The sequence below is a fragment of the Bos mutus genome, chromosome 25, assembly GCF_027580195.1.
Source record: "Bos mutus isolate GX-2022 chromosome 25, NWIPB_WYAK_1.1, whole genome shotgun sequence".
NCBI classification, from domain to species: Eukaryota; Metazoa; Chordata; class Mammalia; order Artiodactyla; family Bovidae; genus Bos; species Bos mutus.
The window spans coordinates 24,487,871-24,632,049 of NC_091641.1; the positions used below are offsets into that span (position 1 = coordinate 24,487,871).

The 144,179-nt window shown below is 43.7% G+C and overlaps 1 protein-coding gene and 1 non-coding gene across 3 annotated transcripts; one reads left to right on the forward strand and one right to left on the reverse strand.

Annotated features, from left to right (window-relative positions):
• The first annotated feature begins 29,302 nt into the window (after positions 1-29,302).
• Positions 29,303-52,447, forward strand: GPRC5B (G protein-coupled receptor class C group 5 member B). Of its 2 annotated transcripts, none has more exons than XM_070363063.1 (4): positions 29,303-29,458; positions 39,082-40,095; positions 47,813-47,925; positions 49,238-52,447. In XM_070363063.1, the coding sequence occupies exons 2-4, from the start codon at positions 39,090-39,092 to the stop codon at positions 49,280-49,282; spliced, it is 1,164 nt and encodes a 387-aa protein (XP_070219164.1). In that variant the 5' UTR covers positions 29,303-29,458; positions 39,082-39,089; the 3' UTR covers positions 49,283-52,447. The 2 variants fall into 2 exon arrangements, with proteins under 2 accessions (XP_070219164.1, XP_070219163.1); XM_070363062.1 differs by lacking the exon at positions 29,303-29,458 and adding an exon at positions 38,549-38,659.
• Positions 52,448-53,206: 759 nt separating this feature from the next.
• LOC102268008 (uncharacterized) lies at positions 53,207-111,804 on the reverse strand. The gene is made up of 3 exons (XR_011462685.1): positions 111,700-111,804; positions 88,428-88,539; positions 53,207-53,224 (listed from the first exon to the last, which is right to left on the reverse strand). It is a non-coding gene; the product is annotated as an uncharacterized protein (transcript).
• Between the last annotated feature and the right edge of the window lie 32,375 nt (positions 111,805-144,179).

Consider the following 144,179-nt stretch of genomic DNA (forward strand, 5'->3'; position numbering starts at 1 on the left):
GGCAGCCACAGGAAACTAGCCAGCTTCCTATTTAACACACTGGAAGGCTCGAAGCAGATGCTTGTGGTTGAATTACAAGCATACTCTGTTCCCCACAGTCGAGCCAGCATGGTTTCTTTATATGTATTTTTCTCTGAAATGCTTTCTTTTAAAAATAAATCCCTTTGCATTAGTTATTTATCCACGCCGAATACAAATGTGCACATAGCCAGTGAGCTTGGGCATCAGGCGGGGCTCCATACTCTTAGCCAAGGTGCTTGAGCAGCTCTCGCTGCAAGTGGTCTCCAAAGAGGAGGCTCCAGGGGCGCTCCTGAGGTGCAGATTCCCCGTTGGTTATGGCTCACTCTGCACCCACCTCTCCTTCTCCTGCTTCTGTTGGGTTTGGTGGATGATTCTGACCTGTCGTGGAGCATCAGGGGTACACTGGTGAGAAAGCCAGGCCTAATAGGGAGGTAACATTTTCTACCAGCTCCAGGGTTCTCCAAGGAAATGGGTGTGTCAGTTTCCTACTGCTGCTATGACAAGTTGGAAATTTATGACTTGAAACCACACTTAGGCCTCCCTGGAGGCTCAGTGGTAAAGAGTCCGCCTGCCAGTGCAGGAGATACAGGTTTGATTCTTGGTCTGGGAAGATTCTTTATGTCACAAAGCAGCTAAAGCCCGTGCGCTGCACAGAGCAACTAAAGCCTGTGCTCTGAAGCCCAGGAGCCACAGACTCACAACTACTGAGCCCACGTGTGGCAACTACTGAAGCCCACATGCCCTAGAGCCTGTGCGCCACAATAAGAGAAGCCACTGCAATGAGAAGCCTGCACACCGCAACTAGAGAGGAGCCCCCACTTGCCACAACCAGAGTAAAGCTCGTGCAGCAACAAAGATCCAGCATAGCCAAAAATAATGAGCATGAAATGAATAAATAAGTAAACAAAATTATTAAAAAATAGTCGGAAGAAAATGAGTAAAACCACACTTATTTATCATTTCACAGTTCTGGAGATCAGGAGTCTTAAACAGGTTAAAAGTCAACATGTTGGTAGAGCTGGTTCTTTGTGGAGCTTCTAGGGGACAATATGTTGCCTTGACTTTTCCAGCTTCTAGAGGCTGCCCACATTCCTTGGCTTGTGGCCCCATCCAGGGAGCAGCCCGCACACTCCAACCTCTGCTCCCATTGTTACATCTCCTTCTCTGACTCTGGCCCTCCTGTCTCCCTCTTTCCCTTATAAGGACCCTTGTGAGTCCATGGTGTCCACCTGGATAATGCAGGATCATCTCCCATATCAAGATCCTCAACTTAATTATGTCTGCAGAGTCCCTTTGCCATGTAAGGTAACATTCTAGAGATTAGTGCATTGGCATCCTTGGAGAAGGGGGACATCATTTTGCTGACCTCAGTAGTGCAAGGACAAAGAGGGTCAAGACCAGCACACAGTCTGGGTCAGACAGAAGCCCTCTGACATTCCCCACGGCCCCTCAGAGCATTCTCTCTGGCCCAGCAGCCAGAAGGAGTGCCTCAGTTCACAGAACAGATTATGCCTCTGCCTCGTTGGCAACCTCCCACATCTTCTCACCACTCAGAATAAAATCCAAACTTCTGACGACAAGGTCCTATAGATCTTACGTTGGCCACTTCACTTGACATCGTGGCCCCAACACTCTCCAGCATGCTACCTGTGCTCCAACCATTCTTTCCTTCTTTCTGTTCCTCAAACACAGAAGGTCATTCCCACCTCAGGCCCTTTGCACCTGCTGTTTCCACTGTATGAACTGCTCTTCCCTCTCACCTTCGCCCCATGGCTCCTTCTTGTGTGGCAGGTCTCCACTCACAGAGGCACTCTCTGACCACTGTTTCCAAAGGAGCCCCCATCATGCCCATTGTTTTCCATCACATGATTTTATTGTTTTTTCTTCACAGCACTGATCACTATCTGGAGTCATCTCAACTATTTTATTTACTTGTTTACCTTCTATCTGTATGAAAGGTAAGCTCCGGGAGATTGGGAGCCTCCCCTGCCTTCTTTGCTGCAGCAGCCCCAATGCTGACCACTCTGTTTGGCAAGTAAGAGGTGCTTGTTAATCGCCTGTTGTATCAACAAGCCTCAAAGGTAATAATACTTACAAGTATTATTACTACTCATATCTTACTGAGGAGAAAACTGTGGTACATAGAAGTTCTATAAGTTGTCCAATGTTGCAGAGCTATCCGGAACAAAGTACCATATCCTGGGTTTAAATTCTGGAAGTGCTGGAAGCTACGAGTCCAAGATCACAGTGTCAGCAGGCGTGGCTCCTCCTGCGAGCTGTGAGAAAGCAGGCGTCCCGGACCTCTCTCCTCAGCTGTGGATGCTGCATCTCCCTCTGTCTTCACTTCTTCCCTCTTGTGTGTCCATGTCCAAATTTCCCCCTTTTATTGGGACACCTGTCAGATTGGATTAGGGCCCCTGATGACCTCACTTCAACCTGATTACCTCTGTAAAGACCCTGTCTTCGAATGGGCCACATTCTGCAGTCTTGGGTGTTAGGACTTCAGCATATGAAATAGGAGTGTGGGAGGATGTCAACCCAGACAATCTAGCATGTAGCAAAGGCGGGATTCAAACCCAGGGCTGTGGGACACGCAGCACTGCAAGAAAGATGAAAGTGATGTAGCCTTGGCGGCCCCCACTGCTATGCCCTTGTGCAGTTCCTTCCACACTCACTGGCCGTGGTCATGGACTCGCTTCAGCCAATAGGATGTCGGCAAGCTTGATGCTTGCTTTGTGGGACCTTTGGATTGGTTCCTTTGGGAACCCAGCCTCATGGTAAGAAATAGGGCAACTGCTCTACTGCAGAGAAAACCCATGTGAACAGAGCCTCGGAGCTCCAGAGGCCACCTCGGACACTCCAGCCCAGAGCACAGACAAGCCCTGACCTGTGACACAGCTGTGAGCAAACCAATGGCTTTGTAGTAGTTTATTTTGCAATAAATTTGTAGTAGTTTATTATGCAATTCTGACAGCTCAGACCCCAAGCAAATTCAGCTGCAAGCAGGCTGACTCTTGTGTTTATGATGCTGTTTACAAAGCTGCTGGATAAATAATAGATTTACCTTGGTTCTTGAAAGAATAGGACCAAGAATGAATGAATAATTGAATGAATTAACAAACAAATACATATGCACACACGTTGTAAATAACATCATTAATCCTCAAAGTTCTCACACACCTTTAAAAATGTGTCCCATGTGGTGTGTCAGATTCCAGGGGTCCAAGGGCCACAGGGGCCCCTGGGAGGTGCGGGGCTGTCAGTTCGGAAAGCTGTCAGGGTACTCGGATTTTATAACAAATCCCAAAGCATGGGGCCCGCCAGAGACGCTGTCAGAATCAAAACATGTCTGGCCAGAAACAAATGTAACAGAATGAAGAGACGTCGCCCCCTAGTGGGAGTCTCAGGAAATGCCGTCTGGAGGAAGGAGAAAGGGAGTCTTGTGCAAATTGTTCCGAGTGAGAACTTGCAAGTGAAGCCGGAAAACAGTCATGATCAAGTTGCAAACTCAAGTGCCCCCGGGGCAGGTGAGGGGGTGGATCCTGGGAGCCGGCTGGGTGAAACCTGGGGGGCAGGGCAGCTCTCCCACTCAGCTCCAGCTCTGGGCTCTGCAGGATGGCAGGGCCTTGATCTCAGAGGGGACATCTCCACTAGGGGACAGCAAAGGTCCCATTAAATTTCAAACTACAGCTGCCATCTGGTCCCTTTGAGCTCCTAGTGGTGAGAGACGAGCAGGCAAAGAAAGGAGCCCATCTGGACAGGAGGAACCACCTCGGATTAGTGGGAGAGGCAGCGTGCCTTCCCGCCAAGGGGTCAGGGGCGAGTATGCTTAGCGTCCCCATGACAACAGCTGGGCACCTCGTGCCAGCCTCTGATAGCGTCTTAGTTAGTTCAGCTGTGGTAACAAAGTACTACAGACTGGCTTTTCACCAACAGAAATTTTTTTTCTCACAGTTTTGGAGCCTGGAAATGCCAAGATCAGGTTGAGAGCAGAGTTGTAGTCTAGTAAGGGCCTCTCTGGATTGCAGATGTCAACTCTTCATTGTATCCCTACATGGCAGAAAGAGGGGGGTCTCTGGGGATGTTTTATAAGGGCACTAATCCCATCCCTGAGGACTCCATCCTCATGACTTAATCACCTCCTAATATCATCACACTGGGAGTTAGGATGTCAGCATATGAATCTGCTGCTGCTGCTGCTAAGTCGCATATGAATCTAGAGGGACACAAATAACTCAGTCCATGGCACGTGGGAAATAGTACAGTAGTCACAGCCTAGGTAGGGAGTGGAAACCTCGAAAATGAAGGTCTTGGCCAGCCCCCAAGTAAAGCCTTGAGACCGGCAAGGGACACCGCCCAGACAAGGAGATGGAGAGTGGATAAGAGAGAACAGAGACACTGAATGCCTGCTGGAAGCTGAGTCTCCCCCCCAGCCTCTTCCCTTCAGGAAGCAGGTAGGCAGATGCACCCAGAGTCTGCAGTCAGCCAGCTGACATGGGGTGCAGAGGCCCAGTCCTGGCCCCAGCATGGGACAGCTCTGCTCCTGTGAGGTGGGCTGGGGCCCCTGGTAAAGCACAGAGGGCCCCGTTCTCCCTCTGCCTGTTGCTCCCTCCTTGTTCCCTGAGCGGTGCCCCCAAGAACACCCCCCTCTGACTTCCTAGGTGCTAGTTGCCACCTGTGGGTATTTGCCTGAATGCACTCACCTCTGCCCCTCAAGTCCAGGTAGAGCTGCCTGGCTTTCTCAACCTAACTCTCCCCAGTGTACAGCCCTCTCCTCTTGCCCAGCCAGGGTCCTCTGCATACGGACTGTGGTCCTTCTGTCATGGATTAAATGTTTATGTCCTTCCCCCAGATTCATACATTTAAGTCCTAACCTCCCGTGTGATGGTGTTTGGAGGTGGAGCCCAGGGAGGTAATGAGGTCATGGGGGTGGGGCCCCCTCATGGGAGCTGAAGAGACCATAGCCCTCCTTTTCTCTCCATCTGCAGGTGGCTATCTGCAAGCCAGGAAGAGATCTCTTCAGGAACCCAATCTGCTGACATCCTAATCTCAAACTTCCCAGCCTCCAGAACTGTGAAAAATAAATGTCTGTTGTTTAAGACACCCAGGCTGTGGTATTTTAGCAACCCAAGCTTAGACACCTTTCATACAATTTAACTGCTTCTCAATGGGCTCTGAAGCCTAGAAGTCTGTTCAGACACCATTGCCTTCACTCCTGGGCTTCATACAACACCTCCCAAGAGATACAGTGGAGGACAAAGTGCCCTCCCAGGGGACACAGGCCGCTGTCAGGTAGGCCTTCCCCTCACACAGCTCTTCCCTCTACCAAAGGAAATGTTAATATCCCCTCCTTTAGCCTGCAACCAAGGGAAGTGGGATTGATTAAGCAAGGACAGAGTTTATGGGCGATGGAAGGGGTGGAAGGAATTTTGCTTCTGTTTTGTTTTCTGAGTCAAGAGAGAAAACTCATCAAGAACTCTTGCCCCCACCCTCCACCACCACACATGAGGGGTGACCCTTCCTCACCCCATTCCTTTCACCCATGCCCCTACCTGATCAGCCACTGCTCCCCCAGGTACTGCACCAGCCAGGGGAGCTGAGTCCAGAGGGGCTCCCAGCTCCAGCCGCTCACTGGGTCAGAAGATTCCACCACCACCTCAAAATCCCAGCCCTAACATGGAACCCAGTACACAACTCAGACTCCAGTTTCATGGAAGACCATTCCAGTACATGGGAGAAGTTTTCTTGCAATCGTGCAGAAAGGATATATTAGGTGAAAAGTGTGACTCTGTTCATATTTGCCTGTAGTGATTCTGCACCAATTACAATGTTTTTTTCCTCACACCACCAAGCAATTCTTTGATACCACCTGCATGTCGTACAATTCAACTCAATTCTGTTGCAACCCACCTGGAGATAGCACCAGGTCCCACAAGTTGTGGGCTCAGTCCTACAAGACCCCCTCACCCCTACGCCCTTTGCCAAGATACCAATAGTATATCCAGGTTGTCTCCTTGCTTCTTTCTGAGTGCTCTACTAGAAATTGGAGCTTCCTCGTGTTTGATTTATTTGCTAGAGTAGCTCACAGAACTCAGAGAAACATTTTGGGCTTATTACTAAAGCATACAACTCAGGAATAGCCAGGTGGAAGATACATAGGGTATGGAGGAAGGGGTGTGGAGCTTCCGTGCCATCTCCGAGGACACCTCTCTCTCCAATCTTCTTACGTTCACCATCCCAGAAGCTCTCTGAAACCCATCCTTTTGGGGTTTCTATGAAGACTTTTTTATAGAAGCATGGTTGATTAAATCACTAGACACTGGTGATTGATTCAGTCCAGCCCCTCTCCCTTCAGAAAAGTGCGACTGAAAGTTTCTATCCTCTAACATGTGGTTGCTTCCCCTGACCACCAGCCCCGCCCCTAGGTGCCTAGCATAACAAAAGACTTCTTTCTCCTCTCATCACAGGAAAAGCCATGGTTTTTTAGGAGATCTGTGCCAGGAGCAGAGATGAGTACCAAATATATATTTCGTATTACCAATCACAGCATCACACCTTGGACTTGAATTTTTAAAAATGAAAACTTCAGGAAGCCTGCAGAAGATATGAAGAGCAGTGGTTACCCATGTGGGAGATGACCTGGGTGCATGGCTGTAGGAAGAAGGATAGGCTGAGGGGAGACAGGGGCTGAGATGGAGGCTGGAGGGCATCCACCACACCAGAGTCACTGACCCAAGAGGAAGAAATGCCACTTTCCTCTCACTGAGCCCCTGGCTGCACCCACCAGAGGTGACACCTGTCCTCGTCCATGGAAAGCTCCCTGCAGGCCCCTGCAGATGGGGTTTTACACTGGGTATCATTTTGTGGAACCAGAAAGAGTCAATTTTGACCCCATGCTGAATCTACTTCTGTGACTTGAACTCTTATTTTGCCGCTTTTGTTATTATAGGCATACATAGCACCTGCCTCAGAGAGCCCTAGCCCTCCTCCACCTGATCCTTAAACTAAAGTGCTTCGTGTTTACCTCTCAGGGAGATCATCTGGCCCTGCCCACCTAGGAGGGACTGTGACATTCTTGAGTTCTTTGTGTGGGAAAGGGTGCCCCCTTGTTTGCTGTTTACCAACATGGCTCAGAAATTCACACCTGGGGGACCATAATTGCAGGTAGCTGTGGCATCCTTGTTTATTAATATGGCAGGAGATATTCCATTTCACACCACCCATGAAATGACTGTAAGGAAGAGAAACTAACACATCCCCCTGCCTGAGACTTGCCATTCTAGGAGATATTTGCAAGAATTAAATGGTCTTTTTCCTTTGTTTCTTCACCTCCCTCCATCTCTGATCCATAAAAGAACCTGGCATCTGGGCTTCAACAAGGTGGTTATTTTGAGATGTTAGTCTGCCATCTTCTCGTCAGCCAGCTTTCTGAATAAAGTTGTATTCCTTGCCTTAACACCTCGTCTTCTCCTGGATTTATTGGCCTGTCGTGTGGCAAACAGAGCAAGCTTGGACTCAGTAACATTTGCATTGCTGTTTGTTAACCACTTGAACATATTATCCAACAAGAAATAAATTTTAAAAACAACCTCATTTTAGCGTGTACGTATACTATTACAAACTTTCTGAATCTTACAAATCTTCATGCATGCATGCCAAGTTGCTTCAGTCACACTTGACTCTTTGTGACCAAAGAGACTATAGCCTACCAGGCTCCTCTGTCCACAGGATTCTCCAGGCAAGAACACTGGAGTGGGTTGCCAACAAGTCTTCATACGTCTCAATATTAAAAATCTGCTTTTAAAAATCAAGCTTAGAGACTTCCCTGGCCATCCAATGGTTAAGACTCCATGCTTCCACTGCAAGGGGTGCAGGTTTGATCCCTGGTCAGGAAACCATATGCTGTGAGGTGTGGCCAACGAAAATCAAGCTTAAGGAAATAAGTTTTTGAAAAATGCAAATAAGTACATTTCCTGTAGGACTGTTGATGAGCAGTGGGAATCTAGAAATAATCTGATTGCACAATGATAAGAAATATCTACAAGCTTCTAGTTCCAGATGGCAAAGTAGAAGGACCTGTGCTCATCTCCTCCTTTGAGAGGACCAAAATTGCAACCATCTCTTGAACAACAATTGACAGGAGGAGGCTGAAACCCAAAATAGATACCCAACATCCAAAGAGAAGAAGCCACAGTGAGATGGTAGGAGGGATGTAATCACAATCAAATCAGATCCCACACCTGCCAGGTGGGTGACCCACAAACTGGAGAACAATAATACCAAAGAAGTTCTCCCTCTGTTGTGAAGGTTCTGAACCTTCCCAGCCTGAGGATCTGACAAAGGGACTGGGAGTCCCCAGGGAATCTGGCCTTGAAGGCCAGTGGGATTTGATTATAGGACTTCTACAAACTAGGGGAAACAGAGACTCCAGTCTCGGAGGGTAAAAACAAAATCTTGCATGCAATGGCCAAGAGGAAATGAGATGTGACCCCAAAGGGGACTGAATAAAGCCTACCTGCTAGTGTTGAAGGGCCTCCCATGGAAGCATGGGTCAGCAGGGGCTCACCACAGGGACGGGGGCACTGACAGTAGCAGTCTGGGAAGGTCCCCCTTGATGTGAGCCCTCTTAAAGAAAAAAAAGCCACATTACAAAAGTTAATCAGGTTGAAAAAGCAGAAAGTTACGTCACAGATAAAGGGACAAGATAAAACCCAAGAAAAACAACTAAATGAACTGGAGATAAGCAGCTTCCAGAAAAAGGATTCAGAATAATGAATAGTTGAAGAAGACCCAGGATCTCAGGAAAACAATGGAGAAGACGCAAGAAATGTTGACTAAAAACTGAAGAACAAATGAACAGCGATGGATAATATACTAGAAGGAATCAATAGCAGAATGACTATTCCGGGGAAGATGAAGGGATACGTAACCTGGAGGACAGAATGGTGGAAATTACTGCCACAGAACAGAATATAGAACAAGGAATCAAAGGAAATGAAGACCACCTAAGAGACCTCTGGGACAACATTCACATTATAGGGATCCCAAAAGGAGAAGAGAGAGAGAAAGGCCCTGAGAAAATATCTGAAGAGATAATAGCTGAAAACATCCCTAACATAGGAAAAAAATAGTCAACGAAGTTCAGGAAGCACAGAGAGTCCCAGGAAGGATAAACCAAAGGAGGAACATACTTAGACATATAGTAATCAAATGACAAAAATTAAAGACAAAGAAAAAATATTAAAATCAACAGAGGAAAAACCACAAATAACACACAAGGGAATTCCTCTCAGGTTATCAGCTGATTTCTTAACAGAAATTCTACAAGCCAGCAGGGAATGGCACAATATATTTAAAGTAATGAAAGGGAAAAACCTACAACCAAGAATACTTTACCCAGCAAGACTCTCATTCAGATTTGATGGAGAAGTTAAAAGCAAAGTTAAGAGAATTCAGCACCACCAGACCAGCTTTACAACAAATACTAAAGGAACTTCTCTAGGCAGGAAACACAAGAGAAGGAAAAGACCTACAGAAAATAAACCCAAAACAATTAAGAAAATGGTAATAGGATCATACATATTGATAATTACCTTGAATGTAAATGGTTTAAATGCACCAACCAAAAGACATAGGCTGGCTGGGTGGATGAAAACATGTATGCCTGTTATAAACATGTAAACATGTATGCACTTCCACTTACCACATCATTCTGCTTGACCCCCCAAAATTGAATGCAATTATTTTATATTGTTAGGTTAATCATGTTCCCATTATGGCTTACAATTGCATTATGGTTTTTTTTTTTTTTGCCTGGCTATTGATTGTGAAAAGTTATAAACATCTTTTACCATTGTGATTATGTAACTATTATTCACTTAATACCATTGTATAATGATTAGTCAACAGAAAAATAATAGACTGGAAGAAACACAAGCTGGAATCAAGATTGCCGGGAGAAATATCAATAACCTCAGATACACAGATGACACCACCCTTATGGCAGAAAGTGAAGAGGAACTAAAAAGCCTCTTGATGAAAGTGGAAGTAGAGAGTGAAAAAGTTGGCTTAAAGCTCAACATTCAGAAAACGAAGATCATGGCAACTGGTCCCATCACTTCATGGCAAATAGATGGGAAAACAGTGGAAACAGTGTCAGACTTTATTTTTCTGGGCTCCAAAATCACTGCAGATGGTGACTGCAGCCATGAAATTAAAAGACACTTACTCCTTGGAAGGAAAGTTATGACCAACATAGACAGCATATTCAAAAGCAGAGACATTACTTTGCCAACAAAGGTTCATCTAGTCAAGGCTATGGTTTTTCCTGTGGTCATGTATGGATGTGAGAGTTGGACTGTGAAGAAGGCTGAGCGCTGAAGAATTGATGCTTTTGAACTGTGGTGTTGAAGACTCTTGAGAGTCCCTTGGACTGCAAGGAGATCCAACCAGTCCATTCTGAAGGAGATCAGGCCTGGGATTTCTTTGGAAGGAATGATGCTAAAGCTGAAACTCCAGTACTTTGGCCACCTCATGCAAAGAGTTGTCTCATTGGAAAAGACTCTGATGCTGGGAGGGATTGGGGGCAGGAGGAGAAGGGGACGACAGAGGATGAGATGGCTGGATGGCATCACTGACTCGATGGACATGAGTCTGAGTGAACTCCGGGAGTTGGTGATGGACAGGGAGGCCTGGCATGCTGCGATTCATGGGGTCGCAAAGAGTCGGACATGACTCAGCGACTGATCTGATCTGATCTGATATCACCAAAACTACCATTTGATAGAAAAACCTGTAATTACGTTTTAAAATCCAGAGGAATATCAGAATTATTTTGGAATTTTTTGAAAAGTACTAATGTTCGGCTCTTGCTTTTTTTTACCAAAAAGCTCCAGATATGCTTCCAATGAGCAGCCTTATTTAAAAACAACTGTATTATATGATGTTGTTTTACTTTTATCTAGTTTGTTTCCAGTTCAATCCAGTTCAGTCACTCAGTCATGTCCAACTCTTTGCGACCCCATGGACTGCAGCCATGAAATTAAAAGATACTTGCTCTTTGGAATAAAAGCTATGACAAACCCGGACAGCATATTGAAAAGCAGAGGCATTACTTTGCCAACAAAGGTCCGCATAGTCAAAGTTATGGTTTTTCCAGTAGTCACATACTGATGTGAGAGTTGGACCATAAAGACTGAGCACCAAAGAACTGATGCTTTTGAACTGTGGTGCTGGAGAGGATTCTTGAGAGTCGCTTGGGTTGCAAGGAGATGAAACCAGTCAATTCTAAAGGAAATCAATCCTGAGTATTTATTGGAAGCACTGATGCTGAAGCTGAAGCTCCAATACTTCAGTCGCCTGATGTGAAGAGCTGACTCATTGGAAAAGACCCTGATTCTGGGGAAGATCGAGGACAAAGAGAAGAACAGGATGAGAGAGGATGAGAAGGTTGGATGGCATCACTGACTCAATGGACATGAGTTTGTACAAACGCCGGAAGATAGTGAAGGACAGGGAAGCCTAGTGTGCTGCAGTCCATGGGGTCACAAAAAGTCGGACATGACTGAGCAACTGAAAAACCACAACAAATGAGTCAGTCCCAACAGAAGAGATGATACTCTCAAAACAGGACAATGTATTAACAGAAAATATTGTTTGGATTAATACTGCAAAGTAGCAAAGGACCCCAAAATGTAGTGACTTAACAATAAAGTTTTAGTATCTCTTTTGACTCTAGGGATTGACTGGGCTCAGCTGGCAATTCTTCTGCTATACATGTTGTCACCTGGAGCTGCAATCATCTGAGTGCTCAGGCTGGATGTCCAGGTGGCTCGCTCACATGGCGGGTGGCTTCAAGTTCAACCGGTGCTGCCGATCAGAGTACTGCAGCTCTCCAAACTGTGGCCTCTCCATGCAACTTGGTTTCTCACGGCCTGGCAGCTAGGTTCTAAGAAAAAAAAGTTCCCAAGCATGTAGAAGCAGAAGTTACAGATCTCTACTGATCCCGCCTTGAACAATACACAGCATCACTACTACCACATTCCACTGGGCAGAGATTCATGAGGCCAGCCCTGATTCAAGGAGAAAGGAAACAGACTCCACCTCCTGACAGAAGGAATAGCTGGAATTTACAGCTTACCTATTTTTTTATTGAAATACATTTGATATTGACTTCCCTGGTGGTATAGTAGTTAAGAATCCACCTGCCAATACAGGGGACATGAGTTTAATCCCTGGTCTGGGAAGATTCCACTTTCTATAGAGCAACTGCACCCCTGTGCCACAATTACTGAAGCCCACTCACCCTAGAGCCAGTGCTCCAAAATGAAGAGTAGCCCCCACTCACTGTAGCTAGAGAAAGCCCAGACGAAGCAATAAAGACCCAGTGCAATAAAAAAATTAGTAAATAATTTTTAAAAAGAAATGCATGTGACATATAACATTGTGTATATTTAAGGTGTACAAGGTATTAGTTTGATACATTTATATTTAGCAACATGATTGCCATTGTAGAGATAATTGGTACCTCTATCACATCACATAATTATCATTCCCTTTTAGTGATTGGAATAATTAAATTCTAGTCTCTCATCAAGTTTAATGATGATAACACAATTTAGTCATCTATGGAGTCACATGGGCTTCCCAGGTGATGCTAGTGGTAAAGAACCCACCTGCCATTGCAGGAGATGTAAGAGACACAGGTTTGATCCCTGGGTAGGGAAGATCCCCTGGAGGAGGGCATGGCAACCCCCTCCAACATTCTTGCTGGAGAATGCCAGAGACAGAGGAGCCTGGTGGGCTACAGTCCATGGGGTCCCAAAGAGTTGGACACAACTGAAGCATCTTAGCATGCACACACACACAGAGTCACAGTCCTGTGCATTAGATCCATAGGACTTAATTACTACTCACTGCACGTTTGTGCCCTTAAACATCATCTTTTCTATCCCTCCAGCCGCCAGCCCCTGGTAACTACCAATTGACTCTGCTCTCACGAATTTGGCTTTTTTCAATTCCACACATAAGTGACTTCATGCAGTATTTGTCTTTCTCCATCTGATTTACCTCCCTGCCTGAATATAATGCCCTCAAGGTTGCTAATCCACTACAAATGTTTGTTCACAGAGGGACTGTTACGTAAGTGTAGGTGCAGGGGCGTCCTATGGGGCAGTGTGTCACCCAGGGTTAGTGGTCATGGGGAAAGAGTGGTTACCAGAATCCAAAGGAGAGAGATTTGCATGGAAATGGTTGCCTCACAAAGAAGAGTGCCTTTCAGTTGAGGGCCATCACCGGCCCAAAGCACTGGGATAAATACCCTGGCCTTTGTTGCCAATCTCTGTCCAATGTCCTGCCGGGGCTCCCACTTGAACAAACCCAATCAGAAGCCAGACGGCAGGGAGCCCATTGAGGAATCTACACAGTTCAGCTTCCTGGAACAAAAAGGGGGTGGGGAGTGGATCTGGGGGGACAGAGAGATGCAGCATATGTGTCCACCTTGCCTCCAGACTGTAAACTCCTGGAAGACAGCACATTTAATCAGTCAAGTGAGGCCAGGCTGTTTGCAGAAACACACAATGTTTGACATTCAGTTGCATGAAAAAATGAAGTTTATTTCTTGTTCATGCATATGTACCTCATGGATGTCTGCTCACCATGGTCACCCAGGCACCCAGAGACCCCAGAGGTCCCAAGGCTGGCAGGGAAGCCACAGTTTTGTAGTGTTAATCTAAGAAAGCCCGGGAGGGCCTCGTGACAACCATGCAATCTTTCTCCTGGAAGTGACACCAGCCATTCCCACTATAAACTCACTGGCCAGGAATGATCAGGACTCCCACACCCACCCACAAAGAGACTGATGTGCAAATTCCACCATGCATGCAGAATGCAGCAAGCTGGAAATATTGGGTCAACAGTTCTAGCATCCTATTCTCTGCCTCCTTGGCTCCCAGCACAGTACCTGGGTAACGTTTGTCCACAGATGAAATGCCTGTCAGAGTGAGACTGTGGTCCTGTTGGTGGCAGAGAAGAGATAGGTGAGAATAACCCACTGGGCTACTTGCCCACCAAAGTGACCTTCAGGTTGAAAAAATATGACAGTAAAACTATTACAAGAGAATGTATTAAGTAGCCATTGTTCACTTATTCACTTAACATGCATATTGAATAACTACCATGTGCCTAGAAGTTTCTAGACCCCCTTGGATTCTGGTATTTGGGGAGGAAAGGGCTCTGTGTTGCTCAAGCAACAGAACCTGGCTCTGGTTAATTAAGCCATAAAGGTGTTTGGTCAAAAGTTATTGGAGGGGGCACTGGTGCACTGGGACGACCCAGAGGCATGGTACGGGGAGGGAAGAGGGTGGAGGGTTCAGGATGTGGAACACGTGTATACCTGTGGCGGATTCATGTTGATATATGGCAAAACCAATACAATATTGTAAAGTTAAAAATAAAAAAAAAAATTATTCGAGGGGTTTTGGAATCATCTGGCCCCCAATGGGGCCCAGACAAGAGAAGTTGGGGTCTCCCCAGGCAGAGGAACTGGGGAAGGGACAGGCCAGAGGAAGGTCCACCCTGGGCTGTTTCTGGTGTCCCCCTTGCAAGGCAGCTGCCCAGCCAGTGATGGACATGTTTCCTCTGCTCTGTCCTCTTTCTTCTCCCTCTGCTCCTGGCGTCTTCCTCTGCCCTAACTCACTTTCGTCCCTGCCTGCCTCCCCCTTATGTAACTGTCCCCTGTCCCAGGAGTGCTTATGTAACCAAGTCACCTCGGGCTCCCATCCCCACCTCACAGCTCCCACCTCGGCCTCGCCTGTCAGGTACAATCCTTCACAGTTGGCTGGGCCAAGCCCTCAAGAGGAATGTGGAGAGAGGGAGCCCGTGAGAGGGAGGGAGAGGCCACTCCTCTCCCCAGCAGGGGCTGGACGAGGCTCCCTGGCAGGCAGGAGCTCTGGAGGGGCTGGTTCTGCAGGGGAAGCCCTGGCCCATGGCCTGTTGTCAGGAGACTCAAGCTGGCTTTCTGTGCCTCAACTCCCACCTCTGCAAAGTGAGGCTAGAGATGTGGTTAATGATGCTGAATTGTATACTTGAAATTTACTAAGAGAATAGATCTCAAGTGGTCTCAGACACCCTCAAGAAGAAATGATAACTGAAAGGTGATATGTAAGGTGATAGAGTATTAATTTGCTTCATTATGGTAATCTTTTCACAATGTATACATATATCAAATCATCATGTTGTATGCCTCAAGTGCAATTTTCTTTGCCAACTGTACCTCAAAAAAGCTGGGGAAAATTTTTGATAAAGTTAAATGTGGACATAGTTTGCTTCATAAGATGTCCACAGGATCAGAAAACTGTATGTGTATATGTATGCATCTATTTCAGTTCAGTTCAGTCACTCAGTTGTGCCTGACTCTTTGCAATCCCATGGGCTGCAGCACGCCAGGCTTCCCTGTCCATCATCAACTCCCAGAGATGCTCAAACTCATGTCCATCAAGTCGGTGATGCCATCCAACCACCTCATCTTCCATCGTCCCATTCTCCTCATGCCTTCAGTTTTTCCCAGCCTGGGGGTCTTTTCCAATGAGTAAATTCTTTGCATCAGGTGGCCAAAGTATTGAAGCTTCAGCTTCAGCATCAGTCCTTCCAGTGAATATTCAGGACTGATTTCCTTTAGGATTGAGTGGTTTGACCTGAGAAAACCACATATATATGTGTGTGTGTGTGTGTGTGTGTGTGTGTGTGTGTGATTTGTGCCCTCCAAGAGTCTGACTACAGAACTTACACAGGACTGGGGAAACAAACTCTTGGAGGGCAGAAACAAAACCTTGTGCCCACTAGAACCCAGGAGAAAGGACCAGTGACCCCACAAGAGACTGACCCAGACATGCCTGTGACCCAGACAGTCCAGGAGTCTACAGCGGAGGCATTGAAAGTGGCCTGCTGCAGCATCAGAGGCACTAAATACGTCAAGTCCTTTTGAAGGAGGTCACCATTATCTTCATTATCCCTACCATAGTTTGGTCTCAGGTCAAACAAGAGGGAAGGGACACAACCCGGCCCATCAACAGAAAATTGGATAAAGTATTTACTGAGATACCCCTCCTCCAAGGTAAGGAGCAGCAGCTGTGCTTTGCTGGAGCAGCTGTGAAGAGATACCCCACGTCCAAGGCAAGACAAACCCAAGTAAGATGGTAGGTGTTGCGAGAGGACATCAGAGGGCAGACACACTGAAACCGTAATCACAGAAAACTAGTCAATCTGATCACATGGACTACAGCTTTTTCTAACTCAAGGAAACTAAGCCATCCCATGTGGGGGCACCCAAGATGGGAGGGTCATGGTGGAGAGGTCTGACAGAATGTGGTCCACTGGAGAAGGGAATGGCAAACCACTTCAGTATTCTTGCCTTGAGAACCCCATGAACAGTATGAAAAGGCAAAATAATAGGATACTGAAAGAGGAACTCCCCAGGTCAATAAGTGCCCAATATGCTACTAGAGATCAGTGGAGAAACAACTCCAGAAAGAATGAAGGGATGGAGCCAAAGCAAAAACAATACACACTTGTGGATGTGACTGGTGATAGAGATAAGGTCTGATGCTGTAAAGAGCAAGATTGCGTAGGAACCTGGAATGTTTGGTCCATTAATCAAGGCAAATTGGAAGTGGTCAAACAGGAAACGGCAAGAGTGAACGTCAGCATTCTAGGAATCAATGAACTAAAATGGACTGGAATGGGTGAATTTAACTCAGATGACCATTATAACTAAAATGGACTGGAATGGGTGAATTTAACTCAGATGACCATTATATCTACTACTGTGGCAGGAATCCCTTAGAAGAAATGGAGTAGCCATCATGGTCAACAAAAGAGTCTGAAATGCAGTACTTGGATGCAATCTCAAAAATGACATAATGATCTCTGTTTGTTTCCAAGACAAACCATTCAATATCACGGTAATCCAAGCCTATGCCCCAACCAGTAACGCTGAAGAAGCTGAAGTTGAACAGTTCTATGAAGACCTACAAGACCTTTTAGAACTAACACCCAAAAAAGATGTCCTTTTCATTATAGGGGACTGGAATGCAAAAGTAGGAAGTCAAGAAACACCTGGAGTAACAGGCAAATTTGGCCTTGGAATACGGAATGAAGCAGGGCAAAGGCCAAGAGAGTTTTGCCAAGAGAACACACTGGTCATAGCAAACACCTTCTTCCAACAACACAAGAGAAGACTCTACACATGGACATCACCAGATGGCCAACACCAAAATCAGATTGATTATATTCTTTGCAGCCAAAGATGGAGAAGCTCTATACAGTCAGCAAAAACAAGACTGGGAGCTGACTGTGGCTCAGATCATGAACTCCTTATTGCCAAATTCAGAATGAAATTGAAGAAAGTAGGGAAAACCACTAGACCATTCAGGTATGACCTAAATCAAATCCCTTATGATTATACAGTGGAAGTGAGAAATAGATTTAAGGGACTAGATCTGATAGACAGAGTGCCTGATGAACTTTGGACAGAGATTCGTGACATTGCACAGGAGACAGGGATCAAGACCATCCCCATGGGAAAGAAATGCAAAAGAGCAAAATGGCTGTCTGAGGAGGCCTTACAATAGCTGTGAAAAGAAGAGAAGTGAAAAGCAAAGGTGAAAAGAGAAGATATAAGCATCTGAATGCAGAGCTTCAAAGAATAGCAAGGAGAGATAAGAAAGCCTTCCTCAGCGATCAATGCAAAGAAATAGAGGAAAACAACAGAATGGGAAAGACTAGAGATCTCTTCAAGAAAATTAGAGATACCAAGGGAAATTTTCATGCAAAGATGGGCTCAATAAAGGACAGAAATGATGTGGACCTAACAGAAGCAGAAGATATTAAGAAGAGGTGGCAAGAATACACAGAAGAACTGTACAAAAAAGATCTTCACGACCCAGATAATCACGATGGTGTGATCACTGACCTAGAGCCAGACATCCTGGAGTGTGAAGTCAAGTGGGCCTTAGAAAGCATCACTATGAACAAAGCTAGTGGAGGTGATGGAATTCCAGTTGAGCTATTCCAAATCCTGAAAGACAATGCTGTGGAAGTGCTGTACTCAATATGCCAGCAAATTTGGAAAACTCAGCAGTGGCCACAGGACTGGAAAAAGTCAGTTTTCATTCCAATCCCAAAGAAAGGCAATGCCAAAGAATGCTCAAACTACCGCACAATTGCACTCATCTCACACGTTAGTAAAGTAATACTCAAAATTCTCCAAGCCAGGCTTCAGCAATTTGTGAACCATGAACTTCCAGATGTTCAAACTGGTTTTAGAAAAGGCAGAGGAACCAGAGATCAAATTGCCAACATCTGCTGGATCATCAAAAAAGCAAGAGAGTTCCAAAAAAAAAAAAAAACATCTATTTCTGCTTTATTGACTATGCCAAAGCCTTTGACTGTGTGGATCACAATAAACTGTGGGAAATTCTGAAAGAGATGGGAATACCAGACCACCTGACCTGCCTCTTGAGAAATCTATATGCAGGTCAGGAAACAACAGTTAGAACTGGACGTGGAACAAGAGACTGGTTCCAAATAGGAAAAGGAGTATGTCAAGGCTGTATATTGTCACCTGTTTATTTAACTTCTATGCAGAGTACATCATGAGAAATGTTGGGCTGGAAGAAGCACAAGCTGGAATCAAGATTGCCAGGAGAAATCTCAATAACCTCAGATATGCAGATGACACCACCCTTATGGCAGAAAGTGAAGAGGAACTCAAAATCCTCTTGATGAAAGTGAAAGAGGAGAGTGAAAAAGTTGGCTTAAAGCTCAACATTCAGAAAACGAAGATCATGGCATCTGGTCCCATCACTTCATGGCAAATAGATGGGGAAACAATGGAAACAGTGTCAGACTTTATTTTGGGGGGCTCCAAAATCACTGCAGATGGTGACTGCAGCCATGAAATTAAAAGACGCTTGCTCCTTGGAAGAAAAGTTATGACCAACCTAGATAGCATATTCAAAAGCAGAGACATTACTTTGCCAACAAAGATCTGTCTAGTCAAGGCTATGGTTTTTGCAGTGGTCATGTATGGATGTGAGAGTTGGATTGTGAAGAAAGCTGAGTGCTAAAGAATTGATGCTTTTGAACTGTAGTGTTGGAGCAGACTCTTGTAAGTCCCTTGGACTGCAAGGAGATTCAACCAGTCCATTCTAAAGGAGATCAGTCCTGGGTGTTCATTGGAAGGACGGATGCTAAATTGAAACCCCAATACTTTGGCCATCTCATGCGAAGAGTTGACGCATTGGAAAAAACCCTGATGCTTGGGGGATTGGGGCAGGAGGAGAAGGGGACAACAGAGGATGAAAGGGCTGGATGGTGTCACCGACTTGATGGACATGAGTAAACTCTGGGAGTTGGTGATGAACAGGGAGGCCTGGGGTGCTGCGATTCATGGGGTTGCAAAGAATCGGACACGACTGAGCGACTGAACTGACTGAACTGAACTGAGTATGGCCCAGCCCATCAGAACAAGACCCAGTTTCCCCCACAGTCATTTCTCCCATCAGGAAGCTTCCATAAGCCTCTTAATCTTATCTGTCAGAGGGCAGACAGAATAAAAACCACAAACACAGAAAACTAATCAAACTGATCACATGGACCACAGCCTTGTCTAACTCAATGAAACTATGAGCCATGCCATGTAGGGCCACCCAAGACAGACGGGTCATAGAAGAGAGTTCTGACAAAACATGGTCCACTGGTGAAGGGAACAACAAACAGTTCAGTATTCTTGCCTTGAGAACCCCATGAACAGTACAAGGCAAAAATATAGGACACTGAAATATGAACTCCCCAGGTCAGTAGGTGCCCAATATGCTACTGGAGAAACGTGGAGAAATAACTCCAGAAAGAATGAAGAGACGGAGCCAAAGAGAAAACAACACCCAGTTGTGGATGTAACTGGTGATGGAAGTAAAGTCCGATGCTGTAAAGAAGAATATTGCATAGGAACCTGGAATGGTAGGTCCATGAATCAAGGTAAATTGGAAGTGGTCAAACAGGAGATGGCAGGAGTGAACGTCGATATTTTAGGAATCAGTGAACTGAAATGGACTGGAATGGGTGAATTTAATTCAGATGACCATTATATCTACTACTGTGAGCAAGAATCCCTTAGAAGAAATGGAGTAGCACTCACAGTCAACAAAAGAGTCCAAAATGCAGTACTTGGGAGCAATCTCAAAAATGACCAAATGATGTCTGTTCATTTCCAAGACAAAATCATTCAATATCACATTAATCCAAGTCTATGCCCCAACTACTAATGCCGAAAAAGCTGAAGTTGAATGGTTCTATGAAGACCTACAAGACCTTCTAGAACTAACACCAAAAAAATGTTCTCTTCATCATAGGGGATTGGATGCAAAAGTAGGAACTCAAGAGATACCCAGAGTACCAGGCAAGTTTGGCCTTGGAGTACAAAATGAAGTAGGGCAAGACTAACAGAGTTTTGCCAAGAGGACTCACCGGTCATAGCAAACACCCTCTTCCAACAACACAAAGAGACAACTCTACACATGGACATCACCAGATGCTCAATACTAGAATCAGATCGATTATATGCTTTGCACCCAAAGATGGAGAAGCTCTATACAGTCAGCAAAAACAATACTGGGAGCTGACTGTGGCTCAGATCATGAAATCCTTATTCCAAAATTCAGACTTAAATTGAAGAAAGTAGGGAAAACCACTAGACCATTCAGGTATAACCTAAATCAAATCCCTTATGATTATACAGTGCAAGTGACAAATAAATTCAAGGGATTAGATCTGATAGACAGAGTGCCTAAAGAACTATGGATGTAGGTTTGTGACATCGTATAGGAGGCAGTGGTCAAGACCCTCCCAAGAAAAAGAAATGCAAAATGGCAAAATGGTTGTCTGAGGAGGCCTTACAAATAGCTAAGAAAAGAAATGAAAAGAAAGGAGAAAAGGAAAGATATACCTCTTTGAATGCAGAGTTCCAAAGAATAGCAAGGGGAGATAAGAAAGCCGTCCTCAGTGATCAATGCGAAGAAATAAAGGAAAACAATAGAATGGGAAGCACTAGAGATCTCTTCAAGAAAATTAGAGATACCAAGGGAACATTTCATGCAAAGATGGGCACAATAAAGGATGGAAATGGTGTGGACCTTACAGAAGCAGAAGATATTAAGAAGAGGTGGCAAGAATACACAGAAGAACTGTACAAAAAAGATCTTCATGACCCAGATAATCATGATGATGTAATCACTCAGCTAGAGCCAGATATCCTGAAATATAAAGTCAAGTGGGCTTTAGGAGGCATCACTATGAACAAAGCTAGTGGAAGTGATGGAATTCCAGTTGAGCTATTTCAAATCCTGAAAGATGATGCTGTGAAAGTGCTGCACTCAATATGACAGCAAATTTGGAAAACTCAGCAGTGGCCACAGGACTGGAAAAAGTCAGTTTTCATTCCAATCCCAAAGAAAGGCAATGCCAAAGAATGCTCAAACTACCACACAATTGCACTCATCTCACATGCTAGTAAAGTAATGCTCAAAATTCTCCAAGTGAGCCTTCAACAGTACAAGAACCAAGAAATTCCAGATGTTCAAGCTGGATTTAGAAAAGGCAGAGGAACCAGAGATCAAATTGCCAACATCCGCTGGATCATCAAAAAAGCAAGAGAGTTCCAGAAAAACATCTACTTCTGCTTTATTGACTACTCCAAAGCCTTTGACTGTGTGGATCACAATAAACTGTGGAAAATTCTGAAAGAAATGGAAATACCAGACCACCTGACCTGCCTCCTGAGAAATTTATATGCAGGTCATGAAGCAACAGTTTGAACTGGACATGGAACAACAGATTGGTTCCAAATTGGGAAAGGAGTACATCAAGGCTGTATATTGTCACCCTGCTTATTTAACTTACATGCAGAGTACATTATGTGAAATGCTGGGCTGGATGTAGCACAAATTGGAATCAAGATTGCTGGGAGAAATATCAATAACCTCAGATATCCAGATGACACCACCCTTATGGCAGAAAGTGAAGAACTGAAAAGCCTCTTGATGATAGTGAAAGAGGACAGTGAAAAACTCAACATTCAAAAAACTATGATCCTGGCATCTGGTCCCATCACTTCAAAGTAAACAGAAAGGGAAAGAATGGACACAGTGACAGACTTTATTTTCTTGGGCTTCAAAAATCATGGCAGATGGTGACTGCAGCCATGAAGTCAAAAGACACTTGCTTCTTGGAAGAAAAGTTATAACCAACCTAGACAGCATATTAAAAAGCAGAGACATTACTTTACCAACAAAGCTCCATCTAGTCAAAGCTATGGTTTTCCAGTAGTCATTTACAGATGTAAGAGTTGGACTATAAGGAAAGTTGAGCGCTGAAGAATTGATGTTTTTGAACTGTGGTGTTGGAGAAGACTCTTGAGAGTCCCTTGGACTGCTAGGAGATCCAACCAGTCCATTCTAAAGGAAAGCAGCCCTGGATATTCATTGGAAGGACTGATGCTGAAGCTGAAACTCCAATGCTTTGGCCAACTGATGGGAAGAACTGAGTCACTGGAAAAGACCATGATGCTGGGAAAGATTGCAGGCAGGAGGAGAACAAGATGACAGATGGGATGAAATGGTTGGATGGCATCACCGATTTGATGGACATGAGTTTGTGCAAGCTCCAGGAATTGGTGATGGACAGGGAACCCTGGCATGCTGCAGTCCATGGGGTTGCAAAGAGTTGGACATGACTGAATGACTGAACTGAACTGATATATATAATTAATTTAGAACATTGCCTGACACTCAATTAAATACTAAAGAACTATTTGCTTTTGGGAAGAAGGGAGAAATGGATTCTAAATAATTGTGTCTTGATCAGTGGTTCTCAAACTTTATTTCTCAGAACTCCTTTACACTCTTAAAATTGATAGAAGACTTCAAAAAGTTTTTGTCTAGATGTGTTCTTGCCTGGAGAATCCCAGGAACAGGGGAGCCTGGTGGGCTGCCGTCTATGGGGTCTCACAGAGTTGGACACAACTGAAACGACTTAGCAGCAGCAGCAGATGGGTTTTACCTATCAGTATTTATCATATTTTAAATTAAAGCCAAACAGTTTTTTTAAATATTTACTCATTCATCTAAAAATAACAATAATAAATTCATTACATGTTAACACAAAATCTTACAAAAAAAAAAAAAACTCCTATATTTCCCAAAACAAAAAGCACTAGTGAAAAGCGTAGTGATATTATGTTTTTTAAAATCTGTTAGATCTGACTTAATAGAATGCAGCTGAATGCCACATCTGCCACTGCATTCAGCCTATTGCAATATCACATGTCTTGAAGATGCTAGGAAATTCCGCTATATACTTGTGAGAGAGTGACAATGAAAAGGACAAATAAGATCTTAGCACTATTATCAAGCTCTGGGAGTTGGTGATGGACAGGGAAGCCTGGCATGCTGCAGTCCATGGGGTCACAAAGCGTCAGACATGACTGAGCAACTGAACTGACTATTATGAATACAGTTTTGATCTGGCAGACCCCGTGAAAGGTTCCCTGGAATTCATTTTGGGAACCACCTGGTATATTGAGGAGAGGAAGAAAGCAGAGAAAACAGGTATATTTTCATGTCTTCTCCCAATCTGTGAAGGTTCACTGGGCACCAGCTCTGACAAGGCAATGATACAAAGCCCTTGACAGGCATCAGCTCAGTTACTGCTCATTCAGCTTCAATCAGTGGGACCTGTTATCATCAGAAACCAACCTAGACACAGAGACACTAGGTGACTTTTCCAAGGACGCACAGTGATCTGGCTATTCAGTACCCAGTGTTTCTGATTTAGGAGCTCCTGCTCTGAAACATGGAGTTCTAATGTCTCCTCCCACCTAGCTTAGGCCATTTCTGGCCAATGAAATATAAGGGCCAGTTTATAGTTGAAAGGCGAAGGGGAGAGGGGCAGTTCTAGGAATGATTTCTTTCCTGGTTAACATGAGGCTCATAAGGAGAGCTCTCTCATGACTCCCTCTTTCCTACATTTGGAGACTATCAAGTGAAGACTTGAGGGGCTTTGGCAACCATCTTGTGACCATGAGGTGCCAACCTGAGTATGGCAGAACAGAAGACTGAGAAGAGTCTGGGCCACTGTTGACATTGTTGAGCTGTGAACCAACTGAGAGATCACTCATCCTAATTTACTGTTGTGTGATAACAAGAATCTCTATTGTTCAGGCCATTTTTTATTCTGTATTAATACTTGAATACTGCCTAACTGACAGCTTTAGGGGCATTTGGAGAATGTCCCCATGTTGACCTCACAGGGAACCAGAGGGGCCATTATGAGACTATTCCAAGTAATTTATGGACCACAGACAAGGACCTGTGGAAGCCAATGCAGGAAAGAAAGAGCAGGTGGTTGCCATACGGTGATGGCAGCTGATATCCTGGTTTGTGGACACCTGTGAGGCACCCTGATAGGGACTCCAGAAATAACGGAGGAGCACTTTGCAAGAGTGACCGAATCTTCTAACACATAATGAGCAGTATAAGTTACACTGAGAGAAGAAAGAGTGTGATGATCAATTAGTGATGTCTGTCACAGGCACAAACCCACAGAATGATGCATCCCACACTCGCTTACTCCTGAATGCTCACTCCAAAAAACACATCCAGACATGATAATGGCCTCAAAGTCCCTCATTTCCACTCTGGAGGGAAAGTCAAGTTCTGAAGTCTCTGGGGAAGCTGAGCCCCCAAACAAGGGCTCCCAGGACTCCATTAATTTGAGGTACTCCCACATGCTTTGGACTAACCACCTCTCTCTCACACTCTAGTGAGACAGCCTGCCTCCTCTGCTCACTGGAGCTCCCTGAGGTAGGATCCACCTCGTGTCCATCTGTGAATCACAATAAGATCAGGTACAAAGCCCGGCACTTAGTTAACAGACACCCAAGGAAAGTGTTAGTGATCCATCAAGGTCTGATATTCAGGCGGTCACCTGGTGTCTGCATCCACACCATTCAAATTCACTTCTCCATGGAGTTTCCTGATGTTTCCAGAATTCTCACCTGTGAGGCAGTGCAGTGGATGGGAAGAGCACGTGTAGCTAAGTTCACATCCTGCCTCTGCTCACGTACCAGCCATAAGACCTCAGAGAAGTCATTCAGCCTTTCCAAGACTCAATGCTGTCACAGCAAGACACCAATATCTACCTCAGAAAGTTCCTTGGTTAGAGCTGGTTGATCCACAGAAGTGGACGCGGTGACTCCAGAATCCTGAGTGGCACCTTCCTTTGGAAAATGATCTATTTAGCGGAGAAAAGAGGTTATTTACAGGTTTGGATGAAGAATAGACATACCTCCAAGGGGAAAGCAAGGCTGGAATTTATTCATTTAGCCAACAAATATCTAGTGAACGATGCCCTGTACTGGGCACGGGATACGGGGATGACAATGGACATCGTTCCTGTTTTCTTTGTGCTTAGAGCCTCTGGTTACTGAAATTTAAATTAATTAGGAACATGTAAAACTGAAAGTTGAGTTTTACAGTCATATCAGTCACATATAAAGTGCTCAATGGCCACATGTGGCTGGTGGCTACCATATCAGACAGCACAGGTAGAGAACACTCCCATCATTGTAGAAAGTTCTTATTGGAAAGCACTGAGATACAGCCTAGTAGGCAGACAGACACTAAAAAAAGAGCCACACAAACACCTAATTACGCACCAGGACATTTGTCAGTAGAAAAGTCACAGGCAGTGCTCTTGCCATTTTTCAGAGAAACAGAGCCTGGCAAGCAATTAGCTCAAAGTGGACTGAGCATCTGAGAGCCTGATGTAGCTCTCAGCACCTCCTAGAGCTGTTCTCTCGAGCTGGAGCCCAGGGAAGCCCTCCACGGACATAAGGCTTGTCTAGGACGATAGCTGACTTTGCAGCAAATGACACAAGTTTAGCCACTGGTTGAGAAGAAGGGTGTAGGTGGAATCCTAGCTCTGCCAACTATATAACTGTGGGAGGTAATTAACACCTTGGGCCTCAGTGCCTCCATTTATAAAACGGGTAAATAACAGTATCTGGCATAGAGAGTTGCTGGGAGGATTAAGTACTCTAAAGAATATAAAGCACTTAGAAGAGTTCTGGCTCACAGTGATGATGGGTCATTGGGGCCTTTGAACCTTTTTGGGGGGATGCACCTGCGTCTCAACAACCACCTTCATTTTCACCCTTTACTTCTCAAAGTATCATCACTCAAAGCTAAATTGATCGCCACGGTCAGATCCCTCTGTAAAATGAGCCAGGAAGGGGAATATAACCGTAATTGTAATATTAACCAACTTACACTAACAGCTTTCCAGGCCGGGCTCAGTGTGAAGCCCTTTTTTCTTATGTGAGGTATTGTTTTTTTCTTGGCCATTGGGCAAGTCTTGTGGGATTTTAGTTCCCTGACCAATGATGGAAGCTGGGCCGTTGACAGTGATCGTGCCAAGTCCTAAACACTGGGCCACCAAGGGATTCCCTGTAATATGTGTTTAATCTTCACAACAACACCAATAAGCATGCATTGCTAAAATTATCCTCCATTTTGCATATGAGGAAATTGAAACTTACAAAGCTGAATTTCCCCACCTTTACAGAGGGAAAGAGGGGCTTCCCAGGTGGTCCTAGTGGTAAAGAATCCACCTGCCAATGCAGGAGACGTCAGAGATGCAGGTTCGATCGCTAGGTCGGGAAGATTCCCTAGAGGAGGGCATGGCAACCCACTCCAGTGTTCTCGCCTGGAGAATCTCATGGACAGAGGAGCCTGGTGGGCTACAGTCCATAGGGTGGGAAAGAGACAGGACTGCAGGGATTTAGCATGCAGGCACAGAGGGAAGGAAAAGCATCTTGGTGTCAGTTCCACTACACAACACCAGGTGGCAGTGCCCACCCATTTTCCGTTCCACAGTCTGGGGGACCACTTTAAATGTTGTCTCACAAACATTTAAAGATGGCCTACAGAGTGCCAGGCATGTTCTAGGCTCTGAGAATACGTCTGCCAATGAAACTGGGAACTTTTTTAGTTTTCGTGCTTTCTCTCCTCCATTTTTTCTTAAAATTAATATAAGGTATTTGGAGAGAGGCCTACCCAAAGATATGTGGCCTGCCTGGGAGAAAATAGTTTGGGCAGGGCAGGAAACTCGCAGGAAGGTGTGAGAATATCCAAAAGTTCCACCATCCCCAAAGATCAAGGCCTGCAGCTTCTCCCAGAAGGAAGTGCTATTCCACAACCCATCTTGCTTGCCTCTCCACAACCCCCTTTCCCCACACAGGAAGTAGGGGAACAGGAGTCATCTCTCTGTCATGTAGGGCTGGGATGGGGTGAGGGGTCTTACCCACACCACAGAGGGGTCCTTAAAGTTCTGGGGAGGGGGGGATTGTGGAGAGACGACTGGGAAAAGCTGGCCTGAAGCTGGAGTGCAGCCCCCAGGCAGGGTTGAGGCAATGCAGACCTCAGATAGCCCAGGTGGACTAGGAGCCATACTCAGTGTTGAGGTACGAGCTGGCCCAGACCCTTTTCGTAAGGAGCGTTTCACGGTTGCGCTGTGGGCGGGTGAGCAGCCTGAGCTCTGAGTGTCGGCTGAGCGCCAGACTGGCGGCCCCAGGCCCCCAAGTGTGTGCTCGGGGCAATCGTGGAAATGTGCGTATGTATGTGAGTGATGAGGGCGGTAGCGGTGGTGGGATCCTGCACGCAGATCCATGTGAGGGGTGAGTGGACTTGTGAATATGCTTGTGGTAGACGTATGAGTATGTTTGGGGTGGCCAAGAACACGGATGTGGGGCTCATGGTGCATAAAGGGACAAAGACACGTGGCAGGAGGTGGCAGGATTGGAGTGTGCCCAGGCAGGAAGAGCTGCCTGGCTGAAGTTGGGGTGTTAGTGATTCTGGAACAGTCTCAGCAGAATCCTCTCTGCACCCTGGATCCAGCACTGGTATACTGTGGGGAAGTAACTGTTTAGAATTCAAGATTGAGGAAGGAGTCCAACAGGGCTGTCTGCTGGCACCCTGTTTGTCTGACCTATCAACCGAGCACATCATGAGATATGCCGGGCTGGATAAGGTACAAGCTGGAATCAAGATAGGCGGGAGAAACATCAACAACCTTAGGTATGTGGATGATACCACTCTAATGGCAGAAAGTGAAGAGGAACTAAAGAGCCTCTTGATGAGGGTGAAGGGGGACAGTGCAAGAGCCCGTTTAAAACTAAATATTACAAAAAACTAAGATCGTGGCATCAGGCCCCATTACTTAATGGCAAATAGAAGGGGAAAAGGTGGAAGTAGAGACAGATTTCTTCTTCTTGGGCTCTAACATCACTGTGGATGGTGACTGCAGCCATGAAATCAGAAGATGATTACTTCTTGGCAGGAAAGCTATGACAAACTTAGACAGTATGTTGAAAAGCAGAAACACTACTCTGCCGACAAAGGTCGTATAGTCAAGGCTATGGTCTTCCTAGTGGTTGGGTACTCTTGTGAGAGCTGGACTGACCGGAAAGAAAGCAGAACGCCAAGGAATTGATGCCTTCGAAATGTGGTGCTGGAGAAGACTTCTGAAAGTCCCTTGGACAGCAAGGAGATCAAACCAGTCAATCTTAAGGGAAATCAACCCTGAATACTCGTTGGAAAGACTGATGCTGAAGCTGAAGCTCCAGTAGTTTGGTCACCTGATGCGAACAGCGGACTCATTGGAAAAGTCCCTGATGCTGGAGAAGATTGAAGGCAGAAGGAGAAGAGGGCGTCAGAGGATGAGATGGCTGGATGGCAACACCGATGCAATGGACATGAACTTGGGCAAACTAAAGGAGATGGTGAGGGACAGGGAGGAGGGAGGCCTGGCGTGCTGCAGTCCAGGGGGTTGCAAAGAGTCGGACAAGACTGGGCGACAGAACAACAGCTGTTTAGGAACCCACAGTTAGAAAACCTCTCTATGTGTGTTTCTGCAAGTGAATCAACGGAGGAAAGTGTCCGGCGAGTCCAGAGTGCTTTTGGACACACTGTGGATGTGGGGGTGGTGGTCCCTAAATGAGGACACTGGAGGGGGCTCGTCTCGGCGCTGCAAGCGGGGAGAAAGGAGCGTGCGCGGGGTTCTGCTTGGAACAATCAGCCCTTGCCGGGACGGGGGCGGGGTTCGGAGGCTCTGGGGGCGGGGCCTCAGGGGGCGGGGCCGCGGCGGCTGCAGCAGCACGGGCCGGGCCAGGGGGCGCCTCGCGCGGCTGCGGCTCGCGACTACGATGCAGTGAGGCCGGACGGGCGGGCGGGCGGGATCGCTGGGCTAGGGCCACGGCGGCGCTGCAGAGATGTGACTCGGGCCGAGGGCCAGCGGGAGCGTCGGCGCTGCGGGGCCGCGGGGGTCGGTGAGTGCCAGCCGCGCCGGCGGGGTGGAGGGCCCTGCGGTGACCCCAGAAACTTTTCCCCCGGTGGAGTTGGGAGCGTTGGGATGGGGTCTGCTTCTTGGGCTTTTCTGAGTCCCCCCTCTTCCCCAAGGGGTTAGTCTGCTGGGGGAGTTGGGGTTTCCGGGTTGGAGGACCACAGTTTGGCGGGAGAGAGGAGCCCGCAGACCGCGGGGCAGAGGGCGGAGAAGGTTGGGACCTTAATGGGGCGGGGGCGGTGTTCCCGGACCAGGCTGAGATCAAAGTCTCAGAGGAGGGTCTGGAGGCGATCGCAGATCAGGCAAAGGGCCGTTGGAACTGTAAGGGACTTCAGGCGTGCCCGAGTGACTCGTGTGAGGGCAGCCGCAGGCAGGTCTGGGGGCTGCGTGGCAGGCGCGGGGCCTGACCGCAGACAGGGCAGGCGGAGCCGGGGGCACAAGGGGAGAGCTTTGGAGGTGAGCTGCGGCACCTGCCGTAGGGACTGGAGGTCAAGCTCTCAGCGGGTCGCGGCTACGCACTACCGGACAAGGAGGGGACACTGCGGGCGAAAAGAGGCAGAACTGGGACCTGGAGCTGGGGTACAAGTGAGGGGCGGCTGCATACAATGGCGCGGGGGTTAGCGTTTGTGTTCCGGCCAGGCTAGAGGCGATGATCAGCCCTGTGCTGCGTCCCCACCCTTTGGGGGACACAGGCTTCCAGTCCCAAGCATCCCGGGACCCCTACCGCCCGCACCCGCCTCGGCCGGAGGGCTGGTTAACTAGCCAGGGAGGGGGTACCGTTGCCACCGAGGACGGGTCCAGCGCAGCCTGTGGGTTCATTCCCCGGCTATGTCACTCCCAGGCCTAGCCAATCGTCCCCCCACCCCCAACGCAACTTGTCCCCAGTTCTCTAAGGGGGCGGCTCCTTGGAGCGCGGACAAAGGCCCCTGGAGTGTGGCGGGCAGCGGCGTCCCCGCCTGGGGCCCCGGGCCACGCGCCACATTGGCTGCCCAACTGCGCCAGTATGGGGGGTGGGGGGGACATGAACAGAGCCCAGGAGGAACTGGGGGTCCTCGCAAAGAGGCGAGAAGTGGGGGAGGGGCTTGGCACAAAAGCTTTGAAACTTCTGCCGAGGAACCTTGGTAGTTTCCCCAGGGATGGAGGCTTTCTGGAGGACTCAAGACGTTGAGTTAAACTGCATGCAAATAGGATGTAAATAGAATGCAAATCGGTGTCTGTTGGTTGGGAGCCCTCCACCCGGCCAGTTTTGTATCTGGACTGTGGAGTGAACTGTTTCCTATCTGTTCCTGCTCTGTCTGAAAAGGGGTCAACTGAGTTGGGAAGGGGAAAAATGGAAGTGGGAAGGAGTCGCCATTTAGGGCACAAGCAGCGAGACAAGCATTCTTGTTAGAGAGAGAAGCTTAAAATCTTGATCGGTTAATGTATTATTTTGGTAAATGGGCCAGCTACACAACTGGCAGATAAGCCCCTGCTCTCAGAGCACTGGGGAGTTGGGTGAACACTAAATAAGTAAATAAATAGTAAGTGGATAGAACTTCCAATTGGGATAAGTGCTGCCAGGAAAATAAAACAGGGTGATGTAAAATAAAGTGACAAGAGTTCTGCGCAGTGAAATTTTAGTGGAGCTTTGCAAGATAGAGCCGCCCCACCCCCCCATCCCCCGCCACTGGCAGATGTTGGGGGAAGACTGAACCAGGCAGAGGGCACTGCAAGTGCAAAGACTGGGAGGTGGGAATGAGCTTAGAGAAACTGAACAAAGGCCATTGTGGCTGGAGCTCATAGGCAGATGTTGAGAGTGGGGGTCTGAAACGGGATGGCAGGGACCAGCCAAACCACGATTTGGGGGGCCATGGAAAGGAGCTTAGGTTTTATTCTCTTAAATGAATCCTTGGAGGGAGGGTTTGGAGTACAAAGCCACGAGATCTGATTTTTAAAAGCTCCCCTGACCTCAACAAGGAGAGGAAAAGCAGCTCCCCTTTCATTCTGCCTCTGGGGATGGCAAGGCGCCGGGAGCCGCCGAAGCGGACCTGTGGGGACTGCTTTGAATGAGCCTACGCCAGGGATGGGTCAGGTTTTAAAACCCACTTCTGGCTTTTAGGCAGTTTCTGTCCACCCTAAGCAGCCCCCACCCAGAGCCCACGGCTCCATAAGCACATCCACGCAAGAGCTTCCTGGGGGTTCTGAGTTAGTCACATTTTCTTCTCGGAATTACAGCCTGAGAGGAACCATCCACCCTGGAACAGGCAGCCAAGGATTCAATTTGCATTTAAATGATTGCTTTTATTTACAGGATTGGAGCTGCTTTGCATATTCATGGATCACGGAGCCTGTGTTCTGACAACCCTGTTTACTAACGTGTGAGGGTTATTAAATTCAAGGGCTCCCAGATAGTCTGGTGGTCTGGATGGTGCTGGGAACTAAAGATTATGAGATGGTATAACTTGGAAAAGAGATCAAAGGATAAGATTGCAGGTCTGGGAAAGAGTTTTAATGTCAGGAAACCTTGTAACAGTTTAATCCTTCAGGAGCAGGAAATGCACCAGCGGCTCTAAGGGGAGTGGGCAAGGACAGAGTGTGTTGGGGTGTGTGGGAGACAGGCTCCGCAGCCTCATCCTGGCCGTCTGCTGAACATGGGGGAGTCCAACTGGGGTGCAGCGGCCTTGAGGTCAGGAGTCCGGAGCAGTGGGTTCTAGTCCCAGCTCATCGTCACTTCTAGGAAGCCTCTGGCCAAGTGTCATTACCACTTCCTGTTCCCAACAGGACGCTGAGAATTGTCATTGTTTTTGTAACAACTTAGGACCCACTGCTCCCTGTCTGCCAGGCACTGGGCTGAGTACTTTCTAAGCACTTTGCACGTCAGCTTTGAGAAAGCAGCACTGTTACTATCATTGTTTTACAGAAGAGACTGAAGGTTAGAGAGGTTAAGTAATGCCCTGTGTCACTCAGTTCTGTGTGACTTCCTCCAGCTGAGGTCTTCCACTCCTGAGGACACGGATGGGAGTGTAAATTCTCTGCCAGGTATTCATTGGTACTTTAGACATGCCCAGGGCTAGGAAAGGCCCTCCAGACCTGCTTAGTTTTTCTCTCCCGTCCATGCTCCACCGCCTCCTCCCCACTTCTTTAGAGAAGGTGGGTTAAAGGTGCCTCTGTTGGCAGTAGCCAAGGGGAAGCAGGTCAGAATGGCATGTTCCAGAGAAGTTTTGTACGTCTTGTATCTCCTGTCATCTGGGTGGGTGGGAAGGTGAGGATGCTGGTTCCCAGGAGAATGGCTGGTGTCTGGTTTCTGGGTGTCTGCCTCTGACTCCTCAGCAGGGGCACCCAGTTTTAGGGCATGCAGACTGGCCTCCGGTCTTCCAGCGCCCAGTTCCCCTCTGGAAAACCACCTGTGCAGTCAGGCCACCATTTAGAGCACCTGCTGCGGGAATCATGAGTTTGGGAGTTTTCAAGGTAGACCACATGAGTTTGAGTAGGCTCCAGGACTTGGTGATGGACTGGGAAGCCTGGTGTGCTGTAGTCCATGGGGTCACAAAGAGTCGGACACGACTGAGCGACTGAACTGAATTGACTGAAGGTAGAACACCCCAGAGGCTTCTCCCCTTCCCACCCCCTCAGGGACTTCTTTTCTCAGTGTGTGATGGTAGAGGCTGGAAACAGTGGTGGACTCACACTTGGGTGAGCGGTTTCAGTCCCATCACCATGGCAACTGCCCCTCCTGGAACAGGAAAGTCAGAAAAGTTCATAACCTCAGGGCATTTGCCAGTCTGTTATTTGTTTGACAGATACTTTATATAAGTGCTTCAGTTCAGTTCAGTTTAGTCACTCAGTTGTGTCCAACTCTTTGCAACCCCATGAACCGCAGCATGCCAGGCTATAGTCCTAAACCCTACTTATTATTTTAATCTTCACAAGAACCCCGCAAGTCGGGTGTTATCACTCCCATTTTGCAGATGAAGAAACAGGCAAGTAAGGTTAAGTCTGCTGCCCCCGGTCACAAGGTTCTAGCAAATGCCAGGGGCAGAATCGGAAACCCAAAGTTCATGCTGCTTGGTGAAGATCAAGGCTGGGAGAACCAGCCCTGCTTGTGGCCTGCAGGCAGGCAGCAGCGCTGTCCTCACATAAGGAATCTTGCCTGCATTCTTTCCAGCCTCTGCAGGCCCCAGCTTGTGAGAAATGGAGCGTGCTGCTCCACCACCTGCCGGCAGCTTCTGGCCCCTCGGTGGGGAGAGAGAGCGTGTGTGCGCGTGCGTGTGTGATGCAGGGTATTTAAGAGCATCTGAATGAGTCACATTTCTGGGAGCCTGGCCGGCAGCAAAGTAATTAGTATGTGAGCCGAGTCTTGCACATTCGTCACTTTATTCATTACTCCTTTTGAGGAGCTGCATGCCTACATCCCATGGGTTTGTTGCCATATATTCATCCCACCTCAGTCAGCCTTGCCCTGGGGCTGACTCCAAACCTCTAATCAGGTTTTGTGCAGTTTGGGGATCCTGGAGAGCTCCCTACTTGGCAGGGGGAGGCCTCAGGTGGAGCTGGATGGGGCTTACCTGACAGTGGATGCACTGGAGCCTGAGTGGGGTCTGGGGAAGTGGTAGGAAGGCAGAAGGTGCAGGGCCATGGTTCTGGCTCCCCAGCTGCATATGTTCCTGCTTCTCAAACCTCAGTGCACACAAGCATCTGAGCACACCTGGAGCTTATCGGAGGGCTGTGGAAACACAGGTGGCCGGGCCCACTCTGGAGAGTCTGCATTTCTTACAAGCTCCCAGGCAATGCTGCTGCTGTTGCCAGCCTGAGGATCAAACTTTGGCTTAAGCCTCAGTCCCCTCCTCTATAAGATGACCGTGAGAGCATCTTCCTACCCTGTGACATGAGGGTTGGAGACCATATTTAATCAGTTCATTCAGCAGCTGGGCCGTGAGCACTGCCCACGTGCCAGGTGCTGGGGAATCGATGCAGAACAAAACAGACAGGAGCCTGGGTGTGGGGGAGACAGACCAAAAGAGTAATAAAATAAAACAATGAAAATTGTGGTACATGCTGCAAAGATAAAGATCAGGAGTATTGCTATAGAGCATAAAGGGGCAAAAGGAACCTAATTTAAATAGACTGGCTAGCAAAGGGCTCAGCCGGTGACATTTCCAGAGCCCTGGTTTGTCTGAAGACCCCAGTAACAATAGTACATTTGTCTCCTGATTCCACGACTTTCTAGCTGTATAGCTTGTCCTAGCTTGGACAAGCCAACTGGCCTCTCTGTTTTATTTCCTGTAAAATGCAGATAGTGATACCACTTGCCTCATGGTGTCATTGTCCAGATGATTAGGTGTTAATGTATGTGAAGTGCACAGCAGAGGGCCTAGAGCATAGTAAGCACTGTGAGAGTTAACAGTCATTATTATATTCACTATGGCAGTAATAGAGAACTCCACAGGGCAATTCTGAATTCCCCAGAAAGCCTAGATGAGCTGGACTCTGCTTCATTATGTGAGGTGGTATAGCCCTCCTTCCGATCATCCCGGACAGAGTTCTGTAGAACAATGACTGTCACCTCATGGGGATCCCTTGCAATGATATGACCTACTCGGGACAACTGAAGCCTTCCAAAGCCCGTGGTGCCTAGATGTTGATTAGCGAGGACTTCCTGGAAGAAGAGGACCACTTCATGTGGGATACATCATAGAACGTCTTTGTTAACAAGTTACATAAACCCATCTCAAAATGGCTTAGTCCAAAAAAGAGAAGTTAATTGACTGCTGGAGGTGCAAAGACCAGGGTATCTGGCTTCAGGCATAACTGAATCCAGCCTTGCAGTGTACTGGGACTCCTGTGCATCGCGTGACGATTTCCTGTGGGCCAGCTTTCCTCCCAGGCAGGTTCTTTCCCTGTGATGGTAAATATGCCCTCTCCAGCTCCAGGTTTATATCCTTTTAGCTTGTTGTTGTTCAGTCGCTCAGTTGCGTCTGACTCTTTGGAACCCCGTGGACTGCAGCACGTCAGGCCTCCCTGTCCCTCAGTGTCTCCTGGAATTTGCCGAAGTTCACGTCCATTTTGTCAGTGACGCCATCCAGCCGTCTCATCCTCTGCCGCCCTCTTCTCCTTTTGCCTTCCTTTCAGCTTATTAACCCCAGTAACAGGAGAAAAACTCCTTCCCAGTTAATTCTAGCAAAAATCCTAAGAGTGATTCTCATGGGTCTGGATGAGGCCAAGTGCCTGTCCCTGAGCCAATCAGTGCGGCCAGAGGGTGGGACAAATGCTTCGATTGGCCTGGCTGGGTCTGAGGCTCACAGCTGGGGCTGAAGGGGGCTCTGCAGAGGAAAATCAGGAGCTCTTTTCAGAACTGGAGGAAGGAGAGGGTTCCACCCTCAGGAATGAAAGCAAAAAGCAAGAGTGTATCTATTTCCCGTGTCAGAAAGGAGTGGGAGCTAGAGACGGGAACCGCAGCCAGAAGAACCCACACAATTTCAGAAGCTTGGTTGCCATCTTTATATTTTCTTCACATTGGTTTCCTGTTGTTGTGGAAGGTCAGTCAGAAGAGAGATGAGCCGGCAGAACCGAGGAATGAACTGGCAGAACCAAGTTCCAACTTGTAGGCAGGTCTGGAGAGAGGAGAGTCCTCTGAGAGTGAGTGGAGGCAGCTAAAGAAAGTCTAGTTCTTGCAAGGAAAGGACCTGGGGTGCAGGCATGAGGTTGAGAGACCTGGCTGGTTTCCTGGCTTCTTCCTCATCAAGTCTGTTCTCAAGTGTATAAACCAGGCTTTCTCATCCTCAGCACTGCTGACATGTGGGGCCAGATCACTCTTAGTGTTTGAGGGCCATCTCAGGCATGTTGTTCAGTCACTCAGTCGTGTCCAACTCTTTGTGACCGCATGGACTGTAGCACACCAGGCTTCCCTGCCCTTCACCATCTCCCGGAGTTTACTCAAACTCATGTCCATTGAGTCGATGATGCTACCCAACCATCTCATTCTCTGTCATCCGCTTCTCCTCCTGCCTTCAGTCTTTCCCAGCATCAGGGTCTTTTCTAATGAGTCAGCTCTTCGCATGAGGTGGCCAAAGTATTGGAGCTTCAGCTTCAGCATCAGTCCTTCCAGTGAATATTCAGGGTTGATTTCCTTTAGAATTGACTGGTTTGATCTCCTTGCAGTCCAGAGGACTCTAAAGAGTCTTCTCCAGCACAGGCTGCTTAGCGGCTACCCTGGACTCTACCTGCTAGAGGCCAGTTGCACTTCCCTCCCCATTTGTGACAAGCAGAACTGTCCCTAGATATGCCCCAGTGTTCCCTGGGATCACAATCACCCTGGTTGAGAACCACTGGCCTGGAGGTGTGTGGGGAGAGTTGGTGAGAGGACTGATGGTCAAGACTCCAGAAGCACCATCCTCCCTGTCTCCTCCCAGCCGCCCTGGGGATTGTTGGCCACTGTGTGAACTAGAAAGTCTGCATGGGGTGTGTTCCATTGTCACTTGCTGAGAAGTCTCTTAAACACATTTGCCATTGATGAGAAGTCTAGAGGAAATCCACTATACTGTGTCAGGGGCCAATGGCATTTTGTTCCAGCATATCCAGTTCTTAATTTTTTTTTTTTTCTGGGCTTGTTGGTTCTTAAATTTTGATTCCAAGTGTGCTCTTGTGATAAGCAGCTCTGACTAGGACAGCATTTTTTTCCAAAGGTGGTACATTGGGATATGGCAATGGGGATGCAACAGGAGCTCCATCAACAGGTATTCCAATGTGTTGAGCTTTCTTCTGAGTCAATTTCAAGACCTTGGTGAGTCAGTTAAGTAAATAACTTACAGGGAGTATGTAGACAAAGCTTAAATAGCTGAGGTGGCGCTCTCGTGACTGACACGGCATGAAGAGTGATGGGACCAGGAGCCTTATTACCAATGTCTGAGTGCTTGTTTCAGGAGCATGTCTTGTCAGATACCCTCTGTTCCTGCCTCCTCTCATCTCTGGCAAAGGAAGGATCACCCTGTAGCACCATGCTCCTTCTCATTCTGTGGTATCAATAATTTATCCCAGTCAATGGCCTTGCGGCCAAGGCAGGATCAGAGCTGCTCACTATATCCCATCAAGTAGCTGAGAGAGAGAAGTGGTCGATACCACATTTACTTAAGAAAGCCCCAGGGATGTGCTGAACTGCCTGAGAGGTGGCTGGTTACAGCCTCACTGTGGGCGGAGCTAAGTCTGGCTTAAGATGCTCAGAAACACAGCACAGCAGAGCTGGGCAGGCAGGGCTTTCCCAAGGCCAGGCTCCCTCCAAAAGCAAGGACCTGGAGGCAGTGGGTATAGGAGAGCCCTACTGAGAAGTCTCATTCCCACAGTATTTAAGAAGCATCTACTTGGTGTTAGTTCTTCACCAGTGGTGCTCATTCTGTGATTTCCCACCCCATAGGGAACGTTGGCAGTGTCTAAGAATTTGAGGGGTTGTCACTGCTAGGGGAGAGGGTGTGCTTCAGGCACCTAGTTGGTGGAGGCCAGGGGTGCTGCTCCACCTCCTGCAATGCACAGGACAGACCCCCAAACAAGGGAGGCTCAGACCCAAAGTGTCCGTTATCCCGGGGCTGAGAAACCCTGGTTTGTGCTAATGGACAAGACAGTGTCCCTGTCCTCCTGCAGCTGGTGGTGAAGAACGACAGGAAGGGAGGAGAGGAGGAAGGGACCAGAGAAACAAAGTAAGCAGGCAAAAGGATGACAGATGCGATTAGACCTAAGAAATAGACGAGAGACGCTGGGGGGGCGGGGGGTGTGACCTTGGCCAGGGTGTGAGTGGATGACATGAGAGCTGAGACCAGTGTGCGGAGGAGCAGTTTTCCATGAAAGCGGGGGTGGGAGGGGTCTAGGCAGAGGAAGCAGTGGGGGAAGAGGAGACTTGGGTTAATAAGCCCGTCTCTGGCTGCTGGGTACAGTCCTTGGGGGTGTCCTGCAGGCATCTCCAGGAGAGGGGGGGCTCCCTGGAGCAAGAGGATGGATTCTCAGATCTTTGTGAGAAGGGTAGGATGTGTGAGGGGAGGGGGAAAAGGTGGAACCCAGGAAGACAGTTGACACTGTGTTTGATATGCTGGGAAGCTTCTAAGAGGGGGTGCTTCTAGGAGCTGAGTGTGTGACCTTGGGCAAGTGTCCCAGCCTCCTCAAGACAGTTGTCACCGGCGTGAGAACTGGCTGTGCCGGGTCCCTGGCCGAGGCTGAGTCATCGGTGAGTGTCAGCTGTTAGCACCGAGGGACCAAAACCACAATGCATGTCCTTCTCCCAGCGAGCGCTCAGTCCATGAGCATCTCTTTGAGTCTCATTTTACTCCCTTATTTTTAAAGAGGTCACACACGGCCTCACGTTCAAAGAAGATGACAGGGTATTCAGAGAAAGGGAGTCTCCCTCCCACCCTCTCCTCCAGCCACTAGCACTGACGATTCATGGTTGTTTACGGGCCCAGCCAAGGGGGCAGATGGGGACAGAAATCCTCACCCACTCCTGGTGCCAGGCTGTGCTGCCTGGAGAAAGGGGCTGGTGATGGGTTTGAAGGGACGTAGGGTCTCCTTAAAGAAGTCAGGGGAGTGGAAGTCTCACCATGAATTGGTCTTCTCCCCCCAACTTTTCTGGAACCTTCGTGGCGGCATCAGAGAGAAAGATGAGAACCCACCAGGCGCTCGCCTTCCTCCTGCTCTTCGTGATTGCCTCCGGGGCCTCTGAGAACGCCAGCACGTCCCGGGGCTGCGGGCTGGACCTTCTCCCTCAGTACGTGTCCCTGTGCGACCTGGACACCATCTGGGGCATCGTGGTGGAGGCGGTGGCCGGGGCAGGCGCCCTGATCACACTGCTCCTGATGCTCATCCTGCTGGTGCGGCTGCCGTTCATCAAGGACAAGGAGAAAAAGGACCCTGTGGGCCTCCACTTCCTCTTCCTCCTGGGGACCCTGGGTCTCTTTGGGCTGACCTTTGCCTTTATCATCCGGGAGGACGAGACCATCTGCTCGGTCCGCCGGTTCCTCTGGGGCGTCCTCTTCGCACTCTGCTTCTCCTGCCTGCTGAGTCAGGCATGGCGAGTGAGGAGGCTGGTGCGCCACGGCAAGAGCCCCTCGGGCTGGCAGCTGGTAGGCATGGCCCTGTGCCTGATGCTGGTGCAGGTCATCATCGCCATCGAGTGGCTGGTGCTGACCGTGCTTCGAGACGCGAAGCCGGCCTGTGCCTATGAGCCCATGGACTTCGCGATGGCCCTCATCTACGACATGGTACTGCTCGTGGCCACCCTGGCGCTGGCCTTTTTCTCACTGTGTGGCAAGTTCAAGAAGTGGAAGCAGAATGGAGTCTGCATCTTGGTCACGGCCTTCCTCTCCGTGCTCATCTGGGTGGCTTGGATGACCATGTACCTCTTCGGCAACGCCGAGCTACGACAGGGAGATGCCTGGGGCGACCCCACCTTGGCCATCACGCTGGTGGCCAGTGGCTGGGTCTTCGTCATCTTCCATGCCATCCCGGAGATCCACTGCACCATTCTGCCAGCCCCGCAGGAAAACACGCCCAACTACTTCGACACGTCACAGCCAAGGATGCGGGAGACGGCGTTTGAGGAGGACGTGCAGCTGCCACGGACCTACATGGAGAACAAAGCCTTCTCAATGGATGAACACAATGCAGGTAAAGGGGGCACTGTCCCACTGGGTTAGGCTGTTCCTCCCAAAAGAGCTCCTTTTCCCCCACTGGGGATCAGGGGCCTTGGGGGTAGTCCTGGCAAATCAGAGCCCACAAACACTGATCCCTGTGCTGAAACTGGCCCTCAGAGATTCAGCATTATCAATTTATTCAGCATGCATGCCTGCATGTGTGTTCAGTCGTATCTGACTCTTTGCAACCTCATGGACTGTGGCCCTCCAAGTTCCTCTGTCCATGGGATTCTCCAGGCAAGAATACTGGGGTGGGTTGCTATTTCCTTCTCCGGGGCATCTTCCTGAGCCAGGGATCAAACCCGCATCTCCTGTGTCTCCTACATTGGCAGGCAGATTCTTTACCACTGAGCCACCTGGGAAGAGACTTAATTAGCACTTTCAACTAATTTAATGTAAAAAGTCAGGCTCCTGGCCTTTTTTGAAAAGTTGGATCTGGCAGTGCTGGGCTGCCATTCCCACCGGGCACCAGTTGTCTGCAGCTGGCTGGAAGGCCCTGTCTCTTACTCTCCCAGGTGGTGGTGGACTTTTAGGTGGGAATCCATTTTCTTTTCACTACACTCCCCTTGGGCTTCCCTGGTGGCTCAGCTGGTAAAGAATCTGTCTGCAATGCAGGAGAGCTGGGTTCGATCCCTGCGTTGGGAAGATCCCCTGGAGTAGAGCACGGCTACCCAATCCAGTATTCTGGCCTGGAGAATTCCATGGACTGTATGGTACCTGGGGTCGCAAAGAGTCAGACGTGACTAAGCGAATTTCACTTTTCACACTTCCCGTGGCTCCCTGTCCCAGCCACTATAGCATATCAACATCAGCTCCCTGCTTCCTGGCTGTTTGAGTTTGCAGCCCCTGTGCTAGCTGGATGCAGGGGATGGCAAGAGGCAATGCCCACGCTCTCTCCTCTAGCTCTGTCTCCAGGAGTGGATGAATTTGGGCCCTGGAGTCAGAGTCTGGGTTGGGATTCTGCCCCTTCCCAGATGTAGGCTTTGTGTACCCCATAAACCTGCTGTGAGTCCTGATGTACCAAGGGGCCCCCACGGCGCCTGACTTGTTGAATGTGTATCTTGGTTGGGTTCCCCTGAAAGCAGAGCCTGAAACTTGTTGCAGGTGGTTTACTTAGGAGGTTGCCCCTGCCCGGGAGAAGGAGACCAGGAAGGCAGAAACGCCAGAACAAGAGTGTCAAGAGCTGGTTACCACCTTGGGGAGCTGGGGCTCATTCCTGCCAGGGACACATGTAGAACGAGCCTCAGAATTGATCCTTGGAGGACAGGAGGCTGCAGCATCTGTCCATCAACTATCTCCTGCTGCCATGAATGTCCTCCAGGGCTCCCATAAATGGGCTAATCAAGTTCTATTAGCTCCGTCAACAGAAAAGCAGAGATTCGACAGGCACTTCAGGCGGAGGTGGGATCCCCAGGTGAGCCGAGAAGAAGCGGCAGGCCCCAGCTACCCCTGCTAGAGATGCTGGAGAAGTGTCTCTTACAGTTGTTGCTTAAAGCAAGTCGGCTGCATTCCCAGTACTTGAGATTAATTAAAAGTGCCTTTTCTCAGTTACCTAAAGATTTATCAGGAGCTATAATAATAATAGTAGCAGTAGCAGCCGCAGTAGTAATAATTACCTAGTATAATCGTCATTTTTTGAACACTAGCTACATGCCAGACCCTACTCCTTAACCTGCATTATCGCATTACTTCATCCCTCCAGCTGACGAGGTAGGGTCTGTTATTATCCCCATCTCACAGAGGAGTAAGTAGAGGCTGTAAGAGATTCAGTCTTGCCCAGTGACATAGGAGGTGGCCCCTTCTGAATGGTTGAGTCCCCTTTTCTGTGACGCTCACCCAGGTTCCTGGGCGGTGGTCTGGTCATACTGCAGAGTTGGCCTTTTTGGGTTCAGCACAGCCGCCCACCCCCATAGGCAGGGGGAAACACATCAAGCCCCCAGGTCCTCCAAGGCCACCTGCAGCCCTCCCCACCACTGGAGGTGCCCAGCTGCCTCTGCACCCTGCTCCTGCTCAGACCCCCGGGAGAATGACAGACCTGCCCCCTGCTCGTTCCCCCTCCCCACCATGGGTAGAATCACAGTCCTGGGGTGGCCTTTATCAGAGCAGTCTCCTTCTTACTGGAAGCCCCAGACCAGCAAGCTTGTGTTTGTCAAGAGATTTGACAGGGATGAGCCACAGCTCTGGTGGGCTGACTCTCCTGGTTGCCAGGAGATGGGGGTCATTACCGGGAGCCCAGAGGGTCCCTCAGGGCATATGATAAGCAGAGGCCAGGCACCTGACCAGTTCTTGGGGTCCTGGTGGAGCCACCTCTTCCCTGGCCTCTCCTGGAATAGCATCCTCTTTATCTGACACTCACAAACTCCCCTTGGACCTTAAAGGTAACAGGAACTCCTGAAATGGTTGTAGAGCTTTATACATTCACTGGGCAATTAGTCTATTGCTTTGTCAACTTCTCAAAGCCATTTATGATCCCTAGAAGGTTAAGAATCATTTTTGTTGAACCTCATGGTCTGGTTTACCTGCAGTACAAGGAGGAGTGGGGTGCTAGAACTACCTACAAGTATTAGGGGCGTCAGAAGTTAAAGACGGCTAACCTTTACTGGGTGCTTACAATGGACAGGTACCATTCTGAGCATTTTAGTGACTAATCTCATTTAATCCTTGCAATAATCCAGTGAGGTCCATCTTGCAGACAGGAAACTGAGACATGGAGAAGCTGAACAATTTGCCTAAGAGGCAGAGCCAGGGTTTGAACCCAGGCAGCCTGGCTCCAGAGCCCACTCTGCCGCAGAACTTCTCAAAGCCCTTCAGCGTCCCTCGTCTCACAGGTGTGTCAGAGCAACTCTGTGCCTTGAGAAGACAGGGATTATCAGTCCCATTTTACAGAGTGGGAAACTGAGTCTAGGAGTGTCCAGCAACTTGTTCAGGTTCACAGTGGAGCAGGGAGAAGGAAGGTTGGTTTTCTGAATGCCCTGCATCCTTTCTTGAGAAAATGCAGTCAGTATGTCATATCCTTGTAAGATCTAGAGATCAAAGTGATTTGGGACCCATGTCAGAACCAGCAGTGCCTGGACTGGCACAGGGGGTGATGGGGCTTACTCTGGGTTCCAGAGCCAAGGACAATGTCCCCCATTCCCCTCTTTATTTTCCAAAGCAAAAATAACTTTTTTATTCCTTTCTGATGACAGAAGATCAACAATAATCAGGAGTTCAGCAAGTGAAAATAATAAAAATTGCTCAGAATCCCATTGCCCAAAGGCAACTACTGCTGACTGTTTGCTCCTGTCTTGCCAGACACAGTACCCCCACCCTGCGCGCGCGCGCGCACACACACACACACACACACACACACACACACCTCAATCCAGCAAAGCAGCTCTTAACCTGTCTGCACATTATAGTCTCTTGGGCAGCTTTAAACAAATTACCAGCGCCTGCCCCCTCAATCTGATTGAGTAAGTCTGTTTGGGCTCAAGTACTGTAGGCCCTCCAAGTGCTTCTAGGATGTAACCAGGTTGAAAGCACTGGTTATCTAAGAGGCTGTCTGCAATGCGCTTGCTTAAATTGACAGTGTATCGCAGAGGGAGGCCTTTCCAGGTCAACAACTGCAGAGCTGTCCTTTTCACGAAACAGAGCTTTCCAGGAGGCATCATAATTTGTTTTCCTGATCTTGGTGGTGGTTTAGTCACTAAGTCATGTCCGACTCTTGCAATCCCATGGACTGTAGCCTGTCAGGCTCCTCTGTCTCTGGGATTCTCTAGGCAAGCATACTGGAGTGGGTTGCCATTTCCTCCTCCAGGGGATCTTCCCGACCCAGTAATTGAACCCGGGTCTCCTGCATTGCAGGCAGATGATTTACCAGCTGAGCTATTTCTGATCTTAGCTGGTGAGTATTCTGCTTGTTTCTGGCTTTCCATACAAGTTATGCTGCAATAACCATTCTTATCCGTTCATCTTTGTGTCCTTGATCAATTACCTCCTTGCAAAAAAATTCCTAGACGTGCATCAGAATCTGTACCTTTCAATCCACATATATACTGCCAGATCCCCCCCTCCCCACAGAAAGGTGGACTGATTTAGTCTTCCCTGAATAATTGTATGAGAGCCCCCATCCCCACTTCTTCACCAACCTTGGATATTGTCAGACTTTTTTTTAATAGCCCTGTTTTGCATTCTCCCAAATGTGTGTCCACCAAAATTCACGTGGGCACCAGGCAAAGTCAATCCCCTCGGAAGGCTCACAGAGAGAGAATAAATAGTCATCCTGGCTAGGATTGCCTTTGTTCGAGAAATCCTACTTTGCTGGCTGGGGAATGCCTGGGCGGCCTTCCTGGCCATGGTGAGAACAGCTGTTGTCATCTTTGGTCTGACCTCAGCCAGCTGTATTTTAGGGAACCAGGCCCTACACGGGGCCTTACCCGGGAGCTACAGCTGGCGCTGTTTCTCCTGCATTTTAACCAGCCAGCCCTTCAGGCACTCTACCCTTGAGAGTCCAGCCCTGAGGTCAAGAGACGGGAGGAATATGCCCCAGGCTGGCCTGCAGCTCAGCCTCTGCTGCCTGTTTCCCTCCCCCAGTGGGACCCCAGATATGTAGGACTTCACCAGCCTGCTGTTTCTTAATACGTATCAACAAGGCATGAGGTATGTGACAGAAGATGAAAATACACTGAAGGATATAGCACTTCAGATCACATTTGGAAAGCGCTAACAAGGCGCATTGAATGTTCACCTTCCAAAGGAGCAGGAAGGAAAAGTGTTCTTTCCTCCATGAGGGGATTTGGGCTTTCTGATCTCATTAGGCCAAGGGCGATTTAAACTCTGCCCCTTTGCTGCCCAGCAGAAGGCCTTGTGTCAGCTTTGGGGACAGGACCCAATCTTGCCTCACTTGCAGTGAGGGCTGGCAGGAGAGGGCTGGCATTTAGCCTATGCCCTTAGATTCCTCTTGGGACTCCTTGTGGGTGAGCCCTGCTTGCCTTTCAGAGGGCTCACCTCTTGGTCAGAGTGGGCTGTCAGTTGGGATTCTTGAAAATGCAAGTTAATTAAAAAAAAATAATCTCATCTGAAGCAATTTAAGTAAACAAAACAACAGCAAAACTAATGTACTGGGGATCAGGCTTCAGAAATGGATAGATCCAGGAGGCTCAAGTGATGCCAAGATCTGGTCTCTCTCCATCTCTTGGCTCTGTTAGAATCACAGCAGCTCTGGACTCACACAGAGTCCCACTGGAGAAAAGGAACGTTTCCCAGGATGCTTGAGTATAAAATCCCAGCGTTAGCTCTGACTGGACCTGATTGGCCAGGCTTAAATCCCATGCCCACCTCAAGCGGGGAGGAGGCAGTTGTAGCCAGTACTCAGGACCCAGAATGTGGGAGGGATGTTTACCAGAGGAGAACCAGTCCAAATAACCACTACACAGAGGGATCGCTGGGCCAGGGCACCCCACAGATACCGACCCGGCTGAGACTTTGTTTCTTTGAAGAGAATGTGAGAGTCACATTCCCCCACTGCAGCTGGCCAGTCTCTGCTTTATGAGGAAAGCTGTGCTGCGCGGTTCTCCCTCTTTTCGAGGAGGTCTTGGCTAGGAATTGGGACTAGTGAGGGTGAGAGTCCAAGGACTCTATGTCCCCGGGACCCTGTCCCCTCTTCTCAGGTCCCCAGGAAGGGCATGTCCTTGTCAGTGTGTGCATGGGAGCTATTGAAGGCTTGGAGATGCTAAAGCAAAGAGGTTTTCACAAGTCTTTTAGAACATGCGTTAACCACTCTGCCTATGTTTTCTTGGTTCAGTCTAGGCCGATCTGCCCCCATATGTCACTTAAATTCAAATTGCTCCTAAGTAACTGAGTGCAGTCATTAAAAACATCATATTTGGACCCAAAATAGTGTGATGGTCAAGGAAACCAATTCTCTCTACTTGGATTCAAATGCTGGTTCTTACCAGCTGTGTGACCTCAGGCAAGTTACCTAATCACTCTGTGCCCCATGTAAAATGGAAATACTAAAAGAACCTACTATGCTATAAAAATTAAATAAGATAAGACATATAAAGTATTTTTATAACCAGCCCTGGCTCTTGGTTGGCACTCTGTGAAGGTTAACTGTACTATCAAGGTGATTTTGGTCCCTTCCCCAAGTAATTTAATTTGTAAAAATCCCAAGTCCTCTTACTACTTTTTAGTCAGAAAAAAAAAAAAAAGACTGTCTTCAGGGAGGACTTTAATTGAGGTTTTTCTCAGCAAAGTAAGATAAGTGCCTTCAGTGAGAAGGAAGATAATGAAGGCGACAGCTCGCAATTGAGACAGACTTTTGTTTTGATTTTTTAACAGTGCTTCTTCTTTCTCTGTTATCTTTTAATAGACTATTTTTTAGAGCAGTTTTAGGTACAGAGAAATTGTACAGGAAGTACATGGAGTCCCCACCTGCCCCATCCCTCCTGGTTTTCCCTGTTATTAACAACTTGCATTGATGTTACATTTGTTGCAATGGATGAATCAATATTGATACATTATTATTAACTCAAGTCCATAATTTGCTTTCTAGAGGTCACTTTGTACAGTTCTGTGGGCTTGGACAAATCCATGAGGTCATGTCTCCACTGTTACAGTATCACCCAGAGGAGTTCCGATGCCCTAAAAATGCCTTGTGCTCCCCCCAGTGAGTGAGTGAAGTCGCTCAGTCATGTCCGACTCTGTGACCCCATGGACACCAGGCTCCCTCATCCATGGGGTTTTCTAGGCAAGAGTACTGGAGTGGGTTGCCTTTTCCTTCTCCAGGGAACTTCCCGACCCAGGGATCAAACCCGGGTCTCTCGCATTGTAGACAGACTCTTTACCGTCTGAGCCACCAGGGAAGTCCCCGTTTGTGCTCCCCTCAAACCCCTGCCAATCACTAATCTTCTCACTGCCTCTACAGTTTATACTTTTGCAGAATATTATAGTCGGAATCATATAATGTGAGATTTTATAGCCCACTGCTTTCACTTAGTAATACACATTCATGGTTCATCCAAGTCTTTTTGTGTCATTTGATTTTTCTTCACCAAAAGAGGAAATTTAGATGTATAAAAATACATTGCAAATAAGAAACATCATTTACCTTTCAGAGGTAAAACGAACAGACCTATTTTGCTGCCTTTGCTTCAGATCTCCCTTTTTCCTGTCTAGAAATGACCCCATCTATAGGCCTGGGGCCCCTCCGTCCTCTCCCGCGTCACTTTCCCAGGAAGATGTCCGACCTCGACCATGAGCCTGGGGCCCAGCATCTCAGGCTTGCCCACCTCTGTGTGTATCCAGAAACCGTGTTGCACAGTATGGTGTTGAACCTGACGTGGATGGCACTCAGCAGTGAGCAGGTCTTTTGTCAGAAGAGACCTTGTGAGAGATGCAGGCGCTGTCTTTGTCCCCCATGGCCCTCTGGGGGTGCGGGGAGAGGCTCCACCCCGGGTCCCCTCCCCAAGAGCTGCCTGCGCCCTGGATTCTGCAGACTCCCCAACCCCACTGAGATGGGTCAGGCTCCCAGAGAACCCGAGAACAAAGCGCCTTTGTGACTTTGTTTTGAATCTGGCTTGTGACAAAGGGGAGGAGCGGGGAGGGGGCGTGTGCCTGGAGCATGGTGTTGATGCAAGGGAAGAAAACAAAACTCAAAACTGTGTCTTTTTTGTGTGTGTGTGTGGTGTTGCCTGTCCCTCCCTCAGCTCTCCGAACTGCAGGATTTCGCAACGGCAGCTTGGGAAACAGACCCAGCGCTCCGTTCAGAAGCAACGTGTATCAGCCAACTGAGATGGCCGTTGTGCTCAACGGGGGGACTGTAAGTATCAGGAGGTGATGTTCTGGCAGGAAGCCTTGGAGTGGTCAGCGTTGGGGGGCAGCTTCGACAGGGACACACCACTCTGTGGAGGCTGCTCACGGGGCTGCAAAGAGAGCAGCTAACGTCGACACCCTTCGCAGCTAGGATGCATGCAGTGTTCCATTTCTCTTCTTTCCTCTCCACCCACTTTCTCCATGCATGAGACATTTCCCTGTAGTTAGTTGACCATCTGTAGATCATTTGAACGAGTCCCTGTTTCTTGGGGCTCTTGTACCCAGTGAATTCTCTATTTTTCATCGTACAGGAGGTGCCCCTACCCACGCTTTCCTTGGGAAGTGACTTTTAGGAAAAGCCCAGAGTTACAAAACCCTGGCAGATTTTGCTGGCATCCAACCTAGTTGAGCCTCCTGCCCCATGCCCCAGCTGGGTACCAGGTTCCCCCCAACCCCCAGTCCTTAAAAGATTTCTTAAGAAATTGACGTGATTATCATTTCTCTCCCACAAACACAAAAACAGATACTATCTGATGCCAAACAGACCTTCAGCAGAATCGTCATCATTTACATTTTGCCTCTGTGCAATTACATCATTTTGTTTCTCTAGCGGTCCAAAATTGCACTCTCATTCCCACATTTAATTTTCAAACATAGCTACATGCTTCTTTCACAAACAACACATGAACCAGTTTACACGTGTAAATTGGATTTCCATTCTTTATATCATGTGCCAATTCCATAACGCAACCTGAACTTTTTTATTTTCAATGTGAGTCAGAGATGGTCTTTGGTCTCTAGAGGAAACTTGGGTTTTCCTGGCCTTTGACTGGTATGAGAGGCATCATTTGCACTGGTATGGCAGGGGCTCAAAGCAATAGGCTCACGGGTTGCAGTCATGAAGAGCACCAGCCATCCGTGGGCCTGTTTGTTATTGGGTACCAAGAAAATGCTGAATTTCAAGCATTTGACCTGTGGGTTTTAATAAATTTTGTTAGAAAACAGCCCCACCAGTCATTCGTAAACCCTCTGTGTCCAGTCAAGGCCAATGTGCATAAAAACACCCTGGACTTAGAAAGCAATGTGGGTTCTGGGTAAGGAAACGTATTTGTGCGGGTGCACGATTATAGAAAAGGGGCAGACAGCCTTCCCAGGAGCAGAGTATTGTAGGTAACACACAGGGGTTGCTGCTTTTCTTGGGAATTATTCAGCCCTTTAGGAAAAGGCAAGCTAACTTAGCTTTGGTACATTGTTAACAAATGGGTTTCTGACATTGACTTTGCAAAGCTGAGTTCTTAGTGTGTTATTCCTGTTTCCAGATCCCAACCGCTCCGCCAAGTTACACTGGAAGACACCTCTGGTGAAAGACTTTAAGTTCCAGAGAATAAGAGTCTCTCTTACCAATTTTATTCCCTGGTCGTGTCTTTCTTGAGGGAGAAATCAGTAGCAGTAGCTGAACAAGGCCGCCTCGCAGCCAGGAGATTTGGAAATCCTAGACAAGGGGATTTCGTGTAAATGTGAACACTGCTGAACTGAAAAGCTAACACCAACTGCCCTCCCCGCCCCTGCCACACACACACACACACATAATACCAAACCAACCTCAAACCCCGCAAACTAAAGCAAAGCTAATTGCAAATAGGATTAGGCTCACTCGAAAATGTGGCTGGGAAGACTGTTTCATCCTCTGGGGTAAGAGCAGAACTGCGTTCACAGCCAGCAGGCCAGGCCAGTGTTGGTTGAGCACGGAGAGCCCCACACCATCACCCCTCCCCAGCAAGGGCTAGACCCCAGGTGGCCTCTTGGAGACAGTCATTTCACTGAGGAAGGCGAATAGGGGCTTTCCCACTGCCCTGCCTGTGGGTTTTCACATTTCAGGGGGGTCAGGAGCAGTGGAGGAGCTGGTGCGTGTGATTCCGAGGCCCAGCCCAGCTGTATCGGGAAGAGCTTTATGAACAGTGGTGGAGGAAGCCTGGCATGTGCCAAAGAAGAGAAGGCAGTCTGGGAGTTGAAGGGACCGTCACACTTAGAAAGTAGCACCCAGCCTTTGCTCCTTCTCTGGGCCTCTTGCTCTGGCATCATTGCCAGGAAGCAAGCCTGCCTGCCTCCAAGGGGCAGTTTCCGACTGGAGCAGCCGTCTCTCCCCTGATCACCCTTCCCTCTTCCCACCTCATGAGTATTCCTCCAGCCCTTCCCCACCTGTCCCGCCATGTCCATTTCAAGGCTCACGTGGAGCCAGCAGCTCAAAGCCCCGTGGCTTGGCCAGGGGGTGGATGCCGGGGTGGATTTTCCACGATGCTGTCATGTGGCAGGGGTACCCCAGGGTGGAGAGGCAATGCCTGCTGCCTAGCAAGCAGTGAGTTCTTGGGTCTTCTCTGCGGACGTAGTGAAAGGTCCAGGGTCGGGTGGAGCTCATGAGGGTTTCTTGCTGCTTTGGGAGGGCGTGGGGGACATTTTTGTCTCGGTTTTCTGCAAGTCTCATGAAAATGGTTCTCTTCCAAGCCCATTGTTTCTGTCATGGTTTCCATCTGTCCTAAGCAAGTCATTCCTTTCTTTGGCATTTCAGACATCTCGGCCATTAAAAGCCCCATGTTCTCTGCACTGTTTGGCCAGCATAATCGCAGGCAATGATTCAAAGCAAAGAGTTTTAACCTGACGGCATGGAATGTATAAATGAGGGTGGGTCTTTTTGCATATACTCTAGTCACTGTATTGCTTTTTTTTTTTTTTCTATAAAACAACCCATAAGCCTTTAACCTTTACAGAAAATGAAAAAGGTTAGTGTTTGGGGGGAAACTGACCTCTTCAAAAGCCAATATGTCTGAGCTGAGTATGTTTTAATAAACCTTCTGATTTTTCTTGAGGCCCTAGTCTGCTGTGTCCCATCCTCGCCCTCCCCTGTCCCCATCCTTGCAAAGCACCCAGGTAGGGAGGCCAATCTGGCCCCCGTGTGGCCCTCCTCCAAGGTAGCCCATTTCCACATGTTGCCAGCAAGGGGAAGAGGGGGCATACCTGACCCGGGGAAGCAGGGAAGCACCCACCCACCCGGAGCACGTGCTTGCTTCTAGAGAGTCAGATCCAAGACCTCTGTGCCAGGAATGCCTCTGGGGTCGGGGGGGGGGCGGGTGGGGGACTGCCACGGGAAGTATTGGGGTAGAGGGGAGAAGCTAAGACCTGGGCTGGGGTTGGGAGTGCGGGAGGATGCATGTGGACCTAGAATTCTGAAAATCACAGAACTCTCTGAACACCTCGGTCCAGTCCAGTGAAAAGCGGCCACGATACATGTTCTCATGCCAGGAAACAGTGGCTCACCCCCGCTCCCTGGAGTCCTTCGGAGCTCTCTGATCCCATCAGGGGCTCAGGCTGCAAGAGCCCCCACCCTTGCAAAGCGGAGAACTCACACGATCATGTTCTAAGTTCTTGGTGGTCTAAGCATGCACGGTGAACACAGCAGAGATGACTCCAAGCGGAAAGCAATGTTTCACCACCGCAAAAATAGAACTGGCTTTGAGCCACAGGAAACCTCACTTAATGAGACCTTTTTCTTTTCAAGTTTCTGATAGTTTTTTGCGCTTCTGGGTTTTATTTTATTTTGGCTTTAAGGTCAAGAGGGGGCTGAGTGCTCTCCCAGTGGAGGTGGGTAGGAGGCAGGGAGTGAGGGGGAGGGCAGTAAACTGTTCTCTTTCTAAGGACTTCACCTGAAGGGTATGAAGAGACATCTTTGCCAAGAGACGGTGGCAGCCCCTGCCCCCACTGAGTGAAGTTTAAATACAAAATTAAATGGCACCGCTGTTTCAGATCTGTTGTAAACAAGACGTTGGGGAGAATGACCGGGAAGGAGAGCTTCTGTGATCAAAACACCTCATTGTAAGCACAACGCTTTCCAGATCCAGTTATCAAAATCACCTTGGGACTATAACAGCCACTCTTTCTCCCCTTTAATAGGAAATGGTTATTCTGTGCTGGACTCCTCCCCTGGAGATGGAAGCGGGAGGGAAGGAGGGAAGGACAGACTGGGAAGTTCTGTGTGTCTCAAGGCTTGCAGATTTGGTTGTTGCAAGCTGGGGATCCATTGTTTTAGCACAGTTTCTGTCAGAGTCCAGGGATCATGGGCAAAGTTGGGGTGGTCTTCCTGGTTAGGCAAGGCCGAGTTGAACCCTGAACCGAAAGGGAGCATTGTGGCTTTTATAATCCAATGATGCAATGATTATACCAGCTTACAGGAGTTCTCAGCAGGTGCTTTTTATTAATTGATAAAGAGCTAAGGCTCGTTTTTGATAGATAATATATATTTATTAAATGTATTAATGTGTGTTTTATAATGTACCTTTATCCTCCCCTGGCTGACTGTTGCATACTTAAAAAAAAACATCGTTAAAGAAATTTCAAGACAATCAACATGTATCATAAATGACTGTATATAATAAATATTACAGATTTAAAAGGTTGTAAAGCATGGGCAGATAGGTTTTATTTTCAAAATGCTATTCTTAACACAAAAAAATAAAGGCTTTACTATTTACTTAAGACGTGTGGTAGCTTGTCAAAACAACTCCATACAACTGTTTGGCTTTCAGATCCGCCTGGAGGCTAAGTCTGTGGCATTTTGAATGGGAAAATCCGTTCAAAACTGGGTAACAGCAAACTGTGGGACAATTGAAGATAATAATTCAGTTTACCCATGAAATGAGGAATTTTCTATAATGTTTTGGAGCATAGACAACAAAACTTATTTATCTGTTATAGGTGCCTGTATTTAAGCACCTCATCTTGCTAGGTTTGCAGTCAAAGTTCAGGGTCAACCTCCTTGTGAAAGGATCACAGGCAATGATGTCTTCTTTTTTTTTTTTAAGCATGCTCAGCGGATAAACTTAAACCCGCTGCAGAGGTTTGGGACTTTGTTTTAAACATGGATCTTTGCAAAGGCGACCAAAAGTGGGAAGCTGGTAACTAGAACATTTCAACATCCCTTGGAACTAGAGTTCGTTGTACAGTTTAGCAGTGGGTGGTGTAGAAGTAGATTGCTGAAGAAATAGATGAAAGAATAAAATCGGGGGATAATGTAGAAAGTTAAAACTACTACTTTTTTATGATAAACTATTTGCACTACAATATGTTTGCAACAAAAAGACCCTTATCCGAATATACCAGATCTAGTCCTTCAAGAAAACATGACAGCGGAAGCATAGCTAGAACACTGTCCTCCAGGTGGGTAATTGGAGCTTAGAGTGGGAGAGACGCCGACAGCTGTTAAGGTTGTGGAGTCTTAGCTGCGGCCTCTTCCTCATCCTCCATTTTGCATTTCACTGCAAAGAAAAGAAGGAGAAAGTCAGGGCTGATTTATCAACACACACCTAGACAGAAGTGGCACCTGGACACCGCAAACTTTGATACACGGAAGTCAGTTGCTTTGAATCCCACTGAGCGCCTGCAATGGTTCTGAGCCCACAGATCCACCGGGGAAGAACACAGGGCCATTGTCCTCCCCTGGCAGCACCTGAGGTTTCAAAGAAACTGCACAAAATGTTCACAGCTGTTCTGAGTTCAGTTCAGAAGAAGGTCAAAAGTATGCTTGGCAGGTCAGGGGCACTAAGGGAAGTTTCACTAAAGATGATGACAGATTCGAAGCTCTCGATTCACCCGAATCTATCACCACTCACCCTGTTCCCCCCCCCCCACCACCCAAAATTAAAAACTCAGGACGACACTGGGGTCAGTGCACGGCCAGAAGAGAACCTTTTCTTGTCTTTCATGGACCGGACGAGAATGTGATCCGGGTGATTTCCTGAGTTGGCCAAACAGGAAAGTTAGGTGAACACACAACGGGGACTGTTTTGTAAGGGAAATTGTCCCGATAGATAAAAAGCCCTCCTCCAAGATGCACGGAAATCCAATCTCCTGGCGGGTGGGGATCCATTTGGAAAGACCCTCTCTTTTTAATAAATCTTTGCTTCTAGTGTCCAAGTGCTTGCCCCCAATGTTAATGCCTAAAGGGTTATTCAGAGCAAGGCCACAGGCTCTGGTCATGTGTGGAGAGCAGTGTTCAAGTTGGAAAGGGTATTTGGGGGGTTGGTACCATGTACAGCAGAGATTTCAATCAAGCCTGACCTCCCAGTGATTGAGGTCACAGGCTGGCCATGGACCCCATCACATGCAGTGCAGTGGGCTAGACAGGCTAGCCCAGCGGACTTCAGACTGGGGCTACACGAAGACTTCCCAAGACTTCTTGGTCATGTTTTATTCAAAGACAATCAATTTCCAAATCTTGGCTTCCTTGAGTGGGCCTACAGTGTTAGTTTCCCCATCCTGGCATTGCCCAGGGCGTAAAAAATCCCCAGGGGCCAAACAGGGATGCAGTTTGAAATGCTGGTGTCCCCCAGAGTCTTCTTCACTTTCCATATTTAATAACTACCAAGTTTTAGAATGTGTTTAATTGGCTTTGTGAACTACTATTAGTTGTATTAATAACTCAAACCAGAAAAATATTTTTAATACTAGGAACCTATAGGCATGGGAAATTTATCCTGCGGGCCCATAACATGAACTAGGATATGAAATGTTTAGCAACAGACTGGGGTGGCAGAGTTTTGATTTGTAGCATTTGCCAGTTTCCATGGCTGATTTCAAGCTACCAGCCTGATAACGTAATACTGAGGTAGAAGGGGGCTCACACAGCCGGATGGAGCAGCTCAGCACATGGCAGCCCTGGATCCCCACGAAATATGCAGGGAAACCCTCAGTGTACAGTGGTTTTCCACATGTGGTTGGGGACCAGAAATGTTTGCATTACCGGGAACCTACTAGAAATACACATCCAGACCCCTACCCCAGGCAAGCGGAGCCCAGCCATGTGTGTTCTTAACAAGTCCCCTGGTGATTCTGTTGGACACTGGATAAAGCTGAGACCCACTGACTACTGGTTCTCTATCCTGGCTGCATTTAAGAATTACCTGGGTAGATTCTGAAGCCTGTTGGTACCTAGGTCTCTCCCCAGACATTCTGATGTAATTGGTCTGGAGCCTAGGCATCAGTATTCATTCAAAGCTCTTGTATATTGCTAAGATTCAGGCAGGGTCAAGAAACCCAAACCAGGGTTTCTTTAAGGAAACGTGACTACAAAGACCCTAAGAGCAGGTCACAGGAGCCTCAATGTCTCAATATATAAGCCGTATGAATGACATTCTCTCTGGCCTACAAGTGTCAGACAGACACTTCAGGCTACTGGTAGCATGGGAGGAAGGAGGAACTGGCTGACAGGAGGAGTTCCCAGCCCTTGGGAACTCTTTAATTCCTCAACCCTGCTGGGAGAATCCACCCGCATGCCTTTCCTTTGTCCCAGGATTTTAACCAGTCCTGTCACGCCTTGAGATGCTCTTCCCCAGCTCCACATTTTGACCTTGCCTGGGTAAAGCTCCTCTCTCTTTCAGATCATTATGCAAAAATCTTGAGGGAGAAGAGTCAAAAGGGATGCTAGGGACACTCCTTCCAAGTTGGAGTGTCAAGACACTAACTGGAGTTGATGGGATCACCGGGAACTCTGAACACTCCTGGTGCCCAGCCTCACGCTGGCCGATCGAGTCAGACTCTCTGGAGGTCGGGACAGTCCATTGGTGCAAACACACTGGCAAACTGACATTTTAAAGTGAAACAGTGTGTGCATCCCCCACAAGGCAGTGATTCCACTTCTTTATCCAGCCCCTAGAGAAGCCCTTGCTCACTGGCACACATGAATGAAGATGTTCATGACAGCAGAAAAACTGGAAACAGCCCAAAAGTCCATCACCAGCTGACTGCATCAATAAACGCTGATTTCCTGGATTGGTGAATATACAGCAGTGAACCCGAATGAAACTACTCATGTCAGCTTGTGTTAGCTTACAGTATTGAAGGAAAGGGTGCGAGGCACAGAGTAACACAGAGTGTGATCCTACTTTTAACACATCTAGATGTTAAGGGATACCTATAAAGATGAGAAGAACTCTAAAGAAAAGCAAGATCATGATCATCACTAAGGTTAGGGTGAGTGGCTTCGTAGGGGGAGGGGAGCCTTAAAAATGCCCACAGAGTTCCACTTGCTTAACTGGGATGATGGTTACATGAGTAATTGCTTTATAAGTTATATGTGTTTTATCGTAGCTGTTATTATGTATATGTCTCCCTCCTCAAATAAAAGGTAATAAGATGGCAGGGTATTACTTGAAATTACAAAGTCAACTAATAAAGGAATGGAAAGGAGCAATTTAAGCCTTTTGGGAGGGCGTGAATGGGGTGGAAGCAAGCTGATTCTCATGTGTCAGTCACAGCAGGAAATCAGGAGACAGTGTCTAAACGCCTCCTGACCCTAACACCCTTAACCACCCAGAGAGACAGCTGTGAGCTCAAAGTGACTGCCAGAGAAGACGGCGACGGCACTGATGCTCATTCAGCCTCCTGCTTTATCCTATATACCCGTAGCCAGGGGAACCATGTACAAGGATGACTTTGCTGAAAAACTAAGAAACATAAAACCTCTCCCTCGTGGTTTTTCTCCTCCTGGTCTCGATGGAACAGAACCTTGCACAGATAGGTTATTCAGGAGAAGGACAGAGCAAGGGAAGAGGCAGCGGGGAGGAGCAGGCGGGGAGATGAGAGACCCCAGTTTCCACCTTAGTTTAGAGACATCCTGAGGCTGGCTTCCATCACGAATGGACGGCTGCCTCCGTGCCCCTGTGCTGTCCTTGTCTCCCTTCGGCAGGCTGGTGAGCAGCCAGTTCCGGAAGGGCTTGAGAGAGTGGAAAATCCCGGGTGATGCGCCAGCCCTTCAGCTTCAGTCAAAGGAACTGTGACAAGAAAGGCCTCGCATATTAATGAGACCCGCTTACACTCTCCGCCTCTCGATCACCCCCCTACACTCTCCGGTTCCAGCCGGTCACAGAGCTGAGAACTCCAGACGTGGTTAGAGAAGCTGCCTAAGATGCAGGGAGGGTCACCCAGATGCTCATTCAGAGTTGCCCACGTGTGGCCTCAGTGCAAAGGGTCCCAGACCTTGACAATTAGAATCTCGGAGAGTGAGGCCTGGGAATCAGGACTGCTCACACCACTGTGCTTTGAGTGATCCTTCTGGATGTGACAAGTTTGGGAAAGAGCACGGTATCGCTCAGCCATCACTCAGGGCCTGTTTCCCGAGGGCCCACGTTTGAGAGGTGCCCTGCCTCCTAAAGGCTTGGGGGTCGGCAATTGAGACAAGACCCGCAAAGGGGTCACTCAGCACTGAGTCAGATCCACAGAAACACGCACTGCACATTAGCCATTACTATTTTCAGGGCACAGTCTCTGACCTCAAGGAGCTCACAGCCTAGAGGGAGAGGCAGGAAAATTAACAAGGAATTAGAGATGCTTCCCTGGTAGCTCAGCTAGTAAAGAATCCACCTGCAATGCAGGAGGATGTGATTCCTGGGTCAGGAAGATCCCTTGGAGACGGGATAGGCTACCCACTCCAGTACTCATGGGCTTCCCTGGTGGCTCATACAGTAAAAAAAAATCTGCCTGCAATGCAGGAGACCTGGGTTCGACCCCTGGATGAGGAAGATCTCCTGGAGTAGGGCAAGGCAACCCACTCCAGTATTCTTGCCTGGAGAATCCCGTGGACAGAGGAGCCTGGCGGAATACAGTCCATGGGGTTGCAAAGAGTCGGACACGACTGAGCGACTGAACACAGCACACAGTACAGCACAGAGATGCTTACAAACCAGAGAGAGAAGCTGCTTCATCTCTGCCCATCGCAGAGATGGGCCCGGAGGTTACAAAGCAGAGACTGGTTCACACTCTCAAGTCAGCAGTATGCGTATAAGGATTAAAATATGTTTTTTAAATCTGGTTAGCACTCAGTTTTTAGGATTCCAGGTAAATAATAAAACAGCATTTCTCTGGTGCTCATTGGGCCCTTTGCACATACAAAGGAGCAGTGAGGTACATGCTATTCTTTTCCCAGTGATCGTATGGATGAGGAAACGGAGGCATGCACGAGGAGCCTGGGGTCACACTGTGGGCTGCCTGGCTCCAGCATTCACGCCCTTACCCTCTCCAGGGTCTTGGTCTCCCCCTAGCGAGATGATTTCTGTAATAAAGACATAATAAAGTTCGCTTCCCCCATAGACAGTTTAGGAACAACCACAATGCCCAACCCCTGGGGAATGAATAGATATCTGATACTTTATAAACTTCATAAAACAGGAGGCTGCCATTGCAAATGTGCTTCTGCAAAGTTTAAAGGAACAAGGAGACAAGCCAAGGGCAAAATACAGTGGAATTTATAAAATTCCTGTACATTTTGATTATGCAAATTTATTGCTCCATTCCCAAAGTTAACAATGTCCCCAGAGGGGACACTGTGGCTTCTGTCTGGTGGTGTCGAAAGCCAACCAAGCTGATTCCTCTGAAAGTAAAGCAGAATTTAGTTTCTTCCACTCAGCCATCTCTGCCCCAGTTTTCCCTCTTGCCTTTCTGAAAAAAAATTTTTTAAAAACACAAGTGAAAAAAAATTAAAACACGTGACTCCTAGTTTACGTTTGTTCCTGAGTGAGCTGTTCATAGTACATCCTTTAAATGTGACTGCCCTATAAAAAAAAGTTACGTTCATAACTAAGTTGCAGCCCAGCTTTTTAACTGTCTAAACAACAACAACAAAAAACTAAACATAGATTAAATGATTGAAAAGAAATGGGTGAATTTTCATTTTCCCAAATGTCTACAATATACATGCATTGCTATACTGTTGGGAAAATTTTTCTAAAATAATTATCAGAAAATATACCAGGCAGAAGAAAAACAGACTGTCAGAGCATCAACAGGTGCATGGTGTTACTGTGATCAGGCAGAGCACAGAGGTGGGGAGAGGAAAAGAGGAGGAAGGTGAGGAGCTGCAGAGTTTGGAGGGGCGGGGTGCTGGCCTCCTGGTATCAGCAGACCCAGTGTTAGGATGTTGGGAGACCCCAGGGAGAGCTCTACCCAGGGTGGAGTTGCCTTAGTAGAGTGGTGGTGGTGGTTTAGTCGCTAAGTCATGTCCAGCTCTTGTGACTCCATGGACTGTAGCCCACCAGGCTCCTCTGTCCATGGGATCTCCCAGGCAAGATTACTGGAGTGGGTTGCCATTTCCTTCTCCAGGGGATCTTCCCAATCCAGGGATTGAACCCAGGTCTCCCACATTGCAGGCAGATTCTTTACCAAATGAGTCTTCATGGAAGCCTTAGTAGAGGTGACCAATCAAAAAATATTAATGAAATGTATGCTAGAACAGTTTTCTTGTTCACAGAAGGGACGATTTTGGAGACAAGTGGACCCAGTGTTTGAATCCTGGCTCTTCCATCTAATAGCTGGGTGACCCAGTCCCAGCCTCATTTCCTCGTTTGAAATAAGTGAAATAATCTTGCCCTCACAGAGTCCTTAGGAAGATTAGGGAGATAATGTACCTAAAGTGCCCAGTGCAGGAATTGATATGTAGCAGGTACTCAACAAATGTAACTTCTTCTCTCCTGAGTGGCCTGTAGAAATACAAGCTGAAGTGCTGCTAAAGAGTTCACTTCAGTTCAGTTCAGTCGTGTCCGACTCTGCGACCCCATGAATCGCAGCACGCCAGGCCTCCCTGTCTATCACCAACTCCCGGAGTTCACTCAGACTCACATTCATCAAGTCAGTGATGCCATCCAGCCATCTCATCCTCTGTCGTCCCCTTCTCCTCCTGCCCCGAATCCCTCCCAGCATCAGAGTCTTTTCCAATGAGCCAACTCTTCGCATGAGGTGGCCAAAGTACTGGAGTTTCAGCTTTAGCATCATTCCTTCCAAAGAAATCCCAGGGCTGATCTCCTTCAGAATGGACTGGTTGGATCTCCTTGCAGTCCAAAGGACTCTCAAGAGTCTTCTCCAACACCACAGTTCAAAAGCATCAATTCTTCAGTGCTCAGCTTTCTTCACAGTCCAACTCTCACATCCATACATGACCACTGGAAAAACCATAGCCTTGACTAGACGGACCTTTGTTGGCAAAGTAATGTCTCTGCTTTTCAATATGCTATCTAGGTTGGTTATAACTTTTCTTCCAAGGAGTAAGTGTCCTTTAATTTCATGGCTGCACTCACCATCTGCAGTGATTTTGGAGCCCAAAAAAAGAGTTCACTTAGCATCATTAAAACTCATGTCACTCATTTGAAAGTTATTTATCTTCAAGCTCAGCTATCAAACACAGTCAAGGGCCTGAAAGTAAGCAGAAGCCGTGTAGATGCTTTGGAATGTGTTCCCCAAACTCTGGTATATTAGTCACAAGAGAGTCTCTGAGACCCCTCTCAGAGCAGTGTGCCCATTCCTAAAGCATCATACTGGCAAGCTGAGTTATCCTTGGAGCATAACTGAATTTAGGAATGAATTAGTTTCCCAATGGGCTTCCCTGGTGGCTCAGACAGTAACGAATCTGCCTGCAATGCAGGAGACCCAGGTTCAATCCTTGGGTCAGGAAGATTCCCTGGATAAGGGAATGGCAACCCACTCCAGTATTCTTGACTGGAGAATTCCCTGGACAGCAGAGCCTGGCAGGCTACAGTCCATGGGGTTGCAAAGAGTTGGACATGACTGAGCGATTAACACACACACACATGCACATACACAGTGTCCCAGTGGCTGATAAGCACATGAAAATGTGAGGGTCCACAGTGGGACAGCCACAACACACCCACCAGAATGATTACAATGAAAATGTCTCATCACACTAAGTGTTGACAAGGATGCAGGACAACTTAATGCTCAGGCATCGCTAGTGGAGATGGGAAACCGTCCCACCACTTTAGCAAACTATTTGAAAGTATCTTGCCAAATTAAATATTATTATACACTCTCAGGCCCACCAATTCCACTCCTGGCTAATCCTCAACTGAAGTGAGTACTGACATCCACCAAAAAACACATGGGCTTCCCTGGTGGCTCAGACGGTAAAGAGTCTGCCTGCAATGCAGGAGACCCGCTTAGAATGTTCGTAAAAGCTGGATACAACTCAACTGTCTATCCATAAGTGATATACAAACTGTGATGGTATTCAAGGGAAAGAATGCTACAGTTTAGGGAAAAAGAGCAAACTGCTGCTGCCCTCCACAATTTGGTTGAGTCTCCCAGATGCAATGTCCAGCAAAAGAAACCAGACACAGAGTCTATATTGAGTTTCCATTTATATGGAGTTTAAGAATAAGCAAAACCTTTTCCACAGTGATAGAAATCCAAATACAGTTTGCCTTGGGATCAGCTGCTGCCTGGTGGGGGCCTGAGAGAGGCCCCTGGAAGGTGGGGCCCATTCTTCAACCATCTGGGTGCTGTTATGTTGTATGTACATACAGACGAGTTCATTGCGCTGTACGCTGAGAATTAGTACATCCTGCTGAGTGTCACCTCAACAAAAGATAAAATAAAACAAAATAGGAAAACAGGGAGGATGAGAACAGGCACCAGAATCTGGGGACTTTTTCATTCAGATCCAGGGCAGAGTCTGAGGTGCCTCGGTAGTCCCTGAGGGCTCCACACTTGCAACAGATTATTAACAATATCACAGAATTAATTAGAAAATTTGCATTTACTGAATGCTAGACATTATGTTCAGGCTTTACACAAATTTATCACCTCACTGAATATTCCTAGTCACTCCGGGAGATAGATTTCTAGTATTATTTCCATTTACTGATGAGAAAATTAAGGCCCAGAGACACTAAGTAACTTGCCCAAGGTCACAGAGCTAAAAGAAATGGCTCTGCCAGAACTCTAAGCCTGGTCTATCTGAGTCCAAAATCCATGGTCTTAACCACCATTCATACCAGTGTAGAGTAAGAACCGGGCCCCTGATCATGACCCAGAATCAGCCGACAGAGCTTAAAGTCATGTTCCAGACTTTCCAGTTAGGAAGGCAGGGGACTGTGCAATATATATTACCAAGGTTCTATTTCTTTTCTGTTTTACTGGGCTGAATTTTTAAAATAAGACTGCTTTTTGATTATAAAAGCAGTTCACAGTCATTATAGAAAGTCTGAAAAATATAGAAAAAAAACGTGAAAAAAACTCCACATGTCCCCGCTGGAAGATGCTGACATGCAGAGGGTAATGTGAGTGCTCTGGTACGTTTCCCTCCCTTTCCTAATGGTGCCAGATGTTGGGTTGTGTTATTTTTGAGGAAAGTTGAGCCAACTTGGAAGCCACAAGGGACTGGGGTGGACAGTCTTGAATGTGCAGTAATTACTGGTGTTGACTTCTAAACAATGTAAACTCCGAATGAAGTCTCCTGGGAGGCAGCATTTTGTAAGTGGAAATATTTGGTGCTGGAAGTGACAATATTAGTTATATTGAGACAGAATCTCAATATAAAGTTTTGACCCTGGAAAGGGAGACCATCAATAAAAGACTTGTTTTTCATAGATAACAGAAACTGAGGCTCCAACAGGGGAAGGGATGGGGCCATCGGAGCACAGCTTAGTTGTTCAGGGCACAGCTTCTGAAACCAGGGGCCCTGGCTTTGAATCCCACCATCATTTACCAACTAAATCACCTGAGCAAGTTTCTTAACCAACCTCTTTGAAGCTTCAGCTCCCTCACTCATAAAATAGGGTCAGTAATAGAGTGCAAAGGGTGAAATGAGATGGAGCCTGCCTGGCACGTGGTTGATGCCCAATAAAATTATTTCTTAATTATTCAGGTAATGCAAACTCCAGGCAAACTCCAGGAGATGGTGAGGAACAGGGAGGCCTGGCGTGCTACAGTCCATAGGGTCGCAGTCGGACACCACTGGACAACTGAACAGCAACAATGTGGTGACTTTAGAACAACTGGAAATAAATATTTAAACAAATTTTCTTTAAATTATGTAGGTGAGCTTTTGTGCTACTCATATGTATTTATATATCAATTAGTATTTTCTTTCTACATCAGAATTTACAAAGGCAGTTCCATTTTGAAGTTATCAAGACTGGAGATTTAGCACAGCAGTTTAAACAGCCTCTATGTTGTAGGCTGTCCTTCGAAATTCTGCATCTTCAAAAGCCTAGTGAGTCCGGGGTGTGAATGAACACAGACGAACCCTGTCAGCCGTGTCTCATGACTTTTTTATTTATCTCTGCATTCTCAGCTGCTGCTGCCAAGACTGAACCTTTAGAAATATCCCAGGCATTCTGAATGAACTTGGGGTATAAACAGTTCTCATCCAGTTCAGACTGGCAGAAGCTCTGTATATTGAATGCTGTCTTTAAGTGAAATGGAAACAGATCCCCCAGTTTATTTTTACACAGCTCCTCTGTAAGTATAACAAGTTAATAACTAACTGAGAAACTATTTCAGTCTGTACTTAGGCACCGTGACAGTATTCACTTATTATCTGGTGGTCAGTCCAGAACCCTGGGCTGACACAGCTCTAGACAAGAATCATCCAGGACTAGGAAGACAGTTTTATCAAACCTTAAAAGAAGGAGATGGGAAGTAGCATTCCAAGAGTTTCAGCACAGAGTTCTAAAAGGAAGCTCTCTGGTGTACTGAAAATAAAAAATCAAATATTCTCAAACTCTGACCTTGGAGAGAAACATACTGACTCCTAAACAAAGCTACTTTTTAGAAAGGATCTTTCATATCACCTATGTCATTTTTACCCTCTAAACGTCTCCTAAACCCATCCACTTCTGTCGAATTCCACTGCCACCAGGTCATCCGATCCAGCCCCCACCTCCAGCCATGCTCATCCTTCTATAAAGCCCATCTGATGATGCCAGTGCCCCGCTAAAGCCCTTTAAATGCTGCCTGCTGCCCCTAGGATCAAGGCCAAAGTCCTTAACTAGGCCCCTGAGGCCACTGCTCTCTCCCAGCTCCCCATCACCTCACACCTGCTTTCATCACTTAAGCCTTCTTTCAGTCCCCCTTCCAGGCTCAAGGTCTTTGCCTCCATCCTTTCCTCATCTGAAAGCCCTCACTGCCACTCATGTCTAGTTAATTACTAGGGGAACCTATTCAAACCTCCTGTTAAAGTCTCTCAAGGCATCCATCTGATGCCTCAGAACTTCTTCAGAGCGCTGGTCACAGTCTGTAATCAAGGATTCACGTGATTACTGGAACAGCACCTAGCTTCCCCAACTGGCTTAAGTTTCCAGGAGAGCAAGATGCTCACTTCTGTTCGCCACTGAACCTCCAGCGTCAGGCAGGTCCAGTCCTGTACCCAGAGCAGGTGCTCAGTCAATTGGAAGCCCCCAGGCCTCTCTCTCTCAGCCTCCCTCCAGACTGTCGAAAGGACACACATGCTTACCAGCAACGTAAAGGATGCTCTAGTTCAGTGGGGATACCCAGACTTTAGCATCGGAGAGGCAAGTGTTTAAAGTATTTACATCCAGGCTCCAGCTCTTACTACCAGCGTGCCCTTGGCCTAGTCACTAACCCTCAAACTGGGGGTTTTGCGGATCATATTGCACATGGTTATCTTGATATTTAAATACATTAACTGAGATTGCATACACAAATCCACCAGAAGAGTACCTGGCACACAGCAGATGCGACAGACGCTTAATAAATGGCGGTTCTTCTCAGGATTCAGATGGCTATTTCTCCGGTCTTCTAGGCAAAATATAACAAAATGTAACCAGGGGCTGCTGCCTTCCTTCTTACCTTCCTCGGCCAGCACCTATCGTGTGTTTGTTGATACAAGACATAAAATGACGAACATACCAGACAGAGCCATGCTCTCTTGGAGCTAATCTATGTTTCAACTAAAAGGTAAGTGTTTTCAATATGTAAACAATATCTTCAACAGTTACATGAATTGGGTTAAACCCTCTCACAGACATTGCTGGGCAATGATCCAAAGAAACTGATCTTAGATACATACAAAGATTTAAGAGTGTGGACACTTATCTGGTGTGTGATACCAAAACACTTCTCTTTGGCTGAGGTGAGAAAACATTTAATGTCTGCTTATTCTGATTGCAGTTCCCAGGCTGGTAGGAAGGACCTGCACATCCCCCCACCACCTCCTCACAGGTATTCTGCTCTGTTTCCACTGCCTGTTGCAAATTTAATAGTGCTAGCAACAAGAACAACAATGATGAAAATAATGATAATCATTATAAGTACTATTTATTGAGTTCTTAAAATATATGCAAGCACATACATCCCTATGTTGTCTTTAACCTTCAAAACAACTCTCTGAAGGTATCATTATCTCCATTTTTCAGATGAGAACACCGAGGCTCTGAAAGTTAAGTGACTTCCCTAAGGTGCAAGTGTGGGATTCGACACCTCATTTGCCTGTTCCTGTTCTACTGCTTTTAAGAAAATCAACTCAAAGTTTGAATTAAAAGATTCATGTTTTCAATATGTAAAAATATCTTCAAAAGCTGCACAAACGAAATTAAACCCTTAGGAATGAAGGCAGCCGTGGCAGCAATATTTATAATGGTGAAACTGAAAAAGAAGTTTCCAATAAGAAAATAATTAAATTATGTAGCTAATCATGTAAAACAACTTTATAATATAGGGGGATAGGTCTACCACATAAAGTTAGATGAAAAAAAGCAGGGATACATGAAATAAGTGCTATGAAGTATCTCATTGGTATAGACTTACAGCCTTTGTGCTCAAGCCTGTGCTGCGCAACTAGAGAAGCCCACAGACTGCAACAAGGAGCCCTTGTGTCACAATCAGAGAAAATGCATAGGCTGCAGCAAAAAAAAAAAAATTAATTAAAAAATACATTAAAAAATCCTTACTATTCAATAAGCTAAGTCACTTCAGTTGTGTCCGACTCTGTGCGACCCCATAGACGGCAGCCCACCAGGCTCCCCATCCCTGGGATTCTCCAGGCAAGAACACTGGAGTGGGTTGCCATTTCATTCTCCAATCTAATTTAAAGACAATCTAATTTAAAAAGGTGGAGGATCTGAATAGACATTTCTCCAAAGAAGCTACACAAACAGCCAATAAATACCTGAAAAGACGCTCAATCATTTCATTAGGCATGTTGCTGTTCAGCCCTTCAGTCGTGTCCAACTCTTTGCAACCCCATGGACTGCAGCAGCATGCCAGGCTTCCCTGTGCATCACCATCTCCCAGAGCTTGCTCAAACTCATGTCGATTGAGTCAGTGATGCCATCCAAACATCTCATCCCCTGTTTTCCCCTTCTCCTTCTGCCCTCAATCTGGCTCAGCATCAGGGTCTTTTCTAAAGAGCTGGTTCTTTGAATCAGGTGGCCAAACTATGGGAGCTTCAGCTTCAGCAGCAGTCCAAGGGACTCTCAAGAGTCTTCTCCAACACCACAGTTCAAAAGCATTGATTCTTTGATGCTCAGCCTTCTTTATGTCCAACTCTCACATCCGTACATGACTACTAGAAAAACCATAGCTTTGACTAAACAGACCTTTGTCAGCAATGTAATGTCTCTGCTTTTTAATATGCTATCTAGGTTTGTCATTGCCTTTTCTTCCAAGGAGCAAGCATCTTTTAATTTCATGGCTGCAGTCACCATCTTCAGTGATTTTGGAGCCCAAGAAAATTAAATCTGTCACTGTTTCCATTGTTTTCCCATCTATTTGCCATGAAGTGATGGGGCAAGATGCCATGATTTGAGTTTTAAGCCAGCTTTTTCACTCTCCTCTTTCACCTCCATCAAGAGCTCTTTAGTTCCTCTTTGCTTTCTGCCATTAGGGTGGTGTCATCTGCATATCTGAGGTTGTTGATATTTCTCCTGGCAATTTTGATTCCAGCTTGTGCTTCATCCAGCCTGGAATTTCACATGATGTACTCTGCATGGAAGTTAAATAAGCAGGGTGACAATATACAGCCTTGATGTACTCCTTTCCCAATTTGGAACCAGTCCGTTGTTCCATGTCCAGTTCTAACTGTCACTTCTTGACCCTGAATACAGGTTTCTTAGGAGGCAGGTAAGGTGTTCCGGTATTCCCATCTCTTTAAGAATTTTCCACAATTAAGCATGAGAAAAACATAATTCAAACCATACTGATACCACTTCACATGCACAAGGATGACTATAATCCAGCACACGGTTAATAACATGCATTGGTGAGGATGTGCAAGAACCGGAACCCTGATCTGCTGCTGGTGGGGATATAAAATGGTGCAACCACTGTGAAAACAATCTGGCAGTTCCTCAGCCAATTGAACGTAGAGTTACCATATGACCCAGCAATTCCACTCCTGGTTATACACCCAAGAGAAATGAAAACATGTGTCCACATAAAATCTTTCACATGAATGTTTATAGCAGCATTACTCATAGTAGCCAAAATATGGAAACAATTCAGATATCTGTCCACTGATAAACAGATGCAAAGGTGTGATACATCCATATACTGGAATACTATTTGGAAACATGAGTTGTGTCTTCCTCAGATTCATATGTTGAAGCCCTAATCCCCCACATGCGACTGAATTGAAGACAGAGCTTTTAAGGAGGTGATTAAAGTTAAATAAGGTCATAAGATGTAAATTGAAAGAACGGGAAACCTTATAAGAAGACGAGAAGATACCAGAACTCTCTCTACACTGTGCGGGTAGCAGCTAGAAGGCAGCTTCTGCAAGCCAGGAGAGCTCTCACTAAACCCACTCGTGCTGGCACCTTGATCTTGGAAATCCAGCCTCCAGAACTCTGGGGGAAAAGATGTCTGCTGTTTTGAGTCCCCCAGTCTACAGTTTTTTGCAGCCATGTAATCAAGCCATAAAGAGAAATGATGTTACAACATGGATGAAGCTTGAGAACATTGTGCAAAGTGAAGAAGCCTGTCACAAGGGCAAATCTATAGAGACAGTCTGTTAGTAGTCGTCTGGGGCTGGGAAGAATGGGAGTCTTATGGTTAAGCTATGGTTAAGCTGAGTACGGTTCCCTTTGAGGGTGATGAAGATGTGCTGAAATTGATTGCAACAATGGTTTGCAAATTCTGTGAATTATACCAAAAGTCACTGAATTGTATGATACACGAATTACATCTGTGTTGTGTGTTAGTTGCTAAGTCATGTCCGACTCTTTTCGACCCCAGGGACTGTAGCCCATGAGGATCCTCTGTCCTGGAGCTTGCCAGAATTCTCCAGTCAAGAATACTGGAGCAGGTAGCCATTCCCTTCTCCAGGGGATCTGCCCGACTCAGGGACTGAACGTGGGTCTCTTCCATTACAGGCAGATTCTTTAACATCTGAGCCATCAAGCAAGTCCCTGAATTATATCTAAAGTTATTTTTACAAAAGAAAGATCACATTTTAATAGCAATCATCTCTGGATGGTGAGACTTAGAATGATCTATTGGCTTGGTTAAAAAGTTTCTTTGGTTTTCAAGAAAAAATAAAAAACAAGTTTTTCATTTTCACCAGAAATTTACTGAACAACATATTTACTGTTTTGTTCTATTACCTTCTGCCATTTTTCAGGCAATTTCATCTTCCCAAAGCTTTTATTTTTCTGAGCCAATAATTCACTTGTTCCAGGTGCCTTGTATAGTCTTCCAGGGAATTGAAATTTTTTTCATTAAAAAAATTTTGTGAAGACTGAATACAGTGGATTAATCAGAACTTCCCAGTCAAACTGTAACAGTTTTTGCCTGGTCATCAAAGAAACATACTGTTCTGTGTTACCCTGATGGAAGATTATGCGGTTTTTGCTGACTAATTCACCTACAGTTGGTCTAACTGGGAGCAGTCCTTGTTGGAATTAACCATTTGGTTTTCCAGAAGGAGCTCACAATAGAGGACTCCCTTCAATCCCACCATATACACAACATCACTGTCTTTGGATGAAGACCCACCTTTGGTGTGCTTGGTGGTGGTTCATTTCGAATACCCCACAATCTCTTCCATTCCACATTACTGTATAGTATCCACTTTTCATCACCCATCCCAATTTGTTTTAAAAACAGAACATTTTCATTACCTTTAAGTAGAAAATCACATGTGGAAATATGGTCAAGAAGCCTTTTTTTGCTTCACTTATGTGGAACCCAAACGTCAAAGTGACTAACATTACCTAGCTGGTGCAAATGATTTTCAACAGTTGATTTGGATATTTTGAGTAGGTCGGCTATCTCCTGCATGGTATAATGTTGATTGCTTTCAATTAATGTCTCAATTTGATCACCATAAACTTGTCTACACAACTGTGGAGTGTCATCCAGCGAGAAATCTCCAGCACAAAACTTTGCAAAACACTTTTGACATGTTCTGTCAGTCACAGCACCTTCTCAATTCATTGCTGTTGTTGCTCAGTTGCTAAGTCGTGTCTGACTCTTTGGGACCCCACAGACTACAGCACACCAGGTCCTCGGTCCCCACTATCTCCCAGAGTCTGCTCAAATTCATGTCCACTGAGTCGGTGATGCTATCTAACCATCTCATCCTCTGCTGCCCCCTTCTCCTCCTGCCTTCAATCTTTCCCAGCATCAGGGTCTTTTCCAATGAGTTGGCTCTTCACATCAGATGGCCAAAGTACTGGAGCTTCAGCTTCAGCATCAGTCCTTCCAATGAGTATTCAGCGCTGATTCCCTTTAGGATTGACTGGTTTGATCTCTTTGCTGTCCAAGGGACTCTCAAGATTCTTCTCCAGCACCACAATTAGAAAGAATTGATTCTTCAGTGCTCAGCCTTCTTTATGGTCCAATTCTCACATCTGTACATGACTACTGGAAAAACTATAGCTTTGGCCTTTGACCTATAGATCTTTATTGGTAAAGTGATGTTTCTGCTTTTTAATATGCTGTCTAGGTTTGTCATAGCTTTCCTTCCAAAGAGCAAGAACCTTTTAACTTCATGACTGCAGTCACCATCTACAGTGATTTTGGAGCCTGAGAAAATAAAAGCTGCAGAAATCTCTTTTTGTGTTTCAGTTGTGTTTTTACCTTTAGTGAAATAATAAAGCATATTATGCCAAAATGTTCTTTCTTCCTTCTTCAATATTAAAATGGCACCAATTTTGATAAATTGTTTTTTTTTTTTAAATGCACACGGATATGACAGCTATCATAGTACAGTATAATGAAATCACTTCAAATGAAGTTAAAGACAAAGCTGAACCATAAAGAAGGCCAACCAACTGCCAAAGAATTGATGCTTTCAAACTGTGGTGCTGGAGAAGACTCTTGAGAGTCCCTTGGACAGCAAGAAGATCAAACCAGTCAATCTTAAAGGAAATAAACCCTGAATATTCATTTAGAAGGACTGATCCGAATCTGAAGCTCCAATACTTTGCCCACTAGATGCAAAGAGCTGATTCACTGGACAAGACTCTAGTACTGGGAAAGATTGAGGGCAGGAAGAGAAGGGGTGACAGAGAATGAGACGGTAAGATGTCACCACCAATTCAATGGACATGAACTTGGGCAAACTCCAGGAGATGGTGAGGGGCAGCGAGGCCTGCTGTCCATGGGGTCGCAGAGTCGGACACAACTTAGAGACTAAACAACAGCAAGCACCACTAGAGCCATCTTATGGGAAACAAGCCAAATGAACTTTTTGGCCAACCCAATATTCTTTTTGTTCAACCTTCCAGAAAGAAAGTTAAGAAGAAAATTATTTTTTAAAATTCTGTTAGAACAAGTGCTAGCAGTGTTCATATTCCTTTTCTACGAAGCTGATAAAGCTTACACCTCTGCAAGAGTTGAATGCACACTAATGATAACTCCTCCAGGGCAGGCTTCTCAGGGTTTCATGTTCTCTCATGTACATTATCTCATGTGAGATTCACACCTTCTCTGCTTTGTAAGCAAGGCAAATACCTATTTTCTTCCTGAATCTACTTGTGTCCTGGTTCCTCCCTAAAAGGATTTCAGATAATTTTTGGGGTTGGCCAAAACGTCCTTTCATTTCATCTGAATGAAAATTTTGGCCAACCCAGTACAATAAAATACAGTTAGCAAAAACAGAAAAGAAAAAGGCAGATCTAAAGAGAAATGGAGAACTTAGATATGTTAACCAGGAAGAGTCAGTAAGTTGCTATAAATGAGCTTTAAATTGAACTCTGAGCTTCCTGGCAGACGAGGCAAAAAGGAAAAGTTAGGGAATAAAGAACCATTTCCCAAGGGGAGCTACATTTTTCTTGGCACTGTTTGCGGATAACATTTCTCATGTGGAAATTTATTTTTGTAAAAGATTTTATGGCCCACGACCCAGGAATACTACTCCTAGGTATATACTCAAGAGATACTCTTAAATATATACCAAGAATGTTCATAGCAGTTACATTCGTCATAGCTAAAAGTTGGAAATAATTCAAATATCCTTCAAGAGTAGAGTGATAAACAACTGTAATATGTTTATACAATGGAATGCTATACCACCAGTGAAAAAGAACAAATTACTGATATATCCAAGATGGCCGAGTCACACAAAATATGGAGTGAGGAAGCCAGATATAAAAGAGAACACACTATATGAGTTTTATTTAAATGATGATCAAAACACAGTAAACCTAGTTGAGGATGATAAAAATCAAAACAGTGATTATCTAGGGGGGTCAGGGAGGTGAGAGGTTAGGAAGGTGGGTGGGGTGGATTGACTGGGATGGGTATGGAGGAGCCTTCACAAATAACGGTCATGTTGGCACTAAGCTGGTTGGTTGGTGGTTACCTGAGGGGAAATATCTATTCAGATCCTCTGCCCGTTTTTAAATGTTTGAGGTTTTTCTTTTTTTGATGTTGAGTTATATGAATTATTAGTATCTTTTAGATACTAACCCCTTATCAGATTCACTGGGTGGTGTTTTCATTTTTTCAAGTTTCCTTCTCTGTGCAAAAACTTTATAGTTTGAAGTGGTCTCATTTGGTTTTTTTTTTTTGCTTTTATTTCCCTTGCCTGAGGAGACATACTGCCCCCTCCCAAATCACTTAGCCTGATGTCAAAGAATGTACTGCCTATGTTTTCTTCTAGTAGTTTTAGGTCTTACATTTAAAAGAATAAAACTGGACTACTTTGTCATACCATATGCAAAAATAAATTCAAAACAGATTAAAGATGACTTATTTAAGACCTAAAATTACTTCAGTTTTTAAAATGCATATGGTAACCCACTAATTGATTTCACCATCCACAGTGGGAAGAACACTGCTCTAACAGGAGTCAAAAACTGTATGACTTACAATAGTCACTGACCATCGTTGAACCCCTACTGTCTGGGAGGTATTGGACTGAACATGTTACATGCACCATCTCATATGAGTTTCTCTAGGATCCATTGATGGGAGTGCTTTTATCATTTCTATTGTACAGATGAAGAAACTAAAGGTCAGAGAGGTTAAACAACTTTCTCAAGATCCCACAATCAGTGAGAATTGACAGATGAGCATTAGCTCAAGTCTTTTTAACTCAAATAACCTTGTCTCTAAGTTGGACCTTTAGGAGGATGTTAGTTTCATTTTATAGTTAAAAGATGGTTAAAAGATCAGTTAAGTGCTTTGCTCAAGGATACACAGCTAGGACACTTCCAATCAGGGTTTAAATATAAAGCTTGGGACTCCAGGCCCAGGACTTTTCCTGCTGTTATAAGCTGCTCACTCTGGAACAGCTTCAAATATCATTCCAAAGCCTCTTGAATGACAAGCCTTCAGATGCCACAAAAAGCAAATGAGGGCAACTCCAATACATATGGCGAAAGTATAATACATGCAAAAGACTCAGTCTCCTCTACCTCCTACCTGCTCAGATGGGATAAATAAAACATTTTCTAAAAAGTCTTTCTAAGTCTTCCTATACACCAAAATATTATCAGGGACAGCACAGTGGGTAGTTTTGTTTTGTTTGATCTCTTGAAACTTTTCTGTATTTTTCAGAATGAGAATACAGAACAGTTTTTAAGTTATTAAAAAGGGACAGTTTTTAAATTATAGTTCTAAAAAGAATCAGATTAGCCTCCATAGCTCTATGCCTTTAAATTTTTCCATGTCCTGAACTAATGAGAGTTTAATCTAAAAATTGGGAAGACATTTTAGCTGCTCAGATCCTAAATTTAGATCCTCAGGGTGAATACCATGCATCAGCCAGGGTTGGACTTGTGCTTACAGAGAGAAGATGGGACAATTAGGTGGGTGGAACCATTGCCCTTTAAACCAGGCTAGGGTGTAAAGGAACATGTGCTTCATGCCCTCAGCAGTTTAATCAGAGGGTGGGTCCTGATGGATTTCGCAAAAAACCAAACACCAGCAGATTTCTCCAGAGCTTAACTCCATAAATAACATCTGTGCATTGCAGCATAAGGAGGTGGGGAAAAGGAAGGATTTCTAAGCCCTCTTCCTTTCTGAGTGACCCTGGGTACATTGTTCAACCTCTCTGTTCCTCAGTTTCTTCATCTATAGAATGGAGACCATACAGTACCTAGGTCAAAGGGCTGCTGAGAAGACTGAGTCCCTACTAAGGATGTGCTTAGAACAGTGGTTGCTTCATAGGAAGCATATGGGAGTGTGAACAGTCCTTTTTATTATTTTAGAAAAGATGGATAATATATTTCCTTTTATTTATTTGTTTGGTTGGTTGCTTGGAAACAACTCTGATTACCTTAGACTGACCTTGTCCATAGGGTGTTTGTCAAGCTGGATGATTTGGGAAGGGGATTGTGTAACACAGATTCATTCACTGAATCAAATACTTCTTGAACATCTATCACATGTATGCTGGGCACTGTGCTAGGAGCTTGGATAGAGCAGTAAATGACACAGAAAGGAAAAAATCCCCAAGCTGCCACAGGAAGCATCCATGTTCCAGTGCAGTCACAATAAGCAAATAATATGCAATAAACAAAATAAATTATTAAAATTCTGGGCAAGTCAGAAGAATTAAAAACTTGAAAAATTATTAACCAGTGACTAAATATAATTAAATACATCACATAGTCAAAGACAGTTTGTAAAGGAAATACAGTGATTACAATATAATCGATTCTCTATGGTGCAGCCCCCAGAACATACACTGGACTCAGGGCACCCCGCCATCCTGGAGCTGGCTTTGTCCTATATCCTTCATCACAATCAGAGTTGAAGGGCAATCACTTCATTTCTCCAAAGTGGCAAAGAAGAAATGGCACCAACACTAAGTTCTTCATCTATGTCCATGCGTGTTTTAATACAAGTCTGGAAGTGGCCAGTTCCTTTTGAATCACCCTGTAGATAACATGTTAGATGGAGATGAGCAGGGCAGAGGGATGGGGGTGGTCAGGGAGAAGGCACTGAGAAGGTAACAATTAAGCAGAGTCTGATGGAGGTGAGGGAGAGAGCCATGAGGGAATCTGGGGTCTGCGCCTTCACTTTTTTCCTCTTAATTTATTTACTGTGATAAAATACACATAAGATAAAATTTACCATCCTAATCACCTTAAAGTGTACCATTTGGAGGTATTAAGTACACTCATACCATCACCACGATCCATCTCTAGAACTCCTCATCTTGCAAAACAGAAACTCGGCACTCATTAAACAAGAACCATCTTACTTTTTGTCTCTATGGATATTACTATTCTAAGTATCTGATTTCAGTGGGATCATTCAGTATTTATCTTTTTGTGACCGGCTTATTTCACTTAGCGAAATGTCCTCAAGGCTCATCCACATTATGGCATGTGTCAGAACGTCCTTAAGACTGAACAATATTCTACTGTATGGACACACCATATATGTCCTATCCATTGATGGACACTTGGGTTACTTCTACCTTTGGCTATTGTGACTAATGCTGCCATTAACATGTGTGTACAAACATCTCATCGAGGCCCTGCCTTCTTTCTTGTATATGCCCCAAAGTGGAATTTCTGGCTCATGGGTAATTCCTTTAAAAATTTTTTTAAGGAACCACTTTATCTATATCATTTTACATTCCTAGCAATAATGCAAAATGGTCCATTTTTTCCACATTCTCATCAATACTTATTATTTTCTATTTTTTGATAGTATCCATCTTAATGGGTGTAAGATAGTCTGTGCCTTCATTTTTATTTATATGACAGCTTTATGAAATATAACTCACATGCCATACAATTCACTCATTTAAAGTACACAATTCAATGATTTTTAGTATATTCGCAGACAGGTGCAACCATCACCACAGTCAACTTCACAACATCTTCATATTCCCCTAAAGAATCCCCTTACCTCTCAGCTGTCACCCCCATTCCCTCAGCCTCCCAGGCCCAGGCAAGCACTAATCTGCTTTCTATCTCTACAGATTTTCCTATTCTGGACATTTCACATAAAGGGAATCACATAATATGTGGTCTTTTGTGTCTGGCTTCTTGTACTTAGCAAATTTTCAAGTTCTCAAGGTTCATCCACATTCAAGCATTATCAGTCCTTCATTGCTTTTTATGGGGTGGCCTTCATGTCTGCATTGAACATCTGTTGCACTTTTGAGAGCATGAATTCCAGACCTCTCCCTCAGCCTAATCGGGGGGACTGTCAGAAAGAAAGGGTATGAGGACAGCAAGGCACTATGATGCTGTGGAAGTCTAAACGTCCTCAGTTCTGCTCCTTAGCAGCTGTCGACCAAAAGCAAGTGACTTAACATCTGAGACAAGAGATGGGGTGACAATAGGTTATTCTCATTACATTTGTTATGAAGATTAAAATAATATATTTAAGGCATGTGGTAGGCATTCATAAAGACCATGGATCTTTGCAGACACCAAGGTGTGGCAGCTAAGGGTAAGGACAACGCTACCCTGTAGGCTGGACACCACAGCAGGAGCAGTTTCCCATGGCCCTCCCTCTGTGAGCTTGATTTTCACTCAGGGAGTCACCCTGGGTATGACAGAAATCCCTCAGTCTAGGAGACATCTTCCAACTCTTCAAGTATATGACCAAACAGAAAGCGCCTTTAAACATCCCTACTCTTTCCCCTCAAATTCTCTCAAACTGCCAAATACCCAAAATACCCTTTGCTCTTCTCCCCTCCCCAGTTACTCTCTGGCCCTATCTAACCTCATTCTTCACAGCAAAACCCAGAATGTTCCTCATATATTGTTCCTGGCTTCAATCTTAAAACCAAACTCCCCAAACCAACAACCACCACCAAGACAACAGCAATAGGTTTCCAGGCTTTGGATTTGGTCAACAATAGGTCTCTTAGCCCCGTAGGCAGGAGATTCTATAGCAAAACACCTATCAGATTTCCTATTTTATAGAGATTTCCTTGCTCACTCCTTCCACTTTTCAAAGGGGAAAGCAAAGTCCAGCTAGTTGGTAAACTGAAGGAACTCAGATCCCCTGAATTTTAATACAAATGAAATTGCATTAGTGAGAAGAGCCCCACAAAGGAAGATTTTGAATCCAAAGCTATTACTGGGATCCTCCAGCTAATCCATAGTATTAGGATTGTGCTGATGTGGTTACAACACATTCTCTTCTAAGAATAAACCCATGTAATCGCTTTCTCTGGCCTCTGGCCTGACACATCCTTGTAAATTTCCCCCAGGGGGTTCTAACCTGCAGCCAGGATTGAGAACCACTGCTAAGTCGCTTCAGTCATGTCCGACTCTGTGTGACCCCAGAGACGGCAGCCCACCAGGCTCCCCCCTACCCGGGACTCTCCAGGCAAGAACACCGGAGTGGGTTGCCATTTCCCCCTCCAATGCATGAAAGTGAAAAGTGAAAGTGAAGTCGCTCAGTCGTGTCCAACCCCAAGTGACCCCACGGACTGCAGCCCACCAGGCTCCTCCGTCCATGGGATTTTCCAGGCAAGAGTACTGGAGTGGATCACCTGGAATACATTTTTTTTCTCTTTCTTGACAGTTCAAAAAATATTACAGAAACCAGCCACCAGTTATTGATCATTCCCTTTGTACCAGGATCTATTTAATAGCATCCATGATATTAAATATTATTTAATTCTCACAGGAGCTCTGTGTGATGGGCCCTAACTGTCCCCACATAACAGAGGAGGAAACTGGGCTTCAAGAGAATGAGCCCTGCCCATGCTGATGTTAGAGTCAGGATTCATTCAGACCTCAGAGCAAGTATTCTTAATAATAACATATATTAGCCATATGTTGAGCATTTATATTACTAATAATAGTTATCATTTATTGATCACTTTTTTTTTTTTTTTTTGAGCCAGGCACTATTCCAGTTCATTTAATCCTTATAAAAACCCTATGGAGTGGTTACTAACATTAGTGTTTCTATTTTATTGCCATGCAAATTGAGTCACTGAGAGGTTATGCAACCAGCACAAGGTTATACAGCCGATAAATGGGAAACTTTATCCAGTCTGGTTCCTTGAGCCTTCCAGGTGTTTGTGGATACATCTAGATCTTACAAGAGCATTCTGCGTCTATATAACTGCAAAGAATGCTGAAAAGTCAGATGACAGAATGAAGCTACTGGTCGGAAGCATCCATTTACAAAAGTTTAAACTGGGGACTAAAACTTTAGGAGCAGATCATTTAATAAAGGAAGTCATCTTTTATTTTACTTTACATTTCAGTAGAATAGTAGGGGAACATCAAGCATTTTAAGCAAAGGCATGTCCCGGTTGTGCAGACTTTTGCAAATTTTAAATGAAAAGATATGTATGAAAGTTGATGTCATCCTAATATCCTCACCCACTGGTGAGTCTTAAAAATAGAACTGATGAAAGTAATCTCAAGGCATGAAGTCACTAGACTTCTTTTAATCAAATTTTTATTTCTTCTGCTGGTTAAAATAGAAAAGGAACTAAGGTTTGAGGAGATATGAGAGAAAAAATTAAAATGAAAATGACACCTTAGATTTCCCAACAGTGTATTTCTTCTTAAAGACCCATGGTGATATCAAAGCAATGACCTCATTTAGAATTATTCCTGAGGCATAATCATTCTCATTTTACAAGTGGGGAAAATGAAATACAAAGATTACATCACCCATCAAAAGTTCCAAAGTGACTTGGTTATGCATTAAGCATAAATTGTTGTAGTGTTTTTGGATGACAGTACGGTGATCACTGTCTAAACTTAATATATTTATATCCTTTGACTCAGCAACTCCATTTCTAGGAATTTATCCTATAGAAATACTTTTATAAGTAAGCAGGAATATATCTACAAAAGCCTTTCAATACATTAGTCATGCTGTGCTGCATTGCACTTAGTCGCTCAACGTATCCGACTCTTTCTGACCCCATGTACTGTAGCCCACCAGGCTCCTATTTCCATGGGGATTCTTCAGGAAGAATACCGCAGTGGGTTGCCATGCCATCCTCCAGGGGATCTTCCCAACCCAGGGATCAAACCCAGGTCTCCCGCAATGCAGGTATATTCTTTACCATCTGAGCCAACAGGAAAGACCAAGAATACTGGAGTGGGTAGCCTATCCCTTCTCCAGGGGATCTTCCAGACCCAGGAATCGAACCGGGCTCTCCTGCATTGAGGCTGGATTCTTTACCAGCTGAAGCTACCAGGGAAGCCCCTACATTGTTCATAATACAAGCCAAATATCTGTTCATTGAGAATTGTTTTTAAAAAAATATGGCACAGATTTATCAATGGGCTTCCCAGGTGGCTCAGTAGTAAAGAATTTGCCTGCCAATGCAAGGAGATTAGGAGATGCAGGTTTGATCCCTGGGTTGGGAAGATCCCCTGGAGGAGGGCATGGCACCCCACTCCAGTATTTTTGCCTGGAGAATCCCACGGACAGAGAGTCCTGGCAGACTACAGTTCATAAAGTCACAAAGAGTCAGACAGAAATAAGCAACACAGCATGCAGCATAGATTTATCATTTTTATGGAACCACAAAAAATCATGAGAGAGGTCTCTGTATATGTGGCATGAAAAGATGTCAATGATATGTTGTCAAGTGAAGAAAAAAGCAAGTTACAGGATACTATATATAACATAGCTCATGTTTATAAACATAAATATGTGTATATATATTTAAATATTAATAGATGAAGAAACCCTATGAGCTGATACACTCAACAGTGGTTGTCTCTGGAAAATAAGTCACTGAAAATTTGCCCCTTTCTGTTATATGATAGATCATGTTTGTCAATCACAAAAGGTCACACTTAATGCCAGAACCCACCTCCTGAGCCTCAGGCCAGAGTGTTCTCTGCACCTGGGCCCCTCTTTTGTGGTCAAGGCCTTCTCTGTTCATCTGTAGATAGGAAGGGAGTATGGAAGGAGGGAGACAAAGCATCCTCATCCTCATCTTCTCACCCCTGGCTTCCACTTCTAATGGAAATGTCTCCTAGAAACATAGTTATAGATCCTGCATCCTTCAGACTGGGGACTAGGCCTTCCCTACCCTCAGATATCCCCTATTCCAGCGGCCTGCCATCGATTCAGCTAGTGTCAAGTGGAAGGTACAGCCAGATGCTGCCCACTGTCCAGCCTGGGGGTCCTGGTACCCTGATAGGAAGATTTGCAGGGGGCCGATCAGCCCTACTGGACACACAGCTTAAGGTATCAATAACTGGACACTATGGCAGGAGATGGCCAGAGATTCCCTGGCATCAGGCAGATCTGGGTTCAAATCCCTGGTCTCTGGCCTTCCTGGCTGTGTGACCTGGGTGAGTCATGTAACCTCCAGCCCCGGTTTCCTCACCTGTACGATGGAGGTAATATCCTTCCTCTGGGAGAGAAGTATGAGGGCTACATGGGAACACGGGTGCTTAGTACAGGGCCTGGCACGCAGCATATGCTCGTCTACTCATAACTGTTCCTGAGCTCCAGACAGCCTTCTCTGTTCTAAGAACCAACTTCCAGGGTGTGACCAAGACAAGGCACTCATTTTAAGAATATCCTAAAACCCTAATCCTAATAGTTAAGATTTGTCATTACAATCTAAACTTAAATACTAGATTTAAAATCAAGAAAAGAAATTTCTCTGCTTTCTACCCCACCCTGCACTCAGGCTTTTATCTTTTTCCTCCAGAAGCCATGCCCTACTAAGAAACTCATTATATTTAGGGAAAAGATAATGTTCACCTCATTATAGTGTCTTCTTTATGAGAGAAAAATTAGCTCCAGGAATAAGTGTGCTTCCAAGAAACTTTTTAAATTTGAGGACAATGAACAATGTCATGATCCTATTTCATTCATTGCTGTAGCTTCTAGGAAGCTCAGACATTTCTATTTATTGTAGGAACATTTTTGAGGTTATTATTCACATTGCATAATGTATAGGGAAGGACCCAGTATTTCCTGAACCACTGGCTCACTTTTTTTTTTTTCCTTGTGGATACTGTGAATTATGTAATAGACCTTATTTCCCTCTTTACTTTGTCCCTAAGAAATCTCTAGCAAATACAGACTTGGAGTAAGTATTTTGCTTACTATATTTAATGGCTTTATTTTTTCTCTACTTTTAATTTTTCCTTAATCCAATTACACATTTACCTTAAAATGTTATATTATGTGTTTCTGTAAATGACTATAAACCACTCTTGGACTGACATAGGGAATAAAAGGTGAGCAAACCAAAGTAAAGAATCTGTTTCCTTTGACAGGTCAGCTTCCCCCACCCTTTCCTTTAGTATCAAGAAGTGATATTTAAAATAGCAAAAATTCCAAAAAGAAAGTTATAGGTAAATGACTATTTTTTAAAACTGGGATATGGTCGCTTTCCAGTGTTGTTAGTTTCTGCTCTACAGCAAAGTGAATCAGCTATATGTATATATATATCCTCTTTTTTGGATTTCCTTTCCATCTGGGTCACCACAGAGCATTGGGTAGAGCTCCCTGTGCTATACAGCAGGTTCTAATTAGTTCTCTATTTTATAAATAGTAGTGTGTATACATCCCAATCTCCCAATTCATCCCACTCTTAAAGATTAAAATACTGTCAATCTTACAATGATAGAAATAAAACCACATAAAATCACAAAAAATATCAAGAAGAGATAAAAGTTATTCAAAGAGTATTTACACAAATATGCAGAATACACACACACATATGAAAATTGTTATCAGATGCTGTATATATACGTAATCTGATGTTGTATACATAAAAAATGTAATCTGATGTTATGGAACAGTTTCTATGGTTTCTTTCTCCTTACTCATACCAGATTTCCAAATAAAATATGAATATTCAGTTACAAAGCACATTTGAAAACAATTACCAATTATATGAAGCTAAAAATATGCTATTAATCAAGAAGAGATTTTTGCCCATATCTCAAAAATGACTTTGGCATCTTCTTTTGGATTATATTGGCTGTAATTCTTGTCATAAACGCTTTAAAAATAATTCCTGCAACTGTCCTGATGGATAGAGACTTAAGAATAACTTCACACCGCTCTGTCCTAGAAGAAAATCCTGCAGGACAGCCTCTGACTCAGTGTAACATGAGACAGGCTATAAATGACCACGGTTCTACCCCGACAGCTGACGCTCCTCTCCTTCAGACCTCCTGTCTGCACCAAGGTTGCTCCAAGGAATGAACTTGGCAAAACTCATTCATACTATAAATACCAGAGAACAATATGGATAAAATGGCATCCACTAAAAAAAAAAAAAAATCTTATGCTTGTATGATGGATTTGTACATAGATGAGTCTGTAGTGCCTTTTTTTTACATGAAGATGAAACCCATTTTTATTTGCAATCACTCCACTTTTTTTCTTTACCACAAATCTAAAGAACTACGTGTGTTTAACATTCATCTTCAAACTGTTTCATCAGAGCTCTTTGGGGGTCTAATTACAATGTCACCTTGGCTGGAAGGAGTTGATTGTCAAAACCTCCACACTACCCAGATTCATAAGGCCTTCAACAGGAATAAATCTGTTGTACATGAACTTAACAAAGTAAATCAGCTCAGTGACACTTGAAGGAGACAGAAAGTTTTACTTCACTTTATGGGCAGCAGGTTGTACCCTGGTCCTGGCAATTCAGCCGCTACGCAAGGGCCTCAGTCATCGCAAACACAAACAGCAAGAAACCATAGGTCATAAGAAATCAGACAAGCCGTGTATCATATTCGGGAGGATTCCTGAGAGCTTTGGGTCTGATGGTAGAATCCAAGAGAGTGTCTTGTCTCGCTGCATCTCTCCTCTGGGATGTGTCAGAACACAGGACAAAGAAAGGGCATGCCTGAGTCCCAGCCCTAGGGCCTCCCCGGCTGTGTGACCTTGGCAAGCCCTCGACCTTCCAGGCCCTCTACTTATTCATCTTTAAAATGAAAACCAGAGCTCCATCCACCAAATATGTATAGGCTGTCTGCTCTGTGCCAGGCTCTGTGCTAAATGATGAATAAGACACTCAGTCCCTGCATGAAACCCCTTCGAGCTTAGAGTCTAGTAGAGGAAATCAATGCAAAACTGCTTGAAGCATAGACATATTTTAAAATGACAATAACCAACATGTATGGGAACTATGTGCCAGGACTTATTCCAAAGATCATCTCTTGCAATCCTTTAACAACTGTATGAGACAGGACTATTAATAGTTCCATCTTGCATGTGGGAATACTGAGATTGAATGAAGTTAACTAGATCAGGGTCACACAGATAAAAAAAGAAAAAGATTCCAAGGGCAAGTCTTGCCAACTCCAAAACTCCACTGTGCTGCACTGACTTTCTTCTGAACTGACCACAGATCTGGGGACCGTGTTTAGAACGGTTTTCTTTCCCAAGGGCCATGTCTACAGTTTCATTGCAAATGAGAAATTTACCCACAAGTTCACAATGGGGCGTTTACGGAAAACCTCATCTTGTTTGGAAAGCACTGCTCCTTTTGGAACCCTCGGAAGGTAGAAAGACGTCAAGGGACATGGGCAGCAGGTGGCCGAGATGGGACCAGTCATTCTGCCCTCTGCTGCTGGCTGGATCACTGCATTAAGTCCAGCCTGCACTCACTGTCACATAGCAAGCCAAACTAATCAGTAAGCCAGTGACAAATCAACTAAAAAAAATAATAATAATAAGTAAAATCAGAAATAAATAGGCACACTGCCGCATGTTCCTTGATCTTTAATCTGATTACAGTTCTGATTGTCTTCTAGTTTTGAAATGAAAGGAACCAGCAGTTGTACAGAGATGAGCCTGTCAAAACAGTTACAGCTCAACCTACTTCTTAAAAAGGGACACTAAGAACACCAATGTGATGAGCCCCTGCTCTGCACCAGGCTCTGTATGTGAACTCATACAAAGCTCAGAACTCCACCCGTCTGTCCATTCATTCATAATCATAATAATCATCCAAAGAACTCTCAGATTCAACATTGTTTATACTTGATCATTTTCTATGTGTATGTGTATGGATATGTGTGCATGTGTGTTATTGTTTTTTCCTGTATCATTGGAGTTTAAGTTGCATAAAACCTTCAGCATGCAACTTAAGAATAGGTTTCTGGGACTTTCCTTGTGGTCCAGGGGTTCAGTCCAGTCACTCAGTCATGTCCAATTCTTTGCGACCCCATGCACTACAGCATGCCAGGCTTCCCTGTCCATCACCAACTCCCGGAGCTTGCTCAAACTCATGTCCATTGAGTCCATGATGCCATCCAACCATCTCACCCTCTGTCGTCCCCTTCTCCTCCTGCCTTCAATCTTTCCCAGCATCAGGGTCTTTGCCAATGGGTCAGTTCTTCCCATCAGGTGGCCAAAATGTTGGAGTTTCAGCTTCAGCATCAGTCCTTCCAATGAATATTCAGGACTGATTTCCTTTAGGATGGACTGGTTGGATCTCCTTGCAGTCCAAGGGACTCTCAAGAGTCTTCTCCAACACCACAGTTCAAAAGCATCAATTCTTCGGTGCTCAGCTTTCTTTATAGTCCATACATAACTACTGGAAAAACCATAGCTTTGACTAGATGGACCTTTGTTGGCAAAGTAATGTCTCCACTTTTTAATATGCTGTCTAGGTTGATCACAGCTTTTCTTCCAAGGAGCAAGCATCATTTAATTTCATGGCTGCAGTCACCATCTGCAGTGATTTTGGAGCCCCCCAAAATAAAGTCTCTCACTGTTTCCGTTGTTTCCCCATCTACTTGCCATGAAATAGCATGGCAAATAGATGGTCCAGTGGTTAAGTGGTTAAGACATGGTCCCGTGGTTAGACTTCACTTTCCATTGCAGGGGGGCGTGGGTTTGATCCCTGGTTGAGGAGCTAAGATCCCACATCCCTCCAATAAAATCAAAACATAAAACAGAAGCAATACTGTAACAAATTCAATAAAGACTTAAAAAAATGATCCATATCCAAAAAAAAACAAACAAACAAAGAGAATAGGAGGTTTCTGATATTGGCCAAGAACATTGATCAACATCAGGAAACTTAATAATACTATGTACCATTAATTAACATAAAGCCATACTCAAAGTTTGCTGTTTCAGTAATGTCTTTTATAGAATTTTCCCCCATCCAAGATCCAATCTAAGATCAGGCACAGCATTCAGCTGTCATATCTCTTTGGTCTCCTTTAATCTTTGTTTTTCTCAACATCGGCATTTTTGAAGAGTCCACACCAGTTATTTTGGAGCATGTCCTCAGTTTGGGTTGATCTGATGTTCCCTCACAATTAGATAGGTTCCACTCATGCATTTTTGATAGGAGTTGTGTATAAGAATGTGTGATGTGTGTCTTCCTCAGTACATCACATCAGGAGGCAGGTGATGTCAGTTTTTCCCAATATTGGTAACATTAATCTTCAGCACTTGGTTAAGGTGAGTCTGCCAGGTTTCTTTAGTGCAAAGTTATTATTTTCTTAGATTTTTTTAAAGCTTTTTATTTTGAATTGAGGCGTAGCCAATTAACAGTGTTGTGATACTTTCAGGTGAACAGCAAAGGGACTCAGCCATATACATGCACATGCATCCATTCTCCCCCAAACTCCCCTCCCACCTAGGCTGCCACATAACGTTGAGCAGAGTAGCATGTGCCATGCAGGAGGTCTTTGTTGGTTAACCATTTTAAATTTAGCAGTGTGTACACATCGATCCTAAACTCCATATCCCTTCCCACCTTGGCAACCAAAAGTTTGTTCTTGAAGTCTGTGAGTCTCTTACTGTTTCATAAGTTCATTTGTATCATTTGCTTTCAGATTCTACATACAAGGGATGTCATATGATATTCCTCTTTCTCTGACTTACTTTACTGAGTATGACAATCTTTAGGTCCATCTGCTGCTGCAAATGCATTATTTCCTTTTTTTAATGGCTGAGTAATATTCCATTGTATATATTTACCACATCTTCTTTATCCATTCCTCTGTCAATGGACATTTAGGTGGCTTCCACGTCTTGACTATTGTAAACAGTGCAGCAGTGAACACTGGGGTGCATGCATCCTTTCAGATCATGTTTTTCTCCAGATACATGCCCAGGAGTGGGATGTCAGGGACATGTGGCAGCTCTGCTTTAGTTTTTTAAGGAACATCCATACTGTTCTCCATAAAAGTTGTACCAGTTTACATTCCCACCAATAGTGTAGGAGGTTCCCTTCTCTTGTGGAGAGATATTTTAAGACTATGACTATCATGTCCCTCAATAAACTTTCACCCAGAGGTTTAGCATCTACTGATGATTCTTGCTTTAGTCAATTGATTTATTAATATGGTTACAAAATGGTGACTTTTAAATTCCATTATATCTTCTAAACATGTTAGTTGTCATTCTACTGTGGGAGAAAGCCTCCTCTTCTCCCACATTTATTTATTTGGTTATTTCTGTATACCTATAGAGATTTGGATATTTATTTTAGTCAATGAGTTCATTGCTGTCAGTTAATTTTGATGCTTAAATTAAAAACTCAAGAGACTAGAAAATACCAGAGGGCATTACATATAATAGGTTTGTATGTGAAAGTCACTCAGTCATGTCGAACTCTTTGGGACCCCATGGACTATTCAGTCCATGGAATTCTCCAGGCCAGAATACTAGAGTGGGTAGCCATTCCCTTCTCCAGGGGATCTTTTCAACCCAGGGATCAAACCCAGGTCTCCCACACTGCAGGTGGATTCTTTACCAGCTGAGCCACCTGGGAAGCCCAAGAATACTGGAGGGAGTAGTCTATCCATCTCCAGGGAATCTTCCCGACCAAGAATCGAACAGGGGTCTCCTGCATTGCAGGCAGATTCTTTACCAGCTGAGCTACCAGGGAAGCCCATATAATAAGGTCATTTTTTATAAAACTTTTGTTTTAGCTATGTATATATGAAACCATCAGTATATTCATATGTCATAGATTGTGACATAAAACTATTTCTTTCTGGTTCACAATCCAACAATGTTGAGACTTGCTGGCCTAAAGGAGAATGCTGTATTTTTCTATCTTCCCTTAGACAGAAGTGGGTGCTTCCCCCATCCAAGCCCAAGGCAGGGGAGGGAAGATCCAAGAGAACAACTCAGAAAGATGAGGGGCTCCTCATTATCTGATTGGTCATCTCCTTTAAGGGTAGATTTCCACACACTTCAACCTACTGTGCCTGGGAGAGCAAGTTCAGGGGAACTGGGGAGACATGAGAGGTGGAGAAAAGGGGGCAGTGGAGAAGTCCGTGTCGGCTCCTGGTTTCCTGTGTCAAGTGAACACTGTTCCATTGGGCTCAAGAGGGCTGGCCACCGGCTAAGGAGACCCCAGGAACAAAAGGCTGGGAGAGCGCTGGCAGAAGTGGGGTCTGAGTGGAAGGAGAAGATGGAGTGGCAGAACCAGACCCCCAAAGCTTCTGCCCTGTGAGCTCTGAGGAAGTGCTCATGTGAAACGTAGGAGTCAGAGAGCCAGTGTGGGGCCGCCTGCCCACAGGACACGGATGACCACACAGTCTCAGCCAGAGAAGCAACAGCAGCCAAGAGAGGACCACATAGGAAGTGAGGGGACGATGCCCCCGGATCTCCCTCCCTCCCACTCCCAACCCCACTGAGTCAGAGCATTAAATCGGAGCTGAGATTGAGATTTTTAAGTAGGCTGGACTTCATGAAATCAGAACATACTTCAGAGACATGCCATGAAGGAAGTGGAAAGAGAGATTTGAGAGAACAGAATTGAAGACAGTCTCTGGGCAAAAAAAGAAGACTTTTTCCTAGATTCCATCATGTTGAGATTGCTCCATATTGTTCCTGGTCCCCTTAGGTGAGGCGAGTGGGGGCAGCCCCTCTGAGGCATTAATGCCCCTAAGCCGAGGGTGAGAAGGAATGGCCACAGAGCGCCCTGGGGAGGATGATTTGCCAGGAAAGGGATTGAAAGTGCAGTTGCGAGGTGAGGAAGGTGTTGGCATACAGCAGAACAAGAGAGACTAGGGGGACTGCAGTCTAGTGAAAAGGGACAAGGAATGGGGAGGATGGGGAGGTCAGAGCATGGACAGTGAGAGGATGGTGGTCTGTTGAGGGAGGTATGATCATTTTTTCCCGTTGGCTTTCATAATTTAAAAATTCCCAAAATGCAAGATTTTCCCTAGTCCTGATTCCTAAAGGAAACTAACACTAACGTATTCTCCAGGCTTTTTAGACATCTCTATTTCCAAGCACGTATTTTAGTTAGTGAGTGTTAGTCAGCCACTTGTGTTCAACTCTGTGACCCCATGGACTGGAGCCCACCAGGCTCCTCTGTCCAGAGGATTCTCCAGGCAAAAATACTGGAGTGAGTAGCCATTCACTTCTCCAGGGGATCTTCCCACCCCAGGGACGGAACCCTGGTCTCCTGCTTTGCAAGGGGATTCTTAATGAATCTTAATTTTCTTAATGAAAATTTATTGTCCTGCAGTTATTTTCCCCTTGACAATCCATCATGAGTCTCATTCCATGTTGTTGGTTAAATAAATGACACTAAGTCAATACCACACAGCTATTAGACATCCCAATACCACTCTCTAGGGCTGACCAGAATGACGTTCTGAGTGTGTTCAGTGACAGTGGAGATGACACAATAGAATGAACAGATATATGGGAAGTAGAATGCAAAAACCCACATTTAATAATATACAAATGGATATTTATTTGCATCATTTTGTACTGGAAAAAGTATAGCAGGATGTTCACCAAAATTTTAACAGTGGTGACATTTCTGACTTTTCTCCTTTTTTGGTTATTTTTTTCCTAATTTTTCTACCACAAATATGTAGTAACAAAGTTTAAAAAAAAAAAAAGGGGGAGGCAAATAGGACAAAATTGTGACATATACAAGACAGGTGAAGGGTGCTTCTCTGTTATTCCTAGCGCTTCACTCTGTACATGTGTTTAATTTCTCAGAAAAGGGGCTAGGATGGCATAAAACAGCACTTAAGTTCAGACACACAATCAACAGCTTAGATGATAACTATCCATCACACTGATGGGCACTGTGTTTCCAAAATGATGGGTTATTCTTTTTGTTTGTAGCTAAAAAGAGAGAGAGAGAGAGAGAGAGCTGCAAACGCGGGATGACACTGACGTGTACCTAAGTGAGGGGAACAGCTGGAACAGTTACATCGCGTCACCGCTGTCATTCGGGAGCCGACTCTTTAACATGCCGCCCCCTCCCTTACCCCAGTGGAGTTCCGTGCAGAACAAGGACCCCAGGAAACCGCGCAGGGCTTCCTTCTTGATCCTGGAGCAAGACTCAGGCTTTTCCTGAATAAACCACAGGTTGTGAATCATACAACTGACCTTTTTGTTCTTGTTTGGCCCAGAAGATTTTGACTCGCTGGCGAATATGCTTGTCCTCACGGAGCTTCTTCTGCCACTGACGCAATTCTTGAATCTCAGGATCGCAGCGAACCTGGAAAATTCCTGCAAAGCTTTAGTTCCCTTTCTACACACTTCTACACATTAACTTGCTAGCCCTGCAAGGAAAATCCTTTGTAAATCACCTGGATTACTTTTGATTCCAAATTAATCATTGTTCTAAATGAATTAACTATACTCCTAAAGCTCACGTAATATTCAAGAGTAAATGAGGCTGGATGAAGGTTTGCTATACTAATGGCAGGCTGAGAACTTTCTGATCTGTGCTGTTCAACAGAAATATAATGAAACTACATGTGTAATTATAAATTTCCTTGAAGTCTCATCTTATTTTTAAAAAATATTTCTTTATTTATTGAAGGATAATTGACATACAATATGTTAGTTCCAGGTGATTTGACATTTAAATACCTTATGAAATGATCACCATAAGTCTAGTAACCATCTGTCACATACAAAATTGTTACAGTATTAATTGGCTATATTCCTTAGGCTGTAAGTTACATCCCTATGACATTTATTTTATAACTGGAAGTTTTTGTACCTCTCAGTCACCTTCACCTCTTTGCACATTCCCCCACTCACCTCCCCTCTGGCAGCCACCAGTTTGTTCTCCCTATCTGTGAGTCTGTTTTATTTGTTCATTTGTTTTTTTAGATTCCATATATAAGTGAAATTTTACAGTATTTGTCTTTCTTTGACTTATTTTACTTAGCCTAATATCCTTTAGAATTATCCACGTTGTCACAAATGGCAAGATTTCATTCTTTTTTTATGATTCAGTAATACTCTGAAAGAGATGGGAATACCAGACCACCTGACCTGCCTCTTGAGAAATCTATATGCAGGTCAGGAAGCAACAGTTAGAACTGGAACAACAGACTGGTTCAAACTAGGAAAAGGAGTAGTATGTCAAGGCTGTATATTGTCACCCTGCTTATTTAACTTATATGCAGCGTACATCATGAGAAATGCTGGGCTGGAGGAAGCACAAGCTAGAATCAAGATTGCCAGGAGAAATATCAATAACCTCAGATATGCAGATGACACCACCCTTATGGCAGAAAGTGAAGAACTAAAGAGCTTCTTGATGAAAGATGAGAGGGGGAAACGTTGGCTTAAAGGTCAACATTCAGAAAACTAAGATCATGTCATCTGGCCCCATCACTCCATGGCAAATATGGGGAAACAGTGGCAGACTTTATTTTTTTTTGGGTGGCTCCAAAAATCACTGCAGATGGTGACTGCAGCCAAGAAATTAAAAGATACTTGCTCTTTGGAAGAAAGGTTGTGACTGACCTAGGCAGCCATATTAAAAAGCCAACAAAGGTCCATCTGGTCAAGGCTATGGTTTTCCAGTAGTCATGTATGAATGTGAGAGTTGGACTATAAAGAAAGCTGGGCACCAAAAAATGTATGCTTTTGAACTGTGGTGTTGGAGAAGACTCTTGAAGTCTTGAAGACTCAAGAAGTCCCTTGGACTGCAAGGAGATCCAGTCAATCCTAAAAGAAATCAGTCCTAAATATTCATTGGAAGGTCTGATGTTGAAGCTGAAACTCCAAAACTTTAGCCACCTGATTTGAAGAACTGATTCATTGGAAAAGACCCTGATGCTGGGGAAGATTGAAGGCAGGAGGAGAAGGGGACGACAGAGGATGAGATGTTTGGGTGGCATCACTGATTCAATGCACATGAGTTTGTGCAAGCTCTGGGAGTTGGTGATGGACAGGGAGGCCTGGCGTGCTGCAGTCCACGGGGTCGCACAGAGTCAGACACGACTGAGCGACTGAACCGAACTGAAACACATGTATGCTGCTACTGCTAAGTCACTTCAGTTGTGTTCGACTCTGTGCGACCCCATAGATGGCAGCCTACCAGGTTCCTCTGTCCCTGGGATTCTCCAGGCAAGAACACTGGAGTGGGTTGCCATTTCCTTCTCCAATGCATGAAAGTGAAAAGTGAAAGTGAAGTCACTCATTTGTGTCTGACTCTTCACGACCCCATGGACTGCAGCCTACCAGGCTCCTCCGTCCATGGGATTTTCCAGGCAAGAGTACTGGAGTGGGGTGCCATTGCCTTCTCCAGTATATATATATATAACACATCTTGATTCATTAATCCATCCATGGACACTTCAGTTGCTTCCATAATCTTAGCTATTGTAAATAATGCTGCAGTGAACATAGTTCCCCAACCAGGGATCAAATGCAGGCCCTTGGCAGTGAAAACACAAGTCCTAACCATTGGAGCACCAGGAATTCCTGTATCTTTCTGAATTAGTGTTTTTGTTTTCTTAGGGTAAATACCCAGAAGTGAAATTACTGGATTACATGATAGTTCTATTGCAATCTCATTTCAAAAAGTGAAAATAAACTGGCAAGATTATTTTAAGAATACATTTTGTTGGACTTCCCTCATGGTCCAGTGGCTAAAACTCTACACTCCCAATTCAGTGGGGCCTGGATTTGATTCCTGGTCAGGGAACTAGATCCCACATGGCTCAACTAAATACCCCACATGGTGCAATGAAGATCAAAGATCCTGAGTGCTGCAACTAAGACCTGATGCAGCCAAATAAATAAATATTTAAAAAGGAATACATTTTATCTAACTTGAAAGATCCAAAATAATATCATTTCAACACATAATCAATATAAAATATTTTTATGAACTATTTTGCTGTTTTCTATACTAAGTATCCAACCTCTGATATGTATTTCACTTACAGAATATTTAAATTTGGATATTTTAAAGTGCTCAATAGCTGCATGTAGCTGGTGGCTATTGTACAGGACAGCAGAGTTCTAGACAAAACAGTTCTATTTGATTGAGTGCCTACTGCATACTGGGCTTTGTACAAGGCATTGGGAATAAAGAAATAACTAGTGGTAATTGTAATAATAATTATTAAACCATTAATATAACTCATAATTATTGAACATTTATGTCTCAGTCATTGTTTAGGTTTTTATATATTTTAACCATCAAAAGCAGATTATCCCCATCTTACAGATAAGGAAACCAAGTTTAAGTGGTTTGTGTAATCTCACAGCTAGGAAATGGATTCAAACATAGGCAAGATGTTCCAGTTTCCCTTGAGAGACACAGGATTCACAGGAGCAAGATCAGTAAGGTGTGGTAAGAGTAAGGATATCAGTGAGTACAAGGGGACACAGAGCGGGAAGCGAACTCAGCCTGGAGAGGTCAGGAAAGCCTTCATGGAGGAGATCACCTCTGGGCTGAGTGTGGAAGGACAACCTGGAGTTGGCTGTGGAGAGGAGGCGAGTGGAGTGTCACGGTGTCCTGGGGACCTGGCATTTAAGGAAAATGAGTAAAGAAAGCCCAGGAAGCGGGCAAGTGGGAGAGCACAGGCTCCTCTAAAGGGGCAGCTGCCCCCAGCTCTGCTGATCCAGGCGACGCCTCCAAGCCAGGACCCAACCTCCCGATTTTCCCGGACACCACTGGGTCTTCAGACTTCCTACTCTGATCATTGGAACCCAGGCTTCCTACTGTGATCACTGCAATCCTTTGATTTGAACCATTCAAAGTCACTCACACATCCACCTTTCCAGGGCAAGAACACGGTCCTCGAAAGAGCTACACTGAGTCCCAACTCACAGTACCAGCCACCTCATTGCCATTCCTCTGTGTTCCTCCCCCATCGGGAGAATCTACCTCTTACTTCTCTCATAGTAACTTGACTTTGGGAGCCTGTTGCCCTTCCCTCCCATTAGATTTTCAGTCAAGTCACCAGGAACTCCAGTTCTTATAAATTATGGTAAAATGCACATAACATAAAATCTATCATTTTAACCAAAGTATAAAATTCAGTGGCATGAGTGTATTTACAATATTGTACAAACATCACCACTATCTAATTCCAGAAGATCGTCATCATCCAAAAAAGAAATCACAAATGCATTAAGCAGTCACTTGCAATTCTCCCCTCTCCCCAGCCCCTGGCACCCACTAATCTGCTGTAGTCTCCATGTGTGGTGTTGTGCTTAGTCGCTGCTACTGTTAAGTCACTTCAGTCGTGTCCAACTCTGTGTGACCCCATAGACGGCAGCCCAACAGGCTCCCGGTCCCTGGGATTCTCCAGGCAAGAGTATTGGAGTGGAGTGCCATTGCCTTCTCCAATGCATGAAAGTGAAAAGTGAAAATGAAGTCGCTCAGTCGTGTCCGACTCTTAGCGACCCCATGGACTGCAGCCCACCAGGCTCCTCCGTCCATGGGATTTTCCAGGTAAGAGTACTGGAGTGGGGTGCCATTACCTCCTCCAGGGGATCTTCCCAACCCAAGGGCTGAACCCAGGTCTCCCACATTGCAGGCAGATTCTTTACCAACTGAGCCACAAGGGAAGCCCAAGAATACTGGAGTGGGTAGCCTATCGCTTCTCCAGGGGATCTTCCAAACCCAGGAATCAAACCGGGGTTTCCTGCATTGCAGGCAGATTCTTTACCAGCTGAGCTACCAGGGAAGCCCGTAGTCTCCACAGTCTCATCTTAATCTGTAGATTCACAGTCTCTATGGATTTCCTATTCTGGATATTTTATATAAATAAACTCATTAGTAGGTAGCATTTTGTGTCTGGATTCTTTCATTTATTGTTGTTGTTCAGCCACTAAGTTGTGTTCAACTCTTTGCAACCCCATGAGCAGCAGCACGCCAGGCTCTCTGTCCTCCACTGTCTCCCGGAGTTTGCTCAAATTCATGTCCTTTGAGCTGGTGATGCCATCTAACCATCTCATCCTCTGCTTGCCCCCTTCAAAAGCTCTAGCATGGTCAATGAAGCAGAAGTAGATGTTCTTCTGGAACTCCCTTGCTTTCTCCATGATCCAATGAATGCTGGCAATTTGATCTCTGGTTCCTCTGTCTCTTTGAAACCCAGCTTGTACACCTGGAAGCTTTCGGTTCATGTACTGCTGAAGCATAGCTTGAAGGATTTTGAGCATTACCTTGCTCGCATATGACATGAGCACAACTCTGCAGTACTTTGAACATTCTTTGGCATTGCTTGTCTTTGGGATTGGAATGAAAACTGACCTTTTCCAGTCCTGGGGCTACCTCTGAGTTTTCCAAATTTGCTGGCATATTAAGCATAACACTTTAACAACATCATCTTTTAGGATTTGAAATAGCTCAGCTGAAATTTCATCACCTCCACTAGCTTTGTTCGTACTGATGCTTCCTAAGGCCCATTTGACTTCACATTCCAGGATGTCTGGCTCTAGGTGAGTGACCACTAACCACACCATTGTGGTTATCTGGGTCATTAAGATCATTTTTGTATAGTTCTTCTGCATATTCTTGCCACCTCTTCTTAATCTCTTCTGCTTCTGTTAGGTCCTTATCTTTTCTGTCCTTTATTGTTCCCATCCATGCATGAAATGTTCCATTGATATCTCCAATTTTCTTGAAGATATCTCTAGTCTTTCCCATTCTATTGTTTTCTTTTACTTTTTTGCATTGTTCATTTAAGAAGGCCTTCTTATCCCTCCTTGCTGTTCTCTGGAACTCTGCATTCGGTTGGGTATATCTTTCGTTTTCTCCCTCGCCTTTCATTTCTCTTCTTTCCTCAGCTATTTGTAAAGCCTCCTCAGACAACCACTTTGCCTTCTTGCATTTCTTTTTCTTTGGGATGATTTTGGTCACTGCCTCCTGCACAATGCTATGAACCTTTCATTGTTCTTCAGGCTCTCTGTCTATCAGATTTAATTCCTTGAATTTATTTATCTTCACTGTATAATTATAAGAGATTTGATTTAGGCCATACCTGAATGGCCTGGTGCTTTCCCTACTTTCTTCAGTTTAAACCTGAATTTTGCAATAAGGAGGTTGTGATCTGAGCCACAGTCAGCTCCAGATCTTGTGTTTACTGACTGTATAGAGCTTCTCTATCTTTGGCTGCAAAGAACATAATCAATCTGATTTTGGTGTAGACCAATCTGGTGATGTACATGTGTAGACTCATCTCTTGTGCTGTTGGAAGAGGGTGTTTGTTATGACCAGTGTGTTCTTTTGACAAAATTTTGTTAGCCTTTGACCTACTTCATTTTGTACTCCAAGACAAAACTTGCCTGTCATTCCTGGTATCTCTTCATTTCCTACTTTTGCATTCCAATCCCCTAAAATGAAAAGGACACCTTTTTTTTTTTTTGTGTTAGTTCTAGAAGGTCTTGTCAGTCTTTATAGAACCATTCAACTTAATTTTCTTTGGCATCAGTGGTTGGGGCATAGACTTGGATTACTGTGATGTCAAATGGTTTGCCTTGGAAATGAACCAAGATCATTCTGTTGTTTTTGAGAGTGTACCAAAATACTGTATTTTGGACTCTTTTGGTGACTATGAGGGCTACTGCATTTCTTCTAAGGGATTCTTGCCCACAGTGGTAGATAAAATGGTTATACGAATTAAATTCACCCATTTTAACTCACTGATTCCTAAGATATCAATGTTCAGTCTCACCGTCTCCTGCTTGACCATGTGCAATTTACCTTGATTCACGGACCTGACATTCCATGTTCCTGTACAATATTGTTCTTTACAGCATCAGATTTACTTTCGCCAGCAGACACATCCACAGCTGAGCATCATTTTCACTCTGGCCCAGCCACTTCTTCCTTTCTGGAGCTATTAATGATTGCTCCCCACTCTCCCCCAGCATATTGCACACCTTCCAACCTGGGGAGGCTCCTCTTCCAGCGTTATATCTTTTTTGCCTTTTCATACTGTCCATGGGGTTCTCCAGGCAAGAATACTGGAGTGGGTTGCTATTTCCTCCTCCAGGGGACCACATGTTGTCAGAACTCTTTACTATGACCCATCTGTCTTGTGTGGCCCTGACCAGCTTGTCTCTTAGCTTATTTGAATTACATAAGCCCCTTTGTTTATGATCCCACGGCTGTGATCCATGAAGGGGATTCTTTCACTTAGGATTTAATATTTTCAAGGTTCATTCACTTTATAACATTTTCAGTACTTCCTTCCTGAATAATATTCCATGGCATAGTCATGCCACATTTTGTTTATCCATTCATTAGCTGATGAACATTTGAGTTGTGTCTACCTTTTTGGCTATTCTTAATAGAGCTGCTACAAAGATAAGTTTATGAGTTTTTGCTTGAGCATCTATTTTCAATTTTTTTTTAGTATATACCTAGGAGTGGAATTGCTGGGTTGTATGGTAAGTTTATGATTAACTTATTTAGAAGTCATCAATTGTTTTTCACAGTAGCTACATCATTTTATATTCTCATCAGCAATGCATGAGGGTTCTAATTTCTTCACATCCTTGCCAATACTTATTTTCCATTTAAAAAATTTTATTATCATACCCATCCTAGTGGATGTAAAATGGTATCTCACTTTGGTTTTGATTTGCTTTTCCTTTGGCTTAAAGCTCAACATTCAGAAAACGAAGGTCATGGCATCCGGTCCCATCACTTCATGGGAAATAGATGGGGAAACAGTGGAAACAGTGTCAGACTTTATTTTTCTGGGCTCCAAAATCACTACAGATGGTGACTGCAGCCATGAAATTAAAAGACACTTACTCCTTGGAAGGAAAGTTATGACCAACCTAGATAGCATATTCAAAAGCAGAGACATTACTTTGCCAACAAAGGTTCATCTAGTCAAGGCTGTGGTTTTTCCTGTGGTTATGTATGGATGTGAGAGTTGGACTGTGAAGAAGGCTGAGCGCTGAAGAATTGATGCTTTTGAACTGTGGTGTTGGAGAAGCCTCTTGAGAGTCCCTTGGACTGCAAGGAGATCCAACCAGTCCATTCTGAAGGAGATCAGCCCTGGGATTTCTTTGGAAGGAATGATGCTGAAGCTGAAACTCCAGTACTTTGGCCACCTCATGCGAAGAGCTGACTCATTGGAAAAGACTCTGATGCTGGGAGGGATTGGGGGCAGGAGGAGAAGGGGACGACAGAGGATGAGATGGCTGGATGGCATCACTGACTTGATGGATGTGAGTCTGGGTGAACTCCGGGAGTTGGTGATGGACAGGGAGGCCTGGCGTGCTGCGATTCATGGGGTCACAAAGAGTCAGACAGAGCTGAGCAACTGAACTGAACTGAACGAACTGAATGACTATGACATTGAGCATCTTTTCATGTGTTTGTTGGCCACTGGTGTATCTTCTTCAGAGAAATATCTACTGAAGTTCTTTGCTCTGTATAAAATGGACTTGTCTTTTTATTGTCGAATTATATTTTTTATATATTCTGGATATTAGACTCTTACTTGATACATGCTTGTTAATATTTTCTCCCATTCTGTAAAATGTCTTTTAACTCTCTTGATAGTGTCCTTTGATGCACAAAGTTTTTAATTTTGATGAAGTCCAATTGAATATTTTTCCTTTGTTGCTAGTGCTTTGGGTGTCACATCTAAGAAATCACTATTGAATTCAAGGCCTTAAAGATTTACTTGTATGTTTTCTTACAAGAGTTGTATAGCTTTAGACCTTGTATTTAGCTCTATGATCCATTCTGAGTTAATTTTTTACACAGTATAGTATTAGGAAGTGAAAGAAGGTGAAGTCGCTCAGTTGTGTTCAACTCTTTGCGACCCCATGGACTGTAGCCTGCCAGGATCCTCCATCCACAGGATTTTCCAGGCAAGAATACTGGAGTGGGTTGCCATTTCCTTCTCCAGGGGATCTTCCCGACCCAGGGATCAAAGTGAGAGAGTCAATTCCTAGGCAGATTGATAAGAAGTCCAGGGGTCCCCAAGGAGAGAGGGGTCTGGAATTCTCAAGGAGGAAGAAAGGACAAACTTTTTTTGTCCCTCTACATTTCTTAGGATTATATAACAATAATGTATCCTGCTTGAGGACAGTCTCTGGAAAAAACCTTCTGGCTAATCCTGTTATTTTAAGGTTGTAAATTATGGGAGTAGGTCTAGTGAGGTCTTTACAACCTCTAGACATTCTTTTGATTCACTGTAATAACTAATTAGAGAGTATATAACTCCATGGCTAACACTAGCAAAGGGGTGCTCTTTCTACCCCTTCTGATGCCTATGTCAGAAGCTTTTTCTATCTCCTTTATACTTTAATGAAACTTTATTACACAAAAGCTCTGAGTGATCAAGCCTCGTCTCTGACCCTGGATTGAATTCTTCTCCTCTGGAGGCCAAAAATCCTGGCATCTTTGCGTGGCTCAGCAACAACCTTTCATCTTGGGGGCTCCTCCGGGATTCTTTAGGACAAGGTAAGGATGCTTGGAGCTCTAGTTCTTTGTTACACAAAAGCTCTGAGCGATCAAGCCTCATCTCTGGTCCTGGATTGAATTCTTCTCCTCTGGAGGCCAAGAATCCCAGCATCTTTTTGTGTGTCAGCAACAATCTTTCAAAAGCTGGGTCTCTTGCGTTGCAGGCGGATTCTTTAGTGTCTCAGCCACCAGGGAAGCCCATAAAACTACAGTCCAACTTAATTCTTCTCCATGTAGACATCCAGTTTTCCCAGCATCATTTGTTAAAGAGACAGTCACTCCCCCCATTGAATAGTCTTGGTATCCTTGTTAGAAATCATCTGACCACAGTTGTATGGGTTCATTTCCAACCTCTCAATTCTATTCCCCTAATGCTTTTTTCCTTAAGTTAAAATTTATTCACCTCCTAAATAAGGTACAGGGATTGTGAATAAAGCTTAGTATACACTTATTAAATCCTGACATATTTAATGCTGCTTACAGTTTAGCATATGAATTTCTTCCCAAAATGCTCATCACAGCTGGATTGAAAGATTATTTTTTAAATGTGGCAATGTGGTTTAGTTGAATATAGCACATTATAAGTCTCCTAGATATCCAAAGAGATTTGCATACCTCTTGCAAATTGGGGGATTATGTTCTATGACATAAATATAGGGTCATTTTTTATTCTCTGAAATTTGCATAACTTTATAGGTATATACATATATAGTACTTTGCATGTATATATAATTTTAAAATATATATTTATAAACAAATTATATTTTTTAAGCAAGAGTAGTTTTCATTTACAAATTCAACTAGAAACAGTCTTCTTTATTTTGGAAAAATAAAAGTTGAAGTTGAAACAAAAGAACAAGCAGCAAAATCTATTCAGATCCAGATCCACCACTAACATATGGAAGTACAGTTAACCCATGAGCAACATGGGTTTGAACTGCTTGTATCCACTTACACCGTTCAGTACTACACAATCCACAGTAGGTTGAATCCATAGATGTGGAACTTCAGATACCAAGCAGCATCTGTGGGACTTGAGTTTCCTCCCATTCTGGTATCTATGCAGGTTCTGGAGCCAATCCCCTGTAGATACTGAGGGATGACTGTACTTTTTTTTTTTTTTTTTTCCAGTTTCAAAGCAAAAACAACCACTTTAAACTGGCAGGGAGCCCAGTCATGGCAAACTTGCTGTCATGAACATCCTTTAACCTTTTACCTTCCTGGATTAGTTTCCCAACAGTCCTTCTGTCTTCCAGAAGGATTCTCCCATGGATTTTTATAACTAGGAATCTTGAGAAATGTTGGGGTTGGGATGATTTCTATCCCTTCCCTTCCAGAAAGTTTCTAGTTTCTTTATGCAGATCAAACCAAAGCACCCCAGAGCTCTACTCACCAAGAGGAATTTGGAGAACTGCCCTGACCAAATTCAAGAAAAATAAAATTCTTCCTGTTACTTCCTCTCCCAGGGCATGGGGTATAGTGTGCCTCACTTGTTTTAAGATAACTACTCAAGTAATTTTCTTTTTCCAAAATAAAGAAGACTGACTATTTTCAGTTGAGTTTATAAATGAAAACTATTCTTGCTTAAACAAATACAATTTGTCTATAAACATATATTTTAAAAATTATATAGACATATAAAGTACTATATATGTATCTACCTATAAATTATAAAGTGATGCAAATTTCAGAGAATAAAAATGACCCAATATTTATGTCATAGAAATAATCCCCCAAATCTTTTAAGTTACAAATCAACACTTTTACAGTGTTCCCCAAAGTCTTATTTCATAAGGTTAGGTACCTTCAACATCTTTGTTCTGGATAGGAAGATTATCAGCTGTGGTCTGAGCAAGCTCAAATTCTTCCAGAAGGCCAAAAAGAGGGTTATCCACAACTTTCCCACAAGCTTCTGTTTATCAGGATCCAAGAACACAGATATCCTTACATTTCTTCCCTGTGACAACTCATACCCTAAATGAGAATAAACTTGGAGAATCTTCTGAATCACTAAAGAAGGGTTAATACTAATTATAATCAGCAAGTTGCTTTACTATAGTTAAATTATTTCTTTACAGTTGGTTTATTCTTAAAATTTGGAAGGAGTTGTGGGTTCCTCTAGGGAGAAACCTATATGCAGGTCAGGAAGAAACAGTTAGAACTGGACATGGAACAACAGACTGGTTCCAAATAGGAAAAGGAATACGTCAAGGCTGTATATTGTCACCCTGCTTATCTAGCTTATATGCAGAGTACATCATGAGAAACACTGGGCTGGAAGAAGCACAAGCTGGAATCAAGATTGCTGGGAAAAATATCAATAACCTCAGATACGCAGATGACACCACCCTTATGGCAGAAAGTGAAGAGGAACTCAAAAGCCTCTTGATGAAAGTGAAAGAGCAGAGTGAAAAAGTTGGCTTAAAGCTCAACATTCAGAAAACGAAGATCATGGCATCTGGTCCCATCACTTCATGGGAAATAGATGGGGAAACAGTGTCAGACTTTATTTTGGGGGGCTCCAAAATCACTGCAGATGGTGGCTGCAGCCATGAAATTAAAAGATGTTTACTCCTTGGAAGGAAAGTTGTGACCAACCTAGATAGCATATTCCAAAGCAGAGACATTACTTTGCCAACAAAGGTCTATCTAGTCAAGGCTATGGTTTTTCCAGTGGTCATATATGGATATGAGAGTTGGACTGTGAAGAAAGCTGAGTGCTGGAGAATTGATGCTTTTGAACTGTGGTGTTGGAGAAGACTCTTGAGAGTCCCTTGGACTGCAAGGAGATCCAACCAGTCCATTCTAAAGGAGATCAGTCCTGGGTGTTCTTTGGAAGCTCCTGCTGCTGCTGCTAAATCGCTTCAGTTGTGTCCGACTCTGTGCGGCCCCATAGACGGCAGCCCACCAGGCTCCCCTATCCCTGGGATTCTCCAGGCAAGAACACTGGAGTGGATTGCCATTTCCTTCTCCAGTTCTTTGGAAGGAATGATGCTAAAGCTGAAACTCCAGTACTTGGTCATGCGAAGAGTTGACTCATTGGAAAAGACTCTGATGCTGGGAGGGATTGGGGGCAGGAGGAGAAGGGGACGACAGAGGATGAGATGGCTGGATGGCATCACCAACTCAATGGACGTGAGTCTGAGTGAACTCCGGGAGTTGGTGATGGACAGGGAGGCCTGGCGTGCTGCAATTCATGAGGTCACAAAGAGTCGGACACGACTGAGCAACTGAACTGAACTGAACTGACTAGGGAGAAAATGAAATTGGTGGGGAGAGGGACTTTCATTTTTCACTACATGTTTTTCTGGATTGAATTGTTTGGGATGTTTACAATGACCACATATTGTTTTAGGAATACACGTGTTTTAATTTTAAATAGCAGGCTGCTGAGAGGCAAACAAGAGTTCTTTAACTTAAAAATCATTGATGGATTTTTTGCTATAATCCCTTGAATTCTCAATCACTTAAGTACTCAACAAACAAACACCCATTTGCCCACCACTCAGGAAGCCTGCAGTTGTTCTCAGGGTTCTGCTGAACAGGTTAGGGCGATTTTCCTCTGTCTGGGCCGAGACCTTCATCTTTTCTTTGATTTCCATCATTTTTAGTTGAGGACTGCTGTTTACCAGCGCAGAATACAGCAGCCTTGTAGTTAACTTATTACCAGGAAAGCCTGGATCCCTAGAGAAGGCTTTTGTAAGCCCTGGGGAAAGTATGCACCCATTGAACTGGGCTAATCCTGGTCATTATCGTCATGATTAGGGAATCCATTTAAATGGTGGTGGTTGCACCAATCAGCAAATACCACAGAGTGCAGAGTAATGTTTAACACATAAACAATTTCATTGCAAACAAAGGCTCCCTTTCGAGTGGCTTTCTACTTTTACTTCTTTAAATTACCACGCGGAGTCCGTCTGCTCTTCCAGGATAGGCACACTGAGTTTTATACACATTATTGTGTACTTGACTTTGGGTAAGACTAGGAAGAAAACACCATTATGTGGATGTGAATTTTTTTTTTTAATGCCCATTAAAAGAGCAAATCCTGAGTTCTCATCACAAGGAAAAAATTTTTTTTCTATTTAATTTTGTATATATATATGAGATAATGTATGTTCACTAAACTTATTGCGGTCATCATTCCACAATGTATGTAAGTCAAATCATTATACTATACACCTTAAACTTATTCAATGTTGTATGTCAATGACATCTCAATAAAATTGGAATAAAAAAAGAAAAGAAACAGAAATAAAATCCCCCCTCCCAAATGCCCATGAAGCAATCAAATTCTCTTAATTATATATTATTTCAATGAAAGCCAACATAGGGTGAAGATCGCCAATTCTGGACCAGAAAGCCTGAAGTTGAATCTCAGCTCTGAAAATTATAAATTGAGACATCTTTGAACATGTTGTTTAAACTCTCTGAGCCTCCATTTCCTTATTTATAAAATAGAGTAATGCAAATATTTCCCTCATTGGGTCATTATGAAAACAAGATGATATATTGTCTGGCACATAGTAAGCTCTCAAGGTATTAGCAATTTCTTAAATCAATTAATAAAGTAATGAGAATAATCTGAATCCTGCTCTGAGGTTGCATCATAAAATTGCTGTTTAGGAGCCAAGAGACTGAAGAGCCAATGATTCATAAAATTGAAAGTGAGACCTTCTCCCAAGGGTTTACAACATATTGAATACATAAAGGATTTCATAATTGCATCACTTTAGGCATTGGTCAGCTGGTAGACAGGTAATGGATCTGTGAGGTGGCGACTGCAGGCAGAGAGAGAGAGGCTGTCTGAGACTGACACTACCCTTCATAACTATACTTCTTAATTCCTCTTAGCTCAGTTGTTTTCCTTGCTTCTTGGCAAAAACATGGCAATAATGAGCCTCTCTGGATGATTCCCTGGAGACTTGCTAATTACTCTGGAGCAAGATAATGCATTACAGTTGCTGCTAAGATGCCAGAGAAGTAGTACGGTGGGCAGCCCTCCCATGGTGCCCACAAGTCCTTACTACATCTTTGCCATGACGTGACATCCTAATGACTATATTGAAAGGTTTTATGCTCTAGAAAGACAGATTTCAACATCGAGGAAACATACATTTTTGAAATCTCTTTCAATTACCTACTGAAATATTCTGAGTTCCCAACTCTCTCATGTAGGTAAGTTTTGTGACTTCTCAGATATTTGGCAAAACAAAACAAATTTGGTTTCATTCTGGTGGTTATGAGTGTTCCTTATTGTCTTTAGGAACTAGTTATAAAAACCCACAGATTTCACATATTTTCTGGTATTGTAGAAATACAGATATTCATCTGTGGTATGACAATATGCTTCTTAGGAGTTACTTGGGCTTTCAGGGAGAATTAGAAGTGTGTTTAGAGCAGCATTTTTATTTAAAAATTGTTCTCTTTCAGTTTTGTTGAAATATAATTGACCTATAGTACTGTATAAGTTTAAGGTATATCACACAATGGTGTGACTTACATGTATCATGAACTGATTACCATGATAAGTTCAGTGAGCATCCATCATCTCATATAGACACAAAATAAAAGAAACAGAAAAAGTTTTTTCCTTGTGATGAGAACTCAGGATTTACTCTCTTCACTTTCATACAGAATATACTACTACTACTACTAAATCACTTCAGTCGTGTCCGACTCTGTGTGATCCCATAGACAGCAGCCCACCAGGCTCCCCCGTCCCTGGAGTGGGTTGCCATTTCCTTCTCCAATGCATGAAAGTGAAAGGTGAAAGTGAAGTCGCTCAGTCATGTCCTACCCTCAGCAATCCCATGGCCTACAGCCTTCCAGGCTCCTCCGTCCATGGGATTTTCCAGGCAAGAGTACTGGAGTGGGGTGCCGTTGCCTTCTCTGCATACAGAATATACAGCAGTGTTAATTATATTTATCATGTTGTACATGACATCCCCAGTGCTTATTTAATCTTATAACTGGAGTTTGAACATCCTTCATCCAATTCCCCCTCCCCCACCCCCACCTATGGTAACCACAAATCTGATCTCTTTTTCTATAAGTTGGTTTTTGAAGCATAATTGATCTACAACACTATTTTAGTTCCTATTACATAGTGATTCAATATTTCTATGCATTTCAAACTAATCGTGATAAGTTTATATTATGATCTTTCATCACAGATATTACATAATTACTGATTACATATCAATAACCTCAGATATGCAGATGACACACCATCCTTATGGCAGAAAGCAAAGAGGAACTAAGAAAGTGAAAGAGGACAGTGAAAAAGCCGGTTTAAAACTCAACATTCAAAAAACTAAAATCATGGCATCCAGTCCCATCACTTCCTGACAAATAGATGGGGAGACAATGGAAACAGTGACAGACTTTACTTTCTTGGCTCCAAAATCACTACAGATGGTGACTGTAGCCATGAAATTAAAAGAAACTTGCTCCTTGGAAGAAAAGCTATGACCAACCTAGTCAGCATATTAGAAAGCAGAGACATTACCACTTTACTGACAAAGTCCATATTGTCAAAGTTACGGTTTTTCCAGTAGTCACGTACGGATGTGAGAGTTGGACCATAAAGAAAGCTGAGCACCAAAGAATTGATGCTTTTGAACTGTGGTGTTGAAAAAGACTTTTGAGAGACCCTTGGACTGCAAGGAGATCTAACCAGTCAATCCTAGAGGAAATCAGTCCTGAATATTCATTGGAAGGACTGATGCTGAAGCTGAAACACCAATATTTTGGCCACCTGATGTGAAGAACTGATTCATTGCAAAAGACCCTGATGCTGGGAAAGATTGAAGGCAGGAGGAGAAGGGGACGAGGGTGAGATAGTTGGATGGCATCACCGACTCAATGGACATGAGTTTTGCTGGACTCCAGGAGTTGGTGATGGACAGGGAGGCCTGGCATGCTGCGGTCCATGGGGTCACAAAGAGTTGGACACAACTGAGCGACTGAACTGAACCGAATGACTGATTACATTCCCCAGACTGTACATTTATATCCCTGATTTATTTACTTTGCAACTGGAAGCTTGTACCTCCTAATCTCCTTCAGCTATTTCTCTCCTCTGGCCACCCACCTCCCCTCTGGCAACCACCTGCTGGTTCTCTGTATCTATGACTCTCTTTCCCTTTTGTTTATTCATGTATTTTGTTTTCTTAGATTCCATATATAAGTGAAATTATAGGGTATTTGTCTTTCCCCGACTTATTTCACTTAATATTCTCTACGTCCATCCATGTTGTTGCACATGGAAAGATTCCATTCTTTCTTATGGCCGAGTAATATTCCATTGTATATATGCATATACACATTTTCTTCATCCATTCATCTTTTGATGGGCCCTTAGATTGCTTCCATTAAAAAATTATTTTTTAAATGGTGGGTGAGTAGCACATTAGTAAGTAGTAAATTGAATTTAATGGGTTGAATAGCATTTTTACATATCAGTCTAATCTGATAGAAAATTAATTTTCCTTTATCATTAAGGACACTCTTTAGAACTTTAGAACACTAACTCCAATCTTTCTACTCTCAACTTTCCTATGATTGTTGTCTAGAATTTCCATTTCCTCTAACTTATCCCCCATTGGGATCTGTGTGTGTGTGTGTGAGTGCATGCATGTGTGTATGTGTATTTTATATATTACATAGTGTATAAATGTTGTATTACACATATATGCATATATAATAGTCAGTGCCTATTTAGATTTAACAGTTTTTTCATTCACCATTGTTTCTTGCATCCCATTCTCACTCTTTCCTTATGGGTTCAATTTTCTTCTAACTGAAGAACCTCATTTAGCAGTTCTTTCAGTAAGAGATGTGTTTGGAAATGTATTTACTCTTGCTCTTGAATGATAATTTCACGGGGCATATAATTCTAGGTTGAATGTTACTTTCCTTTAGGATTAGATGATAATACACTTCTCTGTCTTCTGGCACATACTACCGCTGATTAGAAGTCTCAGCGTCATTGTTTTTCCTTCGTAGGTAATGCTTCCTTTAAGATAGCTTTAAGGCTTCTTTGCTTTTGGTATTCTAGTTTCACCACGAAACATTTTGATGTGGTTTTGTCACGTTCTATCCAGTCCAAGATTCACTTTCCTTCAACTTTGTAATATTCTCACTCAGTATCTCAACTCAGAAAGTGGCCTCTTTCCATTCATTCTGTTGTCACCCTCTGAAACTTCTATTAGACCTACGTTGAACCTTTTCTCACTCTATCTCTGTCTCAATGCTTTTCCACATTTCCCACCTCTCTCTCTCTGCTACATTCTGTCTCCCAGATCTATCCCCCAGCTTACTACTTACTCTTCCAGCTGTGTTTATCTGCTACTTAACTCATACCCAAAATACGGCTCATGCATCAGCAACATCAGCATCACCTAGGATTTGTTAGAAATGTTAATTCATGGGCTCCACCTGAGACCTATGAAGTCAGAATTGAATTAGCAATGGGGGCCCAGAAATCAGTGTTTTAACAAACACTCATCTTCCGCCTTGCAGGCAGATTCGTTACCAGCTGAGCCACACGGGAAGCTCAGGAATACTGGAGGGGTAGCCTGTCCCTTCTCCAGTGGATCTTCCCAAACCATGAATCAAATTGGGGTCTCCTGCACTGCAGGTGGATTCTTTACCAGCTGAGCTATCAGGGAAGCCCGATCATGAGTATGATAGAAAGATTTGTCACTTGGAGTAGTTATCTCACTGTAGTACCTTTCATAAGTTGGTCTTTCTTTTATTCAAATTTGTGACTATTAGACAATGCTGTGAATACATTATGATAGTTTAAGCAGTACTGAACTTTCTCCTAAACTGCTCTCAGACCAAGGAATAGATGCTTTGAGAAAGATCTCTTGGCTGGTGCTACCAAATCCTTAGGTTAAGATTTTTATGAGTAGATTCCTGATAGATTAAGAATGTGACTTAGGTTGGATCCCTAAATATAAGTTGTGTGATATTTGAGATATATATTAATTTATGGTACTAACATACAAATCTTTGATTATTAAATTTTATTATTTAAAAAAAACACTCCAGGTGATTCTGATGCTCACTGAAGTTTGAGAGGCACTGCTTTAGCTCATTCACTAAATTATTTTCTTTTTTTTTAATTTAAATTTATTTATTTTAATTAGAGGCTAATTACTTTACAATATTGTATTGGTTTTGCCATACTTCAACATGAATCCACCATCCACGTGTTCCCAATCCTGAAGCTCCCTCCCTCCTCCCTCCCCATACCATCTCTCTGGGTCATCCCAGTGCACCAGCCCCAAGCATCCTGTATCCTGCATCGAACCTGGACTAGCGATTCGTTTCATATATGATACTATATATGTTTCAATGCCATTGTCCCAAATCATCACCCCCCTCCCTCTCTCACAGAGTCCAAAAAACTGTTCTATACATCAGTGTCTCTTTTGCTGTCTCGCATACAGGGTTATCATTACCATCTTTCTAAATATGATATATATGCGTTAGTATACTGTATTGGTGTTTTTCTTTCTGGCTTACTTCACTCTGTATTATCGGTTCCAGTTTCATCCATCTCATTAGAACTGATTCAAATGTGTTCTTTTTAATGGCTGAGTAATATTCCATTGTGTATATGTACCACAGTTTTCTTATCCATTCATCTGCTGATGGACATCTAGGTTGCTTCCATGTCCTGGCTATTATAAACAGTGCTTCGATGAACATTGGGGTACACGTGTCTCTTTCAGTTCTGGTTTCCTCAGTGTGTATGCCCAGCAGTGGGGTTGCTGGGTCGTATGGCAGTTCTATTTCCAGTTTTTTAAGGAATCTCCACACTGTTCTCCATAGTGGCTGTACTAGTTTGCATTCCCACCAACAGTGTAAGAGGGTTCCCTTTTCTTCACATCCTCTCCAGCATTTATTGCTTGTAGACTTTTGGATCACAGCCATTCTGACTGGCAATTCACTAAATTATTTTTATTTCTACAGGAGGTACTTAGTTCTTTTTCAAACCTGATCTTTTTTTCCTTATAGCCCTGTTCTTTCAGCAAAGTTTACATTCTTTTAAAAATAATTTTGTAGCTCTCTATAATCGTCTTAAACATATTATTTCATGTTTCAAATGGCCACTCACGGGGGCCTGGATTCTCCAGTTGGCTGTATTTACTGATTATCTCCTTCCTTGTTGGTTTACTTTTTTATATGAGTTCATAATCACTGAGGGCCCTAGTTTCAGTTTCAAGTTTGCTCAGGTCTGAGGTCATGTCTTTTATCTGAATCAGTCGACTTTTTTTGGTTAAAGGTCAGATAGTAAATATTTTTGGGCTTATGGACAATATAGTCTCTTTCCTAGTGACTCAACTCTGCCATTATACACAAAAGCAGCCATAGCCAACTTGTTTTAAAAACATGGGCATGACTGTTTCAATAAAACTTTATAAAAATAGAAAATGGGCCAGATTTGGTCCGCAGGCTATGGTTTGCCCATCGCTGCTCTTATCCTTGAGTGGGCATGTTTTAATATAGCTCCCTAATTACTTCTTCTGTGTAGTTCATAAATATTATTGTTTTAAGATCATTTCTTTAACTACACAGGTTGTTGCCCTGTAGGTTCTGATTCAATCCGTGCGAGGTGGAAAAAAAACATGAATATATTTAGTAAGAACCCCAGGTAATCTAATGATTCAAAAAGTTTGCGAAACCCACGCTAATGGAAGAGAAGGTGAAGAATGAACTTAATGTTACAAGACCGTACAACTTAGTCTCAGTTCTTACTCACACAATGCCACATTGATTACTGCAAGTCCTTAAAATCAGAGTCAGGAAGGACAGTTCAGCCTCTCAGTGTGTGGTCAGGAGGCAGGATCTGTGTGACTCATGAATAGCAGCTGCTTTTTGCAGGATAATCCTTTCAGTGCAATTCTAGAAAGTCCTTCTCTCAGGAAGCCACACCTATATCTTTTAAATCAAGTCCCTTTAATAATAAAGCCATATCACAGTACATACTTGGAAAAATGGAATTTCCCCCAACAGCTCGTTGATGACAGTTGAGATAAAGTTCATCCAACTTTTCTTGGTACTTGTTTACTCAAATAATCAGGGAATGAGTAAGTTGCAAAAGCATTTAAGGTATTTGATGAACCTTCCAATGATTTATAGGGTAAAATTACAGCATAGTTTGCTATGCTATGGACCACATTATTACACAAAGCTTTGATCTCCTTCCTATCAACACCCAGATCTGACATTTATGCTGCCCAGATGCCTCTAACGTGCAGCCAAGGTTGAGGACCACTGCTCCCCTCCACAAGTGGCTCTCAAAGTACTATCCCTAACCAACAGCATCAGCATCATTTGAGGACTCGTTTGAAATGTCCCACTCCACTCTTACTGACTCAGGGACTCTGGGCTTGGGGCCCAGCACGCCATGTGTTAACAAGCCTTCCAGGTAATTCTGATGCAGGCTAATGTTTGAGAATTGTTGCACTGTGCCCCCAGTGTGTCCCTGCTCCTTTGAAAACTTGCCACTCTCCTTATTAAGTGAGGAGTCTATTCCCCCCACTCTTGAATCTGGGTGAGCCTTGTGACTTGTTTTGACCAATAGCAGGGAACTGGAGTGCTGCTGTGCCAATTCCAGAGTCTCAGTCTCAAGAAGGCCTGAAGCTCCCATTTTCTGCCCTCTTAGAATATTCCATGATGCAAGGAAGCTGGTCTGGCCAACTTAGGCCACGTGGAGGAGAACTAAAGTGCCCTAGCCAAGAGCGGCACCAACATCCCAAACACATGCATGAGACCACCCTGGACCTTCTAGGGCAGCCGAGAGGCCTTCCAGGGAAGAACCCCTGCTAAAGGGGATGCAGAGGAAGCTGAACCCGCAGCCCAGCATGGATACCCTGCAGCTGAGGCTCCTGAACGCGGTGTCCACCATCAAACACAATGACTGAATGCAGTGAGGGAGCCAAGAAGAAACCAGCAGAGGAACCACATGGCTGACCCACAGAATCAAGAAAGATAATCAACTGCTAGGATTTTAAGTCACTGGGACTAAGTAGCCGCTGTGCAATTTACCCCTAAACTTTGCCTTGAAGGGAACTCAGTCAGCCCTTTAAAGCAAAAGTCTCTCGGGAAGTGGGGAATGTGGCCGGTCCTGACTGCCCACAGGGTACTGGGTGCCTCGGGCAGGGCTGGCTCCTGGGCACTTCCCTGCATTGCTGTCACATCGCGCTTCGAAGGGCTTCACACTTGTTCTAAGGCTCCGCTGTTGCCATCTGGAAATTCATAATAACTTTCAACAAAGGGCCCTGCAGATTATGTAACCAGTCCTGTTAAATGCAGCCTTTTCATCTATTCCTCACAAAAATCCTAGGAATTGGGTTTATCAGCTTTCATCACATATTTGGGATATGCTGTGAGCAAATAAAAAGAGGGGCTTTGCAGATAGTCTGGCAAGTTGGCAAAGCATTTACGGGGCATATTAAGGAGAATCCCCTTGCTGATAAAATCCAGAGTATATTTAAACAACTACAGGCCCAGGCAGGGGGGAAGGGGAAGGGCCTGGCCTGGGAAGCTAGGCTCTGAGCAGCCCAGACTCCCTATTTATAGTGCTGTGGCCTATTTTGGCCTGCTGGGTGGCCCTGAAAATTGCCCTGAGAACTGGGCCTGGAACTGATGCTGGAAACCAGGCGCCTTCATTCTGGGATGTGGCTGGAATCACACTGGGCACAGACAAAGGCCTTTCTGATGAGCTCAAGGACATTTTGAAAAACAGGATTTTCGTTGAAAGAGAATTTTTTAAAAATTAAGGAAGTGTCAGGCCATGACCAGGAACACAATCTTAGGGAAGAAAATGCATGGATCTCATCAAGTCAATAAAGACCTAACAGTTCATCAGGCACTGTGCAAAGTGGTTGACATGTACCATCTCATTTACATCCTCACGCAATGGCACCCCACTCCAGTACTCTTGCCTGGAAAATCCCATGGATGGAGGAGCCTGGTAGGCTGCAGTCCATGGGGTCGCTAGGAGTCAGACATGACTGAGCAACTTCACTTTCACTTTCATGCATTGGAGAAGGAAATGGCGACCCACTCCAGTGTTCTTGCCTGGAGAATCCCAGGGACTGGGGAGCCTGATGGGCTGCCGTCTATGGGTCACACAGAGTTGGACACGACTGAAGTGACTTAGCAGCAGCATACAACCTTATGAGGGCAGCACTATTATTATCCCCGTTTTACAGGAAAGGAAATTGAGGCTTGGGAAAATTAAGTAATTGATTGAAGGGTTGATAAGCCAGGATTCAAACCCGCATCGCAGCACTCCATATGCCCAGGCCATCACCTACTGCACTGCTTCGTCAACGCTGACGTTTAAGACTCACCTGGGAGTCTTGTGAAGATACAGATTCTGATTCAGGAGGTCTGTGGTGGGGCCTAAATTCTGCGTTTCCAACCAGCTGCCACTTGAAGATGATACCACTGGTCCAAGGACCACACTTTGAGCAGCAAGGATGAGTGTTCCTGCTTCTACTTTCAACCTCCTACAATCTGCTTTCTCCACAGCAACCTGAATTATTGGGTTAGTTTCCATTGTGTATAATAAATGAAAATGAACCCCAAAACCGAGTGGTTTAAAACAACAACAAGCACACACGCGTGTGCGCGCACATACATATATATACATATATTTCTGTTGATAGTCAATGACAGGAGTGCAAATTCCAGGAGGATAGGGTCTTGGTCTTATTCCCTACAACATGTTCAGCATCTAGACCAGTGCCCACCTTCTACATCATAGGTACTCCATAAACAAGAGTGAACAAATATCAGTGAGTGAATTGATCTCACTGTAGAGCCTGCTTGCTTATGCTAGATTGCTTTCAGAGCAGTTCAAAAATTTGCCAAGTAGTTTTTTTAATTGTCTTGAATGGGAGCTCTAAGCAGCGTATCCGTCATGAGGAGCATGTGACTCACCCCGAGGTGTCAGCCTTGTCTCTGTGCCAGGTGCCATCCCTCTTCACCTGGGCCACATCTGGAGCCATCCAGAAACGACAACCCGCCCCTGCCTGAGAACGGAAGTGCTGCTTTAAATGACACTTGCTCACCTGGTTGGGCCGTTGTCCCTAGAGGGAGGCCAGGGAGACAGCTAGCAACACACACAAAGAGAGGAAATGCCCCCCACCCCCAGAACAGCTGCACCAGGAGACACCCCTTTCTGGAGAGGAGGAAGAGGAAGTCAGCAAAGCTACAGAGCTGACCAACAATCTGGGGAAGCCAACACTCACGAGAAAGCAGAAGGGAAAAAGAAGCTGGTCCTTAGATCACACACTGTCGGGACTTGCTGAGGAAATAAAAAGCAACACTAACCCGAAAGTTTTCTTCCGTCCTGCCACCTCAGAACACTTTGAATTGGGAGTATTTTCAATGAGAAATGTTTGACCAAATTCTTACCTGCAAACTACATTAGAAATGTGTTTTCTTTAAAACACAAATGCTCTGCAAAGATCTACCTGTGCTCCTGTGGAAAGCTAGCCTTGATGTTAAATGAAAGGTCCGGATGCAGGCTGTGAAGTGTGAGCCCATATTTATAAAAATATACCATATTTGTAAAAAGTGCAATAAATATACAGAAATGTTCACATACACAGTGGAAAAACACTGAAAATACACACACGAAACTGTCAACAATGGTTTCATCTGGGAAACAGGTTTAGAGTAGGACAGGACATGAGATTTCACATTTTATTTTAAATTATTTGTTATAGACTGAATGTTTATGTCCCTCCAAAATTCCTGTATTGAAGTCCTAGTTCCCAACACGATGGTATTAGGGGACGGAGCCTTTGCGAGGTGATTAAGGTTAGATGATGTCATGAGGGTGGGGTTCTCATGGTGTGATTCAGTTCAGTTCAGTCGCTCAGTCGTGTCCGACTCTTTGCGACCCCATGAATCGCAGCACGCCAGGCCTCCCTGTCCATCACCAACTCCCGGAGTTCACTCAGACTCACGTCCATCGAGTCAGTGATGCCATCCAGCCATCTCATCCTCTGTCGTCCCCTTCTCCTCCTGCTCCCAATCCCTCCCAGCATCAGAGTCTTTTCCAGTGAGTCAACTCTTTGCATGAGGTGGCCAAAGTACTGGACTTTCAGCTTCAGCATCATTCCTTCCAAAGAAATTCCAGGGCTGATCTCCTTCAGAATGGACTGGTTGGATCTCCTTGCAGTCCAAGGGACTCTCAAGAGTCTTCTCCAATACCACAGTTCAAAGCATCAATTCTTCAGCATTCAGCTTTCTTCACAGTCCAACTCTCACATCCATACATGACCACTGGAAAAACCATAGCCTTGACTAGATGGACCTTTGTTGGCAAAGTAATGTCTCTGCTTTTGAATATGCTATCTAGGTTGGTCATAACTTTCCTTCCAAGGAGTAAGCGTCTTTTAATTTCATGGCTGCAGTCACCATCAAGTGCTTGTTTTTTCTCTCTGCCACGGGGGGACACAGTGAGAAGGCAGCCATCTGTAAGCCTAGAGGAGGGCTCTTAGCAGATTCTGCATCTGCCAGCAGCTTGATCTTGAACCTCTCAACCTCCAGAACTGTGGAAAATAAATGCTTGTTGTTTAAGCCACTCAGTTTGTGGTGTTGTTAGAGCAGCCTGAACTAAGACATTATTTCTATATGGCTTCACTTTTTCTTACAAGGAGTATTGGCCCTTTTACAATAAAAATACCAATAAAAGAATTTTTCATCCAAAGACGGCCATATTTTTTCTGTACCAGAGGTGACATGCCACTCCTTGCAATATTTTCAAAGGTGGTCAGATGTGGTTGTAACAGGATTCTTGCTTCATATGATGCTTGCCAGGGACAAGGGGCCCTTCTCTGAGAAGCAGACCTCCTCTCACTTGCCTTGAGGGAAGGACTGGATCATGAGCTGCTCTGTAATTGTATCCTTGGCAACACATACCTGCTTGCCTGTCCTTCCAGTTACATCAGTGTTTACTTTCTGCAAACACAGTGACTTAACCTATCCAGCCAAGGATTCGTGGTCTACAGTGGTACCCAGTTCTGCCAACATCACCACAGTCTCAAGAAGGAGTGTATTTATCCCAGTCTTCTCTCCTTCTGTGTGTTGGCATTACACTTACTGTCACACATCAAGCAATCATCTGAGGCACACACAGAAGTGGCAAAGAAAGCCTGCTCTTTCCCTTTGGTCTTTAAAACCTCTCATTTGTTTCAGAACTAGAACTTCTGGTATTTTTCCAAGAGGAAAGACACTGATACGTAATGACATCCATATTTATGCATCTACAGTTCACAGAACACTTTCTCTAGCATTGCCACTAAAAATCATTTTGATCTTTCTGATAACCTAGTGAAATAGACTGGGCAGCTACTATTATTCTTGACTTAAAGAAAAAGAAATTGAGATTCTGAGTTCAGTGACTTGTCCTGGACCATTCAACTAGTAGGTAGCAAAGATGATTCCAGTTCATCAGTGGGTCTAAACCCTTGGTGCTTTAAACAAATGCCCAGCTCCTGTTCTCACCATGGCCACCTGAACAAGAATCTCAGAGAATGAGGCCCTGAGTATTAGAACTTTTAAACGAAATCTTTCCACAGATGACTTTGATGCATAGTGAGCTTGAGACCACTGCAATCCATAGGGATAAAGAAGCCAGTCTCATGTTACTCACATGTGTTTATTCATCACCAGGTGAAGGCCTCCCTCCTGATGGAATACTGCACAGTAATAAACAGGAAGGGGCTGCTGATACATGCAACCACACGGAAGACCTTCAAATGCATCAGGCCAAGCGACAGAAGTCAGACTCAAGGGCTACACACTTTATGGTTCCATTTGTATGCCATTCTGGAAAGGCAGAACCATAGGGGTAAATAGATCAGGGAGTGCCAGGCCCTGGTAAGGGAAGCAGAGGTTAACTACAAAGGGAAGCATGCATAAATTTGGGGGATGACATTTCTGTATCTTGATTGTGGGAGCAAGTAGGCTGTATGGATTTGGCAAAATTGAGAGACTATACACATCCAGTCAATTTAAAGGAAATCAACCCTGAATTTTCACTGGAAGGACTGTTGTTAAAGCTGAAGTGCCAATCCTTTGGCTACCTGATGTTAAGAGCTGACTCACTGGAAAAAAAAAAAACCTTGTTGCTGGGAAAGATTGAAGGTAAAAGATTGAGATGGCAGAGGATGAGATCGTTAGATAGCACCACTGACTCAACAGACATGAATATGGCCAACTCTGGGAGACAGCAGGGGACAGAGGAGCCCAGTGTGCTACAATCCATGGGGTCACAAAGAGATGGACATGACTTAGTAACTGAACAACAACACTGAAAAGGGTAAATTTTATTGTATGTAATATATATATATATATATCTATCTCAGTAAGCTTGACTGGAACACACACACACACACACACACACAATGCAATACCACTATACATGCACTAAAACAGCTAAAATTAAAAAGACTGATCATATCAAGATCAATAGATCAGGACATGGAGCAATGGAAACTCTCAGATATTGCTGGTAGTAATAGTTTTTAAAAAGAAAAAAAAAAGGAGAGATGGGGTTCTGAGGACAGTCAGACTCTGTCACTTATCACTGTATGTTGGCCAAATCACTACAGGATTTTAGGCCTTGGTTGGTATATGTATGTATGTGTATATATATATGCAATAATAGAAGTACATTCCTGCCTATTTTATACAATCAGCATAAGGCATGAAGGAGATGTTGTTTGTGAAGTGCTAGCACAGTGCCTGACATATAGCAAGTGACCAAAAATATCAGATTTGGCTACTCCTAATATTATTATCATTCTCCTTGGTATAGCTGTCTCTGGGTTCCTCCAGAAATGGATGGATTCTGTGTCTCCAGTTCTTGGCAAGTAGAGAGCCCTTAACATGTTTGTCAAATGAGAGGATGAACAAATGAAGTTGCGTGCAATGGAAGACAGAAGGTCTCTGTCTGAGTAGAATGGCAGAAGAGTTGGCACCACCCGTCCTTGGGAGCATTCCGCTTAGAGTGTCCCAGGCCTAATGTCTGAATCCCCAGCCAAAACCAGGACTTCTACATCATTGAGAAGATCAGGAGTTTTATTCTACCTGTTCAGTGGAATTTGTATAGGTGGTCTCAGCTTCCCTAAAAGCCTATAAACATTTTCCACATGTTAGAAAATGTTAAAAATCAATTTCAAATATGTGGGTTTCACAATTACTCTAGGATGGCCTAACAAAAAGATTCTTGGGGACTGAGTCTTTTGCTTGGTAATGTGGCAATAAAAAATGGACTGAAACTGGATTCATGAGCCAACAAACAAGAACATTCCAAAGAGAAGACAGATCTTTCCACATGGAAGCTCCCACTAGGGGAGCCCTGGGAGCTCTCATCAAATCACAAAGGGCACAGCCAACCCCTCTGAGGATAACTGGAAGTGACTGTGCACCATCAAGAGGGGGAACTGGTGATAATCTGCTGCAATGCCCCATTTCTAGCATTCCTTTTGTACAAAACAATGTCTGACTTTTCCTGGCAAAGTCTGCTCACCTGCCAGTAGATATCAGCAACTGGAAGAGAAATTCCTAATGAAGAAAATCTTTTCTGTCAATTCTCAGATGAATTAGACATGCCCAGTATGCCTTCGGGCTTTCTGGTACAGTTGGTAAAGAATCTGCCTGCAGTGTGGGAGACCTGGGTTCGATCCCTGGGTTGGAAAGATCCCCTGGAGAAGGGAATGGCTACCTACTCCAGTATTCTGGCCTGAAGAATTCCATGGACTGTATAATCCATGGGGTTGCAAAGAGTCAGACACAACTGAGTAATTTTCACTGTCAGTATGCCTTCACTGGGCTTCCCTGAGGTTCAGTGGTAAAGAATCTGCCTGACAATGCAGGAAAATCCCATGGACAGAGGAGTCTGGTGGACTACAGTCCATGGAGTCACAAAGAGTTGGTCACGTCTTAGCAGCTAAGCACAGAACATAACTTCAGCTGATGCTCTCTTTTAAAAAGCCTGCTTGGGGGACTTCCCTGGTGGTCCAGTAGTTAAGGATCTGCCTTCTAATGCAAGGTACATGGGTTTGATCCCCGCTCCAGGAAGATTCCACTTGCCATGGGGAAGCTAAGCTTGTGTGCTACGACTACTGAGCCAGTGTGTCGTAAAGCCTGTGCTCCACAACAAGAGAAGCCGCTGCAATGAGAAGCTCGCACACCACAGCTAGAGAGTAACCCTCGCTCGCTGCAGCTAAAGAAAGCCCGTGAGCAGCAACAAAGACCCAGAGCAGCCAGAATAAAGTTTTCAACTAAAATAAATAAAATAAAAAGCCTGCTTGGGGATCATAATTTCTCATTGTTGTATCCAACTCTTTGCGACCCCATGGACTGCAGCACACAGGCTTCTCTGTCCTTCCCTATCTCAAGAAGTTTACTCAAACTCATGCCCTTTGAATCAATGATGCCATCCAACCATCTCTTTCTCTGTTGCCCCCTTCTCTTTCAGCCCTCAATCTTTTCAAGCATCAGGGTCTTGATTTCAGCTTGTGATTCATCCAGCCAGCATATCATGATATACTCTGCATATAAGTTAAATAAGCAGGATGACAATATACAGCCTGACGTACTCCTTGTTTGAACATTATTTGGCATTGCTTGTCTTTGGGATTGGAATGAAAACTGACCTTTTCCAGACCTGTGCCCACTGTTGAGTTTTCCAAATTTGCTGGCATATTGAGTGTAGCATTTTAACAGCATCATCTTTTAGGATTTGAAATAGCTCAGCTGAAATTCTATCACCTCCACTAGCTTTGTTCATAGTAATGCTTCCTTAGGCCTACTTGACTTCACATTCCAGGGTGTCTGGCTCTAGGTAAGTGACCACACCATTGTGGTTATTTGGGTCACTAAGACCTTTTGTGTATAGCTCTTCTGTGTATTCTTGCCACCTCTTCTTAAGCTCCTCTGCTTCTGTTGGGTCCTTGCCATTTTTGTCATTTATTATGCCCATCTTTGCATGAAATATTCCCTTGGTATCTCTAATTTTCTTGAAGAGATCTCTAGTCTTTCCCATTCTATTATTTTCCTCTCTTTTTTTTATTTGCATTTTTCACTTAAGAAAGCTTTCTTATATCTCCTTGCTATCCTCTGGAACTCTGCATTCAGTTGGTGTATCTTTCGCTTTCTTCTTTGCTTTTTGCCTCTCTTCTTTTCTCAGCTATTTGGAGGAGCTGAGAAGCCCTCCTCAGACAACCACTTTTCCTTCTTGCATTTCTTTTTCTTGGAGATGGTTTTGGTCACCATCTCCTATACAATGTTACCAGCCTCTGTCCATAGTCCTTCAGGCACTCTGTCTACCAGATCTAATTCCTTAAATCTGTTCATCACTTCCACTGTATAATCATAAGAGATTTGATTTGGGTCAAACCTGAATGGCCTAGTGGTCTAGACCATTCTAGACCACAGGCTTCAATTTAAGCCTGAATTTTGTAATAAGGAGCTCATGATCTGAATCACAGTCAGCTCCAGGTCTTGGTTTTGCTGACTATGGCTAACAGGGAGAGATCAAAGCTCCACCCATCAACAGAAAATTGAATTAAAGATTTACTAAGCATGGTCCTGCCCACCACAACAAGACCCAGTTGTCCTCACAGCCAGTCCTTCCCATCAGGAAGCTTGCACAAGCCTCTTATCCTCATCCATTAGAAAACAGAAGAAGCAAGGATCACAATCCCACAATCACATCTCCAGAATGAAAACCACAATGACCAAAAGCTAACCAAAATGATCACATGGATCACAGCCTTGTGTAACTCAATGAAGCTATGAGCCATGCCTTGCAGGGCCATTGAAGACAGATGGGTCATAGAGGAGAGTTCTGATAAAACGTTGTCCACTGGAGAAGGAAATGACAAACCACTCCAATATTCTTGCCTTGAGAACCCCATGGACAGTATGAAAAGGCAAAAAGATATGACACCAGAAGATGAGCCCCCCAGGTCAGTAGGTGCCCAATATGCTCCAGAAAGAACGAAGAGGCTGGGCCAAAATGGAAACAATATTTGGTTGTGGATGTTCTTGATGGTGAAAGTAAATCTGATGCTGTAAAGAACAATATTACATAAGAACATGGAATGTTAGGTCCATGAATCAAGGTAAATTGGACATGGTCAAGCAAGAGATGGCAAGAATGAATATCGATATTTTAGGAATCTGAAATAAAATGGACTGAAGTGGGAAAATTTAATTCAGATTATCTTTTTATCTACTACTGTGGGCAATAATTCCTTAGAAGAAATGCAATAGCCCTCATAGCCAACAAAAGAGTCCAAAATGCAGTACTTGGGTGCAATCTCAAAAATGACTGAAAGATCTCTATTCATTTCCAAGGCAAACCATTCAATATCACAGTAATCCAAGTCTATGCCCCAACCACTAATGCTGAAGAAGCTGAAGTTGACTGGTTCTATGAAGACCTACAAGACCTTCTAGAACTAACACCAAAAAAAAAGATGTTCTCTTCATCATAGGGGATTAGAATGAAAAAGTAAGAAGTCAAGAGAAACCTGGAGAACCAGGCAAGTTTGGTCTTGGAGTACAAAGTGAAGCAGGGCAAAGGCTAACAGTTTTGCCAAGAGAACACACTGGTCATAGCAAACATCCTCTTCCAACAACACAAGAGACGACTCTGCACATAGACATCACCAGATAGTCAATACCGAAATCAGATTGATTATATTCTTTGCAGCTGAAGATGGAGAAGCCCTATACAATTAGCAAAAACAAGACCTGGAGCTGACTGTGGCTCAGATCATGAGCTCTTTATTGCAATAATTTCTCATAGCAAACTTCATTTCTTCACATTACAAGGCCTGGTGAAGGGCTAGTTCATGAAGGTCAATGATAAAATGAATACATTTTTCTCAAGTATAACCTCTGGGAAATTATTGATAAGAAGCAAGCTTTTGAGTTCAAGGATTCTGATACACAAGCAACTCCCCCAAAAGTCCACATTTAAATGCCTGTTTAAGCCCCCAAGAAGGGCTTATAAAATAGAATAATCTAGTTTGCTCCTCTTTGTTTTCAGATATCCTGGTTAGAGAGATCATTTAAGGGATTCAGTTAGTCACTAAAATACTTATGAAGTGCCTAATATTTGTTCTAGACAGTGTTCTAGGGGCTTGGGATACAGGATGAATAAGTCAAGCAACTTTTACCTTCCTGGAACTCACATTCTAGTCAAGGTGACAGGCAGTAGACAAGTGAATATCCAACACAATGTCATAGTTGGTAAGTGATCAGCAGGAAATAAAGCATAGGAAGAGGCTGCAGAGTGATGATGGGGTGCTATCTGGGAAATGGTGATGGGGAGAGACATCCAAGAAGAACCCTGAATGAGGCAGGGAGGGTAATGTGATTGACAGCTGTTGATGCAACAAATACACAGCAAGTGCAAAGGCCCCGAGCCAGGAGCACGTAGCTCCCCGAGGAGCTACAAGGAAGCCACAAGCTAGCTTTTCTGAATGATTCTCTAATAAGGAAAACAGAACCACCACCACCACCAACAACAACAGCTAATATTAGTTGTGTATTTATTATGTACCTGGCACCATGCAAACCTCCCTCATGTGGACAAATTATCTGATTCAATCTTCATAAGCAGGAGCTATTATTATTATTAGCATTTGGCAGACAGGAAATTGTGGCCCAGAAGTTAAATAACCTACACAGAGTTATTAATAATCTGACAAGACATACCAGGAGAGCCCACATTTTTAACAAGTTGCCATAGGGCATGTTTTACACTGAAAGATAAATAAAGTCCTTCCATTCATCCATAACATCAAGAATAAAAAAGTTAGGGTTAATAATGAGAACTTCAAGTGATCTTTCAAAAAAAGGCTGTAATGCTTAATAGCCCAGCCAGCTGTCTGGAGTGGAGAAAATTTTCTCTTCCTTCAAGTACAGAGACTCAAGTTGGAATTTCTGCAGAAAAATATAGGAGGAACTACAAAACCATTCCTTTGACGTCTTTGAAAAGCCTTTTCATAGTTGTTCGGTTTTATCTTCGGCTGTTTTCATCATTCATTTTCTATCTAACTATATGCTGCTGCTATTGCTGCTAAGTCACTTCAGTCGTGTCCAACTCTGTGTGACCCCATAGATGGCAGCCCACTAGGCTCCTCTGTCTCTGGGATACTCCAGGCAAGAATACTGGAGTGGGTTGCCATTTCCTTCTCCAATGCATGAAAGTGAAAAGTGAAAGTGAAAAGTGAAAGTGAAGTCGCTCAGTCGTGCCCGACTCCTAGCGACCCCATGGACTGCACCCTACGAGGCTCCTCCGTCCATGGGATTTTCCAATCAAAAGTACTGGAGTGGGTTGCCACTGCCTTCTCCATTAAGTCATCTCTAATTGGAAGGAATGATGCTAAAGCTGAAACTCCAGTACTTTGGCCACCTCATGCGAAGAGTTGACTCATTGGAAAAGACTCTGATGCTGGGAGGGATTGGGGGCAGGAGGAGAAGGGGACGACAGAGGATGAGATGGCTGGATGGCATCACTGACTTGATGGACGTGAGTTGAATGAACTCCAGGAGTTGGTGATGGACAGGGAGGCCTGGTGTGCTGCGATTCATGGGGTCACAAAGAGTTGGACACAACTGAGCGACTGAACTGAACTGAACTGAATGACCTAAGAAAGAAGTGTTTCCCTAGGGGAAAAAGTCAAGACAAATCAAATTAAAACACCCTGGAACAGCCATATCTTTCGTTTGTTTGTTTCCTTTTCTTTACTGTGGTAAAATATATATTACATAACATTTACCATCTTAACCATTTTTAAGTGTACAGTGCAGTGATATTAAATACCACATAATATTGTGCAACCATCACCACCATCACCCTCATAATCCTTTCATCTTGAAAAACTTAAACTCTGTACTCACTAAACAATAACTTTCCATTCACCCCTCCTTCTTGGCAGTTACCATCGTATTTTCTGTCTTTATGATTTTGACTATTTTAACCACCTCATATAAGTGGAATCATACAGTATTTGTCCTTTTGTGACTGGCTTATTTCACTCAGTATAACGTCCTCAAGGCTCACCCATGTTGTAGCATATATCACAACTTCCTTCCTTTTTAAGTCTGAGTAACATTCCATTGTAAGTATAGTACAACATTTTGCTTATTCATTTACCCACCAATGGGCACTTGCATTGCTTCCACATTTTAGCATCTGTGAATAATGCTACAAACCTGGGTGTACAAATGTGACTTCAAGACCTTGCTTTCAACACTGAAACATATACATTATCATATGTATAATAAGTAGCCAGTGGGAATTTTCTGTAGGATGCAGGGAGCTCAAACCTAGTGCTCTGTGACAGCCTAGAGGGGTGGAATGGAATGGGAGGTGGGACAGAGGCTCCAGAGGGAGGGGACATATATATACCAATGCTGATTCATGTTGATATATGGCAGAAACCAACACTCATCTCACACGCTAGTAAAGTAATGTTCAAAATTCTCCAAGCCAGGCTTCAGCAGTATGTGAACTGTGAATTTCCAGATGTTCTGCTGGTTTTAGAAAAGGCAGAGGAACCAGAGACCAAACTGCCAACATCTGCTGGATCATGGAAAAAGCAAGAGAGTTCCAGAAAAACATCTATTTCTGCTTTATTGACTATGCCAAAGCCTTTGATTGTGTGGATCACAATAAATTGTGGAAAATTCTTCAAGAGATGGGAATACCAGACCACCTGACCTGCTTCTTGAGAAACCTATATGCAGGTCAGGAAGCAACAGTTAGAACTGGACATGGAACAGCAGACTGGTTCCAAATAGGAAAAGGAGTATATCAAGGCTGTATATTGTCACCCTGCTTATTTAACTTATATGCAGAGTACATCACGAGAAACGCTGGACTGGAAGAAGCACAAGCTGGAATCAAGATTGCCGGGAGAAATATCAATAACCTCAGATATGCAGATGACACCACCCTTATGGCAGAAAGTGAAGAGGAACTCAAAAGCCTCTTGATGAAAGTGAAAGAGGAGAGTGAAAAAGTTGGCTTAAAGCTCAACATTCAGAAAACGAAGATCATGGCATCTGGTCCCATCACTTCATGGCAAATAGATGGGGAAACAGTGGAAACAGTGTCAGACTTTATTTTTCTGGGCTCCAAAATCACTGCAGATGGTGACTGCAGCCATGAAATTAAAAGATGCTTACTCCTTGGAAGGGAAGTTATGACCAACCTAGATAGCATACTGAAAAGCAGAGACATTACTTTGCCAACAAAGGTCCATTTGGTCAAGGCTATGGTTTTTCCAGTGGTCATGTATGGATGTGAAAGTTGGACTGTGAAGAAAGTTGAGCACTGAAGAATTGATGGTTTTGAATTGTGGTGTTGGAGAAGACTCTTGAGAGTCCCTTGGACTGCAAGGAGATCCAACCAGTCCATTCTAAAGGAGATCAGTCCTGGGTGTTCTTTGGAAGGACTGATGCTAAAGCTGAAACTCCAATACTTTGGCCACCTCATGTGAAGGGTTGACTCATTGGAAAAGACTCTGATGCTGGGAAGGATTGGGGGCAGGAGGAGAAGGGGAAGACAGAAGATGAGATGGCTGGATGGCATCACCAACTCGATGGACATGAGTTCAGATGAACTCCGGGAGTTGGTGATGGACAGGGAGGCCTGGCATGCTGCAGTTCATGGGGTCACAAAGAGTCGGACACAACTGAGCGACTGAACCGAACTGAACTGATCCTCCAATTAAAAATAAATAAATTAATAAAAAAGATCTTGCTTTCAATTCTTTTGGATACATACCTGGAAATGGAATTGCTGGGTTATATGGTAATTCTAGGAGAAGGTGATGGCACCCCACTCCAGTACTCTTGCCTGGAAAATCCCATGGATGGAGGAGCCCGGTAGGCTGCAGTCCATGTGGTTGCGAAGAGTTGGACACAACTGAGCGACTTCACTTTCACTTTTTCACTTTCATGCATTGGAGAAGGAAATGGCAACCCACTCCAGTGTTCTTGCCTGGAGAATCCCAGGGATGGGGGAACCTGGTGGGCTGCCGTCTATGGGGTCGCACAGAGTCAGACACAACTGAAGCGACTTTAGCAGCATGGTAATTCTATTTTTAGTTTTTTGAGCCTCCATACTCTTTTTTCATAATGACTGTACCATCTTAAATTCACACCAGTAGTGCACAGGATCCCAGTTTCTCTATATCCTTGCCAACATTTATTGTTTTCCATTTTTCTAATAATGGCCATCCTAATGAGTGTGAGATTGCTTTTCAATGTGGTTTTGATTTGCATTTCTCTAATGATTAGTGATGTTGAGAATATTTTCATGTACCTGTTGGCCATTCATATATCTTCTTTGGAGAAAAGTCCATTCAAGTTGTTTGCCCATTTTTGAATCAGGTTGTTCTTTTGGTTGTTGCTGTTGTTGAGTTTTGTGAGTTCTCTATACATTCTAAATATTAATTCCTTATCAGATATATGATTTAAAATATTTTCTTCCAGTACAATAGCCATGCAACATTATCCTTCTCAGGAGCACTTCATGCTCCCAATATCTTTCTTCTTCCTCTCTCCACTCTGCCATCAAAACCTATACTTAGTGCATACTTGCATACATTGTTGCTGCATGAAAGTAGGTCTAGAGGCTAATAAAACTCTAGCCTCTCTGGAGAATAATTTAGCAATAATAACCAAAGCTCCTAAAAAAGGTGCTTACTTTTGGAGCCATCTATTCCACTTCAAGTAATTATTCTTACAGAGGAAATCAGATATGTATGCAAAGACATATGAGCAAGGATGCTTTTCATAATATATCTTATAAATGAGAGAAAACTAGAATGTCCAAACAACTATGGTTAAATCATGGTTTGGTGCACTTACAGAAAGGACTATCACAGAGTCATTTAAATGTGTGCGATAGAACTTGGTGCAATGGCAAAGATATTCCCAATATGTTTTTAAAGGAAGAGAGCAGGCACAAAACAGTGTTTATCAGCACAGTTTTTTTGGGGTTTTTAAAAAATCTTTTTATATGGATAGGAAAAATTCTAAAAGGATGAATGAATCATAAATTTTTAAAAGTTTAAGTATTATCTTTTTCCACAATAGCAAAGTATTACTTACACAATAAAAAAATAGATAGGTTTTCCTTGGGGTAAGTGTTCCCTCTCTAGTCAAGCCTCCAGTTGATACAGGCCAGTCTTTCCCTGGGACAAACTGGGATGGTAACTCTGCACAAGTGAACCCAGATTTTTATTTTGTGCTAAGAACCTCTTTCATGTGCAAGTAATCAACAGTCTAGAAATTTTATGTTGAAAATTGTAATTGTGAGGACTTTAGCTGTGACAGAAATCCATCTGGGAGAGGATTCAGTGGCACAGCTGAATCTAGATGCTTCAGCCACATCCTCGTCCAGACTACTCAGGCCCCTTCCTTGGTCTCTCAGCTTTGCTTGCCTCTGCGGTCACTTCTCCTGAAGGCTCTTCACACAGTGGTGAGATGGTTGTTAATAGCCTAGTCTCTTAGCAGGCTATCAAGCTGCTCTGTCGCAACAACTCCTAGTAGAATCCCAGAATGGAGTTTCACTCGGCGTGACTGGCCCTCCCCTGCTTATCGCGAACTAACCCCTGTAGCCAGGGGAATGCAATACTTGAGTGTCCATGTTCCTGAATGAATTGCACCCAAGCTGTCTCAGGCCAGAGGGGAAGGGGGACCCTGTACAACTCTAGATTTTTTATGCTTTGTTTACACCAAGATGTTTCTCTTTAGGGGCACCTCATTTGCCCCAGGTCAGTTCACTATTAACAAAGGGCTAACTGCACAGATTCTCATTGTTCTTTGCAGGATCTCTGATTTTTTAACTTTGCAAAGCCACAAAGGTAGCTGCTGGAGCAACTTTGCATTGTATTGTTCATCAAATGATGTTAATGATTGATGACCTCTGCGATTCTCAGTTGTCACAGTGGAGGGGGAATTGATGTTGGGAGGAAGGGAAGACTACATGCCACGCTTGTGTCTAGGCTGAGTTAGACAGAATAAAACAAAACAAATGGGCAGAAGGCATGACACCAGGTGCTTATTTAGACAGAATAAATATTCAGTGGATTTATCTGGTCTCTGCCTCCTAAATCATTAAAGAAATTTCAGTCGTTATGGCCCATGAGAACCTCATATGAACATCGCAAAAGAACAGTTTTCTCTATCAGTTGGTACCTATTGCATCCAATATTTCATAAGCAGAAGGGCACCATTGATGTGGTAGTTTGGCTTATCACCAAACATACTTCAGAAAGGAGACTATGAAAGGACCAGATTTCATTCACAATATCCAAATAGATTTTTAAAAACTCCAGTTTTGTATGTTGAAACAATCTGGCTTTCTAACCATTAATGTAGTATTTTGAAAGAAGAAAATGTCTGCTTCTACAGAAGTGCTTAATGTCAAGAAGTAACTATCAGAACCTATTTATAATGCTGATTATATCATCACAACTCTCAAGAATGGTTTACTACAAATAGTTCTTCATACCATGTGACATTTCTGTTCATGTGGTCAGTTTAAAAATATTTCATGAATGTCTGGATGGTTTTATGACAACAAGTGAGGGTATCAGATTTCTGGATTTTAAAACTTCCTGGCAAGAATATTATTCAGACTTTAAAAAGGGAGGAGGTTCTGACACATGCTACAATATAGATGAAACTTGAGGACATTTTGCCAAGTGAAATAAACCAAAAGGATAAATTCTATATGACTCCACTTTTACCTGAGGTTCTTAGAGTAGTCATAGAGACAGAAAGTAGAAAAGTGGTTGCCAGAGGCTGGGAGAGGGAAGAATAGGGAGTTAATGGATACAGAGTTTCAGTTTAGAAAGATGAATGGTAGTGATGATTGCAAAACAATGCAAGTGTACTTAATGCCACTGAACTGTACACAAAATTGGTTAAAATGGTAAATCTTATGTATACAATACTACACTCAGGAATTTTTTACTTCCTATAGTGGGAGACTATATTTTTCCTTCAGAGTGTTTAAGGAAGTAAAGGTTTTTGTTAATTTTAAGAAAAAATTAATATTAAAGGTAGTAAAAACTAGATCCCCACCAGGTCAAAACCACTGGCCCTATACTCATAGACCCCAGCTGGAGTTGGAAAACTGATGATGGAGCTTCCTGAAATTCCACCCTCACTGTCTACCAATCAGAAAATTGCCTATGAGCTGATTAGGTTCCCTGCGACTTTCACCTCTAACACTGTCTCTGTAAATCTTTCCCAGGGAGTCCGGGTCTTTGAGCATTAGCTGCCCATTCCCTTTGTTCGGTTCCCTGCAATAAATACTGTACTCTCCTTCACCACAGCCCAGTGCCAGTAGACTGGTTTTGCTGTTGCGTCTGGTGAGAAAACCTGAGTTTGGATTAGTAACACTCCCCCTCTAAAATCAAGAACAAGACAAGGATGCCCGTTCTCACCACTTTTATTCAACATAGTATTAGAAGTCCTAACCCAAGCAACTAGGCAAGAAAAAGAAATAAAAGACATTCTAATTGGAAAGGATGAAGTAAAACTGCTACAATATGAGGATGGCATGATTTTATATATAGAAAATCCTGAAGATGCTACAAAAAATATTAAAAAATAATAAATAAAAAAATAAATGAATACAGTAAAGTTACAGGGTACAAAATCAATATACAAAAATCTATTGCATTTCTACATGCAAACAATTAGGTAGCAGGAAGAGAAATTAAGAAAACAATCCCATTTAAGATAACAACAAAAAGGATAAAATATCTTGGAATAAATTTAACTGAAAAGGCAAAAGACTTGTAGTCTAAAAACTATAAGAGATTGTTGAAAGAAATTGAATAATACACAAATAAATGGACAGATTTTCATGCTTATGGATTGGAAGCATTAACATGGTTAAAATGTCAATATTACCTATGCAGACAGATTCAATATGATCCTTATCAAAATTCCAAGGACATTTTTCACAGAAATAGAATTTAAAATCCTAAAATTTATATGGAATCACAAAAGACTCCAAATAGCCAAAGCAATCCTGAGAAAAATGAACAAAGCTGATTTCAAGCTATATTACAAAGTTATAGTAATCAAAACAGCATGGTGTTGGCAGAAAGACAGTTACACAGATCAATGGAACATAAATGAGAGCCCAGAAATAAAACCATACATATATGGATAACTAATTTACAACAAAGGAGCAGGTAGGGGTCCTAAGATGGCAGAAGAATAGGATGGGAGACCACTTTCTCCCCCACAAATTCATCGAAAGAACATTTGAGCGCCAAGCAAATTCCACAGAACAACTTCTGAATGCTGGCATAGGACATCAGGCACCCAGAAAAACAGCCCATTGTCTTCGCAAGGAGGTAGGACAAAATATAAAAGGTAAAAAGAGAGACAAAAGAGGTAGGGACAGAGATTCATCCCAGGAAGGGAGTCTTGAAAAAGAGAGAAGTTTCCAAACACCAGGAAACACTCTCTCCAGCGGGTCTGTGGCAAGCCTTGGAATCTCAGAGGGCAAAATAACGAGGAGGAAAAATAAATAAATAATTAAAACCCACAGATTACGTGCCTAACAGCAACTCTCAGCAGTGCAACAGCCCAGATGCTCGCATCTCCCACTAGCAAGTGGGGGAGAGACAGGGAGGAGCGGGCAGCATTGCTTACGATAAGGACCAGGCCTGAATGCCCTGAGGGCAATCTGAGGGAACTAGTTTGAGATAGCAATCCAGACTGTGGGATAGCTATCCTAGGATCCTGCGAAAAGCCCTAACCACCGCCAGGCATGCTCACAGAACAAAGGACTGAGCAGAGCCAGCCGGCTGTGGACTGGCCCATCCCTCACCAGAGACAGGCAGGTGAGGGCAGCCAGAGCCAGAAGGGGGCAATCGCGGCCCCAGAGAGGCATCCTATATCAAACTGCAAGCAGACTTCATTGCTAACCAAGACTTCTTGGGATTCTGGAGGGTCCACATCTGCCAGGAGGGTCACAGCCAGAGATCAGCTTCCCAGAAGAGACACAAGGTGTGCCCATTGTATACCCAGAAAACCAAGTGGCTGGGATAGGGGAGGGGATAAGTCACAGACTTCAACTGGGGGCGACTACGCACGCCAAGGAACTGGTCACCTAACCTACTTGGACCTGGGACGGGAGCAAAAGGCAGGCCCAACCAAGTCTGTGCCTTTGTGGAGTACCTGAGAACCTGAACCTGAGTAGCTTAGACCTGAGAAGTGCATGAAAACCAGGGCCTGCATCAGACAGTTCCTGGCAGAGCAACCTAGAGTCTGAGCAGTGTAGACTGGGAAAGCACACATGCCATGAGCGGGGGCAAACCCAGTGTGGCTGAATCACTGTGAACACACACCAGTGATATTTGTTTGCAGTGTTCTTCCCTCCCCAAAGCACAACTGAACAAGCGAGCCTAAAAAAAAGTGACCACCATCGCGCCCTTTGTGTTAGGGCGGAAATTAGACACTTAAGAGACCAGCAAACAGAAGAAGCTAAAATAAGCAGAGGGAACTGCTTTGGAAGTGACAGGTGCAATAGATTAAAACCCTGTACTTAGCACCAACTACATAGGAAGGGACCTACAGACCATGAGAAGTACAAGCTGGACCAAGGAACTATCTGCAAATGAACTGACCCCACAATGTAAGCAACAGCTCCAGAAAAAGTCTTAGATATACTTTTACTATTATCATTTTATTTTTTTTATTTTATTTTTTTATTTGTTATTTTTAAGTCCCCATTACTCCTTTAATTTTCATTTTTATAACCTACTATTACCTTGCAAAAAAAAGACCTCATTTTTAAAGCAAACTTCATATATATATATTTCATAACTTCTGTGACTTTGTGTTTTTGTTGTTGTTTGTTTGTTTGTTTGTTTTTATTGTATTTTTGAGAATCTAAGCTCTACTCAAGATTTTTATTCTTTGTTTGTTGGTATTTGTTATCAAATTTGTACCTTTAAGAACCCAATCTTCAATACCGATTTTTACTTGGGAGCGAGATCACTGGCCTGATTGCTCTCTCCCCTTTTTTTGACTCTCCTTTTTCTCCACCAGGTCGCCTCTATCTCCCCTCTCCCCCTTTTCTTCTCTACCCAACTCGGTGTTCTGGGCTGTGGAGAACACTTAGGGAACTGATTACTGGCTGGATCTGTCTCTCTTCTTTTGATTCCCCCTTTTATCCTCCTGGCTACCTCTGTCTCCTTCCTCCCTCTTCTCTTCTCTGTGTAACTCCATGAACATCTCTGAGGGATCCAGACTGTGGAAAGCACATAGGGAAGTGATTACTAGCTAGCTTGATCTTGCCCTTTTTGATTCCCCCTTTCTCCTCCTGGTCACCTCTATCTCCCTCCTCCCTCTTCTCTTCTCCATGTAACTCTGTGTACCTCTCTGGGTGTCCCTCACTGTGGAGAAACTTTTCATCATTAACCTAGATGTTTTATCATCAGTGCTGTATAGATGGAGAAGTCTTGAGGCTACTGTAAGAATAAGACTGAAAACCAGAGGGAGGAGGCTTAAGTCCAAATCCTGAGAACTCCTGAATCTAGGAACATTAATCAATAGGAGCTAATCAAATGCCTCCATACCTACACTGAAACCAAGTACCACCCAAGGGCCAACAAGCTCCAGAGCAAGACATCCCATGCAAATTCTCCAGCAACACAGGAACATAACCCTAAGCCTCAATACACAGGCTGACCAAAGTCACACCAAACCCACTGACATCTCAAAACTTATTACTGGACACTTCATTGCACTCCAGAAAGAAGATATCCAGCTCCACCCACCAGAACACTGACACAAGCTTCCCTAAACAGAAAACCTTGACAAGCCACCTATCCAACCCCACCCACAGTGAGGAACCTCCACAATAAAGAGAAACCACCAACTGCCAGAATATAGAAAGGCCACCCCAAACACAGCAATATAAACAAGATGAAAAGGCAGAGAAATACTCAGCAGGTAAAGGAACAGGATAAATGCCCACGAAACCAAACAAAAGAGGAAGAGATAGGGAATCTACCAGATAAAGAATTCAGAATAATGATAGTGAAAATGATCCAAAATCTTGAAAACAAATTGGAGTTACAGATAAATAGCCTGGAGACAAGGATCAAGAAGATGCAAGAAAGGTTTAACAAGGACCTAGAAGAAATAAAAAAGAGTCAATATATAATGAATAATGTAATAGATGAGATCAAAAACACTCTGGAGGGAACCAACAGTAGAATAACAGAGGCAGAAGATAGAATAAGTGAGGTAGAAGATAGAATGGTAGAAAAAAATGAAACAGAGAGGAAAAAAGAAAAAATAATTAAAAGAAATGAGGGAGGAGGAGCCAAGATGGCAGAGGAGTAGGACAGGGAGAACACTTTCTCCCCACAAATTCATCAAAAGAGCATTTAAACGTCGAGTAAATTCCACAAAACAACTTCTGAATGCCGGCAGAGGACATCAGGCACCCAGAAAAGCAATCCAACTCTTCGAAAGGAGGTAGGAAAAAATATAAAAGACAAAAAAAGACAAAGAGGAGGGACGGAGCTCCGTCCGGGAAGGGAGTCTTAAAAAGAGAGAAGTTTCCAAACACCAGGAAACCTTCTCACTGCCGAATCTGTGCAGAGCTTGGAAGCACAGAGGGCAACGTAACAGGAAGAAAAAATAAATAAACAATTAAAACTCAAGATTGCGAGTCCTACGGTAACTCCCCAGTGGAGAAGCAGCGCAGACGCCTGCAGGCGCCATTAACAAGCGGGGCTGGGCAGGGAGGGCGCGGGCGCGGGCTGCATCGCTTAGAGTAAGAATCTGGCCTGAATACCCTGAGCACTATCTGAGCGAAATAATTTGGGCTAACAAACCAGACTGTGGGATATCTACTACGCGAAAAGCCAGCCCCAACCTAAGACCGCCAGGCCCGCACAGAACAAAGAATTGAACAGAGATAGCCGGCTGCAGACCTTCCCCCGGTGATAGGCAGCCAGAGCCAGAAGGGGGCAATCGCAGCCCCAGAGAGACATTATCTATAAAACTGTAAGCAGGCTTCTTTGCTAACTAAAACTTCTTGGGGGTCTGGACGGTTAACATCTGCCTAAGAAGGTGCGCCGGTTTTGCGCCCAGATAACCGAGTGGCGGGGAGGCGATAAGTCGCAGCATTGGCGCTCGCCAAACACCTCATCACTTGAGCTGCTCGGACCTGGGAAGAGCACAATACTCAGGCCCAACTGAGTCTGCGCCTCTGAGGACTATCCGAGTGCCTGAACCTGAGCGGCTTGGACCTGGGAGGTACATGCAACCCAGGGCCAGCCTTGGATTGTTCCCGGCGGAACAACCTAGAGCCCGAGCAGTGTGGGCAGGGAGGCTACACGCGCAGTGAGCGGGGGCAGACCCAGTGTGGCTGAGGCACTGCGAGCGCACGCCAGTGTTATTTGCTTGCAGCATCCCTCCCTCCCTCCCCACAGCGCGACTGAACAAAGAGAAGAAATACAGTTCCACCCATCAGAACACTGACACAAGCTTCCTAATCAGGAAACCTTGACAAGCCACCTGTACAAACCCACACACAGTGAGGAATAGCCACAATAAAGAGAACTCCACAAACTGCCAGAATACAGAAAGGACACCCCATACTCAGCAATTTAAACAAGATGAAGAGACAGAGGAATAGCCAGCAGATAAAGGAACAGGATAAATGCCCACCAAACCAAACAAAAGAGGAAGAGATAGGGAATCTACCTGATAAAGAATTCCAAATAATGATAGTGAAATTGATCCAAAATCTAGAAATTAAAATGGAATCACAGATAAATAGCTTGGAGACAAGGATTGAGAAGATGCAAGAAAGGTTTAACAAGGACCTAGAAGAAATAAAAAAGAGTCAATATACAATGAATAATGCAATAAATGAAATTAAAAACACTCTGGAGGCAAAATAAATAGTAGAATAACAGAGGCAGAAGATAGGATTAGTGAATTAGAAGATAGAATGGTAGAAATAAATGAATCAGAGAGAATAAAAGAAAAACGAATTAAAAGAAATGAGGACAATCTCAGAGACCTCCAGGACAATATTAAACGCTACAACATTCAATCATAGGGTTCCAGAAGAAGAAGACAAAAAGAAAGACCATGAGAAAATACTTGAGGAGATAATAGTTGAAAACTTCCTAAACTGGGGAAGGAAATAATCACCCAAGTCCAAGAAACCCAGAGAATCCCAAACAGGATAAACCCAAGGCGAAATACCCCAAGACACATATTACTCAAATTAACAAAGATCAAACACAAAGAACAAATATTAAAAGCAGCAAGGGAAAAACAACAAATAACACACAAGGGAATTCCCATAAGGATAACAGCTGATCTTTCAATAGAAACTCTTCAAGCCAGGAGGGAATGGCAAGACATACTTAAAATGATGAAAGAAAATAACCTACAGCCCAGATTATTGTACCCAGCAAGGATTTCATTCAAGTATGAAGGAGAAATCAAAAAGCTTCTCAGATAAGCAAAAGCTGAGAGAATTCTGCACCACCAAACCAGCTCTACAACAAATACTAAAGGATATTCTCTAGACAGGAAACACAAAAATGGTGTATAAATTCGAACCCCAAACAATAAAGTAAATGGCAACGGGATCATACTTATCAGTAATTACCTTAAACGTAAATGGGTTGAATGCCCCAACCAAAAGACAAAGACTGGCTGAATGGATACAAAAACAAGACCCCTACATATGTTGTCTACAGGAGACCCACCTCAAAACAGGGGACACATACAGACTGAAAGTGAAGGGCTGGAAAAAGATTTTCCATGCAAATAGGGACCAAAAGAAAGCAGGAGTAGCAATACTAATATCAGATAAAATAGACTTTAAAACAAAGGCTGTGAAAAGAGACAAAGAAGGTCACTACATAATGATCAAAGGATCAATCCAAGAAGAAGATATAACAATTATAAATATATATGCACCCAACACGGAGCCCGCAGTATGTAAGACAAATGCTAACAAGTATGAAAGGAGAAATTAACAATAACACAATAATAGTGGGAGACTTTAATACCCCACTCACACCTATGGATAGATCAACTAAACAGAAAATTAATAAGGAAACGCAAACTTTAAACGATACAATAGACCAGTTAGACCTAATTGATATCTATAGGACATTTCATCCCAAAACAATGAATTTCACCTTTTTCAAGCAAGCGCATGGAACCTTCTCCAGGATAGATCACATCCTGGGCCATAAAGCTAGCCTTGGTAAATTCAAAAAAATAGAAATCATTCCAAGCATCTTTTCTGACCACAATGCAGTAAGATTAGATCTCAATAACAGGAGAAAAACTATTAAAAATTCCAACATATGGAGGCTGAACAACACGCTGCTGAATAACAAACAAATCACAGAAGAAATCAAAAAAGAAATCAAAATTTGCATAGAAACGAATGAAAATGAAAACACAACAACCCAAAACCTGTGGGACACAGTAAAAGCAGTCCTAAGGGGAAAATTCATAGCAATACAGGCACACCTCAAGAAACAAGAAAAAAGTCAAATAAATAACCTAACTCTACACCTCAAACAACTAGAAAAGGAAGAAATGAAGAACCCCAGGGTTAGTAGAAGGAAAGAAATCTTAAAAATTAGAGCAGAAATAAATGCAAAAGAAACAAAAGAGACCATAGCAAAAATCAACAAAGCCAAAAGCTGGTTCTTTGAAAGGATAAATAAAATTGACAAACCATTAGCCAGACTCATCAAGAAACAAAGGGAGAAAAATCAAATCAATAAAATTAGAAATGACAGTGGAGAGATCACAACAGACAACATAGAAATACAAAGGATCATAAGAGACTATTATCAACAATTATATGCCAATAAAATGGACAACGAGGAAGAAATGGACAAATTCTTAGAAAAGTACAACTTTCCAAAACTCGACCAGGAAGAAATAGAAAATCTTAACAGACCCATCACAAGCATGGAAATTGAAACTGTAATCAAAAATCTTCCAGCAAACAAAAGCCCAGGTCCAGATGGCTTCACAGCTGAATTCTACCAAAAATTTAGAGAAGAGCTAACACCTATCCTGCTCAAACTCTTCCAGAAAATTGCAGAGGAAGGTAAACTTCCAAACTCATTCTATGAGGCCACCATCACCCTAATACCAAAACCTGACAAAGATGCCACAAAAAAAGAAAACTATAGGCCAATATCACTGATGAACATAGATGCAAAAATCCTAAACAAAATTCTAGCAATCAGAATCCAACAACACATTAAAAGATCATACACCATGACCAAGTGGGCTTTATCCCAGGGATGCAAGGATTCTTCAATATCCGCAAATCAATCAATGTAATACACCACATTAACAAATTGAAAAACAAAACCATATGATTATCTCAATAGATGCAGAGAAAGCCTTTGACAAAATTCAACACCCATTTATGATAAAAACTCTCCAGAAAGCAGGAATAGAAGGAACATACCTCAACAAAATAAAAGCTATATATGACAAACCCACAGCAAACATTTTCCTCAATGGTGAAAAATTGAAAGCATTTCCTCTAAAGTCAGGAACAAAACAAGGGTGCCCACTTTCACCATTACTATTCAACATAGTTTTGGAAGTTTTGGCTACAGCAATCAGAGCAGAAAAAGAAATAAAAGGAATCCAAATTGGAAAAGAAGAAGTAAAACTCTCACTATTTGCAGATGACATGATCCTCTACATAGAAAACCCTAAAGACTCCACCAGAAAATTACTAGAACTAATCAATGATTATAGTAAAGTTGCAGGATATAAAATCAACACACAGAAATCCCTTGCATTCCTATACACTAATAATGAGAAAACAGAAAGAGAAATTAAGGAAACAATTCCATTCACCATTGCAACGAAGAGAATAAAATACTTAGGAATATATCTACCTAAAGAAACTAAAGACCTATATATAGAAAACTATAAAACACTGGTGAAAGAAATCAAAGAGGACACTAATAGATGGAGAAATATACCATGTTCATGGATTGGAAGAATCAATATAGTGAAAATGAGTATACTACCCAAAGCAATTTATAGATTCAATGCAATCCCTATCAAGCTACCAACAGTATTCTTCACAGAGCTAGAACAAATAATTTCACAATTTGTATGGAAATACAAAAAACCTCGAATAGCCAAAGCGATCTTGAGAAAGAAAAATGGAACTGGAGGAATCAACCTACCTGACTTCAGGCTCTACTACAAAGCCACAGTTATCAAGACAGTATGGTACTGGCACAAAGACAGAAATATAGATCAATGGAACAAAATAGAAAGCCCAGAGATAAATCCACGCACATATGGACACCTTATCTTTGACAAAGGAGGCAAGAATATACAGTGGATTAAAGACAATCTCTTTAACAAGTGGTGCTGGGAAATCTGGTCAACCACTTGTAAAAGAATGAAACTAGAACACTTTCTAACACCATATACAAAAATAAACTCAAAATGGATTAAAGATCTCAACATAAGACCAGAAACTATAAAACTCCTAGAGGAGAACATAGGCAAAACACTCTCTGACATACATCACAGCAGGATCCTCTATGACCCACCTCCCAGAATATTGGAAATAAAAGCAAAATAAACAAATGGGACCTAATTAAACTTAAAAGCTTCTGCACATCAAAGGAAACTATTAGCAAGGTGAAAAGACAGCCTTCAGAATGGGAGAAAATAATAGCAAATGAAGCAACCGACAAACAACTAATCTCAAAAATATACAAGCAACTCCTACAGCTCAACTCCAGAAAAATAAATGACCCAATCAAAAAATGGGCCAAAGATCTAAATAGACATTTCTCCAAAGAAGACATACAGATGGCTAACAAACACTTGAAAAGATGTTCAACATCACTCTTATCAGAGAAATGCAAATCAAAACCACTATGAGGTACCATCTCACACCAGTCAGAATGGCTGCGATCCAAAAGTCTACAAATAATAAATGCTGGAGAGGGTGTGGAGAAAAGGGAACCTCTTACACTGTTGGTGGGAATGCAAATTAGTACAGCCACTATGGAGAACAGTGTGAGATTCCTTAAAAACTGGAAATAGAACTGCCTTATGATCCAGCAATCCCACTGCTGGGCATACACACTGAGGAAAACCAGAAGGGAAAGAGACACGTGTACCCCAATGTTCATCGCAGCACTGTTTATAATAGCCAGGACATGGAAGCAACCTAGATGTCCATCAGCAGATGAATGGATAAGAAAGCTGTGGTACATATACACAATGGAGTACTACTCAGCCATTAAAAAGAATACATTTGAATCAGTTCTAATGAGGTGGATGAAACTGAGACTATTATACAGAGTGAAGTAAGCCAGAAGGAAAAAACATAAATACAGTATACTAACGCATGTATATGGAATTTAGAAAGATGGTAACGATAACCCTGTGTATGAGACAGCAAAAGAGACACTGATGTATAGAACAGTCTTATGGACTCTGTGGGAGAGGGTGGGAAGATTTGGGAGAATGTCATTGAAACATGTGAAATGTCATGTATGAAACGAGATGCCAGTCCAGGTTCAGTGCATGATGCTGGATGCTTGGGGCTGGTGCGCTGGGAAGGCCCAGGGGATGGTATGGGGAGGTTGGGAGGGAGGAGGGTTCAGGATGGGGAGCATGTGATTTTTTAAAAAAAATAAAATTTAAAAAAAAAAAAAAAAAGAAAGTTAGAGATACAAAAAAATAAAAAATAAAAAAAAAAATAAAAGAAATGAGGACAACCTCAGAGACCTCTGGGACAATGTTAAACACCCCAACATTCGAATCATAGGAGTCCCAGAAGAAGAAGACAAAAAGAAAGACTATGAGAAAATACTTGAGGAGATAATAGTTGAAAACTTCCCTAAAATCGGGAAGGAAATAATCACCCAAGTCCAAGAAACCCAGAGAGTCCCAAACAGGATAAACCCAAGGTGAAACACCCCAAGACACATATTAATCAAATTAACAAAGATCAAACACAAAGGACAAATATTAAAAGCAGCAAGGGAAAAACAACAAATAACATACAAGGGGATTCCCATCAGGATAACACCTGATCTTTCAATAGAAACTCTTCAGGCCAGAAGGGAATGGCAGGACATACTTAAAGTGATGAAAGAAAATAACCTACAGCCCAGATTACTGTACCCAGCAAGGATCTCATTCAAATATGAAGGAGAAATCAAAAGCTTTACAGACAAGCAAAAGCTGAGAGAATTCAGCACCACCAAACCAGCTCTCCAACAAATGCTAAAGGATCTTCTCTATACAGAAAACACAGAAAGGGTGTATAAACTCAAACCCAAAACAATAAAGTAAATGGCAACGGGATCATATGTATCAATAATTACCTTAAATGTAAATGGGTTGAATGCCCCCAACCAAAAGACAAAGACTGGCTGAATAGATACAAAAACAAGACCCCTATATATGTTGTCTACAAGAGATGCACCTCTAAACAAGGGACACATACAGACTGAAAGTGAAGGGCTGGAAAAATAAATTCCATGCAAATAGAGACCAAAAGAAAGCAATACTCATATCAGATAAAATAGACTTTAAAACAAAGGCTGTGAAAAGAGACAAAGATGGACACTACATAATGATCAAAGGATCAATCCAAGAAGAAGATATAACAATCATAAATATATATGCACCCAACATAGGAGCACCACAATATGTAAGACAAATGCTAACAAGTATGAAAGGGGAAATTAACAATAACACAATAATAGTGGGAGACTTTAATACCCTACCTACACCTATGGATAGATCAACTAAACAGAAAATTAACAAGAAAACACAAACTTGATACAATAGATGAGTCAGATCTAATTGATATCTATAGGACATTTCACCCCAAAATAATGAATTTCACCTTTTTCTCAAGCACACACAGAACCTTCTCCAGGATAGATCACATCCTGGGCCATAAATCTAGCCTTAGTAAATTCAAAAAAAATTGAAATCATTCTAAGCATCTTTTCTGACCACAATGCAGTAAGATTATATGTCAATTACAGGAGAAAAACTATTAAAAATCCCAACATATGGAGGCTGAACAATACGCTGCTGAATAACCAACAAATCACAGAAGAAATAAAAAGAAATCAAAATATGCATAGAAACGAATGAAAAAGAAAACACAACAACCCAAAACCTATGGGACACTGTAAAAGCAGTACTAAGGGGAAGGTTCATAGCAATACAGGCTTACCTCAAGAAACAAGAAACAGATCAAATAAATAACCTAAATCTAAAGCAACTTGAAAAGGAAGAAATTAAGAACCCCAGGGCTAGTAGAAGGAAAGAAATCTTAAAAATTAGGGCAGAAATAAATGCAAAAGAAACAAAAGATGTCATAGTAAAAATCAACAAAACCAAAAAGCTGGTTCTTTGAGAAGATATATAAAATTGACAAACCATTAGCCAGACTCATCAAGAAACAAAGGGAGAAAAATCAAATCAACAAAATTAGAAATGAAAATGGAGAGATCACAAGAGACAACACAGAAATACAAAGGATCATAAGAGACTATTACCAGCAACTATATGCAAATAAAATGGACAATTTGGAAGAAATGGACAAATTCTTAGAAAATACAAACTTTCCAAAATTGAACCAGGAAGAAATAGAAAATCTTAACAGACCCATCACAAGCACAGAAATTAAAACTGTAATCAGAAATCTTCCAACAAACAAAAAGCCCAGGACCAGATGGCTTCACAGCTGAATTCTACCAAAAATTTAGAGAACTAACACCTATCCTACTCAAACTCTTCCAGAAAATTGCAGAGGAAGGTCAACTTCCAAACTCATTCTATGAGGTCACCATCACCCTAATACCAAAACCTGACAAAGATGCCACAAAAAAAAAAAGAAAGAAAAACTACAGGCCAATATCACTGATGAACATAGATGCAAAAATCCTTAACAAAATTCTAGCAAACAGAATCCAAGAACATATTAAAAAGACCATACATCATGACCAAGTGGGCTTTATCTCAGAGATGCAAGGATTCTTCAATATCCATAAAATCAATCAATGTAATACACCACATTAACAAATTGAAAAATAAAAACCATATGATTATCTCAATAGATGCAGAGAAAGCCTTTGACAAAATTCAACATCCATTTATGATAAAAACCCTCCAGAAAGCAGGAATAGAAGGAACATACCTCAACATAATAAAAGCTATATATGACAAACCCACAGCAAACATTATCCTCAATGGTGAAAAATTGAAAGCATTTCCTCTAAAATCAGGAACAAAACAAGGTGCCCACTTTCACCATTACTATTCAACATAGTTTTGGAAGTTTTGGCCACAGCAATCAGAGCAGAAAAAGAAATAAAAGGAAACCAGATTGGAAAAGAAGAAGTAAAACTCTCACTGTTTACAGATGACATGATCCTCTACATAGAAAACCCTAAAGACTCCACCAGAAAATTACTAGAACTAATCAATGATTATAGTAAAGTTGCAGGATATAAAATCAACACACAGAAATCCCTTGCATTCTTATACACTAATAATGAAAAACAGAAAGAGAAATTAAGGAAACAATTCCATTCACCATTGCAACAAAAGAATAAAATACTTAGGAATATATTCACCTAAAGAAACTAAAGACCTATATATAGAAAACTATAAAACACTGGTGAAAGAAATCAAAGAGGACACAAATAGATGGAGAAATATACCATGTTCATGGATTGAAGAATCAATATAGTGAAAATGAGTATACTACCCAAAGCAATTTATAGATTCAATGCAATCCCTATCAAGCTACCAACAGTATTCTTCACAGAGCTAGAACAAATAATTTCACAATTTGTATGGAAATACAAAAACCCTCGAATAGCCAAAGCGATCTTGAGAAAGAAAAATGGAACTGGAGGAATCAACCTACCTGACTTCAGGCTCTACTACAAAGCCACAGTTATCAAGACAGTATGGTACTGGCACAAAGACAGAAATATAGATCAATGGAACAAAATAGAAAGCCCAGAGATAAATCCACGCACATATGGACACCTTATCTTTGACAAAGGAGGCAAGAATATACAGTGGATTAAAGACAATCTCTTTAACAAGTGGTGCTGGGAAATCTGGTCAACCACTTGTAAAAAGAATGAAACTAGAACACTTTCTAACACCATATACAAAAATAAACTCAAAATGGATTAAAGATCTCAACATAAGACCAGAAACTATAAAACTCCTAGAGGAGAACATAGGCAAAACACTCTCTGACATACATCACAGCAGGATCCTCTATGACCCACCTCCCAGAATATTGGAAATAAAAGCAAAAATAAACAAATGGGACCTAATTAAACTTAAAAGCTTCTGCACATCAAAGGAAACTATTAGCAAGGTGAAAAGACAGCCTTCAGAATGGGAGAAAATAATAGCAAATGAAGCAACCGACAAACAACTAATCTCAAAAATATACAAGCAACTCCTACAGCTCAACTCCAGAAAAATAAATGACCCAATCAAAAATGGGCCAAAGATCTAAATAGACATTTCTCCAAAGAAGACATACAGATGGCTAACAAACACTTGAAAAGATGTTCAACATCACTCTTTATCAGAGAAATGCAAATCAAAACCACTATGAGGTACCATTTCACACCAGTCAGAATGGCTGCGATCCAAAAGTCTACAAATAATAAATGCTGGAGAGGGTGTGGAGAAAAGGGAACCCTCTTACACTGTTGGTGGGAATGCAAATTAGTACAGCCACTATGGAGAACAGTGTGGGAGATTCCTTAAAAACTGGAAATAGAACTGCCTTATGATCCAGCAATCCCACTGCTGGGCATACACACTGAGGAAACCAGAAGGAAAGAGACACGTGTACCCCAATGTTCATCGCAGCACTGTTTATAATAGCCAGGACATGGAAGCAACTTAGATGTCCATCAGCAGATGAATGGATAAGAAAGCTGTGGTACATATACACAATGGAGTATTACTCAGCCATTAAAAAGAATACATTTGAATCAGTTCTAATGAGGTGGATGAAACTGGAGACTATTATACAGAGTGAAGTAAGCCAGAAGGAAAACATAAATACAGTATACTAACGCATGTATATGGAATTTAGAAAGATGGTAACGATAACCCTGTGTATGAGACAGCAAAAGAGACACTGATGTATAGAACAGTCTTATGGACTCTGTGGGAGAGGGTGGGAAGATTTGGGAGAATGTCATTGAAACATGTGAAATGTCATGTATGAAACGAGATGCCAGTCCAGGTTCAGTGCATGATGCTGGATGCTTGGGGCTGGTGCGCTGGGAAGGCCCAGGGGATGGTATGGGAGGTTGGGAGGGAAATCATAGGAGTCCCAGAAGAAGAAGACAAAAGAAAGACTATGAGAAAATACTTGAGGAGATAATAGTTGAAAACTTCCTAAAATCGGGAAGGAAATAATCACCCAAGTCCAAGAAACCCAGAGAGTCCCAAACAGGATAAACCCAAGGTGAAACACCCCAAGACACATATTAATCAAATTAACAAAGATCAAACACAAAGGACAAATATTAAAAGCAGCAAGGGAAAAACAACAAATAACATACAAGGGGATTCCCATCAGGATAACACCTGATCTTTCAATAGAAACTCTTCAGGCCAGAAGGGAATGGCAGGACATACTTAAAGTGATGAAAGAAAATAACCTACAGCCCAGATTACTGTACCCAGCAAGGATCTCATTCAAATATGAAGGAGAAATCAAAAGCTTTACAGACAAGCAAAAGCTGAGAGAATTCAGCACCACCAAACCAGCTCTCCAACAAATGCTAAAGGATCTTCTCTATACAGAAAACACAGAAAGGGTGTATAAACTCAAACCCAAAACAATAAAGTAAATGGCAACGGGATCATATGTATCAATAATTACCTTAAATGTAAATGGGTTGAATGCCCCAACCAAAAGACAAAGACTGGCTGAATAGATACAAAAACAAGACCCCTATATATGTTGTCTACAAGAGATGCACCTCTAAACAAGGGACACATACAGACTGAAAGTGAAGGGCTGGAAAAATAAATTCCATGCAAATAGAGACCAAAAGAAAGCAATACTCATATCAGATAAAATAGACTTTAAAACAAAGGCTGTGAAAAGAGACAAAGATGGACACTACATAATGATCAAAGGATCAATCCAAGAAGAAGATATAACAATCATAAATATATATGCACCCAACATAGGAGCACCACAATATGTAAGACAAATGCTAACAAGTATGAAAGGGGAAATTAACAATAACACAATAATAGTGGGAGACTTTAATACCCTACCTACACCTATGGATAGATCAACTAAACAGAAAATTAACAAGAAAACACAAACTTGATACAATAGATGAGTCAGATCTAATTGATATCTATAGGACATTTCACCCCAAAATAATGAATTTCACCTTTTTCTCAAGCACACACAGAACCTTCTCCAGGATAGATCACATCCTGGGCCATAAATCTAGCCTTAGTAAATTCAAAAAAATTGAAATCATTCTAAGCATCTTTTCTGACCACAATGCAGTAAGATTATATGTCAATTACAGGAGAAAAACTATTAAAAATCCCAACATATGGAGGCTGAACAATACGCTGCTGAATAACCAACAAATCACAGAAGAAATAAAAAAGAAATCAAAATATGCATAGAAACGAATGAAAAAGAAAACACAACAACCCAAAACCTATGGGACACTGTAAAAGCAGTACTAAGGGGAAGGTTCATAGCAATACAGGCTTACCTCAAGAAACAAGAAACAGATCAAATAAATAACCTAAATCTAAAGCAACTTGAAAAGGAAGAAATTAAGAACCCCAGGGCTAGTAGAAGGAAAGAAATCTTAAAACTTAGGGCAGAAATAAATGCAAAGGAAACAAAAGATGTCATAGTAAAAATCAACAAAACCAAAAGCTGGTTCTTTGAGAAGATATATAAAATTGACAAACCATTAGCCAGACTCATCAAGAAACAAAGGGAGAAAAATCAAATCAACAAAATTAGAAATGAAAATGGAGAGATCACAAGAGACAACACAGAAATACAAAGGATCATAAGAGACTATTACCAGCAACTATATGCAAATAAAATGGACAATTTGGAAGAAATGGACACATTCTTAGAAAAATACAACTTTCCAAAATTGAACCAGGAAGAAATAGAAAATCTTAACAGACCCATCACAAGCACAGAAATTAAAACTGTAATCAGAAATCTTCCAACAAACAAAAAGCCCAGGACCAGATGGCTTCACAGCTGA

What these genes read in the sequence shown, in the direction of transcription:
- GPRC5B (XM_070363063.1), top strand. Translation starts at nt 39,090, where the DNA reads ATGAGAACCCACCAGGCGCTCGCCTTCCTCCTGCTCTTCGTGATTGCC. An exon ending in AATGGATGAACACAATGCAG is followed by an intron (nt 40,096 to 47,812) that starts GTAAAGGGGGCA and finishes TCCCTCCCTCAG; the next exon opens with CTCTCCGAACTGCAGGATTT. An exon ending in TTGTGCTCAACGGGGGGACT is followed by an intron (nt 47,926 to 49,237) that starts GTAAGTATCAGG and finishes TCCTGTTTCCAG; the next exon opens with ATCCCAACCGCTCCGCCAAG.